The 144,179-nt window shown below is 38.9% G+C and overlaps 2 protein-coding genes across 13 annotated transcripts; one reads left to right on the forward strand and one right to left on the reverse strand.

Annotated features, from left to right (window-relative positions):
• Positions 1-9,516: 9,516 nt before the first annotated feature.
• On the reverse strand, positions 9,517-97,736 carry MYBPC1 (myosin binding protein C1). Of its 12 annotated transcripts, none has more exons than XM_064590738.1 (33): positions 97,598-97,736; positions 79,426-79,476; positions 77,186-77,227; positions 69,464-69,502; positions 68,917-68,952; positions 67,232-67,342; positions 65,364-65,512; positions 64,910-65,027; positions 63,392-63,443; positions 61,068-61,124; positions 55,519-55,685; positions 53,057-53,189; positions 51,194-51,318; positions 50,205-50,310; positions 49,099-49,265; positions 47,492-47,654; positions 46,422-46,528; positions 45,956-46,089; positions 38,096-38,255; positions 36,457-36,561; positions 35,483-35,671; positions 34,486-34,620; positions 31,273-31,326; positions 29,961-30,128; positions 25,552-25,640; positions 23,347-23,542; positions 21,282-21,421; positions 17,475-17,634; positions 16,381-16,517; positions 14,563-14,749; positions 12,578-12,636; positions 11,100-11,142; positions 9,517-9,792 (listed from the first exon to the last, which is right to left on the reverse strand). In XM_064590738.1, the coding sequence occupies exons 1-32, from the start codon at positions 97,620-97,622 to the stop codon at positions 11,137-11,139; spliced, it is 3,567 nt and encodes a 1,188-aa protein (XP_064446808.1). In that variant the 5' UTR covers positions 97,623-97,736; the 3' UTR covers positions 9,517-9,792; positions 11,100-11,136. The 12 variants fall into 12 exon arrangements, with proteins under 12 accessions (XP_064446808.1, XP_045728709.1, XP_045728702.1 ...); XM_064590737.1 differs by having other exon boundaries at positions 9,723-9,792; positions 12,569-12,636; XM_045872753.3 differs by lacking the exon at positions 12,578-12,636.
• A 32,343-nt stretch (positions 97,737-130,079) lies between these two features.
• On the forward strand, positions 130,080-130,403 carry LOC123837859 (small ribosomal subunit protein uS14-like). Its single transcript, XM_045867101.2, has one exon. It carries the CDS (start codon positions 130,109-130,111, stop codon positions 130,277-130,279), a length of 171 nt encoding a protein of 56 aa, XP_045723057.1. The 5' UTR covers positions 130,080-130,108; the 3' UTR covers positions 130,280-130,403.
• The last annotated feature ends 13,776 nt before the right edge of the window (positions 130,404-144,179 follow it).

Genomic DNA, 144,179 nt, shown 5'->3' on the forward strand with positions numbered 1-144,179 from the left:
GCTAGATTTTTGGTGTAGCAGAATGTTATCATTTAGGGAGTCAAGCTATCTGTGTGTTTAGAGGTTTAGACTCATAGGCTGGAGTATTTCTAAAGATTAGAATGGTTCTGCAGTGTGAAGACTCATCCTTTTTTCATTTACTTCCTTTGATCTAATTCCTTTTTTCATTTACTTCCTTCCTGTACTTTGAGACGTAAAGTCCACAAATTTTATAGAACTATGATACCTTACAAAATGTATGAGTAGACATGCAGTGTTTACTAATAGATTGCCAAAAACCTTTGCTCTCCTCTTTTACAAATGCTTGATTTCCTGGACGAGATCAGAAAACAAAATTTCACAATACTGTCCCTAAGATGTTGTAATTGTACTTTTTATCTGAAATTGCGAAAGCAATTTAGGATTAAGGAAACTGATTTCCCTCAGAGACAGTTCTTAGCACTCTTTTTTAATATCCTTTAACCTTTTTTATTTATTATCCTTTTCTGAGTTCACATCCTGCTGCTTTAAAATTTTTTCCACAGTATGATTTGAGGAGCATGAGAGGGGAATGTCTTTCCTCAAAAATTCCTTCTTCAGCAGTCTAGGGGGTCTGAAATCCCAAGAGTTATTCCTTTGTTCAGGTTAGGGCATTTAGGAGTGACAGGTTAGGTCACATTTCTTTTTTTTTTCTTTTTTTGGTAAAGAGGTCAGATTTTATTTATATGTAATTGTATTTATGATTTCATTTTCTTATAAACAATACCTGCCTCATAATATTATGTGAGGATTAAATGACATAATGTTTGGAAAGCAATTAGCACAGTACTCGGCATGGTAGGCACTCAGTAAATGCTAACAATTTTTACTATTTAATTTTTATAACATTTTTTCCCATTTTTAAAATTTAAATTCAATTTATTAACATATACTGTGTTAGTTTCAGAGATAGAGGTTAGTGATTCATCTGTCTTATATAATACTCAGTGCTCATTACATCATGTGCCCTCCTTAATGTCTATCACCCAGTTATCTCATCCCCCCACCTCTTTCCCCTCCAGCAACCCTCAGTTTGTTTCCTATGATTAAGAGCCTCTTATGGTTTGTCTCCCTCTTTGATTTCATCTTGTTTTATTTTTCCCTCCCTTTTCCTATGATCCTGTTTTGTTTCTTAATTTCTACGTATGAGTGAGATCATATGATAATTGTCTTTCTCTGATTGACCTATTTCACTCAGCATAATACCCTCTAGTTCCATCCATGTCATTGCAAATGGCAAGGTTTCATTTTTTGATGACTGCATAATATTCCTGTGTGTGTATGAGTGTGTGTGTGTGTGTGTGTGTGTGTGCCACATCTTCTTTATCCATTCATCTATTGATAGACATCTGGACTCTTTCCATAGTTTGGCTATTGTGGACATTGCTGCTATAAACATTAGGGTGCAGGTGCCCCTTCAGATCACTACATTTGTATCTTTGGGGTAAATACCCAGTAGTGCAATTGCTGGCTCATACGGTAGCTCTATTTTCAACTTTCTGAGGAACATCCATACTGTTTTCCAGAGTGGCTGCACCAGCTTGCATTCCCACCAAGAGTGTAAGAGGGTTTCCCTTTCTCCACATCCTCGCCAACTTTTGTTGTTTCCTGTGTTGTTAATTTTAGCCATTCTGACTGGTGTGAGGTGGTATCTCATTGAGGTTTTGATTTGGATTTCCCTGATGGCTAGTGATGTTGAACATTTTTTCGTATGTCTGTTAGCCATCTGTATGTCTTCTTTGGAGAAATGTCTCTTCATATCTTCTGCCCACTTCTTAATTGGATTATTTGTTCTTTGGTTGTTGAGTTTGATAAGTTGTTTATAGATCTTGGATACTAGCCCTTTATCTGATATGTCATTTGCAAATATCTTCTCCCATTCTGTAGGTTGTCTTTTGGTTTTGTTGACTGTTTCCTTTGCTGTGTAAAAGCTTATTATCTTGATTAAGTCCCAATAGTTCATTTTTGCCTTTGCTTCCCTTGCCTTTGGAGACGTGTCTAGCAAGAAGTTGCTGTGGCCAAGGTCACAGAGGTTGCTGCCTGTGTTTTCCTCTAGGATTTTGATGGAATTCAGTCTCACATTTAGGTCTTTCATCCATTTTGAGTCTATTTTTGTGTATGGTGTAAGGAAATGGTCTAGTTTCATTCTTCTGTACATGGCTGTCCAATTATCCCAACACCATTTGTTGAAAAGACTGTCTTTTTCCCACTGGATATTCTGTCCTGTTTTGTTGAAGCTTAGTTGACCATAGAGTTGAGGGTCCATTTTTGGGTTCTCTATTCTGTTCCATTGATCCATGTGTCTGTTTTTGTGCCAGTACCATACTGTCTTGATGATCACAGCTTTGTAGTAGAGCTTGAAGTCTGTAATTGTGATGTGACCAGTTTTGGTTTTCTTTTTCAACATTCCTTTGGCTATTCAGGGCCTTTTATGGTTCCATACAAATTTTAGGAATATTTGTTCCAGCTCTGTGAAAAAAGTTGATGGTATTTTGATAAGGATTGCATTGAATGTGTAGATTGCTCTAGGTAGCATAGACATTTTAACAATATTTGTTCTTCCAATCCATGAGCATGGACCGTTCTTCCTCAGTTTCTTTCATGAGTGTTCTATAATTTTCTGAGTACAGATCCTTTGCCTCTGGTTAGGTTTATTCCTAGGTATCTTATGATTTGGGGTGCAATTGTAAATGGGATCAGCTCCCTAATTTCTCTTTCTTCTGTCTTGTTAGTGTATAGAAATGCAACTGATTTCTGTGTATTGATTTTATATGCTGGGGTTGGATCACATTTCAGTGTTAAGTTAGGTCATTATCAGGAATACCTTAGGAGGGACACTTTTATCAGAATATCTTTTCTTTGGGCAGGTGAGAAAGAATGGCCCCAAGTAAAGATCCATGCAAGGAACTAGAAAGAGGGTTGGAACTGCACCAACATGGACAGGTACAGGACTCACCTGGAGATCCTGTTACAATGCAGGTTCTGCATGTGGAGAGTGAGTGGTGCTGAGAGTTTTCTTTCCTAACAAACTGCCAGGTGATGCCCATGCTGCTGGTCATAAGACCCCACATTTTGGGTGAGGAGGTACTGAAACATCCAGTCCTAGAAAGCTTGGGTGGAGGCACTGCTCTGAAGAAGACCCTTGAGCCCCAAGTGGAATGGGGCTGGAGCAAAACAGAGAGAGAAAGCACTCAGGGCAGTTGAGGGTCGAGAAAGACTAGTTTGGCTCACTTGATTTTGCTTAAAGCTATTCTTTCCTAGGTGGCTCAGTCAGTTAAGGGTCTGCCTTCCACTCAGGTTATGATCCCAGGGTCCTGAGATCAAGCCCCACATCAGGCTCCTTGCTCAGCGGGGAGACTGCTTCTCCCCTGCCTGCTGCTCTCCCTGCTTGTGCTTGCTGTCTCCCTCTCTCTCTCTCTGTCCAATAAATAAATAAAATCTTTTTTAAAAAAGCTATTCTTTCCAGGGCAAAGAGGAGTTTGATAGATAGATACTTAAGATTTTGTATTTTATTTTATATTTCTGATTTTATGTTATATATATCTATTTATCTGAAACTCATTACATAATACTCTCTCCAGTGGAATTGAAATCTACTTGTTGGTCCCTGGTGAAGGTGTTGGGTGTTGGTTGTTGATGAGGCTTTTCTAAGATTATACCGTGCTTCCCAGACTGGGACACCTTTAGCTCCCTAACAGTATGTCTGGAAAAACATCCATTGGAAAATCTGGGAGGAAAAAAAAATGTTTTCTATTAAAATAAACTCCTATATCACAGAGAAGAATACAACATGTGGATGAACTTCAATGGGTAAGCATACCAGGGGTTGTGGTCATAGCTTCAGGCTATGCTCTCAGGTTCTGTCCAAGGTTTTCCTTTCTTCTGCAAAGAGGAATAGGGCAGTGGTAGACAAGTTAAGAAATCACGACCGAGATAATGCCTGTAAAGCACATAGGTGATGTGCTCTTTTTTTTTTTAATTGTTGATTTTCTCAATGCCATTTCCTCTTTCTTTAGTTCTTGCCTCCTGAGGTTATTTCTGGATTCATTTCTATCTCACTGCTCTTGACTTCCCTTCCCTCTGTACTAGCACTAGATGTGCTAGTCTGTCCTCCTTTTCTCCCTCTTGTTTGATGTTGGTTCTTGGTCTTGGCCTTCACTGAGTCCCTTCTTGCCATCTCCTGCTGGTCTGTCCATCACTCTTGCTTAACTTCCTCAGAGAGTGGAGTTACTAATGGCAGACTTTGGGTTAGAGTCCATGCTTGCCATTGTGAGGACTTGACAATCATGGAAAAACTTATCTTAGCAATGAGCTCCTACTATTGCTAGCAATGTTTATTGAGCCCTAACTATGAACTATTAAGAAGTGCATAAAATAACCCTGTGCAGAGATACTCTGCCTCTTCTTGGCAACCTGCACTACCACCCCACCTCCCTCCAGCTCAGGGGTGCCTCCCCGTGCAGGAATGGGAACTGAATTGACAATGACCCCCAATGGACACTCAGGAGTGGGACTGGGATGACCAGTCCAATGGCACTTCATCCCATAGCCTGCAGAGGATACATTACTTGGCTCTCTAGTGCCTGGAATTTTCCAGATAACTGTATGACTCCCAATCAGCTTTGGTTTATTTTGCAACATGATTCCTTTCCAATTACCTCTTGTCCCAATCATTCAAGAGGTATGCTTTACAAAGTCTGAATAATGGTTCCTTTCCTTGCCATGGTGTTGCTGGTAACCCCTAGTTTTTATTTATTTATTTATTTATTTATTTATTTATTTATTTATTATTTATTTATTTATTTCATTAACTAAAAAACTTTGAGTCAAGATTTTAAAATTGGTATATAATGTCTTTAAAATGTTTTCTTGGGCTCCATGACTAGGACGAAGGTGAGAGTACAGTAATAAAGGAGGGATACTCTTGCCTGTGGATAACAGTAAGTGCCTATCTACAAAGAACAGAAAGATGTTTTCTAAAGATATTGCTTGGGAACGAAAGAAGTTATGCTGGATTGTGCACTTGAGTGCAATGTTTTTTTCCTTTCATGACTTGAGTCTGCCTGTGCCCCAAGTCATACTGAATGACCCCTCTGGAAGTTTTTAACTGTCTTGCTGCCTCTCTGGTATTTTGTTCCTAGTAATCTACTCCAGATAGAAGAAAAAATATTCAGCTAGGCCATAGATTGCTCAGGCCAGTGCATTTAGGGACAGAGAGAGATCATCAGGTGACATTAAGGGGTGATGACAGACCTTATAATCAGGAGAACTGGTTGTTCCACTAGGTGGTTTCTCTCATCCATTCTAAGTTATCAGAGTTTAATTACAAAGGATTTTATAAATATCTACATGTAGGAACCACCTGAATCTTTGGTACAAGGATGGTAATTAGTGGCCTAGCTAAAATAGGAAATAAAACAAATGTAGAGTTCAATCTAGAATCAATTAATATCATAGGAGAATTGGTAAGAAGACTGTCTGGTATTGTTATTCCTGATTCTATTCCTACTCCCAGGAAAAAGAGGCCAAACTTGTATTTCTAGACTCCCTTCTAGGGAACTTAAGTGAGGAAGGAGAAGGAAGGTCAGACATGGAGTTTGGTGAGGAGGGGAAGAGTTTGGGGGTGGGGTGGGAGAGATGTTGGATGCGGATACAGGGAAGGAAATAGGTGGAGGGCTGGCTGACCCTTAACTTTAAAAACTTGTATACATAAATAATTATTATAAATCAAGCTAACAAGCAATGTCCACAATAGCCAAACTGTGGAAAGAGCCAAGATGTCCATCGACAGATGAATGGATAAAGAAGATGTGGTATATATATACAATGGAATATTATGCAGCCATCAAAAGGAATGAGATCTTGCCATTTGCAATGACGTGGATGGAACTGGAGGGTATTATGTTGAGTGAAATAAGTCAAACAGAGAAAGACATGTATCATATGATCTCACTGATATGAGGAATTCTTAATTGTAGGAAACAAACTGAGGGTTGCTGGAGTGGGGGGTGGGGTGGGAGGGATGGGGTGACTGGGTGATAGACACTGGGGAGGGTATGTGCTCTGGTAAGCGCTGTGAATTGTGCAAGACTGTTGAATCTCAGATCTGTACCTCTGAAACAAATAATGCAATATATGTTAAGAAAAAAAAAAAAGAAGAAGAAGAAGGTAGCGGGAGGGGAAGAATGAAGCGGGGGAAATTGGAGGGGTAGACGAACCATGAGAGACGATGGACTCTGAAAAACAAACAGGGTTCTAGAGGGGAGGGGGGTGGGAGGATGGGTTAGCCTGGTGGTGGGTATTGAGGAGGGCACGTTCTGCATGGAGCACTGGGTGTTATGCACAAACAATGAATCATGGAACACTTCATCTAAAACTAATGATGTAATGTATGGGGATTAACATAAGAATAAAAAAAAAAGAAGTCAAAAAAAAAATAAATCAAGCTAACAGATAGTTAATAAAATAGTAGTATCCTCTAGTCTTCATGAGCTGAATCCATAATGATTTGGAAGGCCAGGTTTGAATTGTAGAATTATCAGATTCTTCAGAGATACTTGCCAAAATGTTGTGACCCACGGCCGTCTCCAGTTTCCCTGCTTTTTATATCTTAGCTCCTTCCTGCACCACACTACAAGGGTTCTCAGGCACACATGTGCAGATGCCCCAGTCTCAAGCACAAGCTCTAGTCACATTCCCCACACTCCAACCTCCTGGCAAACAGGCATCTCTAAGCCAACCCTTGGGCCTCAGGGTGCATAAACTGGTGATGTGTTTCTTTCTTGGGGGTTTGAACTCAGGAAAAAGGCCCATAAAGGCCCTAAAAGTGAGGTTGGGTTCAGTCTATAAGAAGGAGGTGTGGGAAGGGTTCCAAGTAGGCATGTCCCCTTGGCTTCATGGCCTTCCTGTCCTGTGGAGGGAGATACAGGTGGAGTAGGGCCACAGTGAGGCTCTTGAAAGTAGAGGGGTCCCTCTTGCCCAGCTCTAAGGCTAGTACTAAGTGGTAGAACTCTCCAGTGTTTTCACAAAGAACATCTTTAAAAGTAGCAGGTAAAGAGCCAAGCTATGGCTTTGGAGGTTGAAAGACCCCAGGTCCACACTTGTCCAGGAAGTTTCGGAGTCACTTGTCTTTGAGTGGACCGTAGTGGGCTGGACACAGACATCTCGGTAGTCATCAGTGTGGATTAAAATGGAGAGACCTTCTTTCTCTCCATTTTCTAGGCACAAAAAATATTCCAGCTGACCCAGAGCCTGAGGTAGGACCTCCAAACAGGACAGAGAGAATTTCTCAATCTCCCTGCCTAGTGGAGAGCTTATATTTTAATTTGACTTAGAAAAATAAAATCACACGGCATGTCTTGTACTTCATCCTAGTGTGATACATACACGGATAATAACAAAACATAAGCCACATTATCCAACTTTTGAATCCTTATAGTGCTCTCTTACACCTGTTGTCTGCCCTGTTTATGTGTTTCCCTTTGTTTACTAGTCTTCTACGTTATAAATTCTTTGAAGGCATGAAGATGCTTATTCATCATTGGGTTCTGGATTTGCACACATCAGATATTCAATAACTCATTTGTCGAGCTGAATAGGATGTTTCAGAATTACTAAAAATGAGTGGCTAAGGACATATTACCTTATTCCAATATTTCTTGGAATTAGTGGGTTTTTTCTATTTCTGTATTAATTTAGATGAAGTATTCATTAAGCTTTTAAAGTAAGTAAGTAAGTGTGATCCTTTAAAACATTTTATAAATGCTTAGTTTCCAAAAAGAATTCCTGTAACATATAATTTTTCTCAAATAAAATGAAATTCAAACAAAACTAGGACAGAGTTGTAGGAAAGCTAATAGCAATGACAGCTTCGGACATTTTTTGCTCTTTGTAGTTTCAAAATAGACTTTTTCTTTTTTGGAACTTTGTGGTGCAAGAGCACCATTAATAAGAGAAGAGATCATATGTAGAAAAATAACATTATCTAGTACAAAATATTTTTGAGAGCATAAGTCATGACTGGAGAACCAGTATTTTGTAAGGATACTTTACAGTCACTTTTAGGCAATGTTTATAAAAAGCCTAACAAACTTGACCCTGCCTTGGCAAAATCAGTCAATGAGGGTTTGAATTAAGCAACCAGCTCAGTTGCTGGGGTCCTGGGGTTCTGACCTCAGCAGTCAAACTGCTGGGGCCACACTGATTGGTTTTGCCAGATAGTCATTTATTGGATTTGCACACAGAGATATGATCTCCTTGACTTTATAGATGGTCTAGACTTCTCTTACATAAAATAATGTGTAAATATATTTTCTGATTAAGATGGGTATTTACATAGGGGCTGCACACATTGCTATGTCACAATTATTGAGAATATGGGATGGTGGCCAATACTCTTAACAACCAGTAAGGCAAGATCACCAACCCATCAGAACGGAAGAGGCCAGAGTTGGGACAAGAACACGAGTTTTCCCTTGCTGTTCCCAAAGGTACTACAACTACCTGGATCATCCGCTCCTTCCATAGATGAAACCCATATCAACCCAGGAGCGTGACCACCACAACTTCCCAGCCCTAATCTGGAAAGGAAGCAGAGCAGATATTTTAAAATGCTGTGCCAGGATGCTATGGGCCCATCTGCAGGTCACAATGTATTTAGCTCCTAGGACAAAAGACTGAAAGGAAGAAATGGAGGGAGGTGAAGGAGTAAACAATAGTGGTGAGTTGACCTACTCACACTTCACTCCATTCCCTCACTGAAACTTTCTCTAGAACATCAGAGTGAGAGGAAAGCATCGAGAAGATGGGGAGCTCCTACAAATGTTTCTCAGCTTCCAGATTTTGATGGTCTCCATCAGTTGGAAAGGATGCCATCAGCAAACTCTAAATCTGTAATTTCTCTGTAGTCTTCAATAGCTCTCTGTCACCATGACTATCTGTTTTGGCAGGAGCCCTGGTGCATTCGGCCAGGAGACCGCACCAGAGACCAATGAAGGTCAGGCCCAAGTTGGGTAGCACCCCAGCTCCCAGCCTTTTGTCCTCAGTTCTCTCTAAGCACACAACCCCAGACACATCAATGAGCACTGTGTCACCTCATCATTAGCACTTCAAATTTATTGTACCATTTATTGAATACATTTTCCCTTCCATTGAGAAAACTCATCTGAAAGACTTTATGAAGTCTTACAGTGAATTCAAATGGGAAAAAGGGTACAGATCCACTGGTGTTAAGCAGGATTGTGTGAAATAAACAGCCCTGCTTTGCTTAGAAAAATCTCTAAGATCAAGAAAAGAGGGGGTTTTCAAGAGAAAGATGGGTTTTCAGGATCTGACTGTGCTGTATTGTACGATGTGTTTTTATTCTGGAAAAAAGAAAGCATTTACCACCTACTATCTTAAACTAAAACGACTGCTTTTGCTAATTTCATAGCTTGCTTTTTTTTGTAAAGTGCAGTGACCAAGCATAGACAATAATGACCAAAAAAAGCTGACTTCAAATGAAATTTTGTATGCAATTTTTAATTAAGCAATCCGTGCAAACATTTTTTTTTTCTTCAACATCAGGAGGAAAGAAAACGACCACACTTGAGTGCCTGGTGGAAAAACAGAAAACGCTTTCTCATTGCAACCAGATTTCAAAGCAGTAGAGTGTAGGGAGGCAGGGCCCAGGCCCTTAGTATTCCTCAGGATTGCTTGATTGCAAGTCTCGCAAATACGAATCAATTATGTTAGGAGGCACACCTTGCAAGAGGAGCCTGCAGAAGGAAAGGCCACCTAGAGAGGACAAAGAGGAAAAGGCAAAGTCAAAACCGTCTATGTGAAAGATTACTCAGATACTACTTCCTGACTAGCTGCCTAGAAATGTGACTAATTATGTTCCAGTTAGTTACAAAGATTCATTCAGTCCCTCCTTGGAAATCTTCTAGAAGGAAAAGCGAGTTCTCGGCAGACCCATAGCAGTTTTTTGTTCCCTATTATTCAATCTTAGTTGAAATTCCTGACTGGTTGGAAAGCATCTATTGCTCTTGGAGAGATTTTGGGATTCTTCTACAGATGATTTAAGCCTTCTGACTGAATGGCAGATAAATGCAAGTCATGTTATGAATCAGTGGGAAGAGCTGTTTCCTGTTTGTTAATGTTCTTTTTTTTTTTTAAGATTTTATTTATTTTAGAGCATGAGCAGGGGGAGGGGCAGAGGGAGAAAGAATCTAGAGCAGACTCTGCCCTGAGTGTGGAGTTGGACGTGGGGCTCAATCTCGCAACCCTGAGATCATGACCTGAACGGAAATCAAGAGTCAGACGCTTAACCAACTGAGCCACCCAGTGCCCCTTGTTAATATTCTTTTTAATTAAGCACAAAGAATTCCTATTCAAGTGCATTAGAGAAGAAAAAAGGGACCACTCCTTTAACTTTGCCTATTTATACCCTGTCAAAACTGCAAAAATTGGAAAGATTTTGTTAAAAAGAGTAAAACCCATCCAATACTTTCTGAAGGTGAAACACCTACTAATATTTCAAACTTACCTTCCAAGTTTCTGAATTATATTTAAAAAAATAAAAATACTCCTCACAAGAGAACCCATGAAACCATAAAAATTCATGGTCCTTTAAGGAAGTGTTTCACTACTTGCTAATAAATTCACGTCCAGACAAAAACAGCATGCCATTTGAACATTCTTAAAACTTATTTAATGCAAATTTGGGAAAGTCATTCTCCTTTTTTTTTAAAAAAAAATATCAAGTCACATGTTGGTAGAAATGATGCCACTTATGTACATGTCCATTCCTTGATGCAAAGCGTTCAGAATGCTTGGGTATCATTTTCATCTACATTAAATGCTTTAATTCATGCTCTACTGCATTCAACAACTTGCTTCATGTCAACAGGAGATTGTTGTGATGAATAAGTACTAGCGGTTAATTCCAAGATACTTAAATACAAATTAAAACTACAAAGTTAGAGATTTTAAATAGTCTATTTTCATTGGATTACATAATGAAAATCATGCCATACTCCACAGGCTTTGTATGGCTTATGACAGTCATAAGCTTCATATGCCAAAACCATATGAAAGCTTACCTTAGATGATAATATACATTCAAAAATCCTTACTGTGCTACCACTAAGGGAAAGAGAGAGAAAGAGAGAGAGAGAGAGAGAAGTTGTAAGCATTAATAAAGTGCTAAAACCAAAGTTGAGTACTTGTTGGATGAAATTATAGTCACAATTATGATGAGGTGATTTCATTAATCCTTAGTCATGTGAAAGATGGAGGAAAATAGAAGCGCATGGAATGAAGGCTGGGATCCAGTCACTTCAAAAGGATCATTAATATGTAAAACATTTATTAATATGCACAACCATTTGGCCTGAACAGGTGGTAAAGCCAATCTGATTGTACAGTGAATATTTATGGTAAGAGCTTCCAAACCATTAGCTTAAAAAAAAAAAAAACCTACAACATATATATATTATGTTTTTCAACAAAAGAAAAACAGAGACAATAGACAAAGAATTAGTGTACATATATATATGTTGAAATTCTAAAAGGCAAAATTATCAAGTAGATGTAATATTAGACTAGTGTATTTTATAATATTGTATTCTGAACTGATTATATATGACTGATCTAAATAAACATAAGGCTTAAACAAACTTAGACTAGAAAGTGACTATGTATAATCTAAAAAACCTTAAAGAAAGAGCCCTAATTCTGTCATCTTTAGCAAGCTGACATTATCTCTGGGAATTGTAAACTCAGGCATAGATTTACATCATTAGAGTTTACGTCAGGTTGCTTACCCAGGCACAAAGAACTTCTTAATTCATTCTTCCAAATGGGGGTGCATTATACATATAGGATAGGACTCATTTATTGCTTAATACACTTAGTAATGGGGCCTGAAATTTTCCTTCAAGTTCATAAATATATGAAATAATTTTGATCCTATGAAAATATCCAAAGTGCCCAACAGATAGATGGCTCACAGATATTCTACTAGTAAGTTTTTCATTGGAAATCTTAAATATGAAAGTTTCTAAATATTGGATCCAAAGATTTCCAAATATTTTTATTTGTGTCCTCTCTCCATCCAAAATGTCCGGAACACTTTTTCTACAACTTAGCAATTTAAAAACATTCAGTCTTCTGAATTTTAACATGAACCTAAGGAAACTACATTGGAAACTATCTTAAAGGAAGATCATATTTCTCTACATTTAAAAAATGAAAATATTAAAGAACTGTCCCTGAGTCCCAAGTTTTAATCATCTGATGTCTACCATGAGATTATCTTCAAATGTAGCTCTCTGGCTTTATTTATGGGGATGTGTGGTATGGTACTTAGTTTTCTGACAAAACATAGTGCCTACATTAATTAATATCCTTGAATAATTTGGCCTTCCTGTTCATGGCATAAATACTGTATGCCATGAGCTGCTAAGAAATACAATGAAAAGCAAATTAAAAAGTAAAGCTTTACATGCAAAGTGCGATTTCATGTAAGAGGAATGGAACAGAAAGTAGAAATATCCAGTGGGATATGAACTTTTAAAACCTGTTGCTGCCCCTCCAGGAAGACTGGTTGTCCAGGGGTATTTATTCCTTGATATATCACTGTAGAATTAGAATATTTGTACCAGTATTTATTTATTCTCAGTTGACATTCTTACCTTTTTTTTTTTTTCACAGCTTAACTTGATTCAAGTCACCTATTATCAGATAACAACCTGATGATCAACAATCTTGCCTTTACTCTTAGGACCAAAAGTTTTCACCAATACAGCACAGCTGGTACCTTATTATGAACTTACATACTAGTGTACATTACTCGTATTATTAAATGCAATCACTATACAACTTACTATACAATTACTATAAAGGATATATCATCCATATGTACAATATTATTTGCTTCTATGGAGGACCCCAAATGTTGAGCCATTTGTGAAATAATCATTTTATATCATTAGCAACATTTGTTTATTTTCAAAGCATGCAGATGTGGTACTGGGTTTTTGTTGTTGTTCTTTACTGGCTATTGAGACATAAGTACCAACAATACCTTGATAATAATAAAGCTAGGAGTTGAGAAACCAGATATATTTGCAACTGTTAACTTAGCCTGCATTAGAGCTAGTAAACAGCTAAAATAATATTTAAACTTGTAAACACTCAATAGTCACATTTGACATTTTCTAAGAGTATTTTTGTTTTATATTTGAGAAAAAAATTTCCTCTTGTTCAGTTATGAATCTATTATTCTGTATTACTTGAGGATGGACAGAAATCACAGCAGAAAGAATACTGTTTTTTTTTTAAGTTATAAAAAATTTTTTTTCAGGAAGTATCTTTACTGTATTTTATACTAGATTTAGGACTAAAACCTCTTTTTATATTAGTATCTTAAGTATTTATTATGTTTTTTTCTAAATAGATATTTACAAAGTTATCTTTCAGATTTTTGGATCATAATTTCATGACAAAGATGTAGAAAAAATAAAGATTTTGGTTATCACAGAAAGGCAATATAATATAAGAAGAAAAAGAGAAAAGACATTTGGATCATGTCACCCATTATCTCATATAACAGTGACTTTGACATCTGTAGGAGTTCTCACAGTATCCCAAAGTAGGTCTTTTGTTTTTTGTTTTTAATTTTTATTTATTTATTTGACAGAGAGAGACACAGCGAAAGAGGGAACACAAGCAGGGGGAGAGGGAGAGGGAGAAGCAGACTCCCAGCTGAGCAGAGAGCCCGATGCGGGGCTCGATCCCAGGACTCTGGGATCATGACCTGAGCTGAAGGCAGACGCTTAACGACTGAGCCACCCAGGTGCCCCCCAAAGTAGGTTTTGATTGTCAAGAAAAAACTTCAGTATAAAAATTATACTCAATTACTATAAAAACTGATTAAGATGACAGGTATTATTCTGAGACCTTTCTACCACGTAAATCCTTACATGTTTTCTTGGTTTACGTTAGTTGCAACACTTCTAAAAACTAGTATAAATGAAATGCATATCTATAAATGGAAATTCTCTAATGAGATTTTAAAAGCAACTGATTATCATATGGGTATGTTATATTCTATATGTGCAATAGTAAACACTAAATTAGCAAACTGACCCATATATATATTAGAAGTTTCACAGAATAGTAAACTTATTAAAAATAGTATAAATTCCTTAATTGCAGTTTCACTAGATGAGCTTTTGCCCTAGGCTTTTTCCCTAATAAATGGATATCACCAAAGTCATATCCCCCTGACTTTATTCATTCCCACTGTGTTATACACATACTAGCATTCCACTGAAATTAATATTCCTTTAGGTAACAAGAATGGCAAGAGATGAGAATAAGTCTACTTAAATAAATCAGAATGAATGCAGAATAGAATAATGTCTTCTCTCCCAGAATTTTCTCTCCCCTTCCCCCACCACCCCCAGACATTTTAGAAAACAATTTGGATTTTGCAGTAAGGGCAATAATCAAATGATTTTCTTTCATTTTAGTCTATACATGAGATCTTCGATGTCATACCTTTCACCTCCAGTTTGCATTCGATCTCCACCATCCCAAGGTCATTGACTGCTTTGCAGCAGTAAGTGCCTCCATCATAGGGGCTGGGCTTGCGAATCTCCAGAGTACAGACCCCTTGGTTGCTGAACATCCTGTACCTTGGGTCATCCACAATAGCAACTTTGTTTTTCATCCAGGTTATTTTGGGCTGAAGATTGAAGTAAATAGGTCAAAACATACCAGTACCTAGCATAATAATAGACCATTAAAACCAGTGACCAGATTTTAAAGTGTGGCTTAGAAAGAAAGTACATCTAAGAAGAATCCACATCTGCTTGAGCACTGTTTCTTTCAAATTAAATTCTACTTAGTGCTTGGCAAGAAGACAAATGAGCAGTTCTGAAGAAGCAAGCCAGACTTGTTCAGAGGACAGCTCTGGGGCTCTCTTCCCAAACAGATTCAGACCCATTCCAATTTGATCTACAGGTCCCTGAGGTGAGCTCGTCCTGGAGAATGTATATACTGCTGGGCATTTTTCAGAGAATCCCCATAAGGTGTCTTAACTACCTGCTTTTCTTCACTTCTTTCTCTGACATTCTTTTCTAATTCTTTATGTGCTGCTTATGCCTCCCCACCATTTCATCTCTCTTTCAGTGGAATGGGTCCACTTCAGATAATGCAAGATCAGTAACGACCAGTCAGTCACCCAAGAAGATGACTTTATTCTCCTTGGCCTCTGAATTATATTCGATACCCTTGACCCTCCCCTCCCTTCCCATACTGTCTTCTCCTCCCTTTGGTAAATGCATGCTCTCCACATTCTCTCTTCCACCTCTTACATGCTTTTGCCTTGCTCAGACCCTAGAGACTTGCTTCTCTGTCTCCTTCATACCATCACCTTCCTCCTTCCTCCTTTCAAATGGGACCATTCCCTGAGGCTTACACCTTGGACTTTGGCTTTTCACTCACCACTGTCTTTCCTGGGTGATATTCCTTTCTAGAGCTTTGGCTCCAAGAGGTGGAACATAGCACTCCCATGCCCGGGGCTTCCAAATCAAGAGTCACTGCCCTGGCCTTTCTCCTATAAGCTCTGGTGAACCGCTCCTCTCCCTCCTGGTCATTCCCATTTGGATATACCGATGTCATTTCCAACTAAGTATGAATTCAGGATCTTCCTCTCATCCTTAGTCTACCTTCTCCCTTGACTCTGTTCCTGCTCATGGTATAATGCAGGAAAAATACCACTTTGCAATTTTTCCAAATCCTAGGGCACTTATCCCACAGTGTCACCCAGGAATAGATATCACTATGGGCAACATTCATTAATTCATTGTTCTTTTCAAATGCCAACAAGAAACCTTAAAACCTTTCTGAATCTCTTCAATCAGATGCGATTTCTTCCTTCCTAGTACTCTGTACCCTTATCCCAGCATATTTTAAATTCTGCCTTGTATTATAATATCATCATTATTTGCTTTAATTTGTTTCAGAAAATTTGATGAATTAATATTACCACCTAATTTTTCAGGTGAAACGATATTACTTCCATCTCCTTAGCTCTCAGCTCTTTTAAGACTAGGTGTTTTGGTTTTTCCTTAGTAGGTATCCTTTAGTTAATAAAGAAATATAAGCATGTTTTATTACTGTATTTAAATGGTGGACCTAATTATCCACCAACACTATAACACTGCACCCTTCTTCCTATCCCAGAGAAAGACACAAGAGAACTTGGAAGGTCAGTTTATATTATTACCCACAATAATAATATGTCTAATATAAAAAAGGGAACTTGGGACTAATTCTTAAATTTAACTAATGTGATAAAAAAAAAAATGGTACCTTAGGATTTCCTCTCACACTGCAGTTCAGGGTGGCATTGTAACCAGCCACAGCATACGTATTAACCAAAGGCTGAGTAAACATGGGTGCCTCTGTGAAATCAAAATCTTCATACACTGGATTTTTGTAGATTTTACCTTAGAAACAAGCATTAGAAATATACAAATTGGCCTGAGAATATATTATTCTTGGCATACTTTACTCATGATTAAAATTCCCCTGAGCTTAGAAAAACTTGTAAAAACATGGGTGAACACCACCGACATTCATTCTGAAGGGTACAAAGGGACAGCCAATCTCACCTGGGACAGAAAGCTAGCGTGGTCCTCGGTGACTGAAAGAAATATTGAGAAGAATTTGGTGTCTGAGTATTTTGATCAACAGTGTGCTTTAATGTGAAAGCAATGAGCAAGAGCTTTAAAGGAAAGTGGCTTATTTGAAATGAAATTCCTATACCTATGACTTGAGCCATTTCTAGACCCACAGCCCAGAAACTGGAATGAGTTAAAGCTTACATTTTAAAAAAATGTAATATTAAAAATAAAAAAATTTTTATTGGTAAAATGAACATTTTACTCGAAAATTTCTACCACAATTTAAAAATGTGTGTTTATCAGTTTCTGAATTCCCATTCATCACATCTCTTCTTCCAGGCCTCTCCATCTAGTCATGGAAAACTGAGGTTTCCAGATATCCAGTTGTTATATTGTGATTTATAATAAGAAGTAGATATTTGGTCTTCTGGCCACATTTCTGGCACAGAGCTCTCCTAAAATCCTTGAAATTTCCTAAGTGAGGGGAGCTGTAAAGGGGTCTTTTTTACATTAATGAGGTGACCTTTGGACCCAAGGATGGGGATCGGTTGCCAGGGAAACCAACCTTGTGATTAGTGGGTTCAAAGGTCCAGCCCCATCCCCAGACCTCCAGGGAGGGGAGAGGGGCTGGAGCTTGCGTTCAATCACAAAGGCCAGTGGTTTAATTAACCGTGCCCATGTACTGAAGCCTTTACTAAAAAAAAAAAAAAAAAGGAACCTCCCACCCCCACATACTGGTGAGTGCAGAACCCCCTTTATACCAGTCCGCTGCTAACTCACCATCCTTGGCAATCACAGCGCTCTCCTTAGTCATTGTTGCATCCTCACTGAGGCCACACGTGTTCTCAGCAAAGACCCGGAAATAATACTCATTTCCTATGACCAGTTCGGTAATGGTGGCACTGGTTCGGTGATAATGCTCAATGACCGTGAACCATTCCTGTTTGAAAAAAAATTTTTTTTTGAGAAAAATCATCTAAAAATACACAACTAGGGCGCCTGGGTGGCTCAGTTGGTTAAGCGACTGCCTTCGGCTCAGGTCATGATCCTGGAGTCCCTGGATCGAGTCCCACATCGGGCTCCCTGCTCGGCAGGGAGTCTGCTTCTCCCTCTGACCCTCCCCCCTCTCATATGCTCTCTCTCATTCTCTCTCTCAAATAAATAAAATCTTTAAAAAAAAAAAAAAGAACATCTAGATTTCTAAAGAACTTTGCCAGTCAATGCCAAGTAAGGTTTCTAAGATGAACTGGAAGAGAAACTTCTAAAGATAAAGAATGACTGGGTCAAATGGGTGGCTCAGTTGGTTAAGTGTCTGCCTTTGGCTCAGGTCATGAACCCAGGGTCCCAGGATCGAGTCCCACATCAGGCTCCCTGCTCAGCGGGGAGTCTGCTTCTCCCTCTGACCCTCCCCCCTCTCATGTGCTCCCTCTCTCTCATTCTCTCTCTCTCAAAATAAAAATAAAATCTTTAAAAAATAAATAAATAAATAAAAATAAAAATACACAACTATTCCCACTGTTGATTAGAAAAAATAACAGGGATGTTTCATTAACTAAAAGAAAAATAGTGCTGATTTTTATATTGAGAGTAGTAATAATGTACATTTAATTTGTTTAATACTTTACAATAAACTTATACTTGACTATGGATAATTTAATCTTCCTTTACACATTAGATTCATATATCTGAGATGTCAACTCCTATCTTTATATTTTCTTCATAAGTATATAGGGTCTGTCACCTATCTTTTGTATAACAAAGTCTAATTACAGAATTTTAATTTAAACTTATCTATTCTGAGGAAGAGATGATGTTAAATCACTAGAGAAAAATTAATATCACCCAGTAAATTTGCCTAATATTATTAACGTAGGGTTTTCCAGGTCTTTGCTCAGATAATACCTCCTTCTTAATTGTTTACCCTCCCACCACTCTAGGCTGGTTACACTCTATCACCTTAACCGGGCTAGGTTTTTTGTTTTTGGGTTTTTTTTAACAGAACTTGCTACTTTAACTTTTTTTTTAAGATTTTGTTTATTTATTTCACAGAGAGAGATAGCAAGAGCAGGAACACAAGCAGGGGGAGTGGGAGAGGGAGAAGCAGGCTTCCCGCCGAGCAGAGAGCCCGATGTGGGGCTCGATCCCAGGACCCTGGGATCATGACCTGAGCCGAAGGCAGACGCTTAATGACTGAGCCACCCAGGTGCCCCAGAACTTGCTACTTTAAATTACATTACATATTTAGTATTTTACTTGTTTACTCTCTACCTCCTTCACTGAAATGGACACACCATGATGGTAAAGACAGACTTTTCTTCTCACCCCTGTATCTCCAATGCCTATTATAATACCTGGCACATAATAGGTACTATGCAAAAAATAAATGTTTATTGGATACTTGAATGAATGAATGAGAAGCTAAAACAAGTAATTTTCTTTTCAATTTTTTCCTCACCATACTGAGAAACATAGTGGTCTCAAAGTTTGTCTTGCAACCAGTAAAGAACCATATTGCACCATGTATGTTTAGTACCACTAATTGAGAAAATACGTTTTCTGACAAAAAGTTCATAAAGGAGAAGGATTTTTCCTAGAATTTTTAGGGGCCATCATCTCTGTATTTTGGATATTTTTAAGGCACCAGACAAATGAAGTTATGCCCTCCTTTATTCCCAAAGCACTTTATTCCAACATTCATTCCAACATTTAGTGTCCTGTGCTATCATTTGGTTTTAGGATGTCTTTCTTCTTGCCTAGATTGTGAGTGCTCCTTTCTTTTTTTCCGATCCAGCAGCTAGAACAGTGCTCAACACATAGTAAATGAATGAATAAATTAATGTGTTGCACACATAATGAAAACGATGTTTATGAAATCATGAATGACAATAGGAATTTAAGTGAAGAATAGCACCTGTAGCCACAATGAAACAATGGTGGGTGATCTCCTGGGACTTACACTGGGCAGAGGGAGCATCTTTTGGTCTATAGGTCTGTCCCTGTTGAAATGCAACAGAAACACAGGGGTGCAAGGGTTAGGGATCAGCCCCTGTCACCAGGTAGAACTCAGTTACATGAAGCATTGGGAAAGTCCTGGTTCATCTGGACTTGACTGGATATCTCAGAAGACAAACATCAGGCAAGTAAGCTGGGGGTGGAAAAATGGGGGGGGGGTGCCAGAAGGACCCTCTATAAGAACCATGGTACCCCTGGATTCACTGCTAATATCTGGGCCAAGATCCAAACAAGAGCCCTTCTTGCTGAGGAAATCCAAAGTGTTCAGATACTTCCCTTGCAAAGCAATCCACTCATCTCGCTCTGAAGCTGTCCAGGTTTAGCAGGAAAATGCTGCTTTAAATGTCAAATCTTACTTAGTCATGTAATACCCACTCAGGAAACAAAACCAAAACCAAAAAGGACATGCTAGAAATAGTTCATGGAAAGGAGAGGCTCGAAGTTCATTCTTGTTACCTAGCCTGCCCTTTCCAACCCTCTCCCCTTCATAACTTAGGGCATGAAATTACAATCTGATGTGATTTCATAACCGAAGTTCTTACTGAGATCTACTAGCAAAAATGCCTAAGGATTTCCTATCAGTATGATTAAATATGATGTTTTACTCTTCCTGTGAGAATGAAAAATGGCTCTATGCCGTTGTGTGTCCAAACAGTCATTTATTCATTCATTCACTTACAGGTAGGGCAGTAGTACAGTGATGGATTCTGATGTAGGAACATGTAGACCTTAACATTTAAAATCTGGTGATCTTGGGCGCCTGGGTGGCTCAGTTGGTTGAGCGACTGCCTTCAGCTCAGGTCATGATCCTGGAGTCCCGGGATGGAGTCCCACATCGGGCTCCCTGCTCGGCGGGGAGCCTGCTTCTCCCTCTGACCCTCCCCCCTCTCATGTGCTCTCTCTCTCTCTCTCTCTCTCTCATTCTCTCTCTCAAATAAATAAATAAATAATCTTAAAAAAAATAATAAAATCTGGTGATCTTGAGCAAGTCATTTTGTCCTTTCTGAGCCTCAGCTTCCTCAGCGATAAAATATAGGTAATAACAATTCATACTCTGGGTTGCTTCTGGAACACACTAAGCTCCTCCCCTCTTCAGGACCTTTGCACATGCTGTTCCCTTTAGAATCTTTCTTTTCTAACTGGTGTCTTTCTGTCCATGCTACCCAACATTTATTTTATAAGGAGAAAGAGTTGCATGGATTAAATTTGAGTTAGAACCCAGAGTGAGTAAATATTTGGTAAACAAATGAATTTATTAAATTCCATTGAGCATTGTGTGCCAGCTGCTTTACATAGTTTTAGCCTCACAATAACCAAGCAAAGTAAGTATTCGTATCCCTATTTTACAGATGAGGAAAATGGAGATCAAAGAAGTTAAATGACTGTCCATGTACACATGCTCTTAAGTGGCAATGCGGGGATTCAAGTCCAATGCCTTTGCCTTTCCATGAGGCCACATTATTTACCCATGCCCCACCCCCATGCATTCCCCACCACAGAGGACCTCATGCCCCACCTTTACCTCTGATAAAATGTGATTTTGCTGCTGCTGAACCAGAGTAAGCCAGACCTTACCATGCTCTTCTTGTCAGCCTTCTGGATCGTGTACCCTGTGATGGCTGCATTTCCATCATCCTTTGGTGGTATCCAAGATAGAGCAACGTTCTCTCCCCACACATCCTCAATCTTCACCAGCTGAGGTGGACGTGGACGGTCTATAAGATGAATTCATGGCATCACTGTGAAATCACCTTCCCTCCCAACCTATGCAGTGGTCTCCTCCTTAACAGCAGTTTTGCTTTCTGTGGGCAACTGATGTCCAGAAGCCAGATGCTCCTCCTTCTGACATAGTGTCAGAAGGTCAATGGTAGCCTAACGCTATGTCACAATGCCTGCGTCATTCACCTCACTTCATGTCATCACATAGGCATTTTATCGTCTCACATTACCATCATCAGAAGGGTGAGTATAGTACAATGAGATATTTTGTGAGAGACCACATTAACTTTATTACAGTATATGGTTATACTTGATCTGTTTTATTGTTAGTTATTGTTGTTAATCTCTTCCTATGCCTAATTTATAAATTGAATTTATCACAGGTATGGATATATAAAACAAAATATAGCATATATAGGGTTTGGTACTACCTGTGGTTTCAGACATCTGGGAACGTGTCTCCATCCATAAAGGGGACCGCTGTACCTCATTACAGGAGGATATTTGAAATGTCCTTCCTTCCCTGCATTTCTACCCACATTTCTTTCACCATTCTTAAACATCAGAGAAGTGGAATGCACTCCAGCTAAGTTTATCTGGAAACTCTTGACTTTCATCTTCATGGAATGAAAAGGATTTTGAAAAGGAAATTTAAATGAAACTTCAAACCTCATTAGCCATCCCTCCAAGGGCAGGCTACTGGCAATGAAGCACAAGGCTACCCTGCCTAATGGGAAATGAAAGCTGACCTCGGACTCCAAATCATAGAGCCCATCTGGGCCAAGCATCTCTGGCTTTTGGTGAGAGGCACGGAAGCCACAGCCTGTGAGTGGGTTCCTCTGTTGTACCCAAAAGACACCTTTAGTAGGCATGAGGAAAACTTGTTTTATCTCTCTGCCAACATAAATTTGGAACTAGTAAAATAACTAGAATGATAATTATTATTTATTTGAGTGTGTAAGCAATGGCCCAGGCACTTAGAACTACCTGATAAAGTAACTACGTGTCAAAGAAAGGTTCTTTTGTATGTTTCAGAGGGCAGTGCTCTTCCAGACCCTCCCATGGGGGCTCCCATTACAATGGAGCCCGGCCAGATCCAAGGGCACAGGTAGCCTCAACACTTCTCAACTTAACAATAATCAAGAAGGTTTAGCCAATAGGAAGAGACTACTTAATTTAAAGGGCATGAACTTTTATCCAATCTGCCATAGGAAGTTGCTCCTTTGGTGAGAAAACCCCTAGTATCAGCAAATTTGCTGAAATATAATAATAAAAATGACTGGAAACAAGGCTTCTGTAGCTCTGCTCTTAAATGTATTTCTTGACATGGCAAAAATTATAGCAAGTGAGAGGAGTCCATTTGTTAGCCTCCTCTATTCCCCTAACTCTAGACAGAAGTAAGAACTACACTTATTTATTGTTTGGACAGGTGAGTGAGTATCTAGCCCTACAGGATCAACCATTTTAGTTTAACTGTTTAGGTAATCTTCCTTACACTTAATAAAAACTTTTCATTCTCCATTAAAACTTTATTATTAGCGTATTTTAGGTGTAGTAGGAAACATGTTAAATTATGTCTAGAATCTACTATGTTTTTTATGCAAGAATTCAAAACAGGAAATACTTCATCACCAAGGAGTTGAGAAACAGAATAAGAGAGAAGTGGATTATAAAGCAGTACAAAGCATTTGCACTAAAAAGTATATACATTAATTTTCTTTAACATGTATGCCCTAAGTCTCCAATGATTAGTTTTTTTAGTCAGTAAAAAATTATTTTAACAAGTCTTACTAACTTATCTATATTTTTTTAATTCTAAAAAAAGAACTTAACAAAAATTCTTACTCTTGCCTTAATGATAAGGACAATTAGTCCAAATACTGCTTTGACAGAACATTCTAGTTCCCTCTTCCAAACCTACCAACGATCTGGATATCGATTGATGCAGTTTCCACAAATTTTTCCACTTTGACTTGCAGATCATATTTCCCAGAGTGGCTCCTCTCTGCTTTTCTGATAAATATGATTGTATCAGTCTCAGAGTTGCGAATGTTTATTTGATTCTTATCAATTTCTGCACCATCTTTCTTCCAAGTTAATTCTGGTCTTGGTTTTCCCTAAAAAGACAGAAAGAGTAGAGGGGGAGGGAAATCAGATGGTCTTAAGACTTTATTTTCAGCATTACAAAAAATGACAGTTGCGGGGCACCTGGGTGGCTCAGTCATTAAGAGGCTGCCTGTGGCTCAGGTCATTGTCCCAGGGTCCTGGGATCGAGCCCCGCATCGGGCTCCCTGCTCAGCTGGGAGTCTGCTTCTCCCTCTCCCACTCCCCCTGCTTGTGTTCCCTCTCTCGCTGTGTCTCTCTCTGTCAAATAAATAAAATCTTAAAAAAAAAAATGACAGTTGCTTACCCCATTCTAGGCAAAGCTGGAGACCGTCTGGTGGTCAGCAACTATGGCAGAAACAGCGGTACTCACATTGCCTGTTGACTGCATTCTTTGTGCAAGGCACTACATTAGGTACATGATGTTTACTATTTCCTTTAATCTTCACATTAAGATAATTAGTATCATTATCCTCATTTTTGGATAAAGGAATTAAATGACTTGCCCAAGGCCTTGTAGCTTAAGGAAGTGCTGGAACCAGGTCTTACAGCCATGTCTCTCTAGCTCCAAACCTGGTGCAACACAGCATAATGGTTAAGAACATGGGCTCTGGGGCCCTGGAATCTGTATTTGGATGCAGTGACCTCTTAATAGCTGTATGACCTTGGTCAAGTTACTTAACCTCTCTGTGCCTCAATTTCCCAATCTGTAAAATGAGAACAATGATAGCACCTATCTCACAGGATGGTTATAAAGATTGAAGTGACAGAAGCTGGACACACAGGCCCCCCAAATGTGGGAACTGGGATTAGTACCAGCAGTAGACAAGGTGGGAAAACTGGAGGGCAGATTCAGCAGCTCCAGTCCACCCTGAGTGCCTGCCTAGTGCCAGCTCCTGGTTTTAGTTGAGGCTGTGGGGAGAGAGAAGTGGGAGGAACCTTGCCAAGCTATCTCCTTCCTCCTCCACTGTGTTTATACTCGCATCCTCCTCGGCTTTCCTTCTGATTTCACACACTATATGTAGAAGGTAACTGCCTCTTTTAAGCTGTAGGCCCCAAGTGCAATGAGGGTGGTCTGAACTGGCTGTCCTTTAGCTTGCTTGTCATGCATGGTAGCCCGGGTTTGGATGAGCTCTGTGTGTGTGTTCAAATGTGTGCAGAGACCTAAATTTTAATTCTAGAGCCATGCTGTCTGAGATAAGAGCCACAAGCTACATATAGCTATTTAAACTGAAACTAACTTAAATTAAGGAAAATGAAAAATTAATCTTCCCAGTTGCACTGGTTCCAAGTATCACATTTCAAGTGCTCAGTGGTCGTATTTGGCTGGTGGCTACCATATTGGACTTTGATGCTATAAAACATTTCCATCACTGTAGAAAGTTATATTGAAAAGTGCTGTCTAGAGGCATCAAGAGTCCAGCAAGTAATGGGGTGGTGGTGCAGTGTGTGTGTGTGTGTGTGTGTATGAGACCAAAATTGATTACTGTAGGTGAAGCCTGGTCAATCTTGTAAACAACAGAGTCTTTTGCTGGAGCGATGTTTAACAACGTTTGCATCTTTTAGTTAGTGGCATCAAGATTTCAACATTCAGTTATCCCTCTTCCTTTGGCTTGGAGTGATTGTGGGAAGTACGTACATGTTGTTTTCCTGAATGTTACACCAAGAGCTTCACTTAAAATGAAGACTAGTTTTATTATAGATGTGCAGGGCCAGAATCTTTAAGCATTTCCTGTTTTGGCATCTCTTTGGTATTTTCTCTCTGCCCAACCTTAGTCCCTGAGCTTCAGACCAGTCCAACCTAGGTGTCATTCACCTCATGCAGAAGGAAAATCTATCAGTTTAATAGATTCCTCAGCAAGCACGAGATGGTTTACTCACTCTCCAAATCTCTTGCATTATTTATCCACTTTTCCTCTGAGGAAATCCTGAATCATGATGAGCTGAAGTGCTAGAGTACCTGTTTCTACTTCTTAAACACCTCAGCACTGGAAAGAGAAAATAAGTGACCCTAAATTATTACCTGGAAAGGTATAACCAGATTGACAGCTTCTCCAACTCTGCGGATATAAGTTTGCTTCAGGTGCCTTGGGATGCGAATCTTTGGACGCTCTGAGTGAGGAGAATAGCATAATTTTGTGATCAGTAGAGTGCACTGGAAATAGCCTTACATAAGCACACTGGCATGATACTCACTGGGATATCCTTGTGCTGACGTCTCTACAGTAAAATCTTAGACGTGCCATTACCAGATAATGTACAGTAACTTTGGTTCCAAACATTTTCTTCAAGCAGAAATGTTTTCACAGTTTGACTCAACAGAATCTATCCTTGATCTCCTTGATTTTATGGCAACTTCCTATTTTTATAGTCATTAGAAGTCTAAAGCAACTTTATAGAAAAACACCAAATTTTCTCTTAGGACCTTACATATATTTTTCATAGTTTCTAACAGCAAGTGCACTCTCCAGTGAACACTCCACAAAAGATCAATAGGCAGCACATTAGCTGGTATGACTGCTCATTTTTTCTCACCAGAAAAAAAACAAAACAAAAAAAGTTTTTGCACCTAACACTTGTTATTTAGGTAATTCTGTTGGAACTGGATAGTAACTTCCTCCCTGTGTGGCTATGAGGTACAATAGGTGGCTCTAGCCCACTATGTATTGACATTCATTAATTAAACACCATAAAGATACTAGAACATGTTACAACCCCATCAGAAGCAGGGAGTCAAAGGCTCCGAGGCTCACAGGGATGAAGCAGATCTCATCATTTGAGTGCTTAGTATGTGACAGACGCTGGACTAAATACTTTTCATCAGGGGACTAATTTAAACCTCAAGGCCACCTTGTAGGATAGGTATGGTTTTTCTTCATGATAAAGAAACAGGAGCATAAATTCTTAATCGCAGGAAACAAACTGAGTGTTGTTGGAGTGGGGGTGGGGTGGGAGGGATGGGGTGACTGGGTGATAGACACTGGGGAGGGTATGTGCTCTGGTAAGCGCTGTAAATTGTGCAAGACTGTTGAATCTCAGATCTGTACCTCTGAAACAAATAATGCAATATATGTTAAGAAAAAAAAAAAAGAAGAAGAAGAAGAAGGTAGCGGGAAGGGAAGAATGAAGCGGGGGAAATCGGAGGGGTAGACGAACCATGAGAGACGATGGACTCTGAAAAACAAACAGGGTTCTAGAGGGGAGGGGGGTGGGAGGATGGGTTAGCCTGGTGGTGGGTATTGAGGAGGGCACATTCTGCATGGAGCACTGGGTGTTATGCACAAACAATGAATCATGGAACACTTCATCTAAAACTAATGATGTAATGTATGGGGATTAACATGAGAATAAAAAAAAAAAAAAGAAACAGGAGCATAGGAGGTTAAGTAACTTGCCCTTGGTGACACAGCCAGGATTAGAAGCTAGAGTCAGCCTTGAGTGCTTATGATCAGAAGCATGGACTTCAGATCAGAGATCTGGGTTTGAGTCCTAGATCTGATAGATAGGGGTTCTGGTTTCAGACTCTTCCATAAAATCAGAATGATGAAAGCATCTAATTTGTACGATTGTTGTGAGGATTAAATAAGGTTATCCATGTAAAGCATTTAGCATAATGGCTGAGCATAATAAGTGCTCAATAAACTTTAGGAGATGATGATGATGATGATTACTGAATGTTGGGGCTGGAAGAGAACTTGGAGATCCCCTAGCTCCCTAACTTTATATATGAGGAAAAAGAAACTCAGCCAGATTCTGTAGTAAACCATTATCATAATAAAAGCTAACACATATAGAGAGCTTATTATGTGGCAAGCATTCTGTTAGGCAGCAAAATGGATCAATGTATTTAATCCTCACAGCCTCTTGATGGGTCAGGTATTATTATTATCTCCATTTTGCAGATGAAAAAATTAAGGCTCAGGAAGATCAAGTCTCTTGCCTGAGGTCACATGGCTAATACCTAATGAAAACAGGATTTATAAAAAGGCTGTCTCCAGAATCTACTAAGAAAATGTGCAAGCTTCATGCTTTCTTTCATCCATCCATCCATCCATCCATCCATCCATCCATCCATCCATCCCACAATTCACTTCCGAAAGGTTTCAGGCAGCCACAACATGAGACTGTGGCAGAAGGTGGTCTAGGACCCAGATATCCAGGCCCCCAGTCCAGTGTTCTTTCCCCTGGAGCAGCAACTCTCAAACATTTTGGTCTCAGTATTTTATCACACTCTCAAAAATTAACAAGGACCCCTCCCAAAAAAGCAATTGCTCAGCCATTGTTTATGTGGGCTGTATCTATCAATATTTACCATATTAGAAATTAAAGCAGGACATTTGAAATATTTATTCACTTAAAAATAAAAACACAAATAACATTTTAATGGCATTAGTTTATATTTTAGCAAATCTACTTAATGTCTGACTTAATAGAGGATATCTGGAGTCTCCTATTTGTTCCTGCCTTCAATCTGTTATAATATGTTGTATAGGTTGAAGTCATTTAAATGAAGAAAATCTGGCTTCACACAGCCAGAAGAAATATTTTAATAAACTTTTTAGACAATTTTGGATATTCCTTTTTGCTTCTACACTAAAACATGATAAATTGTAATTTCTTAAAGGTGAGCTGCAATGTGGAATCTGAAACCATTTCAATGAACTCTTCACACCCTGTTACATTAAAATCCGCTGGTCTAGCTTACATTTTTAATATATATTTTACCCATGCATATTATTTATTTATTTATTTATTTATTTGAGAGAGAGAAAGAGAAAGAGAGCATGAGAGGAGGGAGGTTCAGAGAGAGAAGCAGACTCCCTGCCGAGCAGGGAGCCCGATGCGGGACTCGATCCCGGGACTCCAGGATCATGACCTGAGCCGAAGGCAGTCGCTTAATGAACTGAGCCACCCAGGCACCCTACCCATGCATATTTTTAACATGTATTTGTCATTTGGAAAATATTACTTCGCCAAATTATGTAGATCTTCCAAATGTTGACACATTCCATTATTCATTATCAAAAAATTACATTCATTAATACCACTGCCTACTTAATGAGAATAGTTATAAGTGTTGAGAGCTGTCAAGTCCATGGGGGTGGATATAAGTTTTCCAAAATTCTAACTTTTGCTTGAAAGCTCACATTTTTTTTCATTGAAATGCTGACAGCAAATACTATAAGTTGTTTTCTTTGAAGTGGCAGGCTTATTGTTTTCATATTCTACAAAATGCCTGCCAAATAGCCATTTTTTTTCAAGTAAAAATGGAAGTTTCTGAAGAAGGTCACTAGTTCAGCCTCTCACTCAGTTGCACAAGTGCTATTTCTAGAGACAACCACGGCACTGCAGTATGCAGTGTAAGGCCTCTTACTTTGCAGTTCATTGCCACATAGACATAGGAAAAATGTGTACTCAAGGACCAAGGTTTAATAAAATTAATAATGTTTATGCTTCATCAAGAACATGCCGAGGGATGACTGGGTGGCTCAGTTGTTAAGCGTCTGTCTTCGGCTCAGGTCATGATTCCAGGGTCCTGGGATCGAGCCCCACATCGGGCTCCCTGCTCCACGGGAAGCCTGCTTCTCCCTCTCCCACTCCCCCTGCTTGTGTTCCCTCTCTCACTGTGTCTCTCTCTGTCAAACAAATAAATAAAATCTTAAAAAAAAAAAAAAAAAAGAACATGCAGAGGTGGGGCACCTGGGTGGTTCAGTCGGTTAAGTGTCTGCCTTTGGCTCAGGTCATGATCTCGGGGTCCTGGGATCGAGCCCCGCATGGGGCTCCCTGCTCAGCAAGGAGTCTGCTTCTCTCTCTCCATCTACCCCACCCCCTGCTCATGCTGTCTCGCTCTCTCTCTCTCAAATAAATAAATAAAATCATTAAAAAAAAAAAAAAAGAACATGCATGCCGAGGCAAAGCTGGCCCTTTTATTTTAACTGTGAGTGCAAGGTGGTGAGGGAGACAGAAATAACTAGCATAGTTTGGTGGCACTGACTGAGTCTTGCTGAGGCCCCTGCAGTTTTACTCACCATCACTTGTGCACCATCAGTGCAGTAGTCAAACATTGAAAAGGGCAACTAATGTGTCCATTTCATTATGAAGATGGTTCTGGCCTTGCAGACCCATCGGAGCCATGTGGCGGCTGTTTGTTTGCACGGCTGCATTCATGCTCCCTCTCTTCAGTGGGAGAGATGGCTCGCGGAACCCGGTGAGGATAACTAACTGGTCCTCATACCGAGTTACAAACCCTGAGCTGACCTCCACACTGGTGGAAAGGAGCTGTTTTGTTCGTTCCTAACTCCCAGGGGCATTGACAATACATCAAAGGAGTGACAGCAAAATAGAAAGTTTGGAGGGAAAAAAAGGGGGTTGAAACATAAAACCAAATAATGTTGGCAATGGAGACAAAATTTTGAAAGTCTTGTCACCTACCTATGATTTCTTTCACCAGAATGGGCTGGGAGTAGTACTTCGGCTCGCTGGCACCTGCCTTGTTCACAGCCTTCACACGCACAAAGATCCTTGCATCCATAGGCAGACCTGTGATGGTGAACTTGGTCTTGTCGATCAGCTCTGTGTTTGCAACTATCCAATCTGCAGCTAAAATCCACAAAAGAAAAAGAAAAGAAGGAGAAATTGTGTTTAGAGAAAGAAATCATCCTCACTGGTACAGTCGGCTCCAAACTAGTAATTGACTCATAATTAAGTCAGTTGGAGGAAATATGATTTTGGTCTGGAGTCATACTACATGGGTGAGCATTTTTCTTTCTTTTTTTTTTTTTTTTAAAGATTTTATTTATTTGAGAGAGAGAGAGAGCGCATAAGAGGGGGGGAGCGGGAGAGGGAAAAGCAGACTCCCCGCTGAGCAGGGAGCCCGACGTGGGACTCGATCCCGGGACTCCAGGATCATGACCTGAGCCGAAGGCAGTCGCTTAACCAACTGAGCCACCCAGGCGCCCTGGGTGAGCATTTTTCATGTTAAATGAAAAATAGTCTAGAATGGCTAATGTAAATGACAGGAAGAAGGATAATCAGATTCTGCTATTTCTGAAAAACCTCTTATTCAGGATACTATGATACTAGAGTATCTGAATTCTTGGGGACAGTTGGGGATACTTTCCTGAATCACAGTAACTGTCCCCCGGAATTCTGTAGCAGTTTTATTCCAATTCAGTTTTACAAGGATTGACATAATCATGACATTTAGCCACCAACATACGTTAAACTTCAGAACAGGAAAATGCTATTCTTATGAATGAGAGACACAGGCCTTTATAGTCATATAATCTCTCTGTTTTATCTTAGCTGTTTTTTTATTATGAGGCACTATTATGGGCCCAGGGAGTCAGATCATGCTCCCATTTATGAAACAAGAAGTTAATATCCATGGCAAAAAGGAAACACAGCTCAGGAGCCAAGACCTCATAAGGAATTGGCATAATTCTTTTACCTTGATCAAAAATGTTGATATTTTTAAAAGGTTTTGGTAGCTTTGTCTATAACATCAAGAGAGGGGTTTGCAAATATTTCAACTTCTTAAAAATTTCTATGCATTATGCCCTGGGGGCAGGGAGGGGGAACGCTCGCTTTCCACATTATTAGCTCACTGCCCGCCCACCCCCTTGATCTCTAAGGGCTTTTTTGTGTGTGGGTAGTAGGTGTACTTCATGCTTGGTCATGGAACATTCCCAGAAACTTTTATCATATAATAAGAAAGTTTGAAAGCTTTCACAGAATACTTTACCTGGTAGATCATATGCAGCCTCCCCATTTTCATCAGACTGATTTGCTGATGTACCTTTGAGAATCCGTCATTAAAATTAATTAAAGACACCCACTTTCACACCAGAAGAATATCGTATCAGTAGTCAGCATTCTCTGTTAGTAAAGTATGCAAAGTATGCAAAGATATTTGTCTTCAGAGCAGTGACGGAAGAGACCAAACACATTAGGGAGAGGGGAAGTTCCTCAGGAGAGCCACAGCCTGCTCTGTTCAGACTGTGGTTTTTGTCCTGAGTCATCTGCCACAGAGAAGAGGAGGGGAAAAGAGGTTGGGCACTTCCAGCTGTGGGGACAAGAGGTAGAGAGGAACAAAGCAAGACCCTGAAGAGAAAGGAGGAGCAGGTCTTGGACTCCACAGAGAAGCGGCACACAGTGGAACAAGTCTATCCTTTGACCGGTCCTTGCCCCCTCCGCCTGGGAGGGTCCTCCTAGGTACCCAGGGAACCCAGTGCTCGCACTATGGAGTTCAATCCTCACAGGCCGGGAGTGAGGGCACTCATGATAAAGCCAGCCCTGTCTTCCCAGCAGCTCTGGAGGCAGCCCACTGTTGCCACGGCAATGAGTTCTGCAGTCAAGGAAACAAACTGAGCCTGCCTGGGTCCCTGCCTTCCACATGGGGTGGAGGCAATGTTGCTGGCTCATGGGCTAGTTGTGGGTATACCCCACTGGTTTAGGATGATGCCTTTCTACGTTCTCAGGAGAGGAGCAGGGGAGTGCAAACCCCTGGAACCGTCTCCTCTCTCTTATTCCATCCGTTCTAGGAGTATCAGGGAGAAGAAACAGGGAGCAGAATATCCTGGTGGCTGAGAGGGCATGCGGATTGATAAAAATTGAAAAATTTCAATAGGACATCGAAAAAGAGGTATGTCTTTAAGCCAATGGTCAGATTGGGAGCTACCGTGCTGATATTTTCGTAGTGAAGAGGCAGTTGATGAGAAAGTGAAAATAGGAGACAGAAAACGTGCTCGAAAGAGTGAAGAACTAGTAAAGGAGAAATTTCAAGAGAAAACAGGACGAAACAAGATCAGAGGGGAACAAAAAATAGCCCATCCCTTCACCTCTGAACGACTTTAACTGAGGAAAACAGGAGAAAGAAAATGGTGTCTGAGGGATGGGGAAGGAATACGAAAGTTATTTGATACACGAGGAGAATTTTTAAGAAAGAAAAGAAAGAGCTAGAGTGAAGGAAGACAACAAAGAAGAGTAATGTGCTGCAGGCATTAAAAAAACCCAAAAACCGAAAAACAAAAACAAGAGAAAGGCAGAGTCAAAACCAACACACTATCTTATAAAAGAAAGAATTTTCTTACAGAATAAAACCTGACATATCTAAAAGCATTAAACACTACAGAAAATTAGTCTGGAGGACAACAGCCATTAAAAAGAATGAAGAATAGGGCAGCCACGTAAAGAAAGAAAAGACTGCAAGAAGAAAGATATACACGTTATGAAAGAACTTCCATAGAAAGCTAATTCCAAAACGTTATGTGGCAAAATATATACATAATGACTGTGTACATATATATATGTATATACACATATACATATATATCTACACAGACCACACACAGAATTATGTAAAATACACTTCGTTGTATTTTATCTAAGGTGGGTAACATCAAAATGACAGCCATCTATCATTTTGCTGTATCTTCTTACTTTTTAAACCTATCAGAAAGAAAAGAGTAAAGAATTTGCTCTGTTTCATACATATACAAACATTCGTGCTCAGCAGCCACATCACATGTAAGATTGGGAGATTTTGCTGGTGGGGTGATACAAATAACAGAGTGGAATACGCAGGATTTTTTGAAATAGGGGGAGGAGGAATGGAATGGGAATACACCATATCTTGAAACACTCAAGAATTTAACTGTTGCGTTAGTAATACTACCTCCCTCCCATGCTGGGATACCTGGGAACTTTCTCATAATGTCCCCACCAGTTTTGGTTAGTGGCTTTCCAAGCCCTGGAGAAATCAAGCAGAGCGTTCTGTGAGCTGAGCACATGAAAATGGAACTGTTACCAGGATGCCTTGCCCCGTCCCCCCACCCCCTTCTTGTTCCCTCGCAACCACAACAGACACCAGTGGTGGTCATTTCCAGGGATGCCCCGATCCAAGGGCCTGGGATTTCCTTTTCGGCAGTTTTTTTCTTCATACGAAGTTTCTTTTCCGTAGAAGTTTTCCTCCTGGAAAGGTGCCCTTTTGTTCACATTCCTGATTTCTCAAATGTGCTCGGTAGCCTCTTTCCTTCATGTAAGATCCATGTTAAAGTTTGGGGTCCAAAGAGTTTTCTTAGAGGTTAAATCTTGGCCTATCATTTGTGGAGATAGGAACAAGCTTCCCCGGTGGACTGTTTACCTACCGTCATCTAGAGTGGAGCCTGAGTTCAAACTGGGGCCGTTTTATTCGCTGATTTTCAAATCACGTCAAGCAGGAAATCAAAAAACACAAGAGGCTTTCAGTGAACTTCACATCATTTTTGGTTTTAGGTACACTCTGGCCCATATTTTCTTGTGTCGTTTCTCTTTTTCTATTAACTTTTTTTTTTTTTTTTTGCCTGTTTCTCTTCTCCTCTTAAATTTAAGTGATTAAATTTTTCTATACCAAGACAAGTTCTGTCACACGTCAAACCTATCACAAGCACCCTCGGGGATTGAATTCTGCTTCCTCTAAGCACTGAAAGTTGTCCTTAATTCTTCTTCTTCTTTTTTTCCTTTAGGAAGGCGGGGGATGATCACCAGCTAACCAAATATATAGACTCTCTTTATTACCCAGAAATAAGCAGTACTTTTGATAACTGACCTCTGCTCAGTATAGAGTTTAGAATTTCCAACTTGCTTCATCCTAACTAGACTTATGTTGCTTGGTACAATTTTGTTCCACCAATTCAAGAAGTGGAAATCTCCGAAGTTTTGTCAGACTCCCTTCCTCCTATGTCTTAGAACTATCATGTTGTCTGATCTGGCAGACTAGCTCGGATATTTTTGAGATCTCCATTTGTTAGCATCAAGTACCAAAGAAAGGCTAAGTTTCTATCCACCTTATAAGGATGACCTTTGCTTGTTGTCATTTTCGGTTGGAGGGAGATTTCCCAAGAATGAGCAACAAAAGAAGGGTGGGGGCGTATCTCACCTATTGATAGTATTCATTTTAACTACCAGTTGTACTTACTTCCTTCAAAGCAATACTCTAGCACATAGCCATCTAAACCTGCTGCACCAATGTGGTCTGGGGGCCGCCACTTCATCGTGACAGTGGTGTCAGTTACAGAGTCAACGGTCAGAAGGGTAGGAGGGCTGGTTACAGCTTCAAAGGTAAAAAAAAAAAGAGAGAGAGAAGACATCATTAACTATGGTGTTACAGCACAAGCAGTGATAAAATGAACTAGGATACAAATAAAAATGTACACAGCAGGCCCATGTCTTAATAAAATTCAGTGAATACTCCTCAAGCATATGCTGTGTGGAAGGCAAAGATCTGCTAGGCATAGAAAATTTTAGAAACACTGCCACACTTTCCCTCCCGTTCGGGAGGTTGGTGTTGGAGGCTGGGAGGGCCAAGGAAGTTGAAAAAGTCAAAGTTTGAGATCTAATAATCCAGAGTAAATTTCCCATAGCCTTCTAACTTTAAAGTGCAAACTCTTGTACTAAATCTTCTTTCTACTGAAAAAAGTACTTCACTATCAAAAAAAGAGACATCTTATCTTGGTGTCTTTGTCTTTACCAACTGACTGCATTGGATCACTAGATAACATTTAAAGTGTGATTGTAAAGTGAAGAAACTAGTTTTTGAGTGTGCTTTGTTGTAGTGGTCTCTGTTTTGGTTATAATGATTACACCTAGGTGCTGGGTATACCTTCAGAAGGACATATGGGGAGTGGTCATGTGTCAGGGGGCTCAGCTAAGTGCTTTAAGCTGGAAATAGCAACCAGAGCCACCTATGGCTCTCATTGAAATTCTGGTAATAAATTCCAGGTTCCACGTTATGAAGACACTCAACTCTACCAAAGCTGTTTTTCAGTTTCTTAGAAAATTGCTCCTGCCTCCAAACTTCTGCTCACCCACCACTCTAAGAAGCTTCCAGGTCTGCTCCAGTTAGAGGTTGGAAGGTAGCAGTCACAAGCCAGGGCAATGATTTGCATGACAGAGGTGCATCTCTCTTGACTCACCCAAAGGAACAAAAGGCTTGGAGGGCGTACTGGGCTTGGAGATGCCAATGGCATTGACCGCAAAGATGCGGACCTCATAGGCCACACCTTCAATCATCTTCTTGGGCTCAAAAGTTGTTTCTTTGCAGAGATCAAAATTTAGCCTCATCCATCTGGAGCTTTGTTTCTTCTTCCTCTCAATAAAGTATCCTGCAAGTGACACAAAATGGAAACTGAGGTTTTTCCATGGTCTCCAAAATTAAACTTTGTCAGGTGTTAGAATTCTTAAAATTTCCCATATTCTTAGCACCCTAAGTGAAATAGTCAGGTATGCATATATTTTTAGGCCACCTTATTCCATCAGTTGTTTGAGAGAGATTATAGGGAATACAAATATTAATGTCATAGGATATAGATAAAAAGAATATAATATTAAAATATTAAAAATAATACAATAAAATTGGACAGGAAGAGAAGAGAGAAAAATAAATCACAGATATGTAGACTGTAGAAACTTATACCTTTTCTATAGTTGAGTAATAGATTTGGTTCCGAGTCCCAACAATGTAGATAAGAAGAGGGAAATGACTAGTTTTGTGAGTTTCAAGTAGAAAAAATTCTTGTTCCATAGGGGAAGCAAATTATTCTAAGTATTTACCTCTAAAAGAAATTTCTTCATAGACATAGTTCTATGGAACTAGACATTTACTGACTGGACAATTTAAAGTTAGTCTTATAGATGTTGCAAAATTAGATATTAAATGTAAATGTCAAACAAAAAAAGAGGACAGGCAGTTAGATGATACTCATCAGAGTTATTTAAATCTCAAGTATTTACAGAGAATTCCAAAATATATTTCAATTTGAATGGATATTTAAAGTCATCGTATGGTAGGTTTTCTTCTAAATGCAATATTTTAAAATGTGCTCTATACTAATGAGCATAAAGAGGATTCCAACTCCACTGGCAGTTCCACAGACAAACATGTAGTTACCTAAGATTGGGGACCCTCCATCATAAGCAGGAGGTTCCCAGGTCATGATGCACCAATCATCTCCCACATCTGTCACATTTGGTGCCACTGGAGGATCAGGGATGTCTGTAGCAAACAAGAAATGGAATAGAATAGAATAGAATTAAAAAAATAAAATAAAATAAGAGTATATGAGAGTACAAATAAAAATGTTAATTGGAAAATAGATTTTGATGATAGTCATTGAAGCATTCTTTTCTGAATACTTTTCCATTCTTTTTTTTTTTTTTAAAGATTTTATTTATTTATTTGACAGAGAGAGACACAGCGAGAGAGGGAACACAAGCAGGGGGAGTGAGAGAGGGAGAAGCAGGCTTCCCGCTGAGCAGGGATCCCGATGTGGTGCTGGATCCCAGGACCCTGGGATCCTGACCTGAGCCGAAGGCAGGCACTTAACGACTGAGCCACCCAGGAGCCCCATGAATACTTTTCCATTCTTATTGAAATGCACATAGTAACTAATTTAGGCAAAAAGTCATGTTCCATATGAGATAAGGGAAGGTGAGTCCAAAAAAGATAAAAATAATGATGTATTCAAGTCCTTTAAACTAGTGTCACAACATTAGAGAACAAGCCCCATATGGAACTCAAGACACTTGCCCTTTACTTTGAAAATAGCAACTAAGAAATTATTGCCTAAATATCAGATGTAATTTTGTTTTGTGTTTTGTTTTTTTAACTACAAAGTGAACTTTTAGCAGAACTGAGTCAAGGACTAATTGTTTTAAGTCAGTTGGAAGAATCAAGATGTTGACTGGTAGAAATCCAAGTCAAAAATGGCAAGTGACCATGTCTTGTTAACATAGTTCAGTGCCTGATAAAATGACCCTAGTTTCTGATCCATTTGAAATATATTTCTTAAGGGAAAAATAAAGTGAGATGAAGAGACCATGAGAAACTGGGCCATCAATAATCGCTGGACTCATTTCACTTGGTTTCAGGCTTAGGAATAATGTACTCAGGAGGTCATCTAAGGACTGATAAAGATCTTACTCTTCTACGATGATTGTGATGATGGAAATTGTTTAGCAATTGTGTTTCAGTGAGTTTACAGGGCACCAAAAGGGAATATAACTGTGGAGAGCTAATGACCAACAGCCCCAAATGGCTAACCTTAGTTATGCATTCCTGCAATTGGACCTCGAGGCAAGAAGAAAGAAGAGAAAGAGAAGGGAAGGGCGGGAAGGGAAGGGAAAGAAATTTTAAAGATTTTTATTTATTCATTTGAAAGAGAGAGACAGAGAGCGCACAAGCAGGGGCAGACATAGAGGGAGAGGGAGAAGTAAACTCCCCACTGAGCTGAGAGCCCGACGTGGGGGTAGATCCCAGGACCCTGGATCTACCTGAGCAGAAGGCAGATGCTTAACCATGTGAGCCACCCAGGCACCCCAGGAAGGACATTTTAAAAAAATGAAAGGAAAGGAAAGAAAAGGAAACAAGTGGCAAAGGTAGAAAGATGGTGATTTATAAAATATAGCTATACTGTGTTTTTCATTGTTGGCTACCCAGAAGAGCCAAGAGAACCAAGAGCTGCCAAAGTCTACTCTGGATATGGACATGTCAACTTGATTCTAGAAGTTTGTTGACCCAGAGGACTTACCCACAACTTTAATCTTGATGTTTGCATGTGCTTCCCCAGCTTCATTTTTCAGATTTATGTGGTAAACACCAGAGTCATCTCTTTCAGCGACATCAATGACCAGAGTACTGCTGTCAGGGTAAGATTCTGCTCTTATCCGGCCACTGCCCTCCGTAATAGCCTAAGAAGAAGCGAAACAAAATATGGCATGACCTATATGACAAGGACTACTCCAGAGTGTCTTAGAACTTAAGCTGGATGTGGTGCTAATGCCTAAAATACATGTTCTTAGTGTGATCCTCCACCAATCCTAAGGACAAAAGTATTAACATTCCATATTACACAGCAGAAAGCTGTGGGATTTGTCTCAAAAACCCACTAACCATGAACTCACCAAAGAGGAAGTTGGAGGACTAAAAATATGATGGCAGAAGTGTTATTTTAGGAGAGGAGTCTCTTTGGACGTGAAATTAGAACACTTAAATTCATATCAGGAAATAATCATGATTTGCTTATTTCCTTATATGCCTTGAAAATTTAGAAATACTGAAAAGTGTTGAAGAAGACCACAATGCCGATTTTCTATACAAGTTGTTAAGTATTGATTTTTCCCTTCTTATAGGACATGCAAGAATGAACATCTAATTCCCAAAGTAAAGACAGGGTAGGTTGGGCCTTCCATTATATTCTCTTTCTTTTTTTTTTTTCTCCTCCCCCTCCTCCTTCTCCCCCCTTTTCTTCCCCTTCACTTCTCTCCTTCTTTCTTTCTTAAACCAGAAATTTAAAACAGCATTCCAATGTTCTGATTCTTAGGTCATATCTCTTACATGACAACGAACAGCTAGTATACAATGAGAAAAAACAGAGAAGGTCAAGGTAATTTAGAAACTGGGTAATTTTCTAATAACTATTAAATTAACTCTTTACTCTTTTGGGTCTGGATTAGGACTCATACATCTTCAATAACGAAAGATTGTGACAACAATAAGAATACCTGTGATAGTTTATAGTTTTCATAATTCTTCTGTTTTATAATTGAACAAAATTTCCTCAGATTAGCTAAATTCTAATCTTAAGATTATAAAAGATGTTCTGCTTTCTTTTTAATGTGAAGAGAAAAATATTTATTTAGGGTAGTATTATATTATTTTCTTTAGTTTTCTATATTTTGTTTGCTTATCTATTGTGCTGTCATTTACATAGAGTAAAATTCACACTTTTTAGACATAGAGTTCTATGAATTTTGACAAATTTGTGTGATTATGTAACCACCACCACAATCAAGATACAGACCATTTCTGTGACCCCCAACAGTATCCCCATGTTCCTTCACAGTCAACTCACTCACTCCACACTTTGGTCCTGGAAACCACCAACCTGTTAGTTGTCTCTCTAGTTTTCCTTTTTCTAGAATGTCATATAAAGGACTCAACCTGTACGTAGCCTTTTGGATCTATTCTCTTTCACTTAGCATGATGCTCTTCAGATTCATCCATGTTACTGCATGTATTACTAGTACCGTCCTTTTCACTGTTGAATAGTAACCTATTCTATAGTCCATGTGCAGTTGGTTTATGCAAGTACAAACTGTATGTTTGTACAATTGGACTTCTGGGTTGTTTCCAAGTTTTGACAATTATAAATAAATTGTTCTAAACATTCATGTACAAGTTTTTGTGCAGACGTATGTCTTTATTTCTCTAGGGTAAATACCAAGGAATTTCATTGTAGAGTTGTATGGTAAGTGCATGTTTACCTTTATAAAAAAGACTACAGGGTGCCTGGGTGGCTCAGTTGGTTGAGCGACTGCCTTCGGCTCAGGTCATGATCCTGGAGTCCCGGGATTGAGTCCTGCATCGGGCTCCCTGCTCGGCAGGGAGTCTGCTTCTCCCTCTGACCCTCCTCCCTCTCATGCTCTCTGTATCTCATTCTGTCTCAAATAAATAAATAAATAAATCTTAAAAAAAACCCAAAAAACTACCAAACGGTTTCCAAAGTCGGTGTACTATTTTGCATTCCCATCAGTGATGTATGAGTCTTTAGTTGTTCCATATCCTTATAAGCATTTGGTATTGCCAGTTTTTAGAAATATTTTTGTTGTTGCTGTTCAGCTTCTTTCATTCAGCATAATTATTCATCTAAGTTGTTGCATATATCAATAATCCATTCCTTTTTATTGCTAGTAGCATTCCATTGTGTGAATATCCTATAATTTGCTTATCTATTCACCTATTGAGGGACATTTGTGTTGTTTGCAGTTTCTGGATATTATAAATAAGGCTCCTGGGGCTCCTGGGGCTCCTGGGTGGCTAGTTGGTTAAGCATCTGCCTTCGGCTCAGGTCATGATCCCGGGGTCCTGGGATCGAGCCCCGTGTTGGGATCCCTGCTGAGCAGGGAGCCTGTTTCTTCCTTCTCCCTCTCCCTCTGCTGCTTCCCCTGCTTGTACTCACTTGCTCTCTCTCTCTCACTGTCAAATAAATAAATAAAATCTTTAAAAAAAATCATAAATAAGGCTACTGTGAAGATTTGTAACAGTAGATTTTTTGTAGGTTACATTGAATTTTCTACATCTACGATTATGTCATCTATAATAACAAAAAGTACAGTTTTATTTTTTCCTTTCCGATATAGATATCCATTATTTCTTTTTCTTGCCTGATTGCCCTGGCTAGAACCTCTAGTACAATGTTGAATAGAAGTGGTGAGGATGGTGGGCACCTGGGTGGCTCATTCCATTAAGTGGCTGCCTTTGGCTCAGGTCATGATCACAGGGTCCTGGGATTGAGCGCCCCCTCCCCGTGTCGAGGGTGGGGTGCTGCTTCTCCCTCTCCCCTTCTTGTGCTCTCTTGCACGTGTGCTCTCTTTCTCTCAAATAAAGAAAATCTTAAAAAAAAAAAGTTGTGAGAATGGACATCTCTCTTTTGCTCCTGATCTGAGAGGGGAAAGCATTCAGTCTTTCGCCATTAAGTATAATGATCATTGTAGGATCTTCACAGATTTTGTTTTTCATGTTGAGGAAGTTCCTTTTACTTCCTAGTTTTCTGAGAGATATTTATTAGGAATGGATGTTGGGTTTTGTCAAATGTTTTTCTGTCTTTTGAGATGATCATGCTTATTTTTTCCTGGTTTGTTAATATGGTGAATTTTATTAATTGATTTTCTTTTTTTAAAAAAAGATTTTATATATTTGTCAGAGAGAGAGAGAGAGAGAGAGCACCAGCAGAGGGGCTGGCTGGCAGAGGTAGAAGCAGGCTCCCTGCTGAACAAGGAGCCTGATGCAGGACTTGATCCCAGGACCCTTGATCATGACCTGAGCTGAAGATAGACACTTAACTGAGCCACCCAGGCATCCCTATATTAATTGATTTTCAAATGGGAAACCAATCTTTGCATTCCTGGATAAAACCCAGTTGGTCATAATGTATTATTCCTTTTATATATTGTTGGATTTGATTTGCTAAATTCTGTTTAGAATTTTTCATCTATGTTTATGAGTGATATTGGTTTATAGTCTCTTCTAATGTCTTTTCCTGGTTTTGCTATAAGGGAATAACTGAGCTTCAAAAATGAGTTGGGAAATATTCCTATTCTCTTTTCAGTTTTCTGGAAGAGTTTGTGTAAAATTGGTATTTCTTTTTCTTAAATCTTTGATAGAATTCTCCAATAAAGCCGTCTTGGCCTGGAATTTTCTTTCTGAAAGGTTTTTAACTACAAATTTCATTTCTTTAATTGATATGGGGCTATTTAGTACTGATTTAGTAGCATTATGCAAATTCTGATATGTGGTGTGCTCATAAATATTTTCGAATTTCCTTTGTGGTTTCTTTTTTTGATCCACGATATATTCCGAAAAATGTGTTTCCAAATATTTGAAAATTTTCTAGAAATCTTTGTTATTGATTTCTAATTAATTCCATTGTGATCAGAGAACATACTTTGCATGACTTAAATCCTTTACATTTATTGAGACTTACGGCCTATCTTGGAAATTTTCCATATGTAATTTTAAAATAATACCCATTCTGCGTGTGTCACTTGAGTATTCTATAAATGCTAATTAAATCAAGTAATGTTCAAATCTGGAATATCCTTACTGATAGTCTGTCTTCTTCTTCTTCTTCTTTTTTTAAAGATTTTATTTATTTATTTGACACACAGAAAGAGAGAGCACAAGCAGGGAAAGCAGCAGGCAGAGGGAGAGGGAGAAGCAGGCTCCCTGCCTAGCAGGGAGCCCAATGTGGAGCTCAATCCCAGGGTCCTGGGATCATGACCTGAGCCGAAGGCAGACGCTTAACCAACTGAGCCACCCAGGTGCCCCTGTCTTCCTCTTCTATCAACTACTGAGAGAAGGGTACTGAAATCTCTAATTTATCTATTTTTCTTTGCAATTCTATTATCTTGCTATTTGTTTTCTACTTGTCTCATCTCTTCTTTATGCCTCTTTTCCTGCCTTCTTTTAGATTAATTAAATATTTTTTGTGATTTCATATTATGTCCTTTGTTGGCTTATTAGCTATAACTTTTTATTATTTTAGTGGTTCCTTTAGGGCTTATAGTACACATCTTTAACTTTTCAGCCTGCCATCACATGATATTACAATAGCACACCTCCTTTTCGACCCTCCTAGTTCTTACCTTCCATTTCTTCCCTCTTGACCTTATGTTTCTGTTGTCATAAATTTTACTTACACTTTTGTTACAAACACCACAGTGCATGGTTATTATTTTTGTTTAAACAGTTAATTATCTTTTTAAGAGATTTAAATAATAAGAAAAAACTCTTATGTTTATCCATGTAATTATAATTTCTGATACTCTTTGTTCCTCTGTGAAAATGTTCCGTCTGGCATCATTTTCCTTCTGACTTAAGGACTTCTTTTAGCATTCCTTGTAGTGCAGGTCTACCAGTGATGATTTCTTTCAGCTTTTATATATCTGAAAATAATTTTTTTTTAAAGATTTTTTTATTTATTTATTTGAGAGAGAGAGAAGGAGAGAGAGAGCACATGCGAGGGGGGAGGGTCAGAGGGAGAAGCAGACTCCCTGCCGAGCAGGGAGCCCGATGCGGGACTCGATCCCGGGACTCCAGGATCATGACCTGAGCCGAAGGCAGTCGCTTAACCAACTGAGCCACCCAGGTGCCCCTGAAAATAATTTTATTTTGCCTTCATTTCTGAAAATTATTTTTTACTTAGTATAGAATTCTAGGTTGATTTTTTTTTAGAATTTGTAGAATTTTTTAGAATTCATAGAAATCGAGGTTGACAGTTATTCCTTAAAGATGTTCCTTCACTGTTTTCTCACTTGCCTTGCTTCTAGAGAGATCTGCTATCACTCTTGTCTTTGTTTCTGTATATTTAATGTGACTTTTTTCTCTGTCTGCTTAAAAATCTTTTTTTCAAAAGATTTTATTTATTTATTTGAGAGCGAGAGAGCGAGAGAGAGATTAGAGAACAAGTGGGGGGAGGGGCAGGGGGGCAAAGCAGACTCCCTGCGGAGCAGAGAGGGCTACATGGGACTTGATCCCCGGACCCCAGGATTATGACCTGAGCCAAAGGCAGATGCTTAACCGACTGAGCCACCCAGGCATCCAAAAATCTTTTTTTCTTAATCACAGGTTTTGAAAAATTTGATTATAATGGGTCTTGGTGTGGTTTATTAATGTTCCTTGTGCTTAGATTTTATTGAGCTTCTTGTATCTGAAATTTTATTTTTTATAAAATTTGGAAAAATTTTGACCCTTATTTCTTTACATATTCTTCTGTCCTCTTTGGGGATTCCAAATACACATATATTTTACTGGTGAAGTTGTCCCAAAGCTCAATGATGTCCTTTTTTTTTTCTCCAGAAAACAGAAACTCATTTTTTTGGTTAATAAATTATTTATTTATTTATTTTTAAAGAGAGAGAGAGTGGGGTTGAGGGGCAGAGGGAGAAAGAGAATCTTAAGCAGGCTCCATGTCCAGAATGGAGCCTAACACGGGGCTCAATCTCACAACCCTGAGATCATGAACTGAGCTGAAATCAAGAGTTGGATGCTTAACTGACTGAGCCACCCAGGTGCCCTAAAAAATTATTTTTTGGAGCAGATTTAGACTCACTGGAAAATTGAATGGAAAGTACAGAGAGTTCTCATACATACCCTTTCCCCACACATGTACAACCTCCTCCACAACTGACATCCCACATCAGAGTGGTATATTTGTTACAGCTGATGAACCTACATTGATACATCATTATCCCTTCAAAGCCTACATTTACATTAGGGTTCACTCTTGTGTATACATTCTGTGGGTTTTGCCAAATCTATAATGACAGGTGTCCATAATTATAATATCATATGGAATAGTTTTACTGCCCATAATACATTTTATATAGGGAGCCACAGAGTGACACTTGAGCTTGTACTACTCTACCACTCCAACCTTACTATTGTTCTCCTCCTCATTCACTCTGACCCAGCCATACTGGCTTTTTTTTCAACTCCTTCAACACATCAAGCTCATTTTCTCCTCTCATCTTGTCCTTTGCACTTGCATTGACTTTACCTGGAAATCTTTTTTCTTTAATCTTCATATAATGGTTTCCTTGTATTTTTTTTTTTTTTATTTGAGACGGAGAGAATGAGAGACAGAGAACATGAGAGGGAGGAGGGTCAGAGGGAGAAGCAGACTCCCTGCTGAGCAGGGAGCCCGATGCGGGACTCGATCCCGGGACTCCAGGATCATGACCTGAGCCGAAGGCAGTCGCTTAACCAACTGAGCCACTCAGGCGCCCTTTAAAGATTTTATTTATTTTTTAGAGAGCGAGCAAGAGAGAAACAGCATGAGAGGGGCGAGGGTCAGAGGGAGAAGCAGGCTCCCCGCTGAGCCGGGAGCCCGATGTGGGACTCGATCCCAGGACCCTGGGATCATGACCTGAGCCGAAAGCAGACGCTTAACCATCTGAGCCACCCAGGCGCCCGGTTTCCTTGTATTTCATAGAGACTCTTGTTATTTACCTCCCAATCACGTGCTAATCATATTACCCTGTTTTTAAAAAATCTTCATAGCACTTACTACTATCCAAAGTGATTTTGCTCATTTATTTATTTAATAATTTATTGTCTATTTCTCTTCCACCTCATTCTGAAAAATGGGCCACACGCAGAAGAATGAACCTGGACCATTTCCTTACACCATACAACAAAAATAGACTCAAAATGGATGAAAGACCTAAATGTGAGACAGGAATCCATCAAAATCCTAGAGAAGAACACAGGCAGCAACTCTTCCTCCTCGGCCTCAACAACTTCTTGCTAGACCCATCTCCAAAGCAAGGGAAACAAAGGCAAAAATGAACTACTGGGACTTAATCAAGATAAAAAGCTTCTGCACAGCAAAAGGAAACAGTCAACAAAACCAAAAGACTACCCTGACAGAATGGGAGAAGATATTTGCAAATGACATATCAGATAAAGGGCTAGTATCCCAAATCTGTAAAGCTTATCAAACTTGGCACATGATATAATGAGCACTGGGTATCATATAAGACTGAAATACCTCTGAAACTAATAATACATTATTAGTTAATTAATTGAATTTAAATTTAAAAAAGAAAAACGGGATCTTGTTTACTGTACATAAAAACTTGCCTGGTGAAAAAACAAACAGCAACACACACGCACACACACACACACACACACACTTGCCTGGTCACATAGTAGTTAGGAATATGAAAAGTAAATGAATGATGATTATATTTGCCTGAAAATCAGTAATCTTTCTTAATAAAAGGAATTATATCTACACTGAACCCCTGTACATATATTTGCTTTCTTTTTTTATCTGACTAATGGAAGGCAGGAAGTGGGATGGGCAGTGTGTGTAAGTAAAACAAACCTTATCTGCTCGGCTCCAAATGGCTTTGGGAGGTGGCTCTCCAGTGATGGGAATCTCAAGACGAAGCTTGCTTCCTGCAATTACTGTCACTGTATTGTCAGCATCAAGACCATCCAGGATGATCTTGGGAGGATCTAGAATATTAAACATGGCCTTTGTTATCAGACAATCATTTCCATGTGAATATCTGGGCTAGTATTTTGCTAGTGCTAAATATTGGTAGTAACCAACATTTTATCTGGCCAAAAAGAATATAGGAGAAGTCAAAGTAGTTGGTGCCTGGCACCTTGCAAAACAACTTCACTATAAGACTTCTTAATAATCAACTATTATGATTAATGACATACCAATTCATGTGCTTTTTCTTTAAATAGCACAGTTTTGAATGCGTTATATTTCCAAGATAAGCAAACAACAACAACAACAAAGCAAGAGCACAAAACTCTGCAATGATTCATCTACTCACCAATAACATGAACTTTGGCAGGCAAAGTAATAGAGTAAGAATCTGGTGCAAATACATAATCACCTTCATCCTCAACGACAGCATTGGCTATCACTAACTTGTGGATTCTAAGGAAACAAGAAAAACATGTCTAAGAATTTACAAAGATTTAGATTGTTTATGGCCCAAGTGAAGAAACACCCGGCCTTTATCTGATTAACTTATTTAGTGCCAGCTGGAGAGAAAGACAGATCAGGAAACAGAAAGAATATGAATGTGAAGGCTTAATTATCCTATTTATTGACCTACACTAAATATTCATTTTGGAGTATATAGAATTATCTGTTCAAATACAGCTTGCTTATTATGCATGCAAGAGTCTATTATTCCTTTCTCATCATATAGCTTTAAAAAAAACCTAAAATATAACATATCACTAGTGCCATACTTTAAGATTTAAGAAATTACCAAGAATAATCTTGACTTTAGCTTTATATGCCAAATCTAAAAGCACTAGTTCTTAACTTTTTGGGGGTCAGTGAATATCTGATAGACACCATGGATCCTCTCTCTAGAGAAAAGTGTGTATTTTTGTATACACAGAACTTGCTTACAGCTTCAGAGATTTATGGGGCCCCCTGAAGTTCATTCATGATCTCCTAGGATCCACAGATCCAAGGTTAAGAACTCTTGCCTTAGATCTTTGCTAGATTCTAAGGTATTATGTCCACCCAAAAAATTGTGGGAGGTCACATGACACATATTAGTTAGGGAGTGTTAGTCCATTTTGATTCATTCCTTAACTAGGATTCAATATCAGTCCTTTAACCTCATGTTTAGATGGAAAGAATCAGTCGATGGCTTTTGAATAGACAAAGTACCATGCCATGAGGTACAGATAAAGGATCACTGGTAGGACAAGATTTAGAACAGAGAAATCCTATGTTCTTGCTATTTGGAAGCAAAGAACCAGACACAGATCCTCTCTTTATGACTACTCTCCAACACTCCTCACCAAATATGTAATTTAGGAAGTGGAGAAAGTGGATATGGGGACCAGCCCTCCCTTATGGGCCACCTAACTTGCTTACCTTCCCTTGTGAACAATCTTTAGATGGTCACCTTCCTGAATAGGTAGGCCATTTTTAGTCCATTTTCCTGATAGGTTTTCAGAGATTTCACACTTCAAGTAGATTTCTTTTCCAAGATGTACAATTTGATCAGTCAGAGGTGTCAAAATCTTCAGAGGTTTCACTAGAGAAAAATAAATAATTATAGGTGCCAAACTCAAACTCCAGACAGGCCAAGATGGTATCTTGTTTTGAAAATGAGAATTTGTTCCAGTGCAATTGATATGTTGGGGACAACTGGAACATAACACAGATTTTGTGTTTGATGATGCATAGTTTTATTCATGAAAAAGAGAAAATGGTACCCAGCTGACTGAGCCAGGTAGGACTGCACAAAATGCACACACACACATGCACGCACACACACACATCAAACATCTACCAGCTACCTGAATTCACCCACGTGGTATGAGCCACACTCATGCACATCTGAGATTACCACTGTCCATTCAATTTCAAATAACCTTTTTCTATCACTTCACGGTGGCTCACTAGCTGCAACACTTCCCACACCACTTACACAAGCAAATTCCAGGTCTCATTTAACATAAAGTGCCATATTTATTAACTATTTGACCTGTGTAAAACTGTGATAGTGGTTTTTTTTTTATTAGGTTCTTATTGTTTTTTTTAATGTGTGGCTGACAGAATTTTTGAGTGTTGTGCCCATAACCTCACTTTCCCCATTAATCTTGTGGTTTTATTGCATGACTTTGTATAGCACAGTGATTTTAGAAATGCATATATTGCATTATAGCAGAACTGACTGTAATTGCTTTAAATGAATACAAATATAAAGTAAGGATCTGCCTATGGTTGAAACACTTTTTTGATATTAAACTAAAATGGCCGCAGTTCTGTGAAGCATAAGGAGTGTAACTAAGATAACCTCTGAATAATTGGGATCCTATGGATCACAACTGGACTAAGAAAGAAGTAAGGAAGCAAGACTTTTGCTCTGCATGTATTACCAAACTTCCTGTGAGATTTGCTATTTTAATTTTCATGGCTAACTGGAAGAGACAGACTCTGCTGTTGAGGACTGACTACTATTCAGGGGGCATTTGGAGAAGTACATAAATTCTCTTATGCCTCTGGATCCTGGTAGCAAATGAATTCTTACAATGTCCTCATTTGAGCCTCCTTGGTTTAACCAACTTCCTTCACAATCCAAATGTAATTGCAGAATGTTGAATGTTTATTTAATGAACAGATAGCAAATTCACCCCTGGGTTATGCAAACATCAGGATTTTATATCCTATCTAAGTATTTACCATCTATTTATGTAGTTGTGGGATTAAAGTATTTCTTGACTATTTGGATAACTTCTCTGACAGGTGATTTTTATACTCCCCAATACTGTGTTTTACTATTAAATTGAGTAGTCAGTTTCTATCTCAGAGACCCTGACTGATACGACATAGACACTTAGTTAGAATGGAATCCAATTTTACATATTTAAAAATGCCACAAGTAGAAATCAAATAGATTGAAACTAAAATTGAATTAACAAATGCAACATCAATAGTTAGCCAACTTGGAAGACACCCAAGGAAATCTTACTTACAGTCGACATTAAGCTTAGCAGACGACTGTCCTCCCGTTGTCATTACAGAATATTCGGCACCATCAGCCTTCGTTGCTTCATCTATGATCAAAATATGTTTTTTGCCCTCAATTTTAATTCGGTATTTTGATTTTGGACCAGGGATAATCTCTTCACCATTCTTAAACCTGAGTTAAAATAGATTATAAAATAGATTATAAAAAGCGTTTTATAAAAGACCCTTCAGAAGATGGACATTATTGGTCTTGTTTTTTTGTTATATCCTGGAATCTAGGAACTATTTGTTGAATTAAAGAACATATGGATCATAATATCAAATGGATTAGTAACGTAACAAGTATTGTCTGAAAAATTACATAAGAAGAACACATAAGCCCCTTCTTCCCATTCAAGATCAATCCGATGAAGATGCTAAGAGCGGATATTACCTCTTGACCCACACTAGTAAGAATAGCATCATTTAATATGTTCTAAAGTTAGCTATGATTCTAGATTAGAATGAACATTCTACTATGTACCAATTACCACAGATATATGCTGTGTAATTTACTATACTTCTCAACAAAGCATTTCATTTTAGGATTCTGAATCTCTTAGCTTTAATTTTGAGGTTACTCACATAGAACTTGAGAAAACACTCCCTATCCAGACCAAAAAAAAAAAAAGCTTTTATTTTTTAAAGTAATTGGTGATTCTTAGTCTAAAATATTTTCCTGTGGTACTATAACAATAAGGTAACTGGGGATTAAATGAAAAATATATATGTAAGTAAGTTGCCAGCATGGCATAGTGAGAGTAAGCAGGTGTAGAAGTTAAGAACATCCACAGGATTTGGAGTCTAACAGACCTGGGCAACTGTAGGTCACCCATTTCTTAGTAAGTGCCTACTTCCCTACATTTACCAATTTAGATTTCTGGGTTGATTTCTAGTTTCATAGGTGAAAAAACCCCCAGTATCTTCACAGTTTTAGTTACCATTTCTACTAACATGAACAAGGTTGCTATTCTTTTTTAATATGTGTAAAAGCCATTTCCTGTTCTCCAATCTATGAAGGCACATTTTTTTAATCTATTAAAAATGGACAGACCTCAGGAAAGCTATTTACCATTTCACATTGGCATCGTCTTCAGACACTTCACATTCTAATTGCACTCTTTCCCCACAGTAAGCATTCGTATCTTCCAGCTGTTTGGTTACTATAACTGGAGGCTCTAGTGTGAAAAAAGGGAGAATCAGAATCATTAAATGTCCAAAACCTGCTCACGACCACAGATTTGTTCACAGACAAAAGACCAACAGCAAGGAAGTATTATCTACCATAGGGCTATGGTTAGATGGTGGTAGATAGTAGGTGGGTTTTTTTACACCTTTTTTGGCAAAATAGATAGCTAGTAACCTTGTGTAGGTTTTCCCAATTTTCTCAGAACTCTTCAAATCAAATAAATTACTGTTCTGGAGAGCAGACAAAACATGTATCAATATCCTTCTTTTGGCAAATGAGAAACGATGTGGTATACTTTTCTGATGAAGGAGAATCTGTAACAGTATGATTCTTTGATTCTGGTTCTAGATGGATGATAAAGATTGCAGAGCTGTCTGTATTCAGAGGGCTCATGGACACCCTCTGGCTCTTTCATAATGTTTTAGTCAATGATCATCTTCAGCACCCTCAGTGTGAACCACTGATACCCTTTTATTAATGAAGCTGGTTTCAAGAGAAATCTGTGATCAGCTGAATATGTGAAATGAGGACTATCCAGTAGAGTTTGTTGGGTTTCAGAAACTATAACCAGAATAATTATATACTGCTTGCTTGAGTCAAAAGCATGTGGCATTTTGACTCACCTGTTTTTTTTCTCCCCTCAGCTTTTCTAGTCTTCAACAAACTTGACGATTAATTAGGATATACAATAACTGCCAGTGTAGAGGAGCTCCCATGCAGAGCCAATCTAACATCCAGGCTAACTCATTTCTAGAGGTACTATTACCTCTGCTCTAGAGCTCAAGAGCTCAACCTGTCATGTTCATTTTATTACCCCTGGGAGGAAGAGTGCTCAAGGCTATTGAAGACTACAGTAAGAGATTTCACCTTACCTCTCACAAAGAGCTCGGTGGAACATTTCTCATCACCAGCTGTCACATAATACTCTGAATCATCCGTCAGTCCACAATTATTGATAAACATGATTCTTTCACATCCTTTATGTTCAAAGATGTATCTGTTTTAAATAGGAGGGAGATAGCAGTCTGTGAACTTGATTTTATTCTTTGCTTTATTACCAGCATATCTGGCTTATAATTCAGTAATGTTTGAAAGTCAGGGATATCATTTTTTTTTAAAGATTTTTTTTTTTTTTGAGACAGAGAGAACAAGAGAGAGAGAGCACATGAGAGGGGGGAGGGTCAGAGGGAGAAGCAGGTTCCCTGCTGAGCAGGGAGCCCGATGCGGGACTTGATCCAGGGACTCCAGGATCATGACCTGAGCCGAAGGCAGTCGCTCAACCAACTGAGCCACCCAGGCGCCCAAGGGATATCATTTTGATCTGCAATTTATGTAGCACACCTTATGTAGTTTACTTAACACAAAACATGAGGCCAATTGTTATCTTTCTAAGGCATAATGTAATACATATGCATATTTACACATAATATGTAATTTCTGTATTTTTATAGAAGGTTTTCATTTCATCTATAAATTAGTACTCATATATTTGCTATTTAATTTTTTTAACCCATTGTTGGGAAATGGGGTTGGCTGAGATTGTCAGAGAGATTTAGAACTCTGTACATTTTTTTAAATGACCAGTTCATCTAGTTTATAGGTAGACAGAAACTCAGACTTACTCATTGATTCATTGATTCCACTCATTGCCTAGTGCAGTGTCACAACAGATTTTGTTAGGTGAATAAGTGATTATACGGTTTAAGCAATAATATGAACTTAATCACTAATATAGGCAGTAATTTTATAGAATGTGATGGTCTTTTAAATGAGCTTAAGAACTAGTGTTATCGTATCACAGTAACCACATACTAAAAAAGAACTTGAGCATTTGGACACAAAAAACTAAAAGCCAGGAATATCACAAAATTTAATTGTCTGTGATCTGGATTATGGATGAGTATATTAGGGCATTAAAACAGACTAATGAAAAAAATTCTCATTTGGAAAATTCTCAAATTGAAGACTTCGAGAATAAAGCATTACACAACATTTTCTAGATAAAGATAACTGATGAAAATTGTTTTTGGTAAATTCAAGCCACTTTCAAGAGATTTTTATCAGACTAAACATCAGCACAAAGTCACTCTGTAGGCATGGCCCCATTAAGAAATTGGAAACCACCTAATTGTACTCCAGAAGCGACAGATTTTCAGGATTAAAATCTTTTATAAATGTGCATGTGACTCCTGTTAACTTAAAAAAATATACTGGAGTTGAAAATCTCTCAGGCTGAGAAGGATCTCTGTAAAGTAGTTTCATAATAGACTAGTGATACCATCAGACATCAGGGATTAGTCTACTTCCTTCATTTGAGAGAGGGCCAAAACATAAAACACAGGCTTTAGATGCTCTTCCAGAAAAACAAAAGTTCTCTAATTATAAGATGTTATCTCCAGTTGGTATATCAAATATGTATTTCAAATTTTTATTTTAAAAATTGGGAGAAGTTTGACAATGCTCTGAAATAATCACATATGACCTATATTGACACAAAACTGGAACTGGAATCACTCAAAAATGGTTTGTATGGAATTAAAACATAAAACAAGGTTTTATTTATATAGCATTATAATTTTAATGGTTCCAAAATATATGAAAAGTTTTTACTCTCCCTCCATGTGATTTTGCATTAAAAAGATAATAACTAAAATGTATTTTTATTCACAGGAAATTGAGTCAAACTATTGTTAGATTTATATAGCTATCACTGATTATTTGCAAAGCCCACTTACTTTGTACTGGGTCGAATTTCTTGACCATTTTTATACCATTTCACCTCCAACTTTGGGTCTGCCAGTTCCACAGCAAACCTTACTCTGCCTCCTTTATCAACCTGATATGCAGGATCAAGAATTTTTGCAAAAGCTGGTAGAGAGAAAAAGCAAAAACTATGTCAATATGTGCATACATATGCTATGAACTTAGTCAATGTATGGATAAGAACCTAAAACTAAATGAAAAATTGAGACTTGAAGTAGAAACAAAATAGGAATCTTCCAAATTATCCTCTATATTTTAGAATTCTGTGTTGATTTATATATGATAAGATGCTTTAAAATTTGAAAAGGATCCACATGTTTTTGAAAGAAACATAAGAATTATTGAAGAACAAAGAAACTAAGGGTTGCTGGAGGGGAGGTGGGTGGGGAAATGGGGTAACTGGGTGATGGGCATTAAGGAGGGCATGTGATGTGATGAGCACTGGGTGTTATATGCAACGGATGAATTATTAAACTCTACATTTGAAACTAATGATGTACTATAGTTGGTTAATTGAATTTAAGTTTAAAAATGGAAAAAAGAAAAGAGAAAAGAATTATTGAAGAGCCTTTAAAAGTGACTGTCCTAATTCTTCAGGAAATTATAAAGCCTCCAAATGAAACTGAACTTGAAGAACATGCCTATTCTTCTAGTATGATTACTATCAGGATTATTGGCATTATCTTTGTACTTCTTGTATGTCACAGATAGTTTTTTATCACAGAGTTTATGAGATACATTCAATGACTCGTAAGATTAAATTGAATGCCTTTGACTAATTGAAATAGTGGGTTTATCAAAGTTTTTGTACTGTGGAAACTTGCCCAAATAATGACACATTTAAAACACTCCTTACCTATATATGGTTAGGAACTCAGGATTTCAAAACATTTTAAATAACAGAGAACATAGTAGTTTAAAAAAAAAATATTGTCTTTGAAAGGTCCTAAGCAGATGTTAACCTTTTTTCTTAATTTAATAATCTTTCCCTGATTTTAATTATAATACTCATTTAGACAGTTTGGAAAATACATACAAGTATGGAATGCCTCATGGAATTTTTATGCTTGCATTTCCATCATTCCAATTTTGTTATACTATTGCTTAAATAAGCTCACTTCTTCCTATTTTAACATGATAAACACTAACTTTAAAAAAGTTATCTATCGGGATGTCTGGGTGGCTCAGTCTGTTAAGGGTCTGCCTTCGGCACAGGTCATGATCCCAGGGTCCTGAAATTGAGCCCCGCATCCGGCTCCCTGCTCTGCAGGAAGCCTGCTTCTCCCTCTCCCACTCCCCTTGCTTATGTTCCCTCTCTCGCTGTGTCTCTCTCCGTCAAATAAATAAATAAAATCTTTTTTAAAAAAGTTATCTATCATATACCTCAAGACATCAATTCAGAGCTAAGCGATAAGAATTAGACAGGCCAGTGTGGGGAAAAGAGATGTCAGCTTGGCATCCACATGTTTGTGACTCTACCATCTCAGACACCTCTCAAGAATAAAACTTCTAAAAGCTTTGAAGTTTGGAAATAGTGGGAATGGCTGAGTTTTGTAAACACAGCATAAACAAAGCCCTTCTATATTTCTCTGGGTCCAATTGCTCAACATGTTTACAGTGAGGTTTAGAAATAAAGGGCAGATTTTTAAAAAGAGGTGGTGAGAGACTTTAAATTCTATTTGGATACCCAGGTTGGGCGCCTAAATAAATAAATAAATAAATTCTATTTGGACCTTAACAAACAATAAACAATAATAGGATTGATAGGGTACCTAGATGTGTCACAAAACGGATAACTGATGATGACCAAGTACAGGAAATTTTGAAGAGCTTATGATCAATTTAAAATGTATTTTTTTTTAATTTAAATTGCAACATCTCAAAGCATTTTTTAAAAACATATTTAAAACCACAACAAAATGCAGTCACTTCAGATCCCTATGCAGAACAGCATAGCTGTTTTACAAAATATTCTGATAACTGCACTGGGTGTGAGAAGTGAATTTCCGCACTCCCCATTAAATGAATTATATGAAGAATATGATGGGTATGGTAAAACAAAGAAACATCGAATCTACTCTGCCTACGCAAGAATCAAGAATTTGAGAGGGAGGGAGATGTGGAGGCTGGAGAAAGGGGCCACTGAGAAATTCCCAGTGACAGCGAAGGTATTTGATGTTCCATTACGTGTTCCATGTGTTACTTGCAAAGTAAATCTCCATTACCTTAAACCTTCACTAGCTGTCGACTACCCTCATAGCTACTGATGTGCAGAGCAGCGAACTACTCCTGAAGCCAAAGGTAAGGAAGAGAAGCTTAGCGCCTGCAAATTTCCATCCCATCCATTCCCACCCCAAACCCAGGCAGAGATACGAAGATGTGGTCCGCAGAGGAGGCGGCCCCCGCAGCCACGCCCCCCCCGGGGGGGGCTCACCTGCGCTCTTCTTCTCCACCCTCCGCATGCGCTTGAGCCGTTTGAGCATGCCACGCAGGTCGGTGATCCCGTACTGGAAGGCGATTTTCTCGTACTCGCTGGGGTTCGCATTCCTCAGCAGCTCCCACACGTCTACCTCAGGTTCTTCCTCCTGCTGCTTCACCTCCCTAACCCGGGAAAACCATTTCCTAGTTTAGGAGCCGCCCACCGGCCCTTAAGGACAATGAAGGTCGGAGTATGGTACGGATTTCTCGGTTCAGTGTTAAAAGCCCTGTTTTTAAAGCCTGAGTACTTAAAAGCCCACAGTCTCAAGGAAACTTCCAGGCAGTTAAAGATCAGATGTAGGCACTTATATTAGCACTCTCGTTTTCCTGGTTAAAAATAGAATATTAGGAAGAGAGAAAGATAACAGAAAATATTCTGAATATGTTTTTATTTATTTTCACTCAAAAGTTTAAAAAGATAAGGTGAGATTTTGAGGAATTTAAGATCGGTTGTCATCTAGGATATGGATACTGAAATAATTTCGAAAAGTGGGTCGAGAATGAGAAGATTTAAATACTGGTTTATGAAAGAAAAACGATCTCTTTCTACCTTCATTATTGTTATATGAAGACAGTACGAATAAGTATTTCAAATCTTAGGGTTTTGCAAATAGCATTTTCCCTACCATATTAGTAAACGTGCACACCAATCATATTTTGCTGTTTTTTATGCAAAAAAATTTTTGAAACTGCAGTAGGTTTTTTTATTTTGTTTTAAATATGATTTTTGTTGCCACATTCACTTTTTAAAAGATTTTTTTTTTTTCTAAATTGGCAGGGGAAAAGGAAAATGAAGCAAAAAATTCGTTCATATTTCATCTTAAAGCACTATCTTGAACTTTTTTGAAAGCAGGTTGGGTATGAATTATAAAAATATAAATGTTAAACTGTAAAGCAAATGGCTAAGTTCCAATGAACAAGGGAAAAGTAACTTCTTAGTGTAATTATCAAAATTATGACCCCAAATTTTGATCACTGACTAAAGAACATACAGAAAATATAAAGAACATATAGGAATAGGAAAATATAAGATTTAAAATACACTTGTCTATCCTTATTTTAAAACTAATAAATGAAAGAAAAACTCAAGAATAAACACTCTTTAGGGAAAGAGCCCTACTGTAAATGCAAAATGTAATTTAAATTGATTTCCTTTGTTGGCTAAATAGTCCTGATTTTTTTTTTCTAAGATTTAGTTGACTGTTTTTATCATGTTAATTTGGAAATGTTATAGTGACTACTTATTGTGAATAATGCTGGTTTGGATATGATTTTCCAGGAAAACTGGTCAACACATCTTAAACACCAGTGTGAAAACAGATTCATGCTATCATGTTAGCAAAATTACACCTGTTTCTACATTTCTTTAAGGAAATACCAGATTGTAATCATAGGGAAGGGGAGGAAAATATAAATACTAACATAGAATTTAGGGTGGAGTTAGGCAAGGATGACTTCTGAATATCTAATTTACACTGTCATGTAAGTCTTTTTGCCCAGTGGAGGAGGATGCTGAGGCAAATTTCCTGGAAAAATGGAAGGAAGTGAGAGGTCACTGGTCCACTAGTAACCTTTATGGGAAGGACTGGGTTTCTTAATCTTATCAAACTTGAGAAACATGCATTATCTTCATATGTCACTGAAATAATAACTACACCCTCTTTCTCTCTTCCTAATATTCTATTTTTAACCAGGAAAACGAGAGTGCTAATATAAGTGCCTACATCTGATCTTTAATTGCCTGGAAGTTTCCTTGAGACTGTGGGCTTTTAAGTACTCAGGCTTTAAAAACAGGGCTTTTAACACTGAACCGAGAAATCCATACCATACTCTCACCATTAGAGAAATGTAACTCTTAAAACTCAAGACACAGGGCACCTGGATGTCTCAGTAGAGCATAGGGCCATTAATCTCAGTGTCATGAGTTTGAGCCCCACGTTCAGTGTGGAGCCCACTTAAAAATAAATAATTAATTAATTTTTTAAAACTCGAGAAACATGCATTATCTTCATATGTCACTGAAATAATAACTACACCCTCTATTAACACAGGTAAATTGAGAAGTTTAAGAAAATTGTCCTGAATTTGGCATATTGGTAATAACTTGCCAGATCTAATAGGTCTACTGCCTGAAAGCAGTCTAAATTTCAAATACATCCTTTAAATATTTTGTAGGAAGTTTTGGAGAATTGCAATTAAAATGTGTCTGTGTGTACCTATATATAGTCTCTGTAGATGTTTCTTCAACCACTTTATCAATGCTCTATTTTTGTCATATTCCAATCTAAATATAGTTCCCAAACTGTAAAAATATGCCATATTACCTTGTGTTAAATTTGTATTTTAACCAAGAAGAATTATGTACACATTTCAACCATCCTCCTGACACTGGTAAAAGGATTCAAAGATACCAAACTAGATTAAAATAGATAGCAAGAAGCACAAGTCAAACACTGAGACATACCTGGATCCATGAGGTGAATATTTATAAAGGGAAGCCAATATAAAGATCATCATTTTCAGTGTGATTTCTTAAGTCAGTTTTATTGGCAGATTCATAAAACTGATCATCCTCACCATTTTTTTTTCATTAAAACACCAAAATACACTTCACTCTACCATGTTCTTAATCTTATCAAACTTCGAATATACATACCAGTGACTGCTTGCTTATTCCTTCTTTTTCTCTCCATTACTTAATTCAATTCCAAATTGCAAGAAGTATTCATTATTTTTTACTAGAATGTGCGGTCAAGGCTCCCACCTGTAGCATTACCTTAACTCATCCAGAACATATCTTTACTTACCATGGTGGCTGCACATGGCCCTATCTGCATGGTTATGTTAAATTACAGTAGGGAAAAAATTCAAATTCTGTAGGCACCACTGATGCCTTTTCAAGCATTGGGATAGACCTATATAACATTCACAGTACTTTCATCTACATCAAAATTTCTATAACTTGATGGTCCTAGTAAAGTACAAAGCAATTATAGAAATTTTACATAGAATAAAACTTCCAAGTATATATACCTATGTCAAATCCCATAACAAGATACTGCCTAATAGATTTAATCTGATTTAGTTAATGTCTATTTGAAATACTCTGGCTTTGTTCAGGTCAGGGAGATCTTTTGTTGTAGAGAAATGTTGGTTGTAAAGATTTTGGTTGTAGGGATTTTGCCACACACTCTCGGAGGAGTAGAAATGGTGTCATTACCACAATGAAAACACATGCAATTCACAAATTAGTAGGGAAACACAATGATTGCTAAAGTTATACTGGTAGATTAGTATAGTATATTAAATGAATATAGTCTTTTGCTAACAATGATTTAATTATGAGTCAAAATCATAATTAAGGGATGTAAAGAAAATGAGAACTGGAGACCTGTTGGCTGCCCATTTTTTTTCTAATAATTTTTTCTTTATTCATTTTGATCATTCATTAGATTTCTTTTACTCAGCAAACTACTGGTAATCTGTTCTTTTTTCTTTCTTTTTTTCTTCTTAATCAAAGCATGGGGTTTAATAATTGATTGTGTCACATCTTGATTGATTCGTGTGTGTGCGTGCGTGTGTATTATTATGTCTTTTTATGAATATAGGCTCTTCAAGGGAAGTGTCACATTTTTGGTGGGAGTGAATATTTGACACCTGCTATGAGCCAGCCTCTTACATAACTGATTTAACTAGTTTTTGTTCTCCACATTTATAGATGTGGAAAACAATCTCAGAGAGGACATGTAATTTGACCAAAGTTATCTGGTTAGTAACTATGAGAGTTGAGACCTACATCCATGTTTTTACCACTACCTTTTTCATCCCACAAATGTGTATCCAGGCACAAAGAAAGCATTTAGTGTTTTCCTGGTTGAGTAAATGATTGCAGGAGGAAAAAAATGTTCTCTTCTCAAAGTGTCAGTTGTGTTATAAACCGAATCACCAACTTCCAAGGCAGATTCAGAGTGGTATTTCTTATGTGGAGTCACAGGAAATGAGCTGACTCAGAGAGAAACTTGGATTTAGGTCCCTGCCCTGTCTCTAATTCCTGTGAGTGTGACTCGGGGTAAGTCACCTGACTTCTCTGGTCTTTGGTTTCTCATCTGTAGAATGTTCTCACTGAGGGTCACTTCATATACTATTGCTTTAAATAAATTTGGGAACTTAATAAATATTATTGAGACTAATGATTATTTGAAGTATCCAAAGAGTGAAAGATGTGTTTGATACTGCTAAGTTCTCTTGATTGGCTAATAGGCATTGATAATTAATAAACTGCACCTGTTAATATTTCTGTTCTCAACCTAAATATTTAGAGCTGGGGGAATTTTTTATTCGTAGGGACTTGGATAAAGCCATACAACTAAACCGAGAATGAACACAAGTCCAGTTTATTACTACTTGTAATTTGTTGTGAAGCATATTTATACTTAATGTTTCTTTTGTAACCATGGAAAGCACTGAAAGTAATAAAAAGTAAACCTGAAAAGCTAAATGAAAACTAATATCAATATTATATATTATTATTTTAGAATCATAGTTTTATTATTTATTCACAAATTTGGTATTTAAATAAAATCCCAGCAAAAATCAAGTTCTTTTTGTTGCACTATAGTAAATATCTGGATATGTATAGCTTTATATATAACACATATATATATTATATGATTATATATATGCATATACGGGCAGAAAGCCTATAAGATGGTTATGTACTGAATATCCATAATGAAATCTATAAATTTTATTGTAAGAGAACAATGTTAAGGGAGTGTGAGTGATAATACTAAATATTTATTTCCATTTTACTACTATATTTTATCTCTTCTAAAATGCATATTTTTTGACATTTTAAACATCTTAAATAAGGATGTATCTTATAATGAATAGTGTGTCAAAATAAGCTCTCTGGAGCAATTTTTTTCATTGCTTAGTGATTTATGAAATACAGATATATATTCAAATGAATTGTGTCTTAGATTTGATATAATACAGTTAATCATACATACTATTTTAAAGTTGATCTGCCATACACACACACACACACAAACACATATACGCCTGCAGAGACTTTTACCAAAATTGTGAAATTGATTTTTTGGTAAAATATCAAGGCAGGACAATAGAGGCTTTATTTATTTGATCATGACAAGGAATCACGATTGAAATGATAGAAATCATGGAGAAATCAGAGACTCCTAGATATTTAGGTCTTCTGCTTCAGTTTTCAGATCTCCTCATCCCCAACTAAGAAAATATATGAAGACTCATGAAAAATTTTAAAAAGAAGGTTAAAAAGCATCAGCTAAAATCTTTAGCAGATTAGTATGTAGTGATTTCTCGGTCTCTTTCTTAGTTGACTCTGTGTTATATTCTATAAGCGAAACACATTTTAAGAAAGGAGGAATTCTTCCAAAAACATCCATTTAAACTTGACTTCTCTGAGTGGGTGTCTAAAAGATTTCCAGGCCACAGAGCCTCACTCCATTGCTCGGTTCTCACCTACGTTTCAGGAGACCACTAAAGTCAAGTTCCCCTGCATCGTCTTGACCATCGCCACTGTCATTAACAAAAGAAAAGCAAATCTGGGTTTAATGCTGAGACATATACACAAGAGTTTCCCACACACACTCTACATATAATGTATATGCAATTTTGTACTGGCACGCAAGTCATGGGACTAAATCAACACAAACTATTTCTTTTCACACAAGTGACATTTTAAGTTTTGGAGTATGTACTTGTGGAAAAGTAAATGTGAGGAGCTTGTGTTACTCTATGATTTCAGAAGACACATTTTTGTAGATTGCATATATAAAACTGCTTGGATTTGTGTTAAAACAGAGTAACACAAATGCACTTAAGCCAAGCAACACAAAGTACTTTGTTTTTCCAAGTTGGGGGCTCTAGAAACCTACCTATGTAAAAAGCAAAGGACTTTTGCTGATCTCTGTTATTCAGGTCAGAGATTGGCTTGGAGGACGAAGTATACCAGTGTCAAATATATAAGTACAAAGCTTATATTCAAAGGTAACTTCTTTGTGTCCATCAGTAGTTGAATCAGATAATGTGATACCAACATAACATAAAAATGGAGCTAGTGCAGAGCTTTTTAAAAGATGCATTCCTGCCTGTTTTGAAGGGATTTCATTATAAGCTTTTCATTCTCGTGTTAATATTTATACCTTTTAAAATGTATTTTTCAAAAATTTGTCTTTGAATTATTGATGAGCCCTTTACTGGGAGTACTTTCCTATTGAGAAATGCATCTTAAATTAGGCATGCAGCCACCTTCATGATTTCATATAAACTCTAAATAGAAGCTATGGAGCTGACATTTCAATGGCACTACATGTTTACTTACATGTTTAATTTTGTTTCCTGCTCTTTACAAATGTTAGTTATGGTTTCTAAGAAAAGAGTCTGCGGGTTTAAAAACAGTGTGTATAACACGTAAGTTATAAGAATTAAACTCGGGCGCCTGGGTGGCTCAGTTGGTTAAGCGACTGCCTTCGGCTCAGGTCATGATCCTGGAGTCCCTGGATTGAGTCCTGCATCGGGTTCCCTGCTCGGCAGGGAGCCTGCTTCTGCCTCTGACCCTCCCCCCCTCATGTGCTCTCTCGCTCTCATTCTCTCTGTCTCAAATAAATAAATAAGATCTTAAAAAAAAAAAAGAATTAAACTCAAATAATGTGTTTTCAAAATTTCTTTAATAGCAGGTATTTAGAGAAGACCTTTTGAAGTAAACCCATTTCTATTCTTTTAAAGCACAAAACTTAGTAGATTACATCTCCCTCTCTTAGAATATGCTTGTACATTGGATGACCATACTTTTGGACCCTTTGTATTTGCTGAACATGGGGTGAAGGGAAGGTGGAAGGAAAGTTATAGGAATTAAGGTTATGACTTACAAAAATCAACTGATTGATCAGGTAATATTACATATATTTTTAAGCAATTAAACTTTTCATTTATTCATAATTTAGGAGAGAAATATGCCTTTTATTAACAGACTAAATCATTGCTTTATAATAGTTTGGGATGACTTTCCTTATTCAACAAAACTAAGTAGATTCAGTCTTAAGAAGAACAAAATATCTGTTCTCATTAATGAACTTATATTATGGAAAAATTAAGTGCAGAGAGTAAAATAATGTCAGGAAGGAGCTAGTTACATTTCTCATAGTCTAGAAAATTTTTTTCATTTTTCTTCCTTGTTCCCCTACCCCTTTTTTTTTCAACTTAGGCAATTGCAAAATAAATCAAATAGGTATCTATATTTTGTCTTTCTATAGTGTTCTTTATTCTGGCAGACTCAGTGGTCTTTCATTTAGTAATCCAATATTTAAATAGCGCTAACTTCAGTAAATAGCTACTTAATTGTGGTTTTCTGGACACATGGTTAAATAACTCTATAAATAATTTCTAGATGAAAAGCAATATAAATAAAAGTTTTCTGACATTACTTAACTGATGCTATATTATTATATATCTTTCTTGGCCAGACGGTAAAAAATAATGCAATTAAGGAAGAAGCCACATATGAAGACATTAAGAGTATGTTTTTATAAGGCAACTGTGAAACCTGAGAAAAATGGGAGCTTCACTATGACAAGAATATTCTAAAAAATGATCAGTATATGCTTGATTTGACATTAAACTTATGGCTTTTCTAGAACACTAACTTTTGTGTACAGAGAATGTTTGACTATAGTGAAGAGGTGCTCTCTCTGGAATATACAGTGTGGGGGAAGGGAATGTGTGCTTTGAAAACTCTCCACTTGCACATTATACAAAAGCTACCTAGATTCCCCTTTTGAAGTTACCTTCTCTTGAAAGCAGATCTGATGTCAATGTTTGGAGTAGTCCCGGTAGATTCTTTGAAAGGAAAGAAAACAACAAAATAAATACCCATTAAGTAGGCAATTTTGTGCTCAGTTCCTTTCCAGGCTGTGGGGATTCTTTGGATGGAAAGAACGCCGGGTGAAGGGAGCGAGGGGATGGCTCTCCTCTTGGATGGCTGAGCCGCTGAGATCTCATACCTCATCCTCCCTTACACAGAATCAATGTGGGGACTGCAGGAGTTACCATTTCCAGTTGTCACTCCACCTGCCTTCCCACTAGAATCATCTGAAGAACTTAAAAAAAATCAGCTTCTTGATCTCCTTGTTGGAGATTTTGATTCACCAGATCAGCGACGGGCACCAAGAAATCAATATTCTTCAAAAGCCCTTCAGGTGATTCTCAGAGATGCCTGGTCAGGTTGAAGAGGCACTGCTCAGCACCATATTCCCACTCAATTCAGAAATCTCTACAGTACCTCCATGATCACCCAGCCTTTATTTGACATCTCTTGAGATGGGGCTCTCACTCACACCTTTCCCAGGCTGTTTACAGAGCCTTAATGAAAGAGCGCTCATACTAAAGTTAAGACCAAAAAATCACCTCCTTATAATCCCTACCTTTAGATTCTAATTTGTCTGAAACACTTTTGTGTGACAGCACTTCCCATATTTATGAGTTGTGTATGTCTCGCCTGCTTCACATTCAGCTGACTAGGGTGTGGTTTCTGCGTTCTTCATCCTCCTGGGTATGGTACTCCAGAAGAGATCCAGGTTGATGTGTGGTGACCATGGCCAAAGACATTACTCCAAATGTGGAACAAGGAGCATGTTGCAGAGAGTAGTGTTATTTCCTAAACCTAGGTCCTATACAAACCACTTGTAATAGCCCAGGATTAAATTATATCAGCTTTGTTTCTTGTACGTTTATCAGATTCACCTTAAGTTTATGATCTTTGCTGCCAAGTCAACTTTCTCTTTGTATACTTATAGAAGTGTTTCTCCCCCTCCCCAGTCTACATGTACACCTTTACATTTACTTCTATTAAATTCACTCTGGACAGTACACAGCACGTATGGATGGAGAACTTCCCCATCTGACATTAGTCCTTATAAGAGAAATCCTCCCTTCCACCTGGATATCCTGAAATCCTTGTCCCATATGAAATTATTCCCAAACTGGGGTAGAAATAAGTGGACCCAATGAAACAGGCATGTTCAGTAGAAGAAAAAATGGCACCAGCCCTTATTTCGGAAATTGAAGGAATATAGGTAGCATGGAGAAGAGATACTTAGCAGTAAAATCCCTGAAATTCCACTTTAAAATCACTTCATAACAATTTAACTCAGCAGGCTTCCTGAGGCTACCACAATCAGAAACACCCAGTTTGAAAGAAAACTTTATTTTCAAAATCTCATAGTATTAAATGACCTTCTTCTCCTCTATCCCCTCACACACCATGAAAAAAAGTCACATCTATCCAGACAAGAAGACTCTCTTACCGTGTACTTCAAGATCGAATGTGCAGCTGTCAAACTTATCCTTATAGGTGACCTCACACCTGTAGTTTCCTGCATAGTTCTCTTTGGCCTTGATGATCTGCATCTCGAATGTGTACATCTGCAATGAAAATGCATCAGGCACATTTCAGCCCCACCTTGCTGACAGAAAGAAGCTATCACATTTTGATGATTTTCAAAATTCCTCAGCATTGGCTTAAATTTGTGTCTACATCTGGGCATTCCAGCCCAGCATTCTCAGCATAGGAGGGGTCAATGTGCTTCCCAGTTCCTGAGTACAGCAGGGCAACCATGCTTGAGTGTAGACACCAGGAATGGTAATTCTAGAGAGTTTTCTGGAACTGAAATCGCTCAAAGCTGAACCTGAAAATGACCTTTTCTCCACACAGAAGAAACGACCTAGCCAAGCCCCTGTGCCAGGAGTTAAGGGCCATACCCGAGTTTGCCTTTCAAAGGTTTCCTTCAGCTGGAGGTGCTTCCCAGCTTTGCTGGCCAGGTCCATCCATTTCCCTTTGAACCATTTGATGGTGGGTTTTCTAAGAAGATCTTCAGCCTTGACTTTGGCTATAAAGGTGATATTTTCACCTAGAAAAAACACAAGTGATACAGACTGTGGCTTAAAAATTGCTATTTGTTTTGAAAGGAGTTACAGAGGATTGCACTGTATAGACTATGATGTGCCTAGTGCCCCTGGAGTTGTGCCCTGAATTTTTTCTGCATGCCCTAGGAGTCCTTGGAATACTCCAGCTTGTTCTGCTTTTGAAGTTTATGAGGCAGAAAAGGAGAAATGGGTTACTCAGTGGAAATAGTTTCTGTTTGACTTTGTCATATATACATGAAATAAAAATAGAAAGCCTCACAAATGTATGGATTTTTTTTCTATCCTTATTAGGTAGGATGATGGGAAGTCTAGACTTAATGACTAACTGTGACTAAACAAAACTAATCTTTTTTAAATCAACCTGCCTATCTGTTTGTATTGACTGACTGGACCCTAAGGACACCAAAACTCTAGCGCAGCACTTTGGTGACTTCCAGAAACACAAGGGAGCAAATATTTCCATCTACCTGCAGTGTGCTTCTATATTCTAGACCTGAAAGAAGTAATTTTAGAATATAGTCAGTCAGCTTTGTGCTCATTTGTTCTGATCACAATATATTCCTTATAAAAATTTATTTCACAGGGTACCTGGGTGGCTCAGTTGGTTAAGCATCTGCCTTTGGCTCAGGTCATGATCCCAGGGTCCTGGGATCAAGCCCCTGCAATAGGCTCCCTGCTCAGCGGGGAGCCTGCCTCTCCCTCTCCTTCTGCTGCTCCCCCTGCTTGTGCTCTCTCTGTGTCAGATAAATAAATAAATTTTTTTAAAAAATGTATTTGCCAAAATTCCTGGACCTTCAAGTCCTCTCTAACTTACCACCCTGTTTATTTCCTTCATGGCACTTGGCTTTTGTGATTATCTGTTTGTTTAATTTCTTGTTGTCTGTTCCTCCCATTAAGACTGTAAGTTCTGAATGCTCACATGCTATACTCAGTGTTCAGCACAGTGCCTAAAACAGGGTGTATAATCAATATTTTTTAAGTTAATAACTCCAAAGTTGAACCCCTGCCCCACTAGTTTCCTCTGAGATACTCCATGTTATCATACAGTGTGTACACAGATTTGTAATCATCTTATGGAATGAGCATGTCATAATGACAGCAAACACTGCTTCAGAGCTTTAAGATATGCCAGGTGCTGTTCAAAGTACTTCACAGGTAGGATCTCAATTTTACAGATGAGTAAACTGATTTGAACTCAACCTGGCTCCAGGGTCCAGGCACTCAACTACTATGTGCTAAGGGTTCCTGAAGTGATAGCTGTCACTCTCCTTTTCAGGTTATAAAAAGCAGGATTTAGTATGTAAATACAATAGAATAGTATTCAGCCATAAAAAGGAATGAGGTACCGACTCATGCTACAGCTTGGAGGGACCTCGAAAACATTATGCTAAGGGAAAGGAGCCAGACTCAAAAGTCATATATTGTGTGATTCCATTTATACCAAATATACAGAACAGGGAAATCCATAGAGACAAAGCAGATTAGTGATTGTCAAGGGTTGGGAGGGGAGGATGGGTAGTAATGGCGTAGCGGGGGTACATGGTTTCTGTTTGGGGTGATGAAAATGTTTGGGGACTAGATAGAGGTGGCAGTTGCACAACACTAATAACCACTGGTTGTTCACTTTAAAATGGTAAAGTTTATGCCATGCGAATTTCACTTCCATTTAAAAAGAAAAGCAAGACTTAATGCTTGGTGCTCACCAACTTTCACTGATCCCGTTTGAGGCTTTTCCACGAACAGGGTGGACAGCTGGGAATTGGCATTCTGCTTGTCTTGTTCCTCCGCAGCAGGTGATTCACCAAGAGACCATTCTAATGAGCAGAAAGGAGGAAAAGGATGATTTCAGGACCAAGTTCTTCTTAGGCAGACTTACCTGGGTTTGTTGTTCTCGTCAACGCTGAAGCTTTCCTTTGTCTAATAAACCTGGATAAATATAACATCATTCTCTCCATCCATCTCCCCTGCAGCCATCAGTAGAGAGTGACAGATTCCCATTCTTACAGGGATGCCTCTTTCATGACGGGATAAAGAACATTTTCTATTCCTAGAAATAGTAGAACTGTCCAGGTAGATTGTTACTCTGAGTTTGTTGCCAGCCATGGTTTCTTTGTTCTCCCATTCTGTCTGTCCCCTAACAGATAAACAAAGTGGGAAGTATATTAAGGCAGTACAATGTCATATTAGGTAAATGACTATAGCGTGCCACATCTATACAACAACAGAACTGGAAAAGACTAAAAGAATAAGTCAGTTTGCTGATCAACTGGGAAGGGTCAGACAGCCAAACCTGGCCTGGTATTTCTAGATTCCTTGCTGTTATATGATTGGATGATTCCATTAAGGTTGTATAAATAAGGCCATAGTTCGACAATTAAGTAATGGATCATGACCTGCAGGCACAAATTTCAAGGACACTAGGTGCATCCTGCAAGAGGGGAGAAACAGAAAAAGAAAAATCGACCCTTTGAGGTTTTCTGTGAAGAGAGAGAAGCTGAAAGTGAAGTTTATTTTCATTGTCTAGGTTGCACTCCAGGTGCTTAGTTGGTATTAATCAGCAGTCAACTTCAGTGAGGAGGGCAGGAGAGAGAACTGTAGACATTCCCTCTGTCTCCAAGAGCTAAACGTAGAGAAGTTCAGTTTCAGCCACTTAGTAACTGGGAAAAAAATGCATGGGTGCCAGTTCTCTGTTAATGTTTCTTGAAAAGAAGGAAAATCCATTTAGTTATTTTAGTTTATGTATCAATCATGCTGTCCATGGAGATCATCATTTTCACAATGAAGTTATACAATGTAGTCACATGATTATGTGTGAGCGGGGGAGGGGCTGGGGTATGTGTATGTGAAATTCATAGTAATAATGAATTTGTAACACGAAGACAGGAGCATGTATTGTTTTTCCTTTTTATACCTACAAGTACCTGCAAAAGTGCCTGGCCCATAAGGCCCGCAGTAGGATTGTAGTAGGCCCTAAACACAAATTTGTTGAATGAATTGTAGTGATTGCTGACAAGATGCATTTGGAGGCTTTTAGAAAATCTAATAAAGTTCTATGGAAATGTGAATTATTCTCTAACTTTAGCACATCCCCAAAGTGGAGATTTTCAGTTTCTTAATCTCCGCGTACTTGCTCATGTTAAAAAAGATAGTTATAATAACCACAAATGTGTGGTATATGTGGTTAAGTTCCTGTATTTGTGTGTGTCATGCAAAATTAATTATTTCTCAATACATTAGTTTTCTTGTAAGAGGATACATAATGAGAGAGTGCTAAAAAAAAAAAAAGGTACAAACCGAATAAAACAAAGATTAGTATCAAAACAGCTTCAAGAAATGAGGTGACTATATTAGGATGGGGTCGGGCGCCTTACTCCAGGCGAGTGCTCACCTGAATCTTTTCTTTCGAGGGCCCGACTACCCATACCTGAAAGGAAAGCGTGATTTGGATGATACAAGGGCAAGGAGTGAAAATGGAGAGCTGACTTCAACCTTCCTGGATTCCCCCAAACCCCGTCTCCCCTCATGATGGGGAGAAAGAACTAGAGTCAGCTTGGGTGGAAAATCATCAGTGGAGCTTCAACTATGAAAGCATCTATAAAAAGTATGTGTCTTATTTAAGAAACAAGAATAAAGTAAAAGAATTCAAATGTCTAAAGAACAGGGGATAATGGCATATAGCTAGAAATAGGAGACAAACATTTTTGCCCCTAAAATTTATATCCAAGATTTACTAATCTTATTTATTTCACAAAGAAATTCTCCTTTTGTTAAAAAAAAAAAATCACCATTAAAGCCAAGGTTTTCCCTCCTGGCAGGGGCAGAACCTGGTGCCCCTGTTCTGCACACTGTCTTATCAAGTTTCTCTGTCTTTTCTTTTTCTTTACTGTCAGTTAACAATAATTAAATTTGGGGTAAGTGGTTGGAATCATCCTAACCTGGAGGCAGGGCGCTAGGCGGGGAGGCTTCCTCTTCATCTGAAACAAGAAATAGAAATAAAAAGTCAAGAAGAAAAGGACTTTGTTCTGAGTAGCCTGCAAAAAGAGAAAGCTGAGAAGAGAAGAAAACACACAAAACACTTTGAACTGATAAGTAAGCCTTAGAAGACTCAGTACCTGAAAGATTAAACTCAGTATTTCAGACCAAAGAGAAAAATAAGTAAGTAAATGGGTGAGAGAATGGAGAAATCCAATGAAAGTGTAAACTGAGAAATGAAACTCTGTGCAAATGTCTCATGTAACTGTACATTAGGAAAAAAATTAATGCTAAAAACCAAACCTTGACAAAGTCAACAATAGAGGTGTTTTCAAGTTCTTATTTTGTAACTAAAGTCAGTGTCAGACATAATTCATATACCACAGTCATTTGGACATAGACATAAAAAAACATAAATGAATGAGAACTCATTCTCCCCTGCCCCTGAAAACCTTGTGATTAATTCCCCTTTTTATATTTAGGAGACAAAAAGCAACATTGACTACATTAACTAAGATAAATAAATTTGTCATACTTGCTAAATTTACCAATATTTATTTTAGGAACTTTGAGAGCATTTTCCCATGATTATATTGGTGTTGGCCAATGCTGTATACTTTTTTAATCTTTATGAATGCAGGTTTGTAAAATTCAAAATATGCCTTATAGTATTTTTGTGCAGAGGAACTGAATATTCTGTTTCCAAAATGTCTGAATTGCAAAGTGTCTTTACAATTTTAGATGCTTAAATAGGCATTTGGTGTTATCTGAATCTCTGCCCCTCGTTTCCCAAAGCATAAAAATTAATCTTTGTACTTAAAATACTAGAATAGTTGTGCATTTCAAAGCACAAACCTATATGACTATATAAAATAGGATACAGAAAACATATGCACACAGCTGTTAATTTTAAAGTGCTTTAAAAAATTCCCGACAAGAGGTAAAATAGCACATTTTTATATAAGCTATTAGAATAGTTACTACAAAGATTATTTACTAGCCTGAAATTTCTTTTCTAAAAATGCCACCCAGGAATATGTTTTATTACTTTTTAACAAAATAACGAATGTAATATGTAAAGAAACTTAATGTCATTATCTTTGAAATCTAAGAGGGGATTCACTGAACACTGTGGGATTTAGGATTCTTCAAAGGAAACTCTCTGGGGTCAAGGAAGCTTGGAAAATGCTAAACTAAATAAAATTAAACGCATGTATTTTGCTGTATTGTATGGGTATGCACTTACTGAAGGGAATCACGAAGACTGCCTTGTGCTAATGGGCACTGACATTGAGGGGTAGAGACAAAAAATGATCCAGCAGTTAGCCTTTCCCAAACTTCGTTCATTTTTCAATCCTTTTTTCCTGGAACATCCACTAACATTCCACAAAACTGTGCATTTGGGGAAGTATAGGTATGTCTGAGCTATTCCAGAACCCTGTTAAATAATCACAATTTGGGGCACCTGGGTGGCTCAGATGGTTAAGCATCTGCCTTCGGCTCAGGTCATGATCCCAGGGTCCTGGGATCTAGTCCTGCATCAGGCTCTCTGCTCCTTGGGGGGCCTGCTTCTCCCTCTGCCTCTCTCTGTCTATCTCTCATGAACAAATAAAATGTTTAAAAAAAAATAATCACAATTTTACATAACCAAAAATATCTGGAGATTTTTCTGTATTATTTGCCATGCATTTAATTCAGTGTTTAATATTTTATTCTTTTAACCTATTCAGAGACTTTTATTTACTGAAATATGTAAAGAATCTTGATTTAAAGTCCTGTCAAAATTCTTGAAAATAAGTTTTAAACCTCAAGCAAATCCAAAAAAGGAGCTTCTTTATTATACGTAAAGTAGAAGCTACAACCATTTTGAGTCAAATGATCACTTCATTTTAGGCGGGTTTTGTGGTTGCTTGTTTGCTTTGTGCAGTGCGCATGGTGAATTGAGTTAATCGTTTGGAATGCAAAATGACTGAAAAAAGAGTACATACTTTCATAAAACTAATATGAAAGGAGAATCCACTTGTTAGGCAAAAATTTGATAGGTGAGTAGTTTCAAAGTCCACTAAATGACGGAGGGAGGTGAGCAGGGGGATGGGCTAGATGGGTGATGGGCATTAAGGAGAGCACTTACTGTGATGAGCGCTGGGTGTTAGATGGAAGTGATGAATCACTAAATCCTACTCTTCAAACCAGTATTACCCTATATGTTAACTAACTAGAATTTAAATAAAAACTCGAAACAAACAAAAAAAACCTTTTGGAGGGACATGCCCAATTATTTTAGACTATTAATGCACCACGTATTAAGGCAATGCTTCAAGGTATCATGAAATGATACTCTGGATGATCCAACATTACTTCCAAACAGCAATTACTTCTCAATTGGCGATTCATTGTGCGTGTATTTTCAAATATCCTGAAGTGCTAGAAAATATAATTGACCAGGGGCAAAGTTTTTGATTCCCTTTCAAAAGTAGCTTTGGTCCTGGCGTCCCATTAGATTGGGAAATGTAGTTAAGATGTTGGATCCTGACCTTAAATTCTTGAAAAGTTGCCTGCTTGAATTTGGTTGAATTGGATGAGAATGAAAGGTCTAATTGTTCTTATTTACTGTGGGAAAACAGGTTCTACTGCTAGAAGGGAAACCAAATATCCAACTCTTCTGGGTTGTGCCTAATTCAACAACACATATATGAAAGGCATGGCATCATACAAAGAATATTTTCAAACAAAACAAAAAATACAATATGTAAGTCATATTTTCTTTTTTTCTGTTTCCAAGTGACTATCATCATGATGAAAAACATCTGTTTTTGGATCCTTAGTATATAGCATATCTGAAGACCACAGACCAGAGCAGCAGACTCTCTCCCCTAGCTCATGGAAGGGAAATTTACCAAAGCAGAATTTTACTTCTTTAAGTCATGGGAAAATAGCAATTGTAAAACCATAAAAATGATTCTTGAAATAACTGAAGTTCCCAGAGAAGAAGGCCTGGAAAGTAGAGAAGAAACTCAGTCTCATATTACAAGCCTGGGACTTTAGGGGGGCACGCAGGAAATCTGGAATGCAGGGAGAAAACTGCAGAGACAGTAGAATATATAGATTATGATTCTACATACTCTCTTTGGCATAGAATAACTTCTACCTATGGTTGATTTAAGTTGCCTTCCTAAATTAATTTTAAGTCATACAAACTTGGGACAATTGGTCAGAGTTTTGAAAAGACCAAAAAGCACATAAAATTAAAATATATGTGACTCTCAACAAACCTCACTTAACTGCTGATATAATACCTTGTTTGATTGTGACCAAGTTCTGAATCCTCAAGCAGAGAAATCAGTTGTGGAAAACGTTGGCTCCCATGACCAAAATAACAACAGTGGCAACAACAACCACGTATGGAAGGCAACAGCATCAACAGCTAACATGAATTCATCATGTTTGGAGGCATTTGATTAATTTATCATAGTTTCTTAATGAAAAGGCTCATGCCTTCACACCTTGATGCTTCTAAAATCAGAATTCATCCTACAGTAAATACATATATTTGATGAGTTTTTTCTCCTCCAAATCTATTAAATCAATATTGCAACTCATAATGGCCGCGTCCCAGAATTGGAAAGTATGGTAATATTAGCTTTTAACAAAGATCATTACAAAAAAGTAATGTAATTAGAAAGCATAGAGAAAGTCTATGAGATGGTTGGTTTTCTGATACCTAAAGGTAAAATTGCACAAAAAAATTTTAGCATGTGAATAAAAAGCACCAGAATAATAAAGTTATTGCAGAAAAGGGATCTAAATGAAGAAAAAGAGTTTAATCATTTTTTTAATTTAAAGTTTTCATATCATTTAGGAGAAAACTTGCTGGAACTTGTGCTGATTCACTTCCTCATCTGCCAACCACATTCACGCCAAATGAAAGATTCTTCATCTCAAGTTATGTGAGATCTTTAATATGCACAAGGTTCATTCACGATAGTTTATGTGGTAATATTAATGTTAATGCCTGGAAAAAGAAAGTAAGTCTTTATTCACTTGCAGTGATTACCGAAACCAAATATTTTTCTGGAAGAAAAATAAAAAGAGGTAGTAAATATCCCAGTTGAGCTTACCAAAATATAGACAGACTATAAACTATTAAGATGCAAAAACAAAAAAATGGTTTTTAAATGTCAGAAGTTAGGCATTGAAATGAATACTGCTCTTCAAAGTGGTCTCTGATTCTAATGTTCTGACACATCTGGAAGCACTCCCAAGACCAGTTTTGAACTTCCCTGAGGGCCAATTGTTAAGGTAGAGAAGAGACCCAATCTCATTACCCTGTGTTCACATGTACCAAGGTTGGCTGACTAAAGGAAGTATGATCCCACTTGATCACCCACATTATTCTCTACACATGGCCCTCCGTGACAATTGTCTGCTTTCAAAACTGTCCTCTGATGATGGTCGCTCTCCCCTCCAAAGCCCCCTAAAGTTGGCTCCAGGACCACAGGACCCAGCAGCCAGACCCGTGCCTGGCACAGAGCCAACACTTAGTGAAAACTTGCTGAATAAATGGACATTCGAATAAAAGACGGAACTTTGGTCCCCCTGAGAATATAGAAAAGAAGAACCGATACTTAGTACTCCATTGATTGCCACCTGTATTATTTGGAGGAATTCTAAGCCATGGCAGCATTGTTTTTATGAGGACGTTGCTTCCCAGTATGATTACTCTAAAAGAGATTTGTGCATCTAATTTCTAGTATTGCTGTTTGGTTACACACATTTCTATATCATCATCTCTCTTGCTTCAATTCCAGGACAAAGTTGGCAGTACTAGGGAGCAGGGTAGCTGGATAGACAACTCCAGAGGCAAGCAAGCAAATAAACAAACACATATTAAAACCCCTTCCTGGGAAATCAGCTATTTACCAGATAGAGACCTTTAGTAAACATGAAAAATATGGCAAATCTAACCACAAACACTACTTATAAGATTGATATAGGAACCAAACAACATTCTGCAGCTATAAAAAAACTTTTCAGAACATTTCCAGATTGTTGCCAAAAAATTCAGGCAATCTGAGAAAAATATTAAGGTTACATTGCTGTGAAAAATGTTCTTACTGGTGATAGTCTTGAAGCTATTAACTGAATATACTTCAACTAATTCGATAGAGGACTAATTAAAGTGCTGAAAATGTACTAATATCCAGGCATGACCATTTTCAATAGTTTTAAGTGAGTTGGCCTTACAGTAAAAATCATACCTCTGTTCTGAAGAAGAACACTCAAATGCACAGTACCAGCATCTCATCCTCAATCTCATTGACTAAGAGTATGCATGGGATATTCATACGCCTGTCCAACAAACATGGTAAATGGAAATACAAATCTATGTAGATGACCACTGTCTATATGATCAACAGCTAAGCCCGCCTGGAAATTCAGTTGTTCATTCCACAAGTATTTATTAGGAGATTACCACATGCAGCTCTCTGCCAAACACTGGAAGAAATGAGCTAAGGGGACCAAAGAGGTGTTAAGACATGGTGCCTGACTGTCAGAAAACTTACAACCTGTTAGGGAAAGGAGTGAACCACTAATACGTGATTTAGTAACAAAAGCAATAGGTCCAAGAGAAATCAGGAAGAGGAAGGGCAGATGAAAGTGAGCTAAGACAGTCAAGCGGAAGCTGCACAGAGGAGTGGAACCTGAATTGACTGGTTAAAGAACAATGAGATGGGCTGAAGGCTGGGGGAGGGTGAAGGGCAGGGAGGGACACTCTAGTCAGTGCTGGAGAACAGGTCTTACTGCACCTGTCAATCTTGTCTATGCTCATGCAAGCCTTCCTTCTCAGCCAGGGAAATACATACAGCCATGATTATTGTGTCTACCTTTTATTTAAGCATTTTCTTTGAAATTTCCCTGACCTTGATGAAAGTGAGAAATAGTTGAAGAGGATTGTGTATTAGGAAATAACTTCCAACCACCTACTTTATTTAGGGATGTCACTTTGTATCATAAACTGATTTGCTTCCTAGTCTTGTAGAGCAAATATAAACATGGTGGTTTATGTGGTTGGGCACGTGACTACCTGTGGCCATGGCCTTGCTTAACTTCTGCAAATGTCAGAAAAAGTGAGGCTAATTTCAGGATTCCCTAGTCATCTAGCCTTGCTCTTTCATCATACTGTGTTCTGCATATAGAAAAGAGTTTTTCTTGATTGGTTGACTGGTTGATTTTAACCATTTTTTCATTTAAGCATACAGATATAATATGATGACTTTTCACATCAAGAGTCAGGCGCAGGCTTTGTTTAAACATTGACAGCTTGCCCTCTGGGATTAAATCATCTCCTTTTTTGGTTGAGCCTTACAGCCTAGTCCAACCACCTTTCCAAATTTGGAAACAGGGGTGTATGCCATTGGCCTTGTAGAGAATAATGTTACAATAGCTTCAGCCAGGATGCCTAAACATCCTTGAACCCATCTCATGGAAGGAGTTCTAGGAGTTTTCACTGTCTGCATTCCATAAGCAAATAACCTTCAGACTGTAGCCCACGTGGCCAGGATGAGTATTCATGTTACTATCCATGGGAGCCACTGAAGGTCAAGGACAAAGTGAGGGCACTAACATTATGTGTTCATTTATGAGAATGTAAGTTCAAGGTAGCTGAAGAAAAGAGGTCCAGTGTACTGAAAGAAAGAAAAAAGTATTTACTAATGTATAGGAGACAATAATACCAGAGGAATTAGGTAATGAAATATGACATAGTAAGACCAAAGAAATACTTAGCATAATTTTGAGTAGCATCCAAAACAAAGAGAAACATCTTATTGCAATCAGGAAAAAATGGACTATTCCAAAATTTAAACTATGTGATTCAATTCACAAATCAAAGATGAATGCTTACAAATGATGATACAAACATATAGGCAGAATTGTCAAATCTACCCCTGTGAAAACTTTCTTTTGTGGAAGAGTAATGCTCCTTAGCTTAGAACAGTTGGTCAGTAATGACAATGACTTCCTCCATGGGGAGACAAAGGAATAAATATTTCATGGATCCACAGCAGTACATGATAAAGATTATTCATTTTTTCAGATTCGACTATCTTCATATAAAGTAAAAATAGAATAATATTATAGTGATAAAGGAGTTTTCCAATTCAATAAGGAACAACATAATGTTTGCTTAAGGTTGTACTGTCAATACATATAAGCCATTATGTAAGTCTATGCAAATACATAGTGCTACAAAATGAGATGCTGGCCTTCAAAATTACTAGTGAAACCTGGAAGAGTTCACACAGTAACACAAAAACAGTTCATTTTTTAAAAAAGTTGTGTGTAATCCAGATAACTTTCCAAATTGGTGTAATCCCCCAAAAGACCAGACACCTCTTTTCCTTCACATGCATGTAACTTGCAAACTACCAGTTAATTTGCTGACATCCCAACAAATGCTTGTGATGTTTTTATCATTGTTGTTTTTCTTTTAGAAATGTGTATCATTAAAACTGATTCATTATGCCGACTGGTTGGTCATGCAGGTAAGATGCAAACAAAGAACTCTAAACCACACTGATGAAAGGTAATGCAGAGTTCTATGGGAACACCACGGCAATCATTACTGACCTCTTTCTGCTTCTAATTTTGTTGAATTCAGCTTGTTTTCCCTCCCTCCAACTCACCTTTTGCTCGTGTAGTTCCAGCCTCCTTCTCTTTATTTGGTTCTGTGTGGAAAGTACAAGCACATTTTTAAAAGTGTCTTAAAGAAAGCATTTTATTGTGTGATGAGCAATGGGTGGAAGGTGGGAGAGAAGAAATTAATGACAACAGAAGAGATCATAAATGATGCTACATATTCATTCATTATGCGATACATGGGTTATGAATTTGGGAATGATAATGTAGAATCACATTGAACTTTTAATAAAAGCAATGAATAAATCTGATCATTTTTGAAAAAAGTATACATAGAAACATGCAATACAGATTTTGTTAAAATATACTTAGCTATGCTGGGACTATGTTAAACACACTGGTGTGGAAGTGAGTATAAAATGTGGATTACTTCATTTTAGACCTCAAACGGGACTGATTTTTTAAGGAAGCTTGACGCATGTAATGATTCCAATTGTTTGAACTTCTAGTTAATATTATAGTAATGAGCCAGGGTATAAAATCTGTAATTGTCCAGTAGTTTCAAGGAAAATATTTTGGTGCACGTACTAATCTTCTAGGTTGAGTTGAGTGGCAATAAATGCAACCTGAGAGCAGTAACATTCGATTTCATCAGCTGAGAGAGACCATCTAGCTTACTTCTCTCTGTCCAGAATCATATTAGATACCTGCAAATGGCATCTGACTTGTGATACATGTAGGAGAATAATTATTTTAAGCATGAATTCTCTCTCTTTCTTGGATTGATGAACAGAGGTCTGAATCTCAGTTAACTAATAACTATTTTAGCAGAGTTTGGGAGGAGACTTGTTTAACAACAGGAGGTCAGTATTATACAATGAATATGAAATATGCCTATATGCCATAATAAGGGAAACTTTAGAGTGGCCAAATGACAGCCACTGATCTGAAGAATAGAAGGGAAAGGTTATGTCTGTAATGACCTGTAGGTTCTCAGTGTACTCAATACCGTCAAAAATAAATTGGTATGTGCAAGGAGAACACATACCCAAGAACATCCTAAGAAGAATGTCACACATCTATCTTGGCTAAAGGGAAACTAAACTGAGCTTGTCCCTGTTTGAACTCACATGGTGCTGGGCCTCGTTCATTCATTTATTCTGACACATTTGGACACATTCAATATTCTTCTATATTGTTTAAGGGTTTTGAGTATGTGAATCTAGTATTCTTGGCTGGACAAACGGGCTCTTGTGAACAGTCAGATTTCTCAAAGTGCCCTCCTGAAAATGATCTCCAGGATGGAAAAGCTTCATAATCCCCTTATAAATGTTCATGCAAAAAGATCACCAGCAAATGAGGCCTAGTTAGTTTCTGCTTTCAGCTAGACTGTGATCCACAGTGACCTCTCACCCCTTTTCATCACACCATATTGTCAATTCAAGAAACCCTGCATTAAATCACAGATGGCCTTGTGAGGTTCTCCTAGTATTGTCTTGTGTTTCAATATGGTGGTTGTATTATACTGAGGCGTTCTCCAGGCCGTATTTTATCTTCTACTTGGTTGTAAGCGAACAGAATCCAGGGAAATGTTTTCCACTTAGAGTTCCAATCCTGTTCTCTTCCTTAGGTCTATGTGAACGCAAAAGCGGACTTCACCTGCTGTGCAAAGTAGTAATGCCCACTGTCACTGAGCATTCCCTCTACCGCCCAGGAGTTCCCTACAACTCTTTATGCCTTCCTTTTTTGTTGCCACCTGGTGGACAACAGGGTACTAAAAACTGGAGGAGTGGAGTCTCAGAGGCCACCAAACTGTCCTGGAAACTGTTTCTCCAGATGCTTGATGGTGACATAGTTCAAGTGGGCAGAGGGCTGCTCATCTTCCAGGACTGAGCTGGAATGCGTTCCCTACTCTCACAAGAAAGATGTGGACTTTGTTTGCCTTTAGCTCTATGTGAAAAAGTGTTGCAAATCCTTCATCCCCTTGGAGGCTCAGGCTCCACAATGCTAAAACATGGGCATAACAACAACTTCGGCGTCACTAGAAGGGTTTCATAAGTGTATGACATGCCATCCAAATCAGTTAACATGAGAGGGCTATATAAACACAATGCATTATTGTTATTATTACTACTGTTATTATTATTATAAACTTATGACAAGTGTGGTCATCCAACTTCTCCATAGGAGTTAGGTTAAAACTCACAGCTTCGGTGGAGGCCAGATCATGCTGGGATAGACGTTCTGTATCTGTGGCCCAGACACATGAAGTGGTATTTTTACTCACCTGGGGCTGGGGCTGGGGCTGGGGCTGGGGCTGGAGCAGACACTTCATTTTCTGGAAATGAAAAGAATAATGGAAGTGTTAGTCTCACTTCTCACAGGCAAAAGCTATTTTCCACAGCCCTAGGCTGCACTCAACTCCAGGCAGCCAACTCACCTGTACTGACAAGAGGGATGGAGCAGGAAAAGCATCAACCTGTGACCAAGTCACACTGCCTTTTGGTGTATGGTGTGAGGTGGGGATCTAAATGGTATTCTATAGACTTCCATGGTGTACTGACGGACACAGCATAGGTAAAATGGGGATCCGGGGTGTCCTTGCCAGTTAGTTATCCCCTCAAGCAGCAGGCAGAGCATTTAATGGCACTGAGCCTGTTTTCCTTTTCTGGAAAAGTGGACACGACACCCATCCCATATGCATAGGTTGCAAAGTACTCACATCCTGTAGAGCCTAAGGTGAGGATGGTGCTCGGTAATGAGAGCCCGCTTTCCCCAGAGAGCAAGGACACTGCAGCATCTCTTATCATGAGGCCAACCACTGCTCATTGAGAAACAGAATCAACCCCTCTCCCAGTCATTTCTGGGAGTGCACACACCTGGAGTAGACTTCTTTCCTTTTTAAAAAATATTTTATTTATTTATCTATTTATTTATTTGAGAGAGAGAGTGCATGAGAGGGTGAGGGGAGGGGCAGAGGGAGAAGGAGAAAATCTCAAGCAGACTCCACGCCCAGCATGGAGCACAGTGCAGGGCTTGACCGCACGACCCTGAGATCATGACCTGAGCTGAAATCAAGATTTGGAAGCTTAACCGACTGAGTCTCCCAGACACTCCCTGGAGTAGATTTCTATCCACCCTTATCCAAATTTTTGAGAGCTTTGGTTTTGAGGTTTTATATCTGGCTTTGGATATCCAGAATTATAGAGCAGTCTGGCAGTGAATTCTGTTAAAGAAACTTCTGTTAAAGAATATACTATGTCCAGGGCACCTGGGTGGCTCAGTCGGTTAAGCGACTGCCTTCGGCTCAGGTCATGATCCAGGAGTCCCTGGATCGAGTCCCGCATCGGGCTCCCTGCTCGGCGGGGAGCCTGCTTCTCTCTCTGACCCTCCCCCTTCTCATGAGCTCTCTCTCTCTCTCTCTCTCATTCTGTCTCAAATAAATAAATAAAATCTTAAAAAATATATATATACTATGTCCAAGTAGCTAAAGGCATATCCCATGACCAAAAGGCATGGAATTTCCTCTGTTGAATCCCCATGGATTCCCTGAACTGGGAATTAGTGACCTGTGTGTGAATCAGCTTCTCCTACTCTAGGGCAGTTAATGAAGGTAATCTCTTTTAAACTTATTTTCTGCTTGATAAATAAATATCAAAGAAAATTTTTCATATTATAAGCACATGTGGGATCCCAGGAGCTTTGTCTTTGTCCAGATCTAGGATTTTCTACTTATTTTCCCCACAGCTGGCTCTTTCCAAGCAAAGAGGAAAATAGCTCACAACAAACAGTTTAGCCCAAAGGTTATCACTATGCATAGTCCAGGCAGGCTGGAATGAACATGAAAGAAAGAATGGACTGCACCCCAACAGAAATCAAGAAAGGAGGAACACAGGACTGTCAGGATGCCACAATGTCTCCTTCCATCACAATTTTTGTGTGTGTGCTGGGTATAAACTCCAAATTAAAAAACAACAACAACAACAAACTATTTTCATTCAGATGACCATAAATATGTTGCTATTTACTAAAGAGAGAGAAAAATATAAAACCAAAGGAGAGAAAACTTATAACCTTATGGCAGAAGGTAACGTGGCAGGAGCAATGTAGTTTGAAGATATAGTGAAACAAGTGTCCCTTGGATGGCATCGAGGGAAATGCTTTAGTTTCTTCACCACGTCATGGGAAGGATCTGTAGTGCCAGGTCAACCAGAAGACAAAACCCTGGGCCAAAGCATTTTATTTTCAGAGATCTGAGTGCAGAAATGGAAATCTAATGTTGACTCCTTGGCTTTGGGTGAGTTGTTGCAGCACATGGATATCAGAATACAGAGAGCAAGAAGCCAACTTCTTTGGCATACTATCTTTTGGACAGGGTCATTGTTGCCTAATGCCCGAGGACCTCTGCCTGGCTCTCCCTGCAGACAAGTTTCTCTGCCCTATAGCTGCAAGGATTACTTAATGCCCCAACTGTGTTTCATCCTGTTATTCTACCAGACAGGGTTTCTCTTACCTATTTGGTTAGGTCTACACTCTTTAGGTTCACATTCAAAGCCATTGCCAGTGGGCACTTCCTCCTTCCCTCTCCTTAGCCCACCCTGGTGGCCCCCTCTGTTCTAGAGCTAGTTTCTTTTTTCAACTTCTGACCTTTCTGCCCCTGAGAAGAGTGATGATCTTCTCCTCAACAGACCTTTTGTTTATTCTCTGAATGTGGTTGTGTCAGGTAGACCTCAGTTTGAATCCTGACTCTACACCTTATTAGTTGTGTAATCTGGGGCAATTCCTTAATCTCTGTCAGCCTTAGTGTCCTCATCTGTGAAATAAAGCAAGGTGCTAATCTAAGTAAAGTGTAAGCACAGCTCCTGCATGTAGATAGGGCTCTATAATTTACAGCAATAACTACTACTGTTATTTTGTCAGTCTTGGTCTATCTTTTTGATACTTCTCTGAGGATTCCCAAAGCTAATTTTCCCTTCTGTTCCCCTCCCTTATTTTCTTGGCATTCTGGACCACATGATAATATACTCTTCATTCATTAATTATTTTAAAATTATTTTCCATTTATCTCAGTGTATCTATGTTTCTTTTCCCTCCCAAATGAGTAAGGAAGGACAGGGATCTTTCATTTCCTTTCCTATCTCCCTAGCACCTCACTTTATTGTTGGAAACACATTAAATGCATAGTGAATTGATAAAAAAGAATTCAAAGGGCTTCATTGGTGATTGTGTAGGGACTATCACATTGGCCATGATTTCTCAGCATCTATATAAACAAAAGCCCATTTTTGTAAGGGAAGCTGTGGTTACTTAAAATCCTGTTTTGGAAGTAAGGCCAAGGGTGAAATCTAATCAAATAAATAAAAGAGAATTATTCTTGGTACTGAAACTGTAAATGTGTTCTGAATGTGAATTGTCCATTTCCATTGTGTTTGTAGCCCCAGTGTTCTATGTAAAAGCCCCCAAACCAAAACAAAATGAGAATTTAAAGGACTTAGTTCAACTTCCAAGAAATCCACAGAACTTCCGATCATTAACAGCCAACTGTATTATAGTCAGAACTACAGAAATATTATAGGATATTAATGCTGGTATTTTTAGAATATTTGCAGGAAGTGGAAGTAGGAAAATACATGCCTGCCTAGTATGGAGGCAGAGCCAGAACTTTTCCTTCTTAAAATCATAGAAACCCTGTTTCTTTATAGTTAGTGGAGGAATAAATAGGTAACAACTACTTTTGGCACCCACTGCATGAAGGGCGCAGTGTATGTTAATGTATGTTCATTCTTATCATCCTTACTACTCTCTGAAATCAGTGCTTTAATCATCCCCATTTTGCAGATGGGAAGTGAGGCCCTCCGAGGTCCCGCAGCCCATGAAGGGTGGAGCCAGGCTCTGCCCCCATCTGCCTGACCGAACCTGGGCTTTGCCACATGGGGCTGCATTTCCCTTCTTAGCTGTCATACTTGGTGGAGGCAGAAGTGGATTGATGGACTTTTCAGAATTGGTTGGTCTTATCGCCATGGCCACATAGCCTCCAAAGGATGTTGTCCTATCTGTAGGAGTGGAATGTGCCTCAAGTTCCTTTCCTATGCAGTGGAAACAATAGCATAACCTATCTTAAGAGTTGTTGGCAGAAACGGATGAATTCCTGTGGGAGTAGGGAAGGTGGTAGACACTATATACACTTTAATCTCTCTTTCTATGGTTATCATTGTTACTGTCACCATTTTACTCTGACACACCTGGGAGAACGACACTCCTGTTTTTCCACACGCCACTCACTAGAGATTTGCTTTATTTCTAGGTCTGTGGCTGCATCATGTTAGAACATGCTTGGAATTGGGGTGGGGGCTGAGGAAGCAGAGGAGGTAGGCCCTTCACTCCCCTATGGTAATAATAATTGATGTTTGATGAAATTTACATACACTGTAGATAAATTGACCAGCCAGTAAAAAGATGAACTCGCAATAGTTTTCAAGGCATTTGAAACAAAGAATTCCAGCTGTCCTAGACCTGGAGAAATAGGAAAACTGGAACGGTAAAGGCCATGCATTAAAGGAATTAGACTGAAAATGCACGATTGCAGGTACATCTCAGGACCCCAAAGCATCTCCTTTTGCCTTAAAGGAACTGCTCTTGCATTTCTCTTACTCCAAGGCATCTTTTGTCACCGACAGGTTCTGCCATGCCCAGCTTCACCCACGCCTCTAAGAGCCATTTGCATGTTCCCCAGATTCATTAGCTGCCTCTATGACAGTGATTCATTCATAACGATTTCCACAGTATCCACTGAATGGGGACTGTAGGAAGAAGGACCCGGCAACCGGAATTCATTGAGCATAAATCCATTATAAATCTCACAAGAGTGGGCATTTATAAGATAAGATGCCTGTGTGTAAGAAGCTCACAGGTTGGGGCGCCTGGCTGGCTCAGTCAGTGGAGGAGGCAACTCTTGATCTTGGAGTTGTGAGTTCAAACCCCACGTTGGGTATAGAGATTACTTAAAAAAATTTTTTTAATTAAAAAAAAAAGAAGCTCACAGGTAAATTAACTACTCTTTTCTATCAAGTTAGTCACGAAACCAGGTGGCTTTGCACTCTCAAAACATTCGAGGCTCACAACATTTGTAGTTCCTCTAGTGCCTCTGAAATTGCTGTGCGCATAGGAATCACCTGGGGTTTTGGTCAAGTGCAGATTCTGATCCTGGGGGTCTGTGGCAGCTTTCAAGTTTCTGCATTTCTTTTTTTTTTTTTTTTTTTAAAGATTTTTAATTTATTTGACAGAGAGAGATACAGCGAGAGAGGGAACACAAGCGGCGGGAGTGGGAGAGGGAGAAGCAGGCTTCCCGCGGAGCAGGGAACCCGATGCGGGGCTCGATCCCAGGACCCTGGGATCATGACCTGAGCCGAAGGCAGACGCTTAACGACTGAGCCACCCAGGCGCCCCAAGTTTCTGCATTTCTAACAGGCTCCCAGGTGATACTGATGTTGCCAGTCCACAGCCCACACTGAGCAGGTAGGCTCAGACTATGCCCTAAATATCACCTGATCCTGTCCCATTTCAAACGTGACTGTGAACGGTAAAGGGTCTACAGTACATGGGGACTTCTCCTCTCCGATCACAAGCTTCTTGAGGACAAGGCCTGTCTCCTCCTCCTTTTTCAAATTCTGCACAGCAGGTGCTCTACAAATATAGTTGACCGGCAGGCTGTTCCTACCCGCACAAAAGCCCCTTCTCCTCGCTGCCAAGAAATCAAGAACCATCCGCTGGCTCTCCCAAGGCAGCTTTCTTCATCCGCGTTACCCACAGGGAACACTATGTCTCCCATTGGCGACCCTTCTGCTGGCTGAATGCTGAGAGGCATTCGCCCCACCCCATCATTTCTAACAAGGGCAGGAGAGCAATCAGGCTGGAGTTTGGGCCCTCAGTGCCCATACAACTCTTGCCTTTCTAAGGAATTCCCCCTTTCAAAATCTGGGCTGCATTGCTTAGCAAATAACCCTCAATCAGCCGTGCCACCTCCACGGTCAACTAGCTTAGCCCTGTCCAAACGCTCAGGAGGCACCCGGCCTTGGGAAGCTCTCCACGTCTTTAGATTTAGAGCAAAAGGTTTTTTATTGAACGGAGGCCCTGCTATGCTTGTGCTTATTCAAAAACCCAAAGGCAAATTTTGTAAGACTTTTGTGCCAGGTGAATAAAGTCGGGTTTTTGTCTCCCTCTTCCATCCTCCCCCATGGTCTTGATTAGGAAACACACAGATAGGATGGACTAAAGGATATATAAGTTGCTGTTTTAAACTTCTTTTTAATAAAAGGAAGAAACTCGGGGCGCCTGGATGGCTCAGTTGGTTAAGCGACTGCCTTCGGCTCAGGTCATGATCCTGAGTCCCTGGATCGAGTCCCGCATCGGGCTCCCTGCTTGGCGGGGAGTCTGCTTCATCCTCTGACCCTCCCCCCTCTCATGTGCTCTCTCTCTCCTCTCATCCTCTCTCTCAAATAAATAAACAAAATCTTTAAAAATAAAATAAATAAATAAATAAATAAATAAATAAATAAATAAATAAATAAAAGGAAGAAACTCGGAAACCCAGAAAATAATAAGCCCAAGGAAATATTTTTTGGGACAACATAAAAACTAACTAGATTCTGAACCAGCAAGTAAAGCTACCTCCTTCCTCCTTAGGCAAGGGCGGCTGTTCTTTGATCCTTTCTAGTTCACAGATATAGACTTTCTCTTCCTCTGCAACACTGAAACGCGTTCAAAGGGCTTGATCTATTTATGGTGGATTTTTCCTATGACCACCTACTGTAAAAAGCACAGGTATGCTACCAATGGCATGCCTGCACCGAGAGTGCCAGAGCATTCTAGCTGCAGGGCGCTGGTCGCAGCTAGCAAACAGACAGCCCATATGTGGCCTTGGTGCTCTGCTGGAAGACCAGGAACCCAGTAACTCCATAAGTGGTTCGGCTTTCTCCGATGCAGTCCATTCCTATTTTCCACGATCAAGGGTTCCATGGTCAGTAAATTGAAGGAGGAAAAAAAAATCTTCAGTCTTAGGAGGCATTAATAAACCTGTATGTGTCTCCACACCAAAATGATATAAACATTCCAGCTCTCTCCTTCCCTTGGGCTCACGGGCTCATATAATACATTGTTTGACCTACTTAAAAATATTTTATGGGCCCTCAGGTGCATTGTAATTTAGCCTTTTGCTAGCTTGGAGACCATAATTACAACATATGAATATGTTGTATGGCATGGAAAAGACAGGAAGAACATATAATAACGGTTGTTATCACTGAGTGGTAGGATTATAGGCCTTTTTTTGTGGCTTTCTTCTTGTCGCTTTCTTGGGATAAAATAAATGTGCTAAAGGCATGCTTTGGTGATTTGGTGTGCAGGAGAAGACTGTTGTTCCTATTATTTATTCTCAAAGTCGCACTCTTGGTTTGAAATAAACTACGTGAATCCTTTATTTTTGTGAACATTGTGGTGAATGAGGCTCTATCTGGCCAACTCTTGTTTTTGTCATTTTGGGTAGCACAGCAAATTATCTTTCTTCTTAGGTTAAATAGGCTAAACACTGTCTGGCATATCCCCTGTTGATAGTGGGGTTTGGCACTGTGTGCATGTGGCAGCCTAGACCTCATAGGCCCAGCACAATGGAAACTGCTTTAATATAAAATATTATTTGCATGGAGGTGTTAATAATGCTTAGGAGAGGTTTTGGTTACATGAATTATAAGCGTCACCAAAAATATCAGCAAACACAATGACAATGCATTTGTACTTGTCATATTTCTTATGCATCAAAATCTAGATTTTGGACATAAATGAATGTTTAATGTAACATTTTCACAGTTATATGCTTAATTTGTCCCCTATTCTATTCATTGTAGGCTGTGGGTGTGGATATCTTCTACCTTGGGATTTAGGAAATTAGACATATTTTTAGAGGCAATTCTTTACTGATTTATAATAGTGATTCCTAAAGTATGGTCTGGGATCCTCAAGAGCTCCTGAGACTTTTTTGGGGAGTCTATAAGGTCAAAACTATTTTCATAATAATGCTAAGACATTATTTGCCTTTTTCACTCATATTCTCTCACGAATATGCAGAGGATATATAATGTGACATCAATGTTCTATTAAGAATGGGTACTGTGTATTTTTATGTTTTAAAAATTTATCAATTTTAGGGATGCCTGGGTGGCTCAGTCGGTTAAGCGGCTGCCTTCGGCTCAGGTCATGATCCCAGGGTCCTGGGATCGAGTCCCACATTGGGCTCCTTGCTTGGCGGGGAGCCTGCTTCTCCCTCTGCCTGCCTCTCCCCCTGCTTATGTTCTGTCTCTCTGACAAATAAATAAATAAAATCTTTAAAAAAAATTTATCAATTTTGGGCGCCTGGGTGGCTCAGTTGGTTAAGCGACTGCCTTCGGCTCAGGTCATGATCCTGGAGTCCCGGGATCGAGTCCCGCATCAGGCTCCCTGCTCGGCAGGGAGTCTGCTTCTCCCTCTGACCCTCCTCCCTCTCATGCTCTCTGTATCTCATTCTCTCTGTCTCAAATAAATAAATAAAATCTTTAAAAAAAAATTATCAATTTTAATTTCTAACATAGTAAAATTGATGGATATAATGCACGTAAAAAAACACATTTTAGTTTCTCAATAATTATTAAGTGCCAATGTATCGGAGACCAACAAGTTTGAAAAACATTTAGAATTTATAGTAAATCTTCTTAAAAAATTATTTTGTGTCTGTGCACTTTAGAAAAAATAAACTCATGTCACATGCTCCACTTAGGAAAAATCTGTAGCCTTAATTAATAAAACGAATGAAGCAGTCAAAATAAAAGCCATAAACTGATTTGGTGGGCTGAAATATAACTTATTTTCCTTTGTGTACAGTACCCGAGACAAAAGGGCAATATTGTCGAGTACCACCGCCCCTACTCAGAATTCAGCTATCTAGCCAACCTCACTTGTCCAGATAACAGCTGCTGACCAGCCAATTTAGAAGGGTCTCCAAAATGCAAATTTGGATTTGTCTCCTGCTCCCCAAGCCCTGTGCACTGAGAGTGCAAGTGCTTTTCTCATAAGAGAGCCCACCCAGGTCCTCAGCAAGCCTGGGAACTGGGACTAGGGTGAGGCAGGCCAGGGGCCAGATTTAAGGATGCACTCACTCACAAGTGCCAATCCAGCACTTGCACGACCCTGAGAGTGAGTGCCTCCTTAAACGTGATGCCGCAGGTGGCCCATGGACACTCCACAGTGCAGCCCCACTCAGGGGGATTAAAAACCTTGCTTGGGTCCACAACAAACAACAAAGAAAAGAGAGGGCAGCTTTACATACTGACGACAAGAGTAATAAAAGAAGACAGCAGACTTGTAGCAAGGGATGAAACAGGAGGGCTATGAAAAACTGGCCACAAATTCAAAATACAAGTAATATGAGCTCATTTAATACAAAAGCAAATAATTTGGGCTCTCAGGATACACTAACTGACATTTATAATTTAAGACACAGTTAAGTTATAGGCAACTGTCCTTTGTTTTTAAAAGCAAGGAGTAATATGTTGTATTTTTGGTATGTTTCTATCCAAATTGGTTGAAATAATAAGGTTCAAGAGCGAAATAAACTCTTAGATATCCAAGGAAACCAGCTGTTTCAGAATTCTTCAGTCAGTTAAATCCATATTTATTTACTGTGGCTAAATATTGCCAGACCGTATTTTAAGGTTCTGAAGAGATGAAGTCCAATTGTGCATCAGGTATGCAAATTTTCAATGACTCATTATTCAGCTTGATGGAATTTCCCTGAACCCACAGGATGTTTTCCCCCTCCTAGTCAAATTGTTCTTATGTCTTTCTAATTACACATGTTTCAACTTCCAGATGTCATTCCACACAGGAAGAGGATTAATATATGGTTAGAATTGCATAGCAACGGGGCGCCTGGGTGGTTCAGTTGGTTAAGCGACTGCCTTCGGCTCAGGTCATGATCCTGGAGTCCCAGGATCAAGTCCCGCATCGGGCTCCCTGCTCGGCAGGGAGTCTGCTTCTCCCTCTCCCACTCCCCGTTTGTGTTCCCTCTCTTGCTGTGTCTTTCTCTGTCAAATAAATAAATAAAATCTTAAAAAAAAAAAAAAAGAATTGCATAGCAACGGACAGCTTCTCACTGTTAACATGGGGCTTGCTAAGATCTGACGAACTGTCTCTTTTGCATTATTCTTACCACATCTTGAAGTAAGAATCAACAGGGGTTGGAGCGGCATAGATGGGGGTGGTGGTGTGGGAAAATCTCTACTCAGATGAAAAAGTTTAAAAATTTAGCACAGGTCACAAGGAAATTATTGCAAAAGTGATTCGAATTGTTAACAATGTCCCCTTTTAGTCCCTGATTATGCCTCTCCCAGGGGTCTGTTCCTGGGCAGACCATCAGCATAATCACACCACTCTTATGTGGTTCTATGGTTATCAGATAAATCCCCTAAAGGCCTTGCCCCAAGGCATTGCTGGGCCTCAGACTGGGTGACTTTTTAAAAATAGAGGAAGGACAGGCCTGCTGCCAGGTGGGGTCATAAAAATAAAATTCCACAGCAGTAAACGCAGTGGCAGTCAATCAATCACATCCATATGCAGTCATGGAGAGTTCTTTATGTGGATATCCCAGAAATATTCAGACCTGAGGAAGACCCCACCTGCTAAAAGCACCCCTGGTGGGGAGAGAAATCTTAATGTTCCACAAACCCAAGCCTTTCAACCTTTGGGGGTGGATACAGTTACACGGTCAACTGTGCAGGGTGACTCTTTCATCTAAGTGGGAAAGGCCATGCTCCCACAATGGAACAGTGAAGAAACAACTAGTTATCTTCATCTGTTTAACAACTGGAGACCCTCAGCTGGACATGGCATATTTCAGTGGGAACACAACAGAGTCTCTGGAGTACAGACCTCTTATTTGATCTGGGCTTCTGTGGGGGAAAGCGAAGATGATTCACAAGTAAACAAAGGAAATGCTCATGGTGTTGGTGATGATGGCTAGGATAATAACAGCAACTGTTTGGGAATGCATTCTAAATATTGACAATATTTATTAAATAAATATTAAGGAAAAGAGCAGGCGTTGTTAGGTACCTTACAGTGGTTGTTACGGGTTGGTGGAAATGCCCTCAAAGTTTAGGTGAAGAGGAAGGCACTTAACACCTTATGCTATATTCTGAGTTTGCTGTTTTAGAAGGAATATACTTAAGTTCTTATGTGCTAGGTCCTGCTCTGAACTTTTTACCTTATTTATCTTATTTCCTTTGTGCAAAGACCTAATGGGTTAGGTACTATTATTATTCATATTTCACAGAGGAGGAAGCTGAGGCGTATGAAGTGTAACTAACTCAATATATGGTGCAGCAGGAATTGGAACAGTCTAGAATGTTCTATGAATAGTACACTTCGTTTATGTCACTACACTTAATAATGAATATTAGTTAATATGCATAAGGAAAAAGCCAAAATGCAGACTATATGCAGAACAACTCTAAGGACATCTAATTTAAAAAAAAAATGAGAAATTAAAATGAAGAATTATACAAATAGGTGAGTTTTTAGTCATAAGTAGAACATTCTGTTGCAAGATATAGAAAATTTTATTACATGCAAAAGCTGATATTTAATAAAGCAAAGAATTCCTGAGGAGTTTAAAAAGAGATTTGATACTATTTAGAGGGAGAGTTGGATGATTTTGGAGGGGAAAAAAAACACCCATTTTCTAGCCTCGGTTCTTGTAAATATCTACAGTACAAGTCAAAAAAATGAATAAAACAAAATTATAAGATCTAACATCTGACATATTAAACATAACTTTAGGTGTTGTATTGATGTGCCAAATTGGCCCATAAAAAGATTCCTAAGGGAGTGTAAAAGGGCAAAAGACTTATCAAAGTGGATTTCAGACTTGAAAGGCATAATGAAAGTCAGATTACAGTTAGCTTTTTATGAACTCATTTTAGAGAGAGAAGTAAGCATGTGATTATATGATCCTGGTTTGCCAAATCAACCACTTCCCACCCCAGTCTGATGAAATCTAAAATTTTACTCTGGAAATGCATAAAGAATTCATTGCCCATAACACAGGAGTGGAAAACCCGTAAATAATCTGCCCCGTGAATGGGAACATCCCGAAATTCGGCTTGTTGTCTATAGGCGAGGCTGTCCAAAACAAATATACTTTTCATAAATTAAACCTGGGCCTAGCCACGCAGAAGAGGGAAGACAATATTGTCACTTTGATAGTTTGGGCCTGTCTTTATAAAAAGCTGTGGGGACCGAAGCCCTGTTCTCTCTCGTTATGAGACAATTTGCCTATTTAGAGGAAGTTAAATGGTAAATTCTTTTTTACAGTTTCATATTCTTTAATTACTACACTTTCAAATTTGAGGAAACTGCTCTCAAGTAAACAATGGCTACTTCATGATTACCCTAACCAGGAACACTGTAAATCAGGAATTGCCTTTCTGCATATTTTTTAGGTTTTCCTCGGGTGTCATAGGGCTGGACCAACAAGGACTCCAGAAAAGACATCTGTTCCTGTCAAGAACTGACATGGAATAAAAACAAAGAAAGAAGACATGGCCATATCCCCTCAGGTAATAAAATAAAAATTTTCTGCTTATTTTTGATTGCTCGAGCTTTCTTTAATCCTGTTCTTTATTACCTAACATATCCAAGTATGTCTAGAGATGAGGTCTAGAATTACCAGAAGTCATAGGTTGCCAAGAATATTTTGAGTCTCTTAATATAGTTTTCAAAGACTAATTAGGGAGGAGTGCAGATAAAAATAGTAATTATTAACAATCATAAAAATTCTTTTCTATGTGTGCATAAAGAGCCTACAAGTAAATTTTAGAGAAAGTAATTATAAAAAATTTTAGCAAAAATAACAAAAATGCTTTCTAGGGCAGTAAAAAACCACAATACTTATTTTGTTTCATGGCAGTTTCCTCCCACAACTCTCTAACATTTTAAAAAGGGATATATTTGCTTACAAAAGTATTGCAAAAACATTGTTTTCATATTTGTTCAAGTTTCTAAAAAGACCATTTGTTTAGGTATCGTGTCCGTGCATTTCTTAAAAGTGACTTCAGCCTGGGTGGTTTCTTCAGCGTTCATGTCGGATTCAGAGATCCTTTGAAATTGCTATAAATAAGGAAAGTGTGAATTGTGTGTCCATAAGGGGCCTAAAATAAAATGTTTCAAGGCATGTCTTGTGTCCAAAATGAAGGGAGTCATTGAGGGAATGGAGGCTTGTAAGTGCTTTCCTTCCTTTGTCTTAGGTCCCTCAGACGCACTGGAGAGCCCAGCATTTTCCTTTGTTCATTTCAGGAACTCTCTTACCACTGACTTTGCTGGGCTTTGAAAGGCCTGGGGAAGACTTCTTCAGATTTACTGGATGAGAAGCAAGGATACAACTTGTTTTTCCAAAGTTTTTTTAAAGCGATATATTTAGGGCGCTTAAGAGGAAAGAATTGGCCAGTCCTTTATTTATCTTCCTAACAGGTGCAGCCCAGGCAGTCATAAAAGCAGGCTACTGAAAAAGAATGATTTTGCCAAGTATTAAGCCTCTCTGGTGTGCATTTGCCCCAGAGTATTCCTTCTCACTCATTCCTCCCTCACTCATTCCTCTACTCACAGCAGAGAGCTCAGATCTGCCCCACTCATCTCCTGTACAGTGTGGCAAAATTTTTTCAGGGGGAAAAACATCATGGTATTCATTCATACAACTTCTTTATTCCTCAGCCAAATCTACAACTTGGCCTAAATGAACTATTTCAAATTTGGAGGAAAATCGTTGCCCTTGATCAGATAGCTCCTCCCTCTTCTCCCATTCTTTCCCTTTCTTCCTCCAAATTAACTTTCCCCCAATTTGAATGAAAGGTCATATTCTATATGTGAGATGACATTTCCCCTCCCAAAATTTATTTTGCTCTTTGAAATAGGCCATCTAGTCTCATGCAGGTAGAACTTGAAGGTCAAGGAGCAGATCTGAGAGGGAGGTTTGCCATCACCAGGTCACCTTTTCTGTTGATGACTAAGCCTTGGGCGATGCTGAGGAATAAGCAAGAGGTAATGAATCCTGCTCTACATTCAGATAGGTTTGGGGCAGAAGTTTAAAATGTGATGAAATCTCTAGGGACCAAGAAGGAAGATAAAGCAAGGGAAAAATTCCTATGGACTGAAAGAAAGTTTTCCTCCATTACCATGTTCCCATCCATTCCTACTAAAAAAAGCCAAGATAGTTTTGACAGATAGATCTTGTATGTTGACGTGACAAAAGAGTCCATAGCAACGATGCCATACCTTTGATTCCTGGAGTTATCAGAATTGTCCCTTAAAGTCACGGTCATAAATGAACCTATGTTTCGTCATATGTTTGAGTTTTCAAGAAGAGATCTTACATGGAAGATGAGAAGGCTACAGTGTCTCTCCCAAGGTTTTATGAGTCACACCCCAGCACCAAGGAGAACTTATGCCTTTTCCACACAAGTGAAGTACATGAAGGGCCTGATATATCACAGAACAAAAAGTGAAACTCGTGTTAAGTCCTCAACTTGGTGTTTTTTTAGAAGATAATTTTTCTAAGTCCTATAGATTCTGACAGTTAACAACTGTCTAAGTGTATTAAAGAACCAGATTTTAATGATCACATACTGCAGAGATAGAATTCTGAGGAAATCATTTTTGTGGGTTGAAAAGCCATTCATAGTATTTTTAAACTAAGAGATTCTACCACAGAAGAATTTTCTAATTTCTAATTAGAAATTTTTTAATTTCATGTGGATAAAAATCACTTTTTGACAGGAAAGGAGGAATTTCTAGTGAAAGGTGATTCCTTTACATAGTAGAACCCAGAGGCAATTAACCATGAGGGCTTTTAGAACAGAATCCCAGAGACTAGCTAACATTAAGTGCTCAATTAATAGTTCATACATAAATACATGTATCGGTAAGGCATTCTGGGAGATTCCCACAAATCTGAAACTTCTGCCCACATCCTGTTACTCTTTGATTAGAATAACTTAATTTTGCTAGGCCTCAGGTTCTGCATGAATCCTCAGTGTAAGACAGGCCTTTTATTTCAAACTGAAATACAGATACTATAGTTCTCTAATGAATAAATATACGATTGATGAAGGTGGAAAGGAGGGCAATGGGAAGTGGTTACTCCTTAAAAATAAGGCTTTCTTTCTCCAAAAGGGGTTATTGAGCCATCCAGAATATTTTCAAAAGCCTAAGTCAGGACTGTTGACTAGTAACTTCCATTAGACTTCCTCCTTGATGTCCAAAGTTACACCTGTCCTTCCTCCACCTCCTCAGAAGATTTTTGTTCTCCCAAGACCTAACATGAAGTTCCCAGAATTCGGCCACTGTAGGTTGGGAGGCGGTTAAGAGAGACATCTTTTACAGGTGCTGAAAGCTCAGCCTCTTTTGAGGAGTTGCCATGTCCTCCTGGATCCTAGGCATGTATCCTATCAAGATTCCCTGCAAGTGGTGATGTCCTTCCTGGGCATGGTTCTCCCAGCTGGAGAGGAGATATAAGGAGATCTATAGGGACTGGAGGAATCTGTTCCCTGGGAGTGTTTCTGTCCATAGTTTAAAATGTCTCTGACTCTTAATCTCAGGAAACAAAGTGAGGGTTCCTGGAGTGGAGGGGGTGGGAAGGATGAGGTGGCTGGGTGATGGACATTGGGGAGGGTATGTGCTATGGTGAGCACTGTGAATTGTGTAAGACTGATGAATCACAGACTGTACCCCCCACAACAAATAATATACTATATGTTAATAAAAATAAAATAAAATAAAATAAAATAAAATGTCTCTGAAGAGTTGGTTTGGTGGCATGTTTTATTCTTGAGGCTATCATCCAGAGGGATGTTTTTATGGAACAAAACCACCCCGGTGAAAATGAAATCAGTTAGGAGAAGGTACAAGAACCAGAATAGTTCTCGAATTGCCATACTCCTTAGTCCTTAAAGGAAACACTATTAAAAGGCAATGATTTCACCAGGAAAATTGTGTAAGGGGCAGTTCCTTTAAGAATCAGTTCTGCTGATAAGGAAATAAACAAACAAACAAAATCCCTGTACTTCCTCAAAAGATTTTAAATATATCAGTAACCCTCTTTTTATCCGTACTACCTACCATCCAAATTTAAACTAATTGAAGAATCTATGAGTATAAAATTACTGTCCTGGGTGGGGGGACTCCAACACATAATATCAACAGTGTTTTTATGGCAAAAGATGATCATGGGGATTTTGGCATCTGTATTGATTAATTCAAAAGGAAAAAATAAAAAAAATTTGGGGGGGATGCTGAAGTTAAAGATAGATCTTCCTCTTTGTAGCTCTAAAATTTCATTGTCTCTAAAAGCAGAGTGGAGGGGCGCCTGGGTGGCTCATTCCTTAAGCGTCTGCCTTCGGCTCAGGTCATGATCCTAGGGTCCTGGGATCGAGCCTCGTATTGGGCTCCCTGTTCTACGGAAGCCTGCTTCTCCCTCTCCCACTCCCCATGCTTGTGTTCCCTCTCTCGCTGTGTCTCTCTCTGTCAAATAAATAAATAAAATCTTAAATAAAGGGTGCCTGGGTGGCTCAGATGGTTAAGCGTCTGCCTTCGGCTCAGGTCATGATCCCAGGGTCCTGGGATCGAGTCCCACATCGGGCTCCCTGCTCCTTGGGAGCCTGCTTCTCCCTCTGCCTCTCTCTCTCTCTCTCTGTCTCTCATGAATAAATAAATAAAATCTTTAAAAAAAAAAAAATCTTAAATAAAATAAAATAAAAGCAGAGTGGGTCAGATTCAGTTGTCAGACCAAGAGTAAAACTTCATCACATCTAGGAACCAGAATAAGTTAATTAACTTTATAGGCTCTACAGTCTGTCATCTTATTTATTAGTTTTTCAGCTTGTCATTTTCAATGGAGAGTTAAAATAACACATGCAAATTCATCCATTAAATGCAGGATAATTAAAACAATATTCTGTCCTTAGTCAGGAAACATAGAATGCATTTCATCCAAATAAGCCCTGAAGAGGCTAGTCAAGTGACAGATCAAATAAAAAGGACACTTAATACACATGTAAATCATTTGCATTACAAATAAGACACTTTAGCAGGGGTTGGACTCACTGCCTGATAGTTGGGATTAAGTTCCCATATTAATGCATGCATTTGGTGTGGTTATTTCGGGTGGAAGACTTCATCCATCAATGCCCTCCACCACTAAGTAAAGCCAACCTGTAAACTGATCACCACAGCCTGTCAACACTGGTTACTTAATTACATAAAGAAAATATATTTCAAAGACTTTTGGTAATTTGGGTAGTATTTCAACTTTAGGATCAATGTCTAGGATCTTTTTCAAGGTTCTTCAAAACAATGGTTAAAAGCAGTTTTAAGAATTAAAATTGAAAATACTAAATACTATTTTTATGCTTCCTGCTCTTTTTTTTTTTTTGCTTTTATTTGCAGAAGTCAAAAATAAAGATTCAGTAAGCACTAATGAAGACTAATATGAATGAAATAATATTTTAAAAAGAGATTTCCATTAAAAATTAAACTCAATGTACTTGTGCTGTTAATTTGTGTTTTTCATTAATTATTTTAGTAATTTCTAATTCCAATTTATTTATGTTGCTAATTAGTTTTTAAATATTGATTTTTTCATAGAAAGGAGAAACTACTTATTGGAGGAAGCATTCTTCTAGTGAAGAATATTATAATATTTTCAGTGTAATTACTTTTAAAAGGCTATATATTATGAATAAGTCTACAACAAAACTCATTAAAGAACACAATCTAGCAGTGATACTCAAAGACATTCTCTTTTACCCAGTTGTCTGATTTTGTTTTTTGCATGCAAGAATTTAGCAGTATAATAAGTAATGAAGTTTCAAAAGCACTGATAAAAACAAAAAATACCTGCATCTGTATATCTGTATATTTTAAATGTCTTTCCATGAAAAACTATAGCAAATCTGGAGATACTGTCATAAATTCTTTTTTGAAATCTTGATCAAATTTATTAACTAAGAAAGCACTGCAAGCCCCTCCCACCACCCACGAATTGCAAATACAGGGTGAAAAGTTTGTGACTGAACCTAAGAGAATATACTTGAAAATGCAATCTGTTCATCATGACCAATTAACTTCTTTACATGATGTTGTGAGGATCCCTTTCAACTGAATGATAAAATTATAATTTGATCATTTTAGTCAATATACCTTCATAAACCATCTGCATCAGATATATTTCAATCGGTTATACTCTTCCTATATTTTGCCTCTGATCTGTTTATTCTAAAGGATCTTTTCCTTAAATCACAGTGATTCTATTATTTTTAGTCTGTTTAAGAAATAAACATATTTTATTAAAAAGCACAACAAAGAGATTTATGGATGAGTCTTACCCTCTTTCTTAGTGGGTTCTGGCATGACCACAAGAAAACGTTATTCTCCAAAGAGTTTGTTCCCCTCTGACAACGGTTGACAGAAACCCCACAAGCAGTCAAAGATGGTGCAGGTCAGTGTGACAAGCAGCTGGGGAGAAGTCCAGGGCTTTTATACTCTGCACGGCAATCATGTTGGCACCACCCTTTCTTCAACACAGGGATGCTGGAACTTGACAGCTATGAGGACCTTTCTCACATTTGTTGTCTGCACTCTGCCCTCTCGCCTACTGGAAGGAATCTCCTGTCCATCTCATGTGGCTATGAGAACACCTCTAACTTTCTAAATTCAGCTGCAGCTTCATGTTCCTTCTTACTTTTCTCTTTCTGTCTGACAGAGGCATGTGTCAACTCAGGAGTGCAGAATGTTTGTCGGATGACAAAAAATTAAGTTAAAAATCATAATATGCTTCAACATACACCTTAATTTTCACTAAGATTATAAGGGGAAAAAAATATCTGTGTTTAGAGAACAATTTTATGCTCCCATTAGCTTTTCGTATACACCTGTTTATTGTTTTTAATTTTCTTTTTTAAAAGATTTTTTTAATTTATTTGAGAGAGGGAGAGTAGAGCGAGAGAGAGAGAGAGCATGAGTGGGGAGGAGGGGCAGAGGGAGAGGGAGACTCAGACTTCCCGCGGAGCAGGGAGCCTGTGAGGGGCTGGATCTCAGGACCCTGGGATCATGACTTGAGCTGAAGGCAGACGCTTAACTGACTGAGCTACCCAGGTGCTCTGGTTTTAATTTTCTTTCCCATTTTTATTAACATGTTAATATTAATTTGTCAAGCCAAATTTCTTTTTTTAAAGATTTTATTTATTTATTAGAGAGAGAGAGTGCACAATTAGGGGGAGGGGCAGAGGGAGAAGCAGAATCCCTGCTGAACAGAGAGAGCCCCACTTGGGGCTCGATCCCAGGACCCTGAGATCACGACCTGAGCTGAAGTCAGATATTAGACACTTAACAGACTGAGCCACCCAGGGTCCCTGTGAAGCCAAATTATACTGATGATCCTGTCTCATTTTCTTTTCCAAGAATAGCAAGTGTTTCTGTTGAGGAATACTTAGCGTTTACCTTTTTCCAAGAAATGTCCTTTAAAAAAAATTACAGGGCATATAAAAGAATGAAGTAATGATATACACTACAACATGGGTGAGGCTTGAGCGCGATATGCTAAGTGAGAGAAGCCAGGTGCAGAAGACCACAGTGTACAATTCCACTGATATGAAATGTCCATTTAGGCAAATCTATAGTCAGAAAGTCAATTAGTGGTTGCCAGGGGCTGAAGGGAGCTGGAATTGGGAGTCACTGTTAATGGATATGGAATTTCTTTGGGGGACAATGAAAATGTGTTCTAGAATTAGGTAGTGATGGTTGTACTACTTTGTGGATATATTAAAAGCCACGGAATTGTACACTTAAAAATATATGTACTGTGAGAAAAAACAGTCAGATAGACCAGTAGCCATTGTCTTGCTTCAGGATGGCAAACAGACACACAAATGTAACCTCACATATTGGCAGACTATTCAGATTTGGCCACTTTCTCCCAAAACTCTCATGGAACTGACAAAGAAATATGAACTGCCCCATGGTCAAACTAAAAAAGACACCTTGCTTTCTTTGTCTACATGCATGGCACCTCAAAGACCAGGACTCAAATTAGTTTATGTGACAAGACGACTGTTCACATATCTTTATTGGTGTGTGTTTTTGAGATTATTTTCAAGGGACTTTGATTGATTTGTACTGAACCAGCCACAGTGTCTCGTTTAATTTCCCTTGTGGCTGAGAGTGCAGCTGGTCAGACTTAGCTCTACCAAGCTCTGTGCCAAGCTAACTTTTCATATAAGGATGGAAACTCAACTTAGAACTCAATAGCATCATGCTTTAGCTATGTGGTGGGGAGGGGGAGGAAAGCCAGTTAAGGTCAGTGAACAACATCTTCTACAACGAAAAACTTTTTTTCAACCACATAGCGAGACTGGGCACTTGTTCTGCTTTTTAAGATATTCCTGTGCTCTTAGACATGGAACAGCTAAATGTCAGCCAGGAAACAGCAGATTCTATAATATAAAGTTAGAAGTGCCTTGAAAGATACAGTAACTTTTTTTCCTGAGTCTACCATGATACTATCAGTTCACAGCTGAAACAAATTAAAGAGGCTAGAATCTGAAGTCAGACCCTTGGGTTCTATTTTTCAACCTACCATTAACCAGCTGAGTTACTCTAAGAAAGTCAGGTGGCCTTTCTAGGCCTCAGTTTCCTTCTGTGTAAAATGAGGGGCTGAAAAAAAAAATGACTTCTGAAGCCCCTTCTAGGTTTAACATCATGATTCTATATGAGTGGTCCCTAAAAAAGAATCCTTTTTTCCCCCAACATTCCCAGCACACTGAACACCACATATGAAATGGACATAAGGACAAAGTGTCATATTGCAGAAGAATGTCTATAGTGATGGACAGATTTCACACATGTCACAAAAGAAGTGCCATGCCACATTGGCTTCTGCAGAAACTCCATGGGGTCTTTAATGCACTGATCATTTTACTGAAGTGAGCTAATGCCAGGATATATTGCAACCCATGGAGAAAATATTTTATGACCTGGAAAACTTTTAGTGATACAGGACTTGATTATAAAAAGACAAAAACTTATTGGAGGAATTGGAAGTATGGACAAATTCTAGGATAAATGGTTGTGAAGTGTATAAGATGGTGGAAGTAAGATTTAAATTAGAATAATAAGTAGATTATGTGTAATTTTTCCAGGACTGTATTGTTTTAGGAACACATAACCCTTGTTTCAGATCTTACATATCCATCTAGTAGGTACAGACTTCACTCCAACATCACTGTCAGGAAGTGGGGAAAATGGTCAACAAGGCTCTTTTTTTCTTTCACTAAGTGCTTTTTTGGGTTTTTCCTTTTTTATTACTTAGGGTTATATTTGGGTGAATATAGCCCTAAAATAACAACAGTCAAATCAAGATAAAACCATTTCTTGCTCACATAGAGCAAATCCAAAAGTAACTAGTTTAGAGTATTTATAGTGGTTCCACGGTGTCATCAGAAATCCAGGCTCCTTCTTGCTCCACCATCTTCCAGGTAACTTCATCACCCTAGTATGGCTGCTAGTGCTCTGGCCATTAGGTCCACATTCCAGGCAGCAGAGAAAAAGAAAAAAGGTCTCACTTTCTCCATTTTAAGAAGACTTTTTTGAAGCTCTACACAAAACATCTAATACATCCTATTGGCTAGAACTTGATTATATGGCCGCATTTGGCTACAAAAGAAGCTGGGAAATATAATTTTTTATTCTCAGTGGCAATGGACTTCTATTGCTAAAGAGAATGAAGAGAATGGCTGTTGGACAAGCAAATATCAATCTCTGCCGTATCTTCCAAAACAAAAGCAATAATGTTCCATGCCCCAACCAAAGAATACAGAGAAGTATAAATATAAGCCTCATCCTCTGTCCAACCTTGTTCTCACTCCATGGTGTGACTAAAGGTCTAAATTTCCTTGCATATAAAAGTACAAACTTATATATTCATATACAGGGAGTTATTCATCTATTTTTTATTTACATTACTCTTCAACTTGCTTTTTCCATTTAACCTGTCATAGACATCCCTTCATGCTAATATATGTGTGTGTGTGTGTGTGCGTGCATATATTTATATATGTGTGTATATGTATATATACACATATATATACCTAACTCAATCTTTTTAATAGCTGAATAATCATTCATGGTATGGATGTGCCATAGTGTGCCTTATTTTTTCAATTAACTTCCCTTTTGATGGACACTTAGGTTGTTTTCAGTGTTTCACCACCACAATTAACACTGTAGTAAACATCGTAGACTATAACCTTATATATTGATACTTTCAAATTAGTAGGATAGATTCTTAATAGTGAGCTTGTTGGTTCAGATGCCTAATTTGAATCTTAATAGATTTTTACTAGAATACGCTCCCACAAAAAGGTTGCCTATGCAACAGGTTAATCAGCAATATAGGAGATTGCCTATTTTCTCATACCCTGGATGTTATCATTAAAAAAACCAAAAACGGGGCACCTGGGTGGCTCAGTCGTTAAGCATCTGCCTTTGGCTCAGGTCATGATCCCAGGGTCCTGGGATGGAGCCCCGCACTGGGATCCCTGCTCCGCCGGAAGCCTGCTTCTCCCTCTCCCACTCCCCCTGCTTGTGTTCCCTCTCTCACTGTGTCTCTCTGTCAAATAAATAAACAAAGTCTTTAAAAACAAAAAACTTGTCAACTCAATGCATAAGAAATTATTATTCATTATTTGAGTTTCATGTTTATTGGTGATCTGTTTCTTTTTCTGTGAATTGCTTTTTTCAAATCCTTTAGTTTTTATTAGTGATATCAACTCTGTCATATATGTTTCAAATACTTTCCCCTTTTTTGCCTTTTGATTTTATGATATCTTTTGCTGTAACAAATTTTTAAATTTGTATTTATTCAAATCTATCATCTTTTCCTCTATGGCTTCTGGATTTCCTGTCTTACTTTTTAAACAAAAAGTCTCTCCACCCACGATTATTCAAATACTCTTATAAATTTTCTTCAAATATTTTTAAATATTAAAATATTTTATTGTATGAATTAGGGGCTATAAATCTGTTTGAGTTCCCTCCCCCCAGCTTAACAGGGACTCATGCAGCACCATTTCACTGTTACTTTACCACTGACTTGAAATGTTACCTAGAGTCTATGTTAAGTTCCCACATAAACTTGAATCTATTCATAGATGTGACGTACATTTTTCACTTGTTGGTGTGTTTTTTCTTTAAACCCATTAAGCAGGGATGCCTGGGTGGTTTAGTCAGTTAAACATCTGCCTTCAGCTCAGGTCATGATCCTGGGGTCCTGGGATCGAGTCCCACATCGGGCTCCCTGCTCAGCGGGAAGCTGAGCAAGCTGCTTCTCCTTCTCCCTCTGCCTCTGCAGCTCCCCCTGCTTGTGCTCTCTCTCTCTGTGACAAATAAATAAAATCTTTTAATAAATAAATAAATAAATAAACCCATTAAGCAATTACTCCCTATTTACCTCTCTGTTCAGCCTCGGCAACCAACAATTTGTTTTCTGTCTCTGTGGATTTACCTATCCTGTGAATATTTTATATAAATGGAATCATACAGTATGTGACCTTCTGTGGCTGGGGTATTCTCTCTGAAATTGATACTGAATTCTGTCCCTTTCTGACAATAAATAATCTCCAACTATGAATAAATAAATTAATTGGGAAAAAAAGTATTTTTCACCTACAGGATACATTTCCAATAAAATATTATTTTGTGCTTAATAATTATCTAGTAATATCTTTTATGTTACTTAATTAATTGTGTATAAATAATGCTTGTAACAATAACTTAATTCCAAATACATTGCTAACACTCTAAAGACCTGTGGTCACAGAAAAAAAGTTTCTAAAATTTCTAATAATATAACTTTTAAGGCAGGGAGATATAAGATAAATTTTTAAAACGTAAGGTAGGGCGCCTGGATGGTGCAGTAGGTTAAGTGTCCAAATCTTGATTTTGGCTCTCAGGGTCATGAGATTGAGCCCCACATTGAGCCCCACATTGGGCTCTGTGCTCAGCATTCAGTGCAGAGTCTGCTTGAGATTCTCTCCCTCTCCTTCTGCCCCTCTCGCTCATGCTCTCTCTCACTCTCTCTAAAATAAATAAATATTTTTAAAAATGTAACGTAAGAAATTATATTAAGTGGGAATAGAATCCTATAGAATGAAAATAGTTACTCAGGGAGAAAGGGAATAATATTATATTTCCAGGGTTTAAAGAACTTACTTATACGTTTTGAATATATTATCATAGGTATTATATCACTCTGACATTTTTATTCCATGGAGATATTTAAAATAGTGAGGTTACCGATTTATTTTTATTTTTGATGCCAACTTTTATAGAAGGTTGGAAATGGCATTCTTTGCAACTATTTAAGCTTATGATAGAAAATTTTAAATAGCAACTGGAAAGGGGTGCCTGGGTGGCTCAGTCAGTTAAGCATCTGACCCCCCCACTTTGTTTTCTTAGAGAGAGAGAGAAAGTGCGCATGTGTGCGGGGCTGGGGATCAGGGCAGAGGGAGAGGGAGAGAGAAAGAATCTTAAGGAGGCTCCACACTCAGTGTGGGGCCCAACTCAGGGCTCGATCTCACACCCCTGAGATCATGACCTGAGCCAAAATCAAGAGTCAGGACACTTACCGGACTGAACCACCGTTAAGTGTTTGACCCTTGATCACTGAACCACCTAAGTGCCTCTAAGTGTATGACTCTTGATCTCAGCTCAGGACTTGATCTTAGGGTCATGAATTCAAGCCTGGAGTTGGATTCTACACTGGGTGTGGACCTACTTAAAAAGAAAAAAAAAAGCACTTTGAAAATCTGTTAAGATCATCCAAAATTTTCTTTGAAGGTGCATTAGTCAGCTCAAGCTGCCATAACAAAATGCCATAGATTGGGTATCTTAAATAGCAGACATTTATTTCTCAAAGTGTGGACGCTGGAAGTCCAGATCAGAGTACCAGCATGGTCAGGTGCTGGTGAAGGCCCTCTTCCCTACCTTCAGACAGGTACTTTCTCATTGTGTCCTCACATGGCAGTGAAAGAAAGAGAGCAAGTTCTCTGGTGCCACTTTTTTTTTTTTTTTTAAGATTTATTTATTTTAGAGTGGGCGAGGGGCAGAGGGAGAGAGAGAATCCTCAAACAGACTCCCCGCTGAGCGCAGAGCAGACATGGGCCTCCATCTCACGACCCTGAGATCATGACCTGAGCTGAAATCAAGGGTTGGATGCTTAACTAACTGAGCCATCCAGGTGTCCCTCTGGTGCCTCTTCTTATAAGGGCACTAATCCCACCATGAGGATCCCATCCTCACGACCTCATCTAAACCTAATTACTTCCCAAAGGCCCAATCTCCAAATACCATCAATTTAGGCTTAGGACTCAGCATATGAATTTTGGAGGCACATAACTCAGTTCATAGCAAAGGGTATGTGAACAAAATAGCTTCAGGGCTTTGTTTAAATGACCCATTTCAGAAGAGGACAGTGGTTAGGAAGAAGGGGCCCATAGATCTAAGTGGCAGAAACAGACCCTGCCTCTCCCCCTGATTTTCCTCTCTTCCTTTGCCTGGGTCCTTGGGGTTTTGGGGTGGGGGGCTTTCCCCAAGATTCTGCTGCTGGCCCTCTGCTCTCTATGTACATGCTCTCCCTTGGTGAGCTAATCCGCTCTTGCATTCTCAGCTATTACTCGTGAAAGACTCCCAGAACCCATCTCTGACCTTATTCCCCAGTTCTACTTCTGAACCGACCATGTGTATTGAATATTAAAAATTTAACCCATTGGAGGGCGCCTGGGTGGCTCAGTCAGTTAAGCGGCTGCCTTCGGCTCAGGTCATGACCCCAGGGTCCTGGGATCGAATCCCGCATCGGGCTCCCTGCTCGGCGGGAAGCCTGCTTCTCCCTCTCCATCCACCTGCTTCTCTCCCTACTTGTGCTCTCTCTATCTCTCTGTCAAATAAATAAATAAAATCTTTAAAAAAAAATTAACCCATTAGAGATGTAATAATTACTAAAATTGTTATATTTTCTTCCATTTTCTTCCCATGCATATTTAATGGAGAGTTTTGAGTTTTAACTAAGTCGTGAAAAGCACAGGTCCAGGATCCAAAATGAGATGAGTCAAAATATAACAGAAAGCAGGTTACCTAGTAATTTAAAATGTGAAGCCTGATCCCACAGAATTATTACTGACATTCTCAGGTCCATCAGTTCTCCCAGTCATAAACTGCTTCATTGTATGCAAAACAAGGAGGAATAAGTGGCAAAGGTGATAAAAGTTTGGCGAATTTGCAAAATTTTAGCAGAGTTTTGCAAAGCAATAACTAAAGTGAATTTTATTTCTCTTTCTTTCCGTGTGTGTGTGTGTGTGTGTGTGTGTGTGTGTGTGAGTGAAGTTTGTTCTATGTGCCCTTAAAGCTACCAGGACAGTGATGTTTCTACCCACGACATCATAACTTGGTATTATGAATAACCGATCTTTAAATTTAGCTCACTAATGAACAGATGGTTATAAAATGGAAGATTCCCCCCCCCCCAAATACTCAGTGGGAATCTATTCCATTTTTAAAAACTTTCTTGCACAAAATGTTCTTGGACTCATCATTCTTGAAACGAGAAAGAAAGAAACCTGCCTTCTTGACATTCCTTAGTGTGACTTTGAATTTCATCTCACACCAAGTACAAGTTCATGCTGGAAGCCTTGCAGGCTATCAATAGAACTCTGCTCACCCGCCTTATTTTAAAGCAGAAGCATGTTAAGCTCTCTAAGCCTCCTCTCATAAGACATACCCTTCATCTCCCAAATTAGTCCTGGTGCCTTTGCTGGACCCCTTCCAAGACTCAGATGTTCTTTTAAGCTTCATGTCCTACCACACACCATGCAGTAGACTACAAGCAGTGAGAGTTCCTTTGCCTCAAAAATCTCCATTAATTTATGGACCCTAACAATGTCCAGCCTCCATATCTCCTCTGTGCTAACTGTGCTTATTGAAAACACACAAAGGTTTTCCTAAGTTTGACGACTGTAGATGATGTGTACAATACTTTTTTTTTTCAGTAAGAAACTAAGAATGGGGCGCCTGGGTGGCTCAGTTGGTTAAGCGACTGCCTTCAGCTCAGGTCATGATCCTGGAGTCCCGGGATCGAGTCCCGCATCGGGCTCCCTGCTCAGCAGGGGGTCTGCTTCTCCGTCTGACCCTCTTCCCTCTCATGCTCTCTGTCTCTCATTCTCTCTCTCAAATAAATAAATAAAATCTTTAAAAAAAAAACAAAACTAAGAATGAAGCAAGATAAAAAACATAGTAGAGTGTAATGTAACTCAGAGGTTCCTGACCTTGACCCATCACTTCCCATCTGCAGATTCTCATTCCTAGTTTCCGGCAGCTGAAGCAGCGTTCCTACCCATCATAGTGACTCCAAAGCTGACCGATTTGGGGAGGATAAACTCAAAGGTGACTTCCTCCACAGAGTCTTTTCTGATGCTCCAGCTGGAAATTCTCTCTGACTCTTCTGAATATGGACAACTCTTGCAGGGCAATTACAGTCTTGTTTACCTCATATTATCCTTATTTATGTGTATTATTGCTTAAGCCAGAGATCTCAACCTGGTGGCCTATGAGCTAAATCCAATTTGCAGATGAATTTTGCTTGGCCCACATACTTGTTTCATACAAAAAATATAAATATCATATAAAATATAAATGTATGGCTTCCCTTGGAAATATTTGGTCCAGATAGAAACAATATGGTGGAGCTCATAGGGACCACCCCAGTTTGTTTCTTGGGCCACTTCAGTCATTTGTGTTACATGCCTAGTCCAGGTGGGCATTTGAACTTGCAATACTTTGTCTAGACTATAGTATTCTTGATTAAGACAAGATCTACTTGTCTTAATCATATTTATAGCCTTACAGCAGACGCTTAGTAATTTGCAGCTGGAAAAAAAAAATGTATCTGGTCTGAGAGGCAAGTCTTTCTTTCTTTCTTTCTTTCTTTCTTTCTTTCTTTCTTTCTTTCTTTCTTTCTTTCTTTCTTTCTTTCTTTCTTTTTCTTTCTTTCCTTCCTTCCTTCCTTCCTTCTTTCTTTCCCTTTCTTTCTTTCTTTCTTTCTTTCTTTCTTTCTTTCTTTCTTTCTTTCTTTCTTTCTTCTTTCCTCTTTCTTCTTCTTTCTTTTTAAACTGACTTTGAGGTATACCATTGGGATCTAGCCAATTCCTCCTCCCATTCCCTTATCCCATCATAACACTGTTCAAAATCTATCAGTAAGTATGTACTCACCTTCTACTATGTGTCGAAAACTTGGAGATACAAAACAAACAAGTGTTGCACCCTGCCTCATCCCAAAGGGGAAATTTGAGGTAACAAGAAATATACACATGGAATAATTTGTGAGCAAGATATCATTGCAATTTCAAGACCGCACAGAAAAGTGTTAAACCGATGAGATGCTGGAGCCAGACAGAATTGGGTCTAGATCTTGGCCCTGTACTTAGAATCTTCCAATACTGAGCAGAGTATTTACCCTCTGAGCCTCAATTTCCTCCATCTTTTGCTGGCTCCCTTTCAAGAGATCTAGACGGAGACAATAATAACATCTGCCCTATAGAGATGTGAGAGGATTAAATGAGCTAACACATGTGAAGTGCGTGGCATCATGTCTGGACCTGCTAAGCGTTTTACAGGTGGAAGGGGTTAGTCCTGGCAGCAAAATGATTCAGAATCACCTATGGCAGATACAAGAACATCTCATCACTTGACAAAATTTGCCAAGCCCTCTTTCTCATCTAGTCCATATTATCAGGTGCTATATTCTACTAAAAATGGCCACTTAATATTCAGACTTTACTCCCATGAGAGACTGCTGACGCTGGTGTGTGTGGGTGTGATGAAAAAGATGGGCTTGTCACCGTGAGTCCTTTCACACGGTGGACATGTAACGGCCAGCCCTGGATCTGCAGCTGCAGCTGCTATTTGCAGCCCTGGGGCCTCTGAGATGGGATTCTGGGGCTCAGATTTATTTTCTGCCCCGTGCCTTTGTTTGAAAAGACTCTGGTCCCGCTCAGCTGCCCTGACGGTTGCTGCTGTCCCGCAATGCCCTCAGTTTGCCTCCCTAGGTGAAGGTGGGTTTCCTCCCTCGGCTGTCTCTCAGAAAATTCAGGGAAGTCACTGTCATTATTTATTAGTAAACATTTATAGTGTCCTGGACATCTTGCTAAGCATTTTACATGTATTATCTCATTTAATTCTTTAAAAACTCTGTGAGATGGGAAGCCCTTTTATCGTCATTTTAAGATGAAGAAACTGAGGTACAAGGAGGTTAAAATTTTTCCAAAGCTCACAGTAAGAAGTGGAGCAAGTATCTGAAAGCAGGTATGTTTCCCAGAATCCATGGTCCTTTTTTTTTTTAAGATTTATTTATTTATTTGAGAGAGAGAGAGAGAGAACATGCAGGGGGGAGGGGCAGAGGGAGAGAGAGACAAGCAGACTCCCCACTGTGCAGGGAGCTGATGGGGGGCTCAATCCCAGGACCTTGAGATCATGACCTGAGCCGAAATCAGGAGTCAGACACTTAACCGACTGAGCCACCCAGGGGCCCCAGAATCCATGGTCTTAACCATTAAACTATACCTCCTCAAATAAATATAGGTGAAAATCTTTCCTTTGAAAACACATTTCTTCCAATCCTCAGTTGTTTAATGTTCCTTTAGCATGACAAAGAGGGTGACAAAGAGAGTCTCTCTGTAGGCTCACTTCATAGATCTCCATAGTGTCACCTGCAACAGTACTTTAAAGACTCTGAATAGCATTTGGGCTAAGTGAGGAAAAAGGAGTGATCCATTAGCAAAATCTGCAATGGACTTTCAGAATGTCTATCTATTGATTATGAAGTGAAAAGATCCACAAGTAAGGATCTTTGTATCTTAATTTTGAGGGAATGTGTCAATAGAATGATTTCATGAGTTAGGACCACAAATCAGACAAAGTCATAGCATCATCTTAATATTCCTAAAGGGTATATTGTCCTTAATTTCCATAAAACAAAATAGAGAAACATTTTCATATCTTAGGACTTTGTCAAGTTCTAAGTCTTTTTTTTTTAAGAGAGAGCACTTGTGTGAGCCTGGGGGGTAGTAGAAGGGGCAGAGGGACAGAGGGAGAGAGAGAATCCCAAGCAGCCTGCACTGCCAGCTCAGAGCCTGGTGTGGGGCTCATCTCACATCCCTGAGATCATGACCTGAGAGGAAATCAAGAGTTGGACGCTTAACTAACTAAGACACCCAGAAGCCCCAACTTCTAAGTCTTTGAAGTTAAGAAGAAAAACATTTACATATCTTCAAATTATATCAAGTCCAAAAGTCTTTAGGAATAAATGAGAAACCTATGCACATATCTTAAGAGCTGAAGAAACACAAAATGCAAACATCTGATTAGCATGGTTCAGAGTTGGTTGGGAGCTGCAGACTCTTGACAATGGAGAACTGGGTACTGCAAGATAGAGGACAGCTAGCCTCTGGTCAATTTTCAAAGCCCAAACCATAGTGACTACAAGAAGGAGCTCAGGTTGACAGCGGAGTGCAGAATATCTCTGGAGTTCTAGGTCTCATGTCTGGACAAAATCTCTGGTCCCAAATGATCACTAGTACCTAGAATAGTTTCTTCATTGTGCAAAAGGCAAGCTCAGTTAGCTAGCATAGTAATCATCTTCATTAAATGATGATGTGTTTTTTTAAACTCTGGAAATATTTAAAACAAAGTGTAGGAAAGTTTCAGAGAAGCAAAACCATGGTATGAATATTTTTGTATTGATCTTTGACATTTGTACTGTACTATTTAGGAGACAGCCTCATAATTCCAATATAAAATGTGTAATTGATTTAAACTTGTGGTTTTAAGTTGAAACCTCATTGAGTTTTTGGTCAATATCAGCATATCTTAGAAAATTTTATTTTATACACATACATGAGTTATTTAAATATTTAAGGCATTATTTAATTAATAAAAGTAAAATCTTTTAAAAGAAAACCAACTATATAAATTTATAAAACTTAGCCTATTAGAGTGATGTGCTGTTTTAGAAAGATGATTTAGCTAACTAGATTTATAAGTGGAAAAATCTAATGCTATCTCTTTAAAAGTGATGGCTAAATTTTACCACAGGTAAAAATATAATTATTACCTTTGTAAGCTCATTTTAAAAGCTTAAAAAACCAGATTTATAATGTGCAATTACAATAAATTTTTTATTCCAAAATAAATTTCTGAATAATCTTTTCTGCATACAAAAGCCTCCAGCACACCCTAAGCCTTCCAAGTGCAGGAAGCATCTCTAACCTGTCATTTGATTCAATTACAGTCTCCTGAGATATCCAAGTCTCCTATGACAAATCCTTGTAAGGGACCTCAATCCAATTCAGTTCAATGTCTATTTATTGAGCATCTCCTTTGGGCCTAACATAGTGTTAGCACTGGGTATTCAACAATGAAAAGACCCAGCACCTGCCCTCAAAGAGCCTATAGTTTGCTGGGGAGACAGACACTAACAATTCACCTCACGGCATTTCACCACATTATCAGACTCATGGTGGAGGGATGGATTGACACCTCTTCAATACCACCTAGTGGACTAGAGCTCACAGTTGCTGATGCCACTGTTGGTTTAGTATGATTGTTGGTGACACCATGAAACTATTCAAGAAGCCAGGTATGATTTCTTTCATTGGTTGAAGAAGAGTCTGTCCCCACCTGCATGAAGGACTTCTTACAGTCAAAGTTGCATTAGCCACACAGCATGGCTGTGGCTTCTCGCATATTCCTTACCAGGGTCAATAGCTCTACCACCAACCTAGTCGTCCAAGCCAGAATATTTGATTTCACATTGTCCCCACTATCCTGCAAGCTCTGCTGAGTCTATTTCCACCATAACACCATGGTCATTTACCCTCTTACAGACAAAGGGAGTAATATTATCACATTGCACATCTACACCAAGTCTCCTGTTCATCCATGTGTCTCTATTTGTGTATGATTTGCCTCCTGGATATATTCCCAAGAAGATCTACAGAGTCATATCCCAAACTTATATTACATAAATGACTTAAACATCTAATAACATTTTTTAAATCCTGTGGTTTGCATGTATGTGATCCTGGGCCTTCCACACAGGACCTTAGTTAGCAATCCCCCATGAAGTTTACCTAATCCCAATTAGGTAATTAAACATTTTCTCCGAAGACAGTTACTAAAGAGGGAGGAGGTTCAGATACGGTATCTAAGAGCCCCTTAGACCTTCCCTTCTAGGGATTAAGAACTTTCCCACACAGGCCCTTCTGCTCCTCAGGACCATGTGGATGGGTTCTGAAACTTTCCAGGCTAACACCACAAAACAAATATTTAAAAACTGAAACTAGAACAACCAACTTGGAAAAATGCCGGGCAATATTTACAAAAGCTGAACATGACCCTGCAATTCCACTCCTAGTTACATACCCAACAGAAATGCATTTTTTTATGCACATGACAAGACAAATAACAGCATTTGTCATAATATAAAGAAAACTGGAAATAATCCAATTGTTCACCACCACTATAATGGATAAGTCATGACACATTGGCTAGCAATGAGAATAAATGATATGGATGAATGTCACAAACCTAATGCTAAACAAAAGGGGTAGAGAAGCAAAAGACACAGAGAGAACATGCTATACCCTTCTATCTATGAAGAACAAAACAGGCAAAGCTGACCTATGCTGGTAGAAGTTGTAATGTTCTGTTTCTCAATCTAGATGCTGGTTACACCAATGCATTGTGTCTGTGAAAATTGAGCTATATACTTATGATATATGCACTTTTCCATATGCATATTATACTTCAATAACATTTTCTAAATGGAAACAATAAAATAAAGTATTTTAGCTATGTAAAAAATCAGCTTTGAGAATACAGGATTTGCTCCAGAATAATACAGAAAGCAAGGAACTTGGTAGAATATAAATCAAAAAGATTAGCTATGAGTTGATAGTTGTTGAAACTGGGTGATGGGTCATTATACCTATAGAATGAAGGTTCATTATCATTCTTCTGTTTGAAGTTTTTGATAATAATACAAAAACCAGAGAAAAAAGCTGACTACCTCTCTCAGGCTAATTGTGACTGGAAAGAGACTGCCTGGAGGAAATGAAATCACCTTTCCCCACTTTCTCCTAGTGCGAAGTCTTTGGGAAATAACAATTTAGTAAAAAGCTTCTTTATTCAACACAATAAGATGGTGGGTTAATAAAAAAAAATCTGATAATTTTTTTAAATGATATGTACCAATATTTTTATGTAAACTTTACAAGTGCACATTCAGTCATCATTCTTTTGGTATAAGACTACATCTTTTTCTTTTTTAGATATGCTGACTGGAGATCTTTGTTATATTTATCACATAAATGACATTCATAGGATTTCCAACATTTGTTTCTCAAAAACAGAGCCAAAACTTAGTCCTAGAAGTCTTCTAGATTATTACCATTTTCTAAGTCTTATAGTTCATGGTTTGACCACTTACGTTGACATTGATTTTTGCAATTTGAATTAATTTATGCGTTCCACCTAGTTATTATAGAAACAACTCTCCACATTCATATTTCATCTGTTTACTTAACATTTAATTAAATTCCAATTACGAGTATAACTGGCATACACAAGTTTGGGAACAAACAATACTCTTGATAGTTCATCACTCCAGTGGTAGGAGAGATAAGCCTGTGTAGTTAAGAGTATTCCAGGGTGCTAGGGGCATCGTTCGGCACGTGTTTGTAGAGAAAGTAAAGAGAGGTGGTTAATTGGCCAGTCAGTTAAGTAGAGTTCGATAAAGACAGTTAAGATGGTAATATATAGGGGCACCTGGGTGGCTCAGTTGGTTAAGTGTCTGCCTTCAGCTCAGGTCATGATCTCAGGGTCCTGGGGTGGAGCCCTGGGTTAGGCTCTCTGCTCAGCAGGGAGTCTGCTTCTCTGTCTCCCTCTGTACCTCTCCCCACCTTCCTGCACTCACGCACGCGCTCTCTCTCTCTCAAATAAATAAAATCTTTTTTGAAAAATATAGTAATATCTATTATTTCTTGACTGCTTAGATATGGTACCTAACTCAAGCACTATGCTGAGCATTTTGCATAGATTATTCCATTTAATCCTTTATTAAGGATTCTGCATTCACTATTTCATTTAATTCTTCCAATGTCCCTGAAATTATCATCACCATTTCACAGATGAAAAAAACAAGTTTCAGAGAAACCGAGTCATTTGTCCAAATATATAATATTTAGGAAGTACAAGAGTCAGAATTTCAACTTGTGTGGTCTGTCTCCATCACCCACCCTTTAACTGCTGTGGTCTCTGTTTCTCGTGTTCAGTCAGCCATGAAAAGCTGGGAAGAAATGGTTAAGACATGTCCCCATTACCTAATGTAGGAGAACACCATTTGACCAAAAATGTCCCCCACTTGGAAGTGTCACAGGCTCACATTTTGAGGGCTTACTAAATAGGGGAGACGGCAAGACACCAGAGGAAGCCAACTGTCTGGCTTCATCTTTCTTAGGAAACTGGTTCTGAAGGGAGCAAAAGAACTTGGTAACCATAATTAGTAGCCATGAGGCACCCTCAGTAAGGCAACTTCACTTTCTTTAAATAATTTCTGTGGGTATCTTTACACAAGTCAGATTCTCTTCTCTCCCCCAACTGTCTTGGTTCTTACGGTCCAGTTGCCCCCTTCTGAGGAAGGGAGGAAAAAAAAATGTTAAGTTCTAAGTAGATGCTTGCAAGTTGCTCAGGGAATTTGAAATAGAAAATTTCTTTCAGATTTAGGTGGTTTGCAACCCTGATACCCATCAGAATCTCCTGGGGAACTTTGAAAAAAATACCCATACCGGGCCTTTCACTGCCTCGTTCAGGTCCACATTCAGATGTAATTGGGGTGGGTGGGACGGAGCTCCAGCATCAGGATTTTTTTTAATTCACATTCTCCCAGGTGATTAAAATGCACAGCCAAATTTATAACCACAGGTGTCAACAGTCAGACTTTTAAGGACAGAGTGGTGTAGTTGATTGGTCCAAAGGAAGGATTCCTCCAGGTGGAGCTCCCTTTTACAGTGGGGGTATTCCTGAAAGGCCACTGGAATTATAAACACCTCCTTGCGCACTAACTTTATAATTTCAAAAGGCCTATTTTTTCTTTCGTTGTTGCTCACTGACACTTCAGCTTCTTTGTCAAGTAGCAATAATCTAATAATTCTATATCATATAACTTTTTAAAATGTGTGAAAATTCACCACCTATTTTCCCCCCAATATCAGTATCATGATATTCCAGAGGAGGAGTCAATGATATGTTCAGCAAACTTAGAACAAAACAAAGATATTTTTGTATTTTACTGGTCCACATCACCCGATTGTTCATGAAATAGCTGTTAGAAAAGACCCTAACTTTACATTTTCTAACTGATTTGAAAGGGAAATGGGAGAAGGATAGAAAGATCTGGATATTTTTTTCAGAACTATACTTCTGCAGGTTATGCTAATGATGAGCAAACCCTGTGCGTCAGAGTATAAAATCGGCCCCAGAGGGACCAAAGTGGAATTTTCACAGTGCTACATGGCGCAATTGGTCAAATGTGTCATAAACTGTTATCTTCCATTTCCTGCCAAACCCAAAAGCCCATCTTTCTTATCTATTCTGAGAAAATCCCGTGTGTTTGAATTGTTCTTTAAGAGAGACAAGAACTCTGTCGGGACATTTCCATATTTACAGAAAAGGGAAATCATACATTTCCAGTTCTCTCTTATATTTCTCTTCAAGGTTTACTCAAGGTCATATTAATGTTCTTTTTTTTGTAGGAAAAACTTTACAGTCGCTTTGATCAAAATGGCTTTTTTTAAAGAAAGTAAAATATTAAACTCTTACACTGAGCTTTTCTGATACATTTATGTTAAAAGACACTGCTGCCTACCCAAAACAAAATGATGTGTCATCACATTTTTAAAAAATTAGACTTTGCTGTTCCTTCCTTCCTCCTTGGCCATTTTAAACATGTATATTTATAGGTTTGATGAAATGCATACTTTGTATATATTTATCCCATCAACTCTACATACTTAAGGAGATTTATAGAGTCCTTTTCCCAAGCATAATGGACTGAAATCCCTCTTCGTGACCTCTCAATGTCCCTGTAGCTCTGTGTTCCCCTCTGTAAACTGAGCGACCCTCACAGGACTCTGAAATTTTCTGAGAGAAAGGGACAGCTCCACAGGTTTAAAAAAAGGTCTCCCCTCCAGAATTTCCCAGTTTCTAAAGACAGAGAACTAGAGACACTGGTTGAGAGGCCCTCCTATGGGGGAAGATTCTTCATCCCAAAATAAACTCTTCCTGCTCAAGTTAGAGCCTCGGGCTTAAAGTCTCAGCGTCCTGGAACCAGAACAATACAAACATGGGCTAAGTGGAATGAGACAGGAGCATTTGTACATGATGTGATCATCGCTTTGTTAGTGCAGACTCAGTGACACATCGGGAATGTGTGGAAGTTAGGGGGCATTTTAGTCAATATAAAGGAAGACTAGGTGCCATCTACTGGTGAAGAAACTGAACACTCTCCATTTTTCCAACAAAACTTAGTGTCTTTTCAGACAATGCAGTGTGCAGGAGCTGGTTATAGGATATACAAATCATCATCCTGTGGTCATGATAAGCTGGAAAGTCTGTCGAGCACATTCCCCAGCCTGCTTTGGAAACTTACATTTTCATTTCCAAAAATTTACTCTACAAAACTCTGCACAAGATGGTAAAGATTATGTAAAAGGATATTTACTGTGGCACTGTTTGCAATTACTAAGAAAATGAGCCAAGGGCCCAGTAATGGGAGTCTGATTAAATATATTATATCTATCTGCTGCACAATAAGAGGGTACATGCAAAGGAACTTATAGCCATCAAAAAGAAAGAAGGAGAGGGGCGCCTAGGTGGCTCAGTCGTTAAGCGTCTGCCTTTGGCTCAGGTCATGATCCCAGGGTCCTGGGATCAAGTCCCACATCAGGCTCCCTGCTCGGCAGGAAGCCTGCTTCTCCCTCACCCGCTCCCCCTTGCTTGTGTTCTCTCTCTCGCTGTGTGTGTCTCTCTGTCAAATAAATAAATAAAATCTTTAAAAAAAAAAAAGAAAGAAGTAGAGTTAAACAGTTTGTCATGGAGCCTATGTTTGACATATACCGGGGGAAATAAGCAAGCAGAACAGTAATATATATATATCAGATATATATATATGATACATATAATGTGATCCTGTTTTATAAATAATATGGAGGATTATTCAATAAAGTAGTGACAGTTTTTATACCATGTCCCATTTGTAACCAGGATTAAAAAAAACAACACAAATGATTTTTAAAGGAAAATAAGAAATTTGCAAGATTTAGCTATGTAGTATTTTATTATTTAATTTTTTTACATTTCTAAAAAATGGTTTATGCCCTTTTTAAAAACTTGATTTACATATGCACTTCCTTTTCTAGGAATTTATTGTACAAAAAAACACTTGCACGAAATACCAAAGATTGTGTAAAATCATGCAGATGTAGAAAAGTTATAGAAATAGAAAGGGGAAAAAATCCCACATGATATACAAAAGAAAAAAATAAATCACCTGAAATTCCACTCCCCCCGTATTCAATGTTGTTGGTATATTTCCTTCCTTTTGGTATGGTTTCACACTGTTCTTTTTTTTTTTTTAAAGATTATTTATTTATTTGACAGAGACACAGCGAGAGAAGGAACACAAGCAGGGGAGTGGGAGAGGGAGAAGAGGCTTCCCGCAGAGCAGGGAGCCCGATGCGGGGCTCGATCCCAGGACCCTGGGATCATGACCTGAGCCGAAGGCAGAGGCTTAACCGACTGAGCCACCCAAGCGCCCTGAAACTGCCCAGTTTTAAAGACACTCCTTCTCACTTCCTATGCTGCATCTTGAGGTAATTTCAAACAAAGCATTCACAGTTTTACCCTCCCATCTTAGCCCCTTCTCTTTGTTAACCTACTTGAAATATTGTTTACATGCCGTCACTAAGGATAAAACTCTAGCATCTTCCAAAATAGAGACCAAGGAAACGATCAGATTTCTTTAATGCTCAACTCAGCATAATAACTTGGCTGATGGAATAAATACATGCTGAAGAGTGGCACACAGGGCCTTGTAAATAAAGGGCTGGTTGCAAATATCACAATTCTTGGAAAATCTGACCAATTAAGAAAATAAGATCCTTTGGTGAAATGAAACCAACTGGGAAGATAGACTTAATCTGGTTGAAATCTGAGTGAAGAACAGTGTAAGCCACTAGGAAAACTTATTTAGAGAAGTACTTAATAAGTCCGGCTTATGTACTTTCTCTTTAATCGACAGGGAGGCTCCTAGTGGACTTGGAAAAGCAAAAAGCAGGGGTTTATGCAACCCTGAGTGTTGACGGAAAATTTTATTCAAGTGCTTGGCTCACCTAAGAAAGGTGGAGAGAACAATTGGGGTGACAATGATAGCGAGCTGGAGGCTTGAGGGTTTTGCTACGTGAGGCCCCACTGTATTACACTGTGAGTTATTTTGGGACGGTCACAAGAGTACTTGAACCCTGAACAAAGAACCTCTCCTTGCCTTATCCTACTGCAGATGGGAGTGAAGTGTTTCAAGTGCCCCAAATCTGAAGCAACTGTGAAACTCCAACCAAAAGGCTAATGGATGGGGGTCTTTTCCATTCTTTTGGTCTGCCTTTCTCCTAAAAACCAGTAACGTTCCCAAACGCATGTTAGCCCCGTTTTCTCGTGGCATTTATAATTGTCTGCTTAGGGGGCATTTGATAGGACTGATGCAACAGAGTGGGCATCTGATACAGGTGGTGACAGGTACAGTAAGGAAATGTCACTGACTCTGGTTACACTTGGTTTTAGCCAACTTTGTCCTCAGAGCACTGCCTTCGGTACTGGTGGGAGTTGAATTTAGAAAAGGAAAAACAGCACTACCAAGAACACATGCCCAAAGTCATTTTCCCTTGCCGGTAAGCAATTCAGGAATATTCAAGCCTTCAAGACTTTCCTACAGGAGTGGGGGGCACCTGGGTGGCTCAGTTCGTTAAGCAACTGCCTTCGGCTCAGGTCATGATCCTGGAGTCCCTGGATCGAGTCCTGCATCAGGCTCCCTGCTCGGCAGGGAGTCTGCTTCTCCCTCTGACCCTCCTCCCTCTCATGCTCTCTGTCTCCCATTCTCTCTGAGATAAATAAAAATTAAAAAAAAAAAAAAAGACTTTCCTACAGGAGAATAAGTTTTAAATAATAATACAGAGAAAAACATTTTTAAGAAAAAAAATTTAGGGCGCCTGGGTGGCTTAGTTGGTTAAGCGACTGCCTTCGGCCCAGGTCATGATCCTGGAGTCCCGGGATCGAGTCCCGCGTCAGGCTCCCTGCTTGGTGGGGAGTCTGCTTCTCCCTCTGACCCTCCCCCTCTCATGCTCTCTCTATCTCATTCTCTCTCTCAAATAAATAAATAAAATCTTTAAAAAAAAAATTTAGTTAACATACAGTGCAATACTGGTTTCTGGAGTGAGAAAAACACTTTAAGATAAAAAACAAGCCACATCAGGGTAAGTTGGATAATATTAGCTTCCCTTTAAGTTCAACATTACTCAGTATCCACTCTGGAAAATATCCCTGTAACAAGTGAAAACATAGATCCCAAGCCTTATTATGGATTAGTACTGGCTACCTAGTCTTTTTCCCCTTCTTTCATTGGTCTGAACTCGACTTAGATCCCAAATGAACAAGGACCTTTCATCTAAGCAACAGACTTCCAGGGCAGTTATAAATATAGGCTCAAACTGCCTTACTCATGGGGTTAGGTTTAACTTCTGATATATGAAGTGCTAATAGTTTCAGTGAAGACCTGGCAAAATATCCGTAGTGCTCTCTTTCCTTGTAATATATTATGATTCTATTACCCAAGCTAATTACAACTCATTCAAATGAAAATTTCTCCTAGCCCCTTTGCTTTCTATCCTCATCCCATTTGGATTTAATTACAATGCTCAAGTTCTATTTCATCAAAACATTTAATATAAGAAGAAAACCATTCTCAACTCTCCATCTCAAGAGGACTAACATAATATTACTCTTTACTGTTTATGACTACAACAATCCTATGTGGAAGGTAGTATTATCATCCTCATTTTTCAGATGGAGGAACTCTTTTTGCCCAAGTTACATAGCTAGTAAATGGTGGAGATGAGATCTGACTCTGGATTATCAGGTTCCAAGCCCATAGTCTGAAGCTTGGAGAAAATATAAGCTAACTAATACCCTCGGGCTTTCATTTTATCTCCCCCCACTCAATATCAGCTTGTTCATGTATTTTTAGCACAATTCAGTGATATGTTTGTTGCTGATACAATTCTTCAATTAATTCACTTTCACACATAATACTTAAAGATTTAGGCAATAACATCTTCTCCAAAGATACCAGATTATCTTACACCTATGGATAGAATTCATTCACTGGCTGTGCAAATTCTACCATACTAGTAACATCCAACAGCCAAATCAATAGAGTAAAAAAGATATTTTAAGGGGCGCCTGGGTGACTCAGTCGTTAAGCGTCTGTCTTCGGCTCAGGTCATGGTCCCAGCGTCCTGGGATCGAGCCCCGCATCGGGCTCCCTGCTCCGCGGGAAGCCTGCTTCTCCCTCTGCCACTCCCCCTGCTTGTGTTCCCTCTCTCACTGTGTCTCTCTCTCTCTATGTCAAATAAATAAATAAGATCTTAAAAAAAATTTAAAAAAAAGATATTTTAAGTTACAGTCAGGTGGTTGGGTCACCCCTTTCTCCTTTCCATCCTGGCAACACACCTGCTGTTGTTACTTCTTTCACATGCCTTACCACTGCTAACTTGGTTCTCCTCTTACATTTGACTCTGACACATTCCTGCCTGCAGGTTGCCAAACACCCTTGTGATGGGACAAAATAAATAAATTAATTAAAAAGTCATGTAAGAGTGTCTACAACTTTCCTTTCCTCTCTGCCTTGCCAAAGACAATTCTCCCTCTTCCCAAAGCCCTAAAAAAAGAAGGATTCTTGCTTACTAGAAGAAAAACTAGGTCAATACAAAGATGAGGAAACCGAGTCATAGAAGTTGCTTTCCCTAAAGTTCATTCTATGGTTAAATGACAACACAAGATTCTAAATCTAAACGTTGCAGGAATTACATCTTGTTAATGCTCGTATCCCCATAGCAAGGTGCTACATGTCTGGTCAAAATTTGTTGTGTGAATGAAATAGATAGGAAAGAAAAAAAAAAGGAAAAGAGAGAAGAAAAATGGGGCATCTGGGTGGTGCATTCAGTTAAGAGTCTGACTCTTAGTTTTGGCTCAGGTCATGATCTTAGGGTGGTGGGATCAAGCCCCACATCAGGCTCCACGCTCAGCATAGAGGCTTAAGGAGACTCTCTCTCCCTCTCCTCATCCCCCCATGCTCTCTCTCTCTCTCTGAAATAAATAAATAAATCTTTTTAAAAAATGAGAGAGAAGACGGGGCGCCTGGGTGGCTCAGTTGGTTAAACGACTGCCTTCGGCTCAGGTCATGATCCTGGAGTCCCGGAATCGAGTCCCGCATCGGGCTCCCTGCTCAGCGGGGGGTCTGCTTCTCCCTCTGACCCTCCTCCCTCTCATGCTCTCTGTCTCCCATTCTCTCTCTCTCAAAAAAATAAATAAAATCTTTAAAAAAAAATAGAAAAGAAGAAAGTTTTAAAAAATAATAAAATAAAATAAAATGATGAGAGAGAAGAAAAGAAAGGAAATTGCTAGCAAGTGGTATTTATTACTGTGCTGGAACGCATGGGAGGCAGTGATAAATTAGGTGAAGTTATTATCATGGTTGTTTTTGTGCTTCTTCTAACTAGAACCCGTTGGGTGACATCTGAACATACCTAGGTTTATGCCTAATTCTGCGTTAGAGTTGGTTGTGTAATAGTGAGGTGTTGAATTAAGTTGTCCTTGGATGTCACTGAATACCCAATTTTCTTTCTGGGTTTTCATTCCCCATGGATTTTGCCAACCAACAGATTTGGAGGCCTGTTATTTACTAGTGACTATGCAGGGTGAAAGAGGAACAAAAAATGGGTAGGCATGATAATCTTGTTGGGGGCATCACAATATAGAACCAAATAGTTACAGTACAGGATGGTAGGTGGTCTGGTGGAGAAATGTACCCAGTGCTGGGCACAGTGGACAGTAGTTCCATCTTCTATGGGAAAGAAGAAAATAATCAGGGAAACATTTCCAGAGGAACCCTGGAGGGTATGAAGGACATTCCTGATAGAGAGAGAAGCCAGAGCAAGGGCACGGAAGCATACACATCATGCTGTGTTCAGGGACTGGTGAAAAGGCTGGTGGGGCTGGTGCAAAGTGCCTGGTGGGGCCTGCACAGTGCCAGGGGCAGAGACGAACAATGAAGCTGAGCCAGACTCTGAGGGGCCTTCTCTGCTCAGCTAAGGAACTCAGGCTTCTTCTTTCTTTCTTTTTTCTTTTTTTAAAAATAACCAGGCTTATATCATTTTCTTGCACAGATATATATCTGTGCATTCCTTGTTCTCCAGTCTCCTTCTGAGGGGACCTGCTTCACATGCCTTCACCAGCCTGTACCTTGGTCCTTCTGGCAAGAAGTCCTAGAAAACTCTGTTTTGGTAAGACTGCAACTGCCAGCCACAGCTTGATGAGAAGCCTGGAACAATGGGAATATTCTGGAGATGTGTGTGTGTGTGTGTGTGTGTGTGTGTGTGTGTGTGTGAAGGGGTGTGGGGAGAGACATAATAAACATCTGTCTCAAGTATGCCACAAAACATTATTTTTGTTGTCCAAGGAAAAAGTTCCTAAGAAATTTTGTTTCTTAAATCAGCTTTCATTATATATGTATTTTCACTATTACATAATGAACTAATCTTAAAGTAAAAGGTCAATAAAATTAAAGAGGTAAATAATTCCATTTAAAATACCAACTACTAGCATTTACAAAATTTTTTGTCTTTTTTATTTTAAGCATTGTGTAAATCATTTTTTATATAACTAGTATAAAGCACACATGTCCTATTCTACTTTTTCACTTAGGGTATCTCAGAGTTCTCCATTTGTCTATTCATTTGCTCACTCATTTTATAAATTATAAAGTAGTAGTGGAACCATAAGGATATGCATATCTTATCTAATCGTCAAAGCAAATCTGTTGGTTAGATACTCTTGTTATCCCCATTTCAAGATGAAGAAACTAAAGCCCAAAGAAATTAACTGACATGCTTAAAGTTACACAGCCAGCAAGCGATAGACCCAGGACTCAATCATAGGCACAGTATATATCTAGTTCTGGCCTTTATGATTCTATTACAATGTACTTAGTACATTATGGTTTGCTTAATTACTCCCTGGTTTTTAGCCATGTGAGTTTTCTATTGCACTGTTGAAGAAAAATTTATACATTTTTTTAAAAAAATAAAAGGGGTCATAAAGAGGGGAGAAGTAGCTATTTCTTCAGGATATATTCCCGAAGTGAGTACCATTTATTCTAGGAAATTTGGTTATGTGGCTCAGTTCCTTTCAACAATGATGCTACTGATTCTTGCAGCCCCCAATTACCTGTCAACATATCTGCTGCTCAACAGTCCTGCCAACAATGAGGGCTTTTTTCCCCACACTTTATTTGATTTTCTTTTCAAATCTCAAAAGAAATACCTCTTTTTTTTTTTTGCCACAAGCCAATAATACAATGAATAAGCAAACATTCTCCTCTGTAGGATTTCCTCTACCACAAATATCATCCTCAGATCTCAAGGTAACTAGAAAGATTTTTTTTTTTAAGATTTTATTTATTTATTTGAGACAGAAAGAATGAGAGAGACAGAGAGCACATGAGAGGGGGGAGGGTCAGAGGGAGAAGCAGACTCCCCGCTGAGCAGGGAGCCCGATGCGCGACTCGATGCGGGACTCGATGCGGGACTCGATGCGCGACTCGATGCGGGACTCGATCCCGGGACTCGATCCCGGGACTCCAGGATCATGACCTGAGCCGAAGGCAGTCGCTCAACCAACTGAGCCACCCAGGCGCCCGATCTCAAGGTAACTAATAGTAACAGTTGAAATAATCCTTCCATACCCTTCTCTGTCACATACAAATATATTTATACATATGGAAAGCTTTTCCTCTTACCTTTTTTAACTTGAATGGATTGAGCTATACACATTATAGTACAACTTGTTTTCTCACTGTATCATGAATATTACTTAAAATAAATACATACAGCATTACTTTTACTAGTATGGATATACCACAAATTTTCTTTTTTATGTTAATGGATTTAATATTTTTGCTCAAATAATGCCACACTAAACATCCTTGTATAAATATCCTTATATTCTGGTGCTTTTATTTATTCAGGAGAGACTCCAGAAAGAACCAAAGGGTATGAATGTTTTTAATTTTATTGTATACTGCTACATTTCTTTCCCTAAAAGTTGTAGTAACTCAAATTTTTTTTTAGTAATTCAAATTTTTAATAGCAATGCATGGCAATGTTTATTCCCTCATAATCTTGTCAACACTGGATATTACTAATATTTTTAATATTTCCCCAAATACTTCCCCCCAAAATGGTATCTCATTGTTTTAATATACATTTCCATGATTACCGGTGAGGTAGAGTATCTTTTCATGTATTTATCATGTTTATTAGCCCTTGAGGGAAGTTTCTCTTCTATGAATCCATTTTTATTTATAAGCACTTTATAATGTATTGCTCTAATTGAAAATCCATGCATGAGAAAGAACAGTCTTTATAAATCTTTATAAATTGATAAATGTAGAAGTGCTTATTTCAGGTGAGAGAGGAGTTGTATAGATGGGTTGATTGTGAGGTGTTTCTATTTACTATTTAAAAATTTTTAATAGATACTACTCTATGTGCACACACAGAGTTGTTTCTGTGTTCTCTTCATTTTGCTCTTCACTCTGCTTTTCTTTTTCTCCATAACAGATCCTGTTGGTGCCCTCCCCATGACCCCTGGGCACTAACCATTCCAGTGCATGTTTGTAGGAGTCATTTCCACTTAAGGGCCTGTTCTTGGCCCCCTGGAAGCAGGCTAAGTGGTTGGGAATTGGAAGATAAATACCTTAGCTTCCTCTCCTCTGGGGAAGGCAAATAATTTTGAGATGCCTCTGAGATGGTCTCTCAGAGTTCCCCAGTGTGATTGCTCAGTGACACACCATTATTGGCCTCCTCTTCCCTGTCTCTCTTCCCCACCTCTTTATTAGTGCTTCCTTCAGGAATATCTACTTCAAGCCAGGCATTTTGTGAACTGCTGGCTACACTCTGTTGAGTAAGATGCCCAAGGTTTTTCTCCATGTGAACTTAGTTTTATTATTTTTTTTATTCTTTGTTTCTGAACTTGTTGAATAGCATCAGCAAGTGCAAGTTGCAGAAAACAGATGCTACTGAGCCCAACATCGTTCATTCATAAGGAGGTCTAATATTCAGATGGTGTTGGAGTGAACTCAAAGAGGCAGAAAACTTGGAATCTGCTCCTTTTCCCATTCTTTGCTAGGAATTTGGCATGAACATGTCTAACTTGAGACATGTTTCCATAATAAATACCAAGTGTTTACATCCCTTACCCCAGCCCTACCCCAGCCCCATCTCCCAATTAGGAACCCAACCTGACTGATAAGTAAATCCTCAGTCACAGGAGATCTCAGAGCACAGTGTTGGTCTTGACCCCACATCCTGTTCAATGGATTGTAAGGACTCCCTTCTACACACACACACACACACACACACACACACACACATATTAACAAAATGAAGAGAGTACAAGCTTCAGAAAATTTCTTTTTTAATATGTGGGTTGCTATGGGGATGGGAGTGTGGCAGAATTGGAGAGGGGCTTGTGGAAGTGACTATAAATGAAGCTTAAGTAATTTTCAAGAACGTTTTCCTCTCTAAGTCAGGTTTGAGCAAGAGCAGCACGTTGGGCTCCCTTGGCTTGTGATGAACACATTTTTATGTTCACTTATTTAATAACTTCAGTGTGGTAGGTAATTGATCTACCATGGTGAACACATACCTGCCTGCCAGGGGTTGATGGTGAAATAAGACACCTTCATTAGCAAGTAGAGGCATAAGTAGGATACATAGTACCAAGCAAAGAACAGGGGCTATAAGAAGAATTCTATTTTATATTTGTTATTTATTTATATATTACATTTGTGATAGCATAAAAGGGAAAAACAGAGAGAGGCTTGGGGAAGGGAAGCTTTCTAAGGAAGCATTAGTAAACTGTGGTCATAAGAATGAGTGACAGTCCTGAGACATGCCTGAGGATGGAAATGGAGAGCAACAGCACTGCAAGGGTTAAGGAGTGGGAAAAAAGGTGCTACATTCTGGGGGCGCCTGGGTGGCTCAGTGGTTAGGCATCTGCCTTAGGCTTGGGTCGTGGTCCCAGGATCCTGGGGTCAAGTACCGCACTGGGCTCCCTGCTCGGAGGGAGGCCTGCTTCTCCCTCTCCCACTCCCCCTGCTTGTGTTCCTGCTCTTGCTGTCTCTCTCTTTGTCAAATAAATAAATAAAATAAAATTAAAAAAAGGTGCTACAGTCTGGGACTGAAAGCACAGGGAGCGTAGAATCTAGTGAATGAGATGAAGAGTGGGGAGTTGGGGTTGGAGTTGGAGGTGGTGCCTTGTGGCTTCATACCATGTGTATTCACATGTCTGTCCCTAGAAGATTGTTATTTCACTCCTAGAAGTCTCTTAAACTTGGATTTTCTGTGCCTCAATTACTTCTCTGAAATATGCATTGATAACTAGGGCACCTGTTTGGGAAAAGATGAACCTGCTTTGGGTAGAGACAATTACCAGGAAGGAATAAAAAATGATGTGTGCCAATAATCCCACTAAACCTTCAGGAATATATCCCTGTGTTGATACATGAGACCATTTGCCAGGGTCACCCACATAGGCTTTCTGTGCTTCCTGAAATACTTCCTTCCCTTGACTCCCATGACTCATGCCTTTTCTAGTTTCCTCCTGTGTTAACATTTGCTCCTTTTTCTCCTTTGCAAGCTCTTCACTGGCTCTGGAAAGATGGGAGTCCTTCACAGGTCAGCTCTCATTTTTGCTGGTTAGTGCCTATTTATCACTCAAATTTCATTCTAAGCATCAGTTCCGTGGTGAAGGGCTTTCCTGGTCTCCTTGACTAATCAAACCCGCTTGTGGACTGAACATTTGTGTCCCTCTAAAATTCATAAATTGAAGCCTTAATGTCCAATGTGATGGTATTTGGAGATGGGGAATTGGGACATAATTAGGTTTGGATGAGGTCATAAGAGTTGGGACCCCATGATGGGATTTGTGTCTTTTTAAGAAGAGGAAGATACCAGAGCTCTCTCTCTCTCTGCCATGTGAAGACACAGAGAAGGTGGCCATGTGCAAGCCAGGAAGAGAGTTTTCACCAGAACCTGACCATGCTGACACGCTGATAATGGACTTCCGGCCTCCAGAACTATAATAAATCTCTGTTGTTAAAGCTGCCCAGTCAGTCTGTGGTATTTTGTGGTGGCAGCCTGAGCTGACTGAGACACCCCCTCTTCCAGGCATGGCAACATTCTCCTGTCCTTCAGATGTCCTTATAGTCACGATTTTCGTTTAATTGGTGTGATTAATGGATTTCTTTCCAGGATTTAGCTCCATGAGTAAAAATGCTCATTTCCTAAGGTTCTTATCATAAGAACTAGCTTCATGTAATGTAGTCACACAGTCCCCATGCTCAGAAGGACCCCATGCTTGGTTTAATGCTCTGCGGTCACCATCTTGAAATTCTTAATGCTTTTTGAACAAGGGGACCTGCATTTTCCTTTTTCACTGACCTCACAAATTATGTAGCTAGTCCTGCTTATCTTTTTTTTATCTCGGCACTGAGCACAGTATCTGGCACATAGTAGATCCTCAATAAATATTAGTTGAATGAGTGGGTGAATGCATTAATAACTGACTGGCTGAATATAAAGTGCCAGAGCTAAGAATTATGGCTGGGTTTGTCTGACTCCAAAGCCTATGCATTTTCTGCCTCCCCATATACTGCTATTTGCACTTACATATGGAGCTGGGTTTGACTAAATCTGCCCAAGGACCTTCCTCTCTCACTTATTTTCCAAATTATTTTCTCCTGGGGCATCTCTGGGGTAGTGTTGCTGTGGCAGCATTCTCTGGCATAAACATCCCTCTGAGTCATAGAGCAATGCCATCACAAGGGGCCGGGACAGCTGCAGCTGTTAGGCATCTGTGAGTTACTTTGAGATGGCATGAAAAATATCTCCCGATTGGTTAAATCTACCTTACGTCCTGCCCCCGGATCTGTAGGATTGACGTTTCCAGAGGATACTTTTATATACATATGAAAATACACCACCTGCTGCTGAAAGGAATGGACCTTCTCAAACTCAATGAAGAGAATCTTTCACTTCAAAATTAATTCAGATTTTATCTGAAACTCTTTGACACCTCCCTAGTTATAGTTAATTAACAGGAGTAACATGAAGGGATTACACTTGGAATCAGGAAGTTGGGGCGGTCTGGGAGAATTGATTCAGTTTAGGTAAAGGAATTTGCTAATTGGCTTGCCTCCCCAAAACCAAGAGGTCTGTCTCCATGGTTAAGCGTGCAGTGAGATAGATTTGCAAAATCCTACCTTGAAGCAACCATCAAAGCTAAAAAGCTGGGGCCGCCTTTGGTGCAGTGCCCAGGGGGCAAATATTTAGCTCTTTCAGCATTCCAGAGATGAGCTCTGTGCGCATAAACCATCTTCAAATGGCAAGCTGGGGAGAGGTTCAGGCTCAAAGAGAATTAGCTGGTGTGCTTTCAGTCATGCATAAATCATACCCTGGGTGAGGGGCAAGGGGCAAGGGTTGCTGGGCAAATGGATCAGCTCCAGGAATAGCAAGGCCTAACATTCTTTAAATAAAAATCGGACCAGGGCTTTTTTTGTGAGATTGTGCTTTGCTGCATCAACAATGTCACTTACCCTATCATGGTCGTGCCACCTTTGCTTCAGTTTGTCCTCTTGGTATTATGATGCAGGGATGGCTAAAAAATCCCATCTACTTTGGGCTCCTTGAAAGGGTGGAGGGTATTATCTTTTGGATTGATAGGTTTAAATCGCTGATGGTTAGAATCTCAAGGAATCCTCAGTCTGCTTGGTAACTCTGTGTACCCTAAAAAAGTCTCAAGAGCTGTGTTTGAGGTCCACATGAGTCTCTGGGAGGTACAGAAAGGACACTGTAGCACATTCGTCCATCCCAGACAGATCAGGAACTCTCAAAGACCAATTCACTCTCTCTGATACCATCCCAAGAGAACGCTAGACCAGGAATATCTCCTACCAGCCACTCAGCTCTCATATAATAGTATTGATAATAATGGTAAAGGAATCACTAACACTTTTTTAGTGATCAAAATATACAGAAACTATTCTACATGTATAGACATTTTACATGTATTGATTGATTTACTTTATGCAACAGGTCTCTGAGATAGGTACTATTATTCCTCTCCTTTGACAGATGAGGAAACTGAGGCACAGAGAGTTATGTAGGGTCCCTCTGCCTAGGGAAGGGACTACAGTGGTTTTCCTCACCATATTTCAGGACTCTGTTGTAGGAGTTTGCAAAGGTGACTTGAAAAATAGGTTTCAACATAAGACATTTGGTGGGGATGCAAACATTCAGTCTACCGCAGTGTTAACCACTAGGCAGTTTTGTGTGGTAATTTTTAGGTATCTCCTTGTGAGGCCCAGACTACATTTATTCCTTTTTCTCTGACACTCAATAGAAATGTTGGATGACAAGTTTGAAGAAATCTTTCAGACAATATGTCAAAAAGAAAAAAAGAAAAATAGAGCAAATGTAACACCTGAACAATAATAAGAGTTATGATAAGAAAGAACAGAGAAAATGAAGGCAAGGAAAGCCTCAAAGAAATAATTCGAGAACATTTCACAGACTGAAGTATTTGAGCTTCTAGACTGAAAATATCCATCAAGCATCTTGGAAAATGTGTGTGTCTAGTCCCAGACCTTAACATCCACTGCTTACACTACCTCTTCTCTTGGATATCTTTGAGGCATCACCAACTCCACAAGTCAAAAATTGCACTCAGGGTGTTTCTTCCCTCAAATCTTGTTCTCTCTGTGCTCCGTATCTTGAGGAAGAGTATAGCCATCCATCTAGTTATACTGCTTAAAATTCCAGGAGTTTGGGGCACCTGGGTGGCTCAGTCGTTAAACGTCTGCCTTCGGCTCAGGTCATGATCTCAGGGTCCTGGGATAGAGCCCCACATCGGGATCCCTGCTCAGCGGGAAGCCTGCTTCTCCCTCTCCCATTCCCCCTGCTTGTGTTCCTACTCTCTCTGGCAAATAAATAAATAAAATCTTAAAAAAAAAAAAATTCCAGGAGTTTTCCTGACATCTCCCTCTCTCCTACTTTCTATATCCATTTCATCTCTAAGCCCAGTTGGTTTTACCTTCTGTCTTTCAGATCCATCTACTTGTCTTCACGTTTGACTTCACCTCTTGCCTGGATGATAGCAATAGTGTTCTCATCTCCCTCCATCCTCTCTTAACCTTCTCTAACCCCCCTCCCCCCGCCCTTTGCCCACCTTGTTACCTAGTTATCTTTTCTTTTCTTTTTTTTTTTTAATTTAAGTAATCTCTACACCCAACATGGGACTCAAACTCACAACCCTGACTTTTGCCTCGTTGCATCCGAGAGAGCAAGATGGGTCACCAGCAGCTGTACTGGAGCCATCCGAGGAAATTTGGCCAGGGTTCTCGTTCTTGCCGCGTCTGCTCAAACCGGCACAGTCTGATCCGGAAATACAGCCTCAGTATGTGCCGTCAGTGTTTCCGTCAGTACGCGAAGGATATAGGCTTCATTAAGTTGGATTAAGTGAACTTCCTTGAATTGGTCATCCAAGATAACCTACCTTAACTGCAGATATCCAAGATACCTACTTTAATGCCTACTCATTGTACATAAAATAAAAATACTTCAATTATGAAAAAAAAAAAAACCTCACAACCCTGAGACCAAGAGTCACATGCTCTTCCAACTGACCCAGGCACCCCTCTAGCTTTTTTTTTTTTTTTTTTTTTTTCAAAAAACAAATCTGATCATGTCTTTCCTCTGCTCTGACCCAGAATGGAGATTCTTTGGTGAGACTTAAAATATGTAAGAGTTGCACTTCCTTTTCTGGAACAGTTGGTTTCTTCAGGGGTTCACATAAGCTGTGATCAAAATGCCTCTATCGTATGCTCTGCTAAACACTGAGAGAAACACGAGACTAAGGCTCAGAATTGGTTGGATAACTGAAGAAGAGCAGCTAAAGGGAGGACCAGACGCAGGAGTTGGATTGGCTGTTATTTTAGGTTGCACTTGATAAGAAATAAAGACCATGGGTAGCCCTTTGCCTGGTCTCTATGTCTTGGTGTCCTGACATTTTATTTCATCATAATTACAAAGAATCAAAGTGAGGTTTGACCCAGCAAAGAAAAGCATCCCTAAGTTTTGGAGACCCAGTGACAGCTTCCCATTGTTCTTTATGTAAATATAAAGATGTTTGGCCCTACCTACTTCTAACTAAAGCTCAGCCAGCCTGCCCTCACTGTTTCAGTCTCTGTCCCTCACTGTGCCCCTGCCACCCCAGGACTTCTATTCATGCTGTTCCCTCTGTCTGGAATGCAGTTCCCTGCTCTCTCTACTTGGTTAACTCCTACTCATCCAACTCTCAGCCCTATCAGCAACTTCCCTGACAAAATCAAATGCCTTCCTCATAGGCTCTCAAAGCAATCCTTTCTCTTCTCAATAGCAATTATGTCAGTTGGTAATTTTATTTGTGTGACTATTTGGTTAACATTTCTATCCCCCCTGGACTGTAAGCTCATGGGGACAGAGACTGTATGTTCTGCTTCCTTTTGACTCCTCAGTACCTAGCAAAATTTCTGGTCCATAGTAAGCCCTCAATACGTATTTGCTGAATAAATGGATAGTTGAATGACTGTATATGTAAATGAATGAAAGAATTACGATTTAGAGTCATCAAAAATATGTTTTTAAGTGGCCCAAAACAACTGTTGTAGAATTACTCCATTGTTTATTTAAAACCTGTCATAAAAGAGCTCCAGGTAATAATTAATATATCATGGTACTTAGGCCCTCAAATATATCCTGTGGTATTAATGTAGATTTGTAGCTGTAAGCCGTAGTTTCAAGAAGGCAAGTGCTATCTTCTGCTATAGTGAATCATGGTTTCAGTCTCTTAAGAGATCACCAGAAAGCAAGCTGGGATAATTTTATAGCTGTGAGCCTAATTTTATATCCCAATAAAAATATGATATTGCTTATTTGGAAAATTCAATAAGAATCTATTTGTAGGGGTGCCTGGCTGGCTCAGTTGGTAGAATATATGACTCTTGATCTTGGGGTCATGGGTTCAAGCCCCATGTTGGGCATAGAGCCTACTTGAAAAAAAATTTATTTTATTTTTTAATTTAATTTAATTTAATTTAATTTTATTTTATTTTATTTTATTTTATTTTATTATGTTATGTTAGTCACCATACAATACATCATTAGTTTTTGATGTGGTGATCCACGATTCATTGTTTTCGTATAACACCCAGTGCTCCATGCAGTACATGCCCTCCTTAATACCCATCACTGGGCTAACCCATCCCCCCAACCCCCTCCCCTGTAAAACCCTGTTTGTTTCTCAGAGTCCATAGTCTCTCATGGTTCATCTCTCCCTCCGATTTCCTCCCCTTCACTTTTCCCTTCCTTTTCCTAATGTCCTCCATGCTATTCCTTATGGGCTATTCCACAAATGGGAAAAAAAAATTATTTGCAGACTTAATAGTGTAAGGAACTTAAAAAATAATAATATAAGGAACTTTGTTGAGTTACAGGCTACCCATCTTTGTGAAAGTATAGCTCAAGACCAAACTCTCCTTGATAGTCTTTGTTTGAAGTGAGATAGGAATTCTGGAGTGGCATATGATTATCTTTGCAAAATGTCACACATATTGTCCCTATTTGGAAAGCTCAGAGCTGGACCTTATTGATAGTTTGCTTTGATCATTATAAGGATGTGGTTAAATGAATATCTGATGATAATAAAAGGTAACATTTACTGAGCGCCAACTCTGTGTCAGGCAATGTTCTAAGTGCTCATTTAATCCACATAACAATTCTGAGTTAAGTTGGGACTATCATTTTTCCTAGCTTATAGATGAGCAAACTGAAACACAGAGGTTATGTAACTTTCCTAAGATTACATCCCTAGGTACTCTGGCTGCAGAGTACCCACACTGCCCAATATGGTGCCCACTAGTTCATGTGGCTGTTGAGCACATAAAATGTGGTCAGTCAGAACTGAGATGTGCTATATGCTAGATTTTGAAGACTTAGTATGAAGCACATATATCTCATTAAGTTTTTCTATTGATTACATGTTGAAATGATATTTTAGATAGGGTTCATTAAGACATGATTAAAATTAGTTTCATTTATTTCTTGTTTTCATGTAGCTATGAGAAAAATTTTCAATTACATTCATGACTTATATTCTATTTCTATTGGACAGCATTGATCCATACTCTTAAACTGCGTTATACTGTCATTCCATCCAGTAGCAAGGCATTTCATTGCTAATGGTTGCATTTTGTATAGGACTATTAGCAATGCAAATGGATGTGATGAAGATTGTGGAAAGAAACAAAAGAGAAGTGGAGATGTCACCTGAAGTTATCGGCAGTAAAATCTCGAAACAGTGAGACAAGTTGGCTATTGTCTTCAGCACATATAGCTCTGTGGCACTATTTGTTGTATAGAATGCCTACTCATTTCTAGACTCTGTCCTGGTTCAAGCCTTTAATGGGCAGACACCAGCAACCAATTAACATCTTCCTTATTCCCTTATAGAAAATAAAAAACACAACATAACAAAACAAAACATTCCTCTTGATTTACCTTGGTGCCAGTCAACATAACATTTCCCTCTACCTAGACATGGCATTATTTCATAGATTTGTTCTTTTATTCCCAAGTCAGATGAAATCCTTGCCTTTGATGTTTTGAGGAAATATAGCCTCCTTCTCTCCCTTTTTGCAGATCCTAAGGAGCAATGGATGTGGGGACATGGAGGGAGGAAGAAAGAAACAAGAAGAAAGGGACTCCACATGAAGAGGAGGGGACCATGGTGGTCGTGGCCCAGGGTACAAAGAGGACAAACTCTCCTTGTCTCTCTATCCAGTAGCCACAACCCCCTATCACAATATGAGCTTTGCTCTCCTTTCCCCATTCACCATGCTCCTCACTACTTTGACTTGGAAGCCTCTTTCAGGATTTAAGTTTTAGTTGTTTTCATCTGAGTCTGCAAAGGGGCAGAGTAATTAGACAGAGGTTAGTCATACAGGAATAGAAAAGGGTGGACCACAAACAACATGGGTCCTGATGACGTCAGAAAAATTTCTTTTTAAGACTTAAAGAAATGTTTCAGAGTCACAAGATGAAATGGCGATGCCTGAAGACTCAGAACCCAAGATGTGAACATTGAGTCCCAGACTTGGGATTCTTTGGCTCTCTGAACAGGTTACTCTAAGGTACACCCTATGGGGCCTTCACTGGACAGTCATTGATCCCCTAAGAACACCATGCCCAGGCTAAAGTTCTTAAAGACATACTTAAGTATTTATTTTTCCTTTTGCCCTAGCAAGCTCTATGTGTTGACTCAGTAGGCAATGGATGTTAAGATCAGACCTACTTAAAAAAACAAAAATTAGAAACTGCTCCCAACATAATATAAAGTGAAATAAACAACAAATGGAAAATACAATAGTATAAACAACATTAGCCTGATTCAGTTTTTTAATGTGTGTATATATTTTACTGAGTCTTCATATATCACCCACTAGAATGTAATTCCATGAAGGCAGAGATTTTTGTCTAGTTTGTTCATTGCTGTATTACCATTACCTAGAAAATGCCTGGCCCCATAGCAAATACTCAAGATATTTGTCAAATGAATGAATAAATTAATATATAATAGGAAAAAGTGCTTCAAAATGTTAATGAGGTGGAGAGATTGTAGACGAACTGTATTTTTTCTTCCTAATATTTTGCATTTTCCAATTTTAAAACAACTATGAATTATAACTGGGACAAAATAAAGATTAAAAAGACTTGTGGATGATAAATTTTTAAGGCATATTCGTGTATTTATTTATTTATTTATTTATTTATTTATTTATTTTTTAAGATTTTATTTATTTATTTGACAGAGAGAAAGAGCACGAGAGAGGGAACACCAGCAGGGGGAGTGGGAGAGGGAGAAGCAGGCTTCCCGTGGAGCAGGGAGCCCGATGTGGGACTCGATCCCAGGACCCTGGGATCATGACCCGAGCGGAAGGCAGACGCTTAACGACTGAGCCACCCAGGCGCCCCATATTCGTGTATTTAAAATAATATAAAATTTTTAAAAGCGGGGGGCACCTGGCTGGCTCAGTCAGTAAAGCATGTGACTTTTGATCTCAGGATTGTGAGTTTGAGCCCCACACTGGGCATGGAAACTACTAAATAAATAAATAAATAAATAAAATAACATAGATATTGCCTCCTTTTTACTATATGTCCTGGGGCACCAATACATGCAGGCCAAACTAGAAGACATTCAGCATGGAGGCTGCATTTTAACTCAGGACCTACTGTCTATTGGGCACTGTGGACACAGAAGGCTGAAAATGATAGAGCCATTGACCTTAAAGCAGGTCATAGGAAAGAAAATCTGAAGGGGTGGTATAAAGCTTTAAAAAAAATCCTTGCAGGGGCACCTGGGTGGCTCAGTCGCTTAAGCATCTGCCTTCAGCTCAGGTCACGATCTCAGGGTCCTGGGATCAAGCCCCACATTGGGCTCCTTTCTCAGCGGGGAGCCTGCTTCTCCCTCTGCCTGCCGCTCTCTCTGTCTCTGACAAATAAATAAGTAAAATCTTTAAAAAACAATCCTTACAATTATATTACATTTATGATTTTACATTATCACAACAGAACAAATAGAGAATTTCTGAGGAATCAGGGTAGGTGTTATTCCCACATTACAGATGAGGTTGTGTTGCGGAGAAATTGAGTTGCTTGCTTAAGGTCAAGTAGTTAGAAAATAGTAGATCCACACACACCCAGGTCTTTACACTGCCCTGCGTTTGGCAGTTTTCCAAAGAGCTGCCACAAGGAGGCTCTGCCCAGGGACGGGGGAGGAGCTGTAACTATAAATTTGTGCTTTTCTAGCTACATGTGTCTATTTAAATTTATATTAATCAAAATTAATTAAACATTAAACATTCAGTGCTTTAATTGTGTTAGCCACATTTCAAATGCTCAATAGCCACACGCGGTTAGTTGCTACTGAAGGGGACACCTCAGAGTAGGATATTTCCATAATCTCAGAAAGTTCTATTAGATAGCACTGTTATAAATTCATTGTAATTGGTTTTTGTTAACAAATGACAAACAGCAATTGAACGATAATCAAACAATCCATATAAGAAGTATGGATTATATGTGTATTGAATAACTTATATATGATATATAAGGCCTCATTTAAATCTCATAGCAACTTCTAGAGGAAGTCTCTATTATTATCTCCACTTGCAGATAAGAAAACTGAGGCCAGAGGTATGAAGCAGTCAAGATCATATAGCTAGCAAAATGAGATAGTTGGGACTTGAATGCGGCCCGTCTGGCACCGGAGCTGGTGAATTTAACTAGTCGGTCATTCTCAAAGTGTGGTCCCTGGACCAGCAGCATCAGCATCACCTGGAGACTTGGTAGAAATGCCAAGTCTCAGGCCCCACCAGTCCTCCTGAATCAGCAACTGGTGGAGGGGCCCAGCCTGCTCCATTTTCGCCAGCCCCCTAACCAAGTTGGGTGCATAGTCCAGCCTGAGAACCACTGCACTCTGCTGTGCTGCACCCCCACTTTTAGGCATCTCTGACCTACCCAGCCCTGTGCCCGGCGTTTGCTACTGGTATATATTATTTTATTTTTTAAGATTTATTTATTTAGGGCGCCTGGGTGGCTCAGTCGTTAAGCGTCTGCCTTCGGCTCAGGTCATGATCCCAGAATCCTGGGATCGAGTCCCACATCGGGCTCCCTGCTCAGCGGGAAGCCTGCTTCTCCCTCCCCCACTCCCCCTGCTTGTGTTCCCTCTCTCGCTGTGTCTCTCTCTGTCAAATAAATAAATAAAAACTTAAAAAAAAATTTATTTATTTATTTGGGAGTGAGAGAGAGTGCGCACGCCGGAGCAGGGGGAGGGGCAGAGGAAGAGAATCTTCACGCAGACTCCCTGCTGAGTGCGGAGCCCAACACGGAGCATGATGCCATGACCCATGAGATCACGACCTGAGCCCAAACCAAAAGAGTCAGACACTTAACCAACTGAGCCATCCAGGCACCCCATTACTGGTGTATCTTAAACTTGGAATCGTATGTCTAAAAGAATCTTTTCAGCAGATGAAAGGATAATTAACTAACATGTACTGAGCACTTACTCTGTAGTAGACTCAGGGGGCCATTTCTCACTCAAATGGACTTGGAGCCGTCATCTGACTTGTCCACAGTCATACAGTTAATAAGTGGTGGGGCAGGGATGTGAATCCAGGCTCCTGGCCCCAAACCCCATCCTCTTCACCATGAACCCTTACTTAAAGAATGGTGGAGAAGCAACTCTTCATGTCCCTAAATAAAAACGAATTTTCAAATTCTCTGCTGCTGGAATGTCCTCCTCATTGCTTGTCTCCTAAAGGACACAGACTCTCCCTTCTCCTCCCTAGGTCACATTCTATCCATTTCTTTTTTTTTTTTTTTATTAGAGAGCGAGCGAACGAGAAACAGCATGAGAGAGGAGAGGGTCAGAGGGAGAAGCAGGCTCCCCGCTGAGCCGGGAGCCCAATGTGGGACTCGATCCCAGGACCCTGGGATCATGACCTGAGCCGAAGGCAGTCGCTTAACCACTGAGCCACCCAGGCACCCTCTATCCATTTCTTAAAGTGTATCCCAAGGGGATGGGTGAAACAAGTGAAGGAGATTAAGAGTACATTTATCTTGATGAGCACTGAATAATGTATAGAACTGTTGAATCACTATATTGTACACCTGAAACTAATATGACACTGTACATTAATTATACTGGAGTTTTTTTACAAAGTGTATCCCAACATAAAAATAATTTTTCACATCAAAATATGTCTGCTCTAGAATGTGCCAACTGGAGGTTCAGAATTTCTATTCCTGAAGGTTTTCAAACAATAAACATTCATTCATTCATTCTTCCATATAACAAATTATCAAGTGCCTTTTATGTGACAGGTGTAGTCCTAGGCAGTGAAGAGTAAATATGGTTTAAAAAGGAGGTTCCTGCCTTCATGGGGCTTATGTTCTAGTGGAAGAGACAGATAATAAACAGGTAAACATATAAATAGAAATAATAAACACATTGTAAAAAGTAGTAGGAAGGAAATAAATAAGATGCTGTGCTAGGGGATAAATGTTGGTCATTAGGCATAAGGATAACTTCTCTGAGAAGGTGACCTTCAGGCTGATACATGAAGGATGAGGCAAAGCCTGTCATCCAAAGAGCCTAGGAGATGGCATTCCAGATGGAGAGAACAGAACATGCAAAGGCCTGAGGCAGAAAAGAGCTTAGCTGGTCCTAGGAACTGACAATCTGTGGAGCATTAAGGGGTAAGGGGAGAGCTAAGCTGAGGTTGAAGATGCAAGAAGGAGCCCGGTCATGCAGGGTCATGTGGGCCAAGATAAGAAATTTGCATTTTATTCTAAATGGGATTTTATGCTTTAGCAAAGGAATAGCATGATCACAGTACCTATTTAATAACTATTTGTTGAACAAGTAAATTGATCAAGGGCATTTAAAACTGATTCTAGTAAGAAGAACTCTATTTTTGGGGCGCCTGGGTGGCTCAGTCGTTAAGCGTCTGCCTTCGGCTCAGGTCATGATCCCAGAGTCCTGGGATCGAGCCCCGCATTGGGCTCCCTGCTCCACAGGGGGCCTGCTTCTCCCTCTCCCACTCCCCCTGCTTGTGCTCCCTCTCTTGCTGTGTCTCTCTCTGTCAAATAAATAAATAAATAATCTTTAAAAAAAAAAAAAGAAGAACTCTATTTTTTCTTCTGAGAATAATAAAGCGGCAGCTCTAATTTATGAAACACCTTTTATATGCCACTTGTGCATTCATCAAATGTCCTCGCAACAACCTGGTGAAGTGGTACTATTATCATCCCCTTTTTACAGCCGGGGAAACTGAAATTCATAGACATATCTTCAACACATTTACTCAAGTGTTTTTTGAGTTCTTTATCTCATGGATAATAAATGGCAGATCTAGTCTTGAACTTAAGACTGATCCTGAAGCCCATGCTCTTTTACTAAGTTATACTAAGTCTACTGAAAATTAGAGAATTGAAAAATCTATAATCTCCCTAGATTTGCTCTATAATTTGTAGGTAACAGCAAGTACAAAATGGGAGCTGGCTAGGTTGGGTTCAGAGCACACCATAAGCCTGTACCCCTGACCTTTTATCCCCAACTCGGAACACTACTATGCATGACACCAGGATCTCTTGTCATGGGTGGAGACAGGGAGCTGGCTGGCTCCACGTGTCTACATGCCCACTTGCTGTCCCAAAGGTCCAACTGCCTGCAGCTCCCCGACGTTATGCTCTGATTGCTAAGTCTGGTCTGGCACAGGGACAGAGGGACTCCGAGGCCAAGTAGTTGAGAATTCTTGCTGGCCGCTTGGGAGGGCCAGATAACACAAGTGAGACGCTGGCAAGCTAAAAAGAGGGAGTGCTATTTTGAGAATCTGTTCAAGTAACGTTGCACAGTGGAAAAACGGTGGCACTGTGCACAGGATGTGACCTGACAGGAGGTATGTCTCAGGCGTCAGTGCCCTGGGTTTCTATTTTTATTGCTAAAACTTGCAATTTGAGCCAAAAAAGGCTGGCCCCTAAGAAATAAGTAAAGAGAGGTATGAAATCTGGAAAAATTTCTGGAAATGTCATGGATCAAGACTGGAGGGTCAATCTATTAAATACATTATGCCATATCCACACAAGGAATACCATGAAGCTATTAAGATAATATGAAGCTCTACTTGCCCACAAAGAAATATGTTCATACTACATTTTTCTGTGTAAAGAGATGATTACACAGTGCACACTTATGGCATCATTTTGTAAAATACATGCATATGTATATGTGTATAGAAAAGGCTTGGAAGGAGATATTTTTAAAAGGTAATTATTGTGCCTTTATATCTATATTTTATGAACTTTTTACAAGAAGTATGGACTATATGTGTGCAACCAGAAAAAAAAAAATGAAGCTATTGCCATTTTGAAGAAAAAAGATGGTGATCAAAGGGGTCCCTGACCAAGTGATTAAGGGGAATCCTGTAAGGTAAAGATTAGGTAAGAAAGGGCCAAAGTCCTTAACTTGTGCTTTGTTTCCATTATCCTGAAAGGGTTTATTCCCCAAATTATACCAAAACTGCTTATACTGTGATGATTACATGTGAGATCAAGATTAGATGTATAGTTTTGGGTGCAAAGAATATCTAAAAAGTCAATGAAGGAAAAAAGAATAAATAAAAATTAATCAGCCATCATATCCACAAATTTATACTCAGTTCATGGGAACTAATTAACATAGAAAGCTTTGGCTGGGACCAGGACCACTATTTACATATGGGTAATAGAAGTCTACCAAAGGCAGGGAGCCCTGTGAGAAAAGAAACTAAATGCTGCAAGAGCTTCAGGCACCTTGACCATGAGAGTTAATATAATGGACACATTGCAGAGAGAAAATAAAACTCACCTCACCATGTGCTAGTGTCACATTCATCTGCCATGTTAATTTTCTTAGTTCTTCAATTTAGAGGGAGAGTTTTTTCCCTCTCAAGCCTCCCTTGACTGGATATTCTGCCTAAAAGTTGATGTATTTAAACTGCATAACATTTTGAGTAAATATTTAATTGGAAAGAGGGTCTTTTTCATTAATACTTTGGAACATACATTAAATATTATGCAATTATCATATGTAGCACAAAGTTCTCTGTGGCTGGGTTATGGATTGAATTGTGTCTCCCCAAAATTCCTATGTTGAAGTCCCAACTCTCAGTATCTCAGAATGTGACCTTATTTGGAAACAGAACTGATACATAGTTAAGTTGAGGTCATACTGTTGTAGGGTGGGCTTTTAATCCAATATGACCAGTGTCCTTATAAAAGGGGAAAATTTGGACAAAGATAGTTGCATAAAGGGAAGATGATGTAAAGAGACACAGGGAAAGAAACCAAGAACAGACTCTTCCCTCACCGCCCTTAGAAGGAACCAACCCTGACATCTTGATTTCCGAGCTTCTAGTCTCCAGAACTTTAAGACAATAAACTTCTGTTGTTTCAGCCACCCAATTTGGTGTACTTTGTTACAGAAACTTTAGCAAATGAATACAAGGAGCAATATATCCTAAGGATATGTGTGCGTTAAATTCTAATAATAGGCATTTGAGTTGGGTCACCATATTTTCCTCCTTTATGGGGGATGTCACCAAAGCTCGAAGTGAAGAGCATACCCAAGGTCAGTCAAAGTTGGAAGTTATCTCCGTGTTCTCTTTCTACCTCTGGGTTCCTCCAGAAACTGTCCTCAATCCAATAATTAGAAGGATATTACAAATGGTAAAGCTATTTATCCCAACCAAACCAACCCCTTGAGGAGATGCAGACCTTTCCACCCATCAGTAGCAGAAAGAGTCCTGAATCAATTATTAAAGGTACCATGATAAGTTTAAGGAAGACTTTGTGCTTGCTGAGTTTTCTCCAAGGAAAGAAAACCATTATCTAAAATGAAGAGTCTTAAGGGTCTATGAAAGAAAACCATTATCTAAAATGAAGAGTCTTAAGGGTCTATGAGCAGTGACAAAGCCCCTCTCCACCATTTCGCTTTTATGTCCCCAGTTTTAGTTTTCTGCAAGATGTTTACGACATTTTTGTTTGTTTATGATCTGCCTCTCCCTTCTAGAAAGTGAGCTCCATGAGAGCTGAGACCTTGTTTATCCTGTGCCCCACTGTATCCTTGATGGTGCCTGGAACATAGCAGGCTTCAATAAATGTTTTCTGAATAAACAAATAGATCATTTTAATACTAATTAATAAAGAAGTTAGGCAGTTTTATAAGATGTTGCAGTCAAATTCTGTTGATGCCAATTCTTAACACTAGTGTAAGGGTGGGAAGATTTTTAACAAATTCAAGCTCACCACACACTCTCTGAGAGGCTGAATGGTTTCTTCCTTAATGCTGTATGGAAAGATATAATTGAATGATTGCTCTGCGTACTAGAAGAATCTTAATATATGATGATGCATTTTGGGCTGGAAATCTGGCACAATCAACAGAAAAGAAATGTTTCTACATAAGGCTAGTAAATTAAATTTCCAAGTTTATTCCTAGGCCTAATGACTTATTAAATTTTCTCAGTACCAGCATGGTAGTTAAGATCAAAGTCTCAATAGTCAGACAGTCCAGACTTTAATTCCAGCTCTGTCCCTTCTTGGCTATGTGACTGTGGACCCAAAGTCAAATGAGCTGAATAAGTTATTCAGTATGGAGGTAATAAGATAGCAAAAATATTTTTATGAGTTTGAGTGACATATTCCTTCTCTCACTCAGGGGACATGATAGGATATTCTTGCTTTACAAAAATGTTTTTACATCATCCTGATATCATGTAGTCCCTACATATAAATGCTTCTAAAAATATCCATAATAAACATTGGGTTGTTTTTGCCTCTGAAAATATTTACATAAGGAAAACTAAAAAAAAAATACTAATTTCCTGTGACCAAATGCATACAACTCATGGTTTTCCTTGTATTTTAAGGTGCCTTACATGTTTTAAAGTACAGCAATATAACAATTCCATTTGAATAGCCTAAGAAACAGTAATGTCTCTTGCATTCATTATCTAGCCTCCTTATATAAGATCAGTGATTTTAATAAAAGTGCCACACAAAATTGACAAATCATGTCACTGTCTTTAAAGAAAAACTCAAAGTTAGCTTACAAAAAAAAGGCAATGAATAAAATAATGCAATAAATAGAAAGATAGATAGATACACAGATATAATTTATGCCCCAGTCTACCCAAAAAGTCTATAAAGAAGCAGGCAATAAATACACATAAAAGTGTGTTTGATAGGGGTTCCTGGGTGGCTCAGCTGGTTAAGCGTCCGACTCTTGGTTTCAGCTCAGGTCATGATCTCAGGGTCGCAAGATAGAGCCCTGCATGGGTCTCTGTGCTGGGCATGGAGCCTGCTTAAGATTCTCTTTCCCTCTCCCCCTGCCCTCCTCACCCTGCTGGAGTGCTCTCTCTCTCTCTCTCAAAAAAAGGTGTGTTTGATAAATGAAGATAAGAAAAAACAAAATAAACATATACAAAAGATGAATAATTGAGTCAGAAGTTATGAATAAGAGCGTTTAAATGGATAAATAAATGAAAGGGACTGATTGTTATTGAATTTCTATGATGTTATGTTCTGAATTTCCTGGCCATTGTAGCAACAAGGAAGGAGGAAGAAGCAAATTAGATGCAATTACTGCTTCTCAAACTTCCCCATTTAAGTTTGAGGAGAATGATTCCTGGGGTACATAAACTGAAACAGTTCAGTAGAAGTGAAAAACTATTTTATGAGTTAGTATAAGAATTAATGGAAATAGTATGTTCTATCATTAATGCATTGAAATTTGTTTTAATAAAAAAATAATGATTTTTCTTTTCCCTATCTGCATAGAATTTGTTCTCCAAAATGAAGTAGCATGTTGATCCTTAGCTAAACACCATATTCCCACAACATCATACATTTCCTCTTACTCCTGGGAAGTAAATATGCAGTTTGAAAAACATATGTTTACAAAACTCTCATATTCTGATTTATTTGTTAAAATCACTCAACAGACTTTTTAAAGTAAAATATTTAAGTTTAACACATGTGCAGGGTTACATCCTAAGAAACAGTATTAAAAAGAAATAGGTTATACCTTATAAAGACTGAAACTCAGTCTTGAATTAGTTCAGCCCCTAACTGGCTTAAGGTGATCTCCTAATCTATATTTTAACCAAATCTACAAAAAAATTCTTTCTGGAGGAAATAAGATCATTCAGAGTCTATAATTTTTCATATTAAATATCTGGCATTCATTTTAAAATTACCAGACATACCAAAAAATGGGACCAAGAGGAAAAATAGACAATAGAAATAGACTCACAAATGATCCAATGGAGAGGTAGTAACTGCCTTGGCCAAGAAAAGTGTAAGAACCAAGCTGATTTGCCTCTGCCTGAGAAGTTTAGAATTTGGAGGTAGCAGGTATCATAGAAAGCAGAGGGCAACATAAGGTTGAAAACAATGATTAGTTGGAAGTCTTTAAATGGAGCAGCTTCATCTCCAATTCCTCCATCAGAAAGGTAACTCTTCTATCTAATAGGAAATTATAAATTTATTATGTGAAGAAATTGAATCAGAATGGCTCCGACTTATGGTTGGAGGGTAGAGTGAAATGTGAAGCTAAAAACACTAGTATTAAGTGAACATCTGCTTATTGAATACTTCGATCCTTTTTCTTTTTTTTAAGGATTTTTATTTATTTATTTGACAGAGAGACACAGCGAGAGAGGGAACACAAGCAGGGGGAGAGGTAGAAGCAGGCTTCCCGCTGAGCAGGGAGCCC

This window comes from Mirounga angustirostris, unplaced genomic scaffold (assembly GCF_029215605.1).
Source record: "Mirounga angustirostris isolate CCGP_5_RB_7025 unplaced genomic scaffold, mMirAng1.0.hap1 SCAF_5, whole genome shotgun sequence".
NCBI classification, from domain to species: domain Eukaryota; kingdom Metazoa; phylum Chordata; class Mammalia; order Carnivora; family Phocidae; genus Mirounga; species Mirounga angustirostris.

What these genes read in the sequence shown, in the direction of transcription:
- MYBPC1 (XM_045872746.3), bottom strand. Translation starts at nt 97,622, where the DNA reads ATGCCAGAACCCACTAAGAAAGAGG. An exon ending in AGAGTATTGCTTTGAAGGAA is followed by an intron (nt 31,327 to 34,485) that starts GTAAGTACAACT and finishes GGATTCTCAAAG; the next exon opens with GTACATCAGCAAATCAGTCT. An exon ending in GGCTGCATATGATCTACCAG is followed by an intron (nt 30,129 to 31,272) that starts GTAAAGTATTCT and finishes TGTGGATTTTAG; the next exon opens with CTGCAGATTGGATAGTTGCA.
- LOC123837859 (XM_045867101.2), top strand. Translation starts at nt 130,109, where the DNA reads ATGGGTCACCAGCAGCTGTACTGGAGCCATCCGAGGAAATTTGGCCAG.